The following is a 119,339-nucleotide window of genomic DNA, read 5'->3' as shown; positions in this document are numbered from 1 at the left end:
TCTCGAAATCAACTGCTAGAAACATTTTCTACACAAGGAAAAACCTACGGAAAACTAAAAACGCAAAGAAACACGAACACGCCAAAGGAACCGAGCAGCCAAAACCGAGCGTGGCCGTGGCCGCCGGGCGGCTAGCCCCGTGCTGGCCGTGGCCGCCGGCGGCTAGCGCCCGTGCTGGCCGTGGCCGCCGGGCGGCTAAGCCCGTGCTGGCCGTGGCCGCCGGCGGCTAGCGCCGTGCTGGCCGTGCGCCGCCGGGCGGCTAGCCCCGTGCTGGCCGTGGCCGCCGGCGGCTAGCGCCCGTGCTGGCCGTGGCCGCCGGCGGCTAGCGCCCGTGCTGGCCGTGGCCGCCGGGCGGCTAGCCCCGTGCTGGCCGTGGCCGCCGGCGGCTAGCGCCCGTGCTGGCCGTGGCCGCCGGGCGGCTAGCCCCGTGCTGGCCGTGGCCGCCGGCGGCTAGCGCCCGTGCCGGCCGTGGTCGCCGGGCGGCTAGCCCCGTGCTGGCTCGGGGTCGTCGGACGGCTAGTCCTCGTGCGTAAATTCCAAACCTCCGGGTCGCCAGAAATCCGTGTTTCGCGACTTTCCGAGTCCTTGCAAGTAAAACTCCTTTTTCTGTTCCGGGATTTCTAAAATCCCTAAGACGTCAACGGATAGGAAGACTTCGTATAAAACGGTGATGGTTATCGTACAACACCATTCACCTCAGCAATGGATCGAAGATCTTCCGAAAGACTCGACATCCAAGTAGGAGCATCCTTTTAGAGAAATCGTAGAAAAACAGCGGAAGCCCGGAATGCGCCCGAAAGGGACCAACTCCGATCGGACGACCAGTTTACGATTTTCTAAAAGGATAGATGCGACGGTTTACAATTATCTTCGCATTGACAAGATAAATGTAAACTTCCGAAAAGATAAATGTCAACTTTCCGAAAAGATAAATGTCAACTTTCCCGATAAACACGAAAACCGACGAAAATGGAAAAAGTCCAGCCCACGGCAGACTCAGCCCACCAAGGATAGACCGTCATATGGGAGTATATAAGCAATGCTAGGAGCAGAGGAAGGGGATCCGAAATCAGAAGAAAGAAACCACCCCAGAGCAATTTAGAACTTAGGCGCTTATTTCCTTTTTAGCGAGCTGCGACTCAACTAGGTTAGATCTAGGATTCGAGACTAGCGACGATCGACAGCTCTTGCGGCCGAGATCTCGACCTGTTGTCCAAACGCTCTCCGCAGATTCGGAAATAAGATTCTTTCTTTTTGCTCTATTTATTTTGCGCATTTATTCTCAAATTAGACTTGTCTTAACTCTGTCGTGCGTGGCCCAGCAGATAGCCGGGATCCTCGGGAAAACTAGGTCAACTTAGTTTTCCTACGTTTTAACTTAACTAAAATCGACAGTGCGAATTTCGGTTCCCACAGTTTGGCGCTAGAAGGAGGGGGATTCACGGCTTTATCTTTCTCGCAACTACGCACGCCCGGTTAAGCATGTCTGTTGACGCGGAAAAAGACAAGCAAACACACGACGGACCAGCCGTCGATGTCAACGCTGAGAAGACTCCTGACGGAAACGTATCGACGGTCACTGCCGAGGCAAACACCGCGATGCTGGACCAGATGAAGGAACTGTTCGCCACCGCCCAGAAACGGTCGGAAGAACAGGAGAAACTAATGGCTTCACTCGCTAAACAGGTCAATACCTTAACAGCGAAAAGCAAACTCCCGCGCGGATCCACCAAGGTGAGGCGTGTCAGGAGGCTGGACTTCGGACCTTCCGAAGACCAAGAAAAAGATGCCCCGAGAAAATCCCCGGAACTCGTCCCTGACGATACCACTCCGACGGGGCAGAAGAAAACGACGGGCAACCTTCCACCTCCCGCAGGGACAACGAAGGAGACGACGTCGAAAGAATTAATCTGGATGTCAGCGATCAATCGGATCCGTCCGACGAAGACGCCGACATCCACCACCGAAGGACCCGAAGTCAGTCAGCTCGACTGGCGGCAGCCTTCGAAAACCCATGACGAAGAGGAGGAAGACCTCTACTGGTCAGAGCAAGAAAGGCTGGCTGAGGATCAGACTCGGGCCTATCGCCGCCAGCGTAGACAGAAGAGCGCAAACGGCACCAGCGAGATTCACGATCTACGTGAGTACATCGCCAAAACTGCAGCCGAGGTGAAAGCGGTAAAATCGCAGATTCACCACGCGACCAGCACTGCCCCCGAGATCGACCTGCTCCTCGAGGAGTCGAGAAAAAACCCCGTTCACCTCTCGAATCACGGAGGCGCGAGTCTCGGATCCTGGGAAAATAAAGCTTCCCACCTACGATGGAACCACAGATCCAAAGGCACATTGCAGTCTTTCCAGATTGCAATGGCAAGGTCTAAACTTCCGGAGCGGGAAAAGGATGTCGGCTGCTGTCTCCTGTTCGTCGAGAACCTCAGAGGTGCTGCGCTCGAATGGTTCTCACACTTGAAAAGAAAACTCCATCGGAAGTTTCCGCCAGCTTGCTTCAGCTTTTCTGAAGCAATTCTCCATGTTCATGGACAGGGAAACTTCCGACGTGGACCTTTGGAGCCTAATTCAAAAGGAAGACGAACCGCTCCGCGACTACATAAAGAGGTTCAAACTCGTGATGTCCAGGGTAACAGGCCTCAGCGATAGAGTCGCCATCGACGCCCTAAGGAAGAACCTCTGGTACAAATCGAAGTTCCGAAAGTGGATTTCTCTGGAAAGGCCACGCACCATCCAAGATACCCTCCACAAGGCAACGGATTTCATCATCATGGAAGAAGAGATGAAAATCCTAGCGCAAAAGCATGGACCGCCAAAAGCGTCCGGCAAGAAGAAAACCTCTCGTAACGACAAGTACGTCCATCACGAGGGGGAAGACGTCCAAGGCGAACATAATTACGCCGTTAATTCCGAGCAAGGAAGGACCTCCGGAAACACCTGGACGCGGAACTCGTACAAGGACAACTCCAGCTGCGAGTTCCATCAGACGAGAGGTCACTCCACCGCCAACTGCAAAGTCCTCGGCGCTAGACTCATTATGAAGCTGCTCGACGGCAAACTAGCAACGGTCAAGAGCATGAAAGACCTGATCCTGGATTCTGACCGTCCGCCGAGGACCGACGGAGCCAATCCCGATAACGCTCCTGGAACTCAATCGGCGAAAAACGCGAACGGAGACAAGACGGCGAAGGAAACAACAACAACCGCCAAAGGATCAACATGGTCATCGGAGGATCGCATTTTTACCAGGACTCTGTGTCGTCAATCAAAGCCTACGGACGGAAGGCTGAGACAAGCCCCGGATGGTGCCCGGAGGACGACGTTCCCAGTCACGCAATCACATTCGAGGAACAGGATACGACCGGACTCGATAAACCCCACTACGATCCTCTGGTCATCGACTTGGTGATTCAAGATCTCGAAGTCGGCCGCATCCTCATCGACACAGGAAGCACGGTCAATATCATGTTCCGCGACACTCTGCAAAGGATGAACATACCCCTCGAGAAGTCATCCCAGAGCCAAGACCACTGACTGGATTCTCGGGCGTCACATCCATGACCCTCGGAAAAATCAGACTCCCGGTCATGGCTAAAGAAGTCACGAAGATCGTCGAATTCGCGGTAGTGGATAACCCGGCTATCTATAACGCCATAATGGGAACTCCTTGGATAAATGCCATGAAGGCAGTCCCGTCCACTTACCATCTCGGCGTCAAATTTCCAACACCAACTGGAACAGCGGTAATCTGGGGAAGCCAAAAACAGTCGCGACTCTGCTTCCTAGCCGAACATAAACTTCGCAGCAATCGGAACGCCCCAGTAGCTAACCCGAAGCGAACCAAGAAGAACCTGAGTACCTCCGAGAACTCAGCAAAAAGCAACTCGGATTTGTCCGAACAGGCCACAACTCAGGATACTGGAAAAATCCTCGAGTCCGTCGCCGAAAAAACGGATGATCCAACTCCCGACGCGACCGCCGACTTAGCTGAAACAGTCAAGGCGCCAGAAATCGTGGAGTAATAACAACCGTGATAGAAGCAGAACTACGAGATGGCTTGATCCTCGCAAGAGGTACGTAGGCAGCTCGTCGCAACCCGACGAGTTCAGCTATCCCCCTCGCCAAAAAGGGGGGGGGAGGATGGGAAGGATATCCTTGTACTCCCGCAAAAAAACACTTTTCGCGTATAGTCTACATTATAAATGATAAATCCTTTTGATTCAAATGCTTACTCAACGCATAAACATTAAGGAAAACGAAAATCATATCTTTAAGGAACGCGAGACGTCGTTAGTTCCCAAAAGGTCTCGATTCTCCATTTTCCTCCAAACAGTCCATCCGCGACTCTAAAAACTCCACTAAACAGTCCATCCGCGACTCTAAAAACCATTTCCGTCGATTGGCCCCGACGGAAAAATACAGAAACGTTTCACTCAATCAAATTCGTAGTCCGGCTTCTAACGAAGTCCTTTTGCATCCGACAAGGATATCATAGCGCGCTATACAAAAAATCCAAATTTTGGTTAGCTCTTCGTAAAGGAAGTAGCTCGACTCGTACCCAAACGAATCATATAAGCCGATAAGCACTTCGCAGATTCTAGAACGGACGAGTCAGGTCAAAATCGCAAACAAGCAAAACGAAAGCCGATTTGTCATCGCACAGCTTCAGTCCGAAAGTAGACCTAGGTCTTGCCCTAAACCCGGCCTTGCTGGTATCTAAGACATCTCATAGGCATAAGTATCCAGAATACGAGATCCCAAAACTTGCCTCTTATCGCTTACAAACCTAACGTTCACTACGAAGTGACCTACGGACCTAGCGACAAAAAAAAAGAGATTGAATGCGAAGTGACTACGCGTATTCAAACCCTCACACTTGACGAAAGTATAAATCAAAACGCATAGTTCATAAAAGGCATTTATAACAGGGATCCGAAAGCCACCAACGGCTGATCCCGAAAAACATAAAGTCACGCGACCTCCTAAGGGTCGCAACACATACATACAAACGGCCACACTTGGCCAATCATAAGTTATAATCAAATTCATAGCAGTCGGTTAGAGATATTCCGAACGAAGAGTCGGGCTGATCAACCTCCTCATCCCCGTCGCCCGCGTTTGGGTCCTCGCCTACATCCGCCGTATCCTCCGAGACCTGGATAGGATTCCACAGTTCTCGAATTCTTCCCTCAATCGGAGGAACAAAGGATTCGGCGTTGGCACATATCCTCATCGAGCCATCCATCGTGGCAAGTTCGCCGGAAAGAGAGAAGTTCCCACGTTGCATCTTGCCGAGAGTACCGACCGAACCACGGCACTCGCGAAAATCACCTACAAAGTCCTGAGCATCTTTGTATGCTTCGAACTCAGTAGAAAAAATTTCAGCCCTTCGGTTCATCTCGGCGGCAGCTCTTCTCCGTCCGCTCCTCTCCGCGCGAACAAGGGCCCGAGCCTGGATTTTGGCTTGCCGGCGATTTTGCTCCTCCATCTCCAATCGATACTTAGCAAACTCCCTTGCCGTTTCCTCCGCTTTAAAACGGGCCAACCGGGCGGTGCGGAAACTCCCATCAATCGATGCATTCCAAACTCTCACGGCCTGCAAAGAAGCCTAGGTCAAATAAAAAGAAAAGAGAAGTTACTCGAGTTTCAAGAACAAACCTCGTTGACCAAGCGAGCACCCTCCGCAGTCACTTTATCCCTTTCCTCGTTGTCCAAAGACTCGTCACGGGAAAACGCCGGAGGAAGTTCGTCAAAGAAGTCACCCGGGGAGGAACATCCCGACTCTCTGAGGTAAAGCCAGGGTCGTATCTCGGCGTCGCGCCATCTCCCGACGAGGCCTCAATAGCGATCCCTTTATCTTTACGAGGTCTCCGCCTCTGCCTTAAAGGGCAAAAACGTAGGACCTATCGTTGACGCAAGGACGTGTACCACCTCGCGATCGGAGAAGCGCGACAGTCCCTCGAATCCGGTCGAGAGTGAAGGAGTTCCAGGAACAAGGCCTCGACCTAAAAAGATCCCTCCTGACCGCGAGATCGGAAGGAACATGCGCGAGACACCTGTTCTCTAAAAAAAAAAAAAAAAAAAAAAAAAAAAAAAACAAAACAACAAACACGTTCGATATTCGCCTTTCGAATGTTAAAAGAGGTAATGCAATAATTTTTACCTCGCTGGTACACCAGTCCGTCGGGAATAGGTGGAGAAAGCCTTCCTCAACAGACTCTCCGTCTATCCTCACAAAAAAGAAACGATCGACATAATCCTTGGCATGCGAAGTGACTCCATTGATCACCGAAAAATTGGTCCTCGCCTTCATGGAGTAAACTCCATTGATACTCGTCGCCTTGGAGTTCCATAACCCCTCGAAATCGGCAGGGCTAAGATCTATCCCTAACTCGTAACTCAGAATCACAACGCCGAGCCAGCTCTCCAAAGCTGACACGTTCAGCTGGCTGATTGAGATTCCGAAACGGTCAAGGGCCTGAACGATGACCCCAGGGATTGGGAACCACAATCGACATTGCGTCAAGAACGCCTCGTAACAAGTAAAATAACCTTCCGGAGGATGCTCCGAACTCTCATTCCCCCGGGGAATGCGGAACACGACTCCCTCCGGAACTCCATAGTACTCTCGCAGAGTTTCAAGATACTCGGGGGATACTTCGCTCGGTGAGTCGATTTCTCCACGCGCCTTCAGAGGTCGCCGGGGAATCGGGATCACGGGAAGGGGAGCATCAGTGCCAAAGACAGCATCGCAGTACGCGTTCCTGTTGATCTCCGAAACCTCAGGCTTCGGATTTTCTTCCTCAGCGTGAAAACTATCCGAGGACGAGCGAGACTGCCTCCTCGAGATTTTCGATCTTGAAGTCATTCTTTTCTTAAAAGCAGAGAGAGAATTTGCAAGAGAGAGATTAACTTGAGAATCTTGGGTGAAGTAAGAATGGTAAAGAATTCACAAGTCTTTATAAGCAAAATTTTTACTATTCACCCCGACCTTCGGCACGATTTCGTCTCCATACTTTCCTCATGAACCATACCGCAAGCTAGGACCAACGAACCCTACGGCTCCTAGCTAGCTGGGGGGCTAACTGTTGGGGTCAAAATCGGTCAAGACGAAATCGATGTCCGAAAGTCTCGGAAAAACATGAAAAATGTTAAAAGCCACCTCGAGAGACTAATTGTTAATCGAGAAACCTTAAGTTCGAGATTCACCATCTCGAAATCAACTGCTAGAAACATTTTCTACACAAGGAAAAACCTACGGAAAACTAAAAACGCAAGAAACACGAACACGCCAAAGGAACCGAGCAGCCAAAACCGAGCGTGGCCGTGGCCGCCGGGCGGCTAGCCCCGTGCTGGCCGTGGCCGCCGGCGGCTAGCGCCCGTGCTGGCCGTGGCCGCCGGGCGGCTAAGCCCCGTGCTGGCCGTGGCCGCCGGCGGCTAGCGCCCGTGCTGGCCGTGGCCGCCGGGCGGCTAGCCCCGTGCTGGCCGTGGCCGCCGGCGGCTAGCGCCCGTGCTGGCCGTGGCCGCCGGGCGGCTAGCCCCGTGCTGGCCGTGGCCGCCGGCGGCTAACGCCCGTGCTGGCCGTGGCCGCCGGGCGGCTAGCCCCGTGCTGGCCGTGGCCGCCGGCGGCTAGCGCCCGTGCTGGCCGTGGCCGCCGGGCGGCTAGCCCCGTGCTGGCCGTAGCCGCCGGCGGCTAGCGCCCGTGCCGGCCGTGGTCGCCGGGCGGCTAGCCCCGTGCTGGCTCGGGTCGTCGGACGGCTAGTCCTCGTGCGTAAATTCCAAACCTCCGGGTCGCCAGAAATCCGTGTTTCGCGACTTTCCGAGTCCTTGCAAGTAAAACTCCTTCTTCTGTTCCGCGATTTCTAAAAATCCCTAAGACGTCAACGGACAGGAAGACTTCGTATAGAACGGTGATGGTTATCTTACAACACCATTCACCTTAACAATGGATCGAAGATCTTCCGAAAGACTTGACATCCAAGTAGGAGCATCCTTTTAGAGAAGTCATAGAAAAACAGCGGAAGATCGGAATACGGCCCGAAAGGGACCAACTCCGATCGGACAACCAGTTTACGATTTTCTAAAAAGATAGATACGACGGTTTACAATTATCTTCGCCTGACAAGATAAATGTTAAACTTCAAAAAGATAAATGTCAACTTTTCGAAAAGATAAATGTCAACTTTCCCGATAAGCACGAAAACCGACGAAAATGGAAAAAGTCCAGCCCACGGCAGACTCAGCCCATCAACGATAGACCGTCCTATGGGAGTATATAAGCAATGCTAGGAGCAGAGGAAGGGGGATCCGAAATCAGAAGAAAGAAACCACCCCAGAGCAATTTAGAACTTAGGCGCTTATTTCCTTTTTTAGCGAGCTGCGACTCAACTAGGTTAGATCTAGGATTCGAGACTAGCGACGATCGACAGCTCTCGCGGCCGAGATCTCGACCTGTTGTCCAAACGCTCTCCGCAGATTCGGAAATAAGATTCTTTCTTTTGCTCTATTTATTTTACGCATTTATTCTCAAAATTAGACTTGTCTTAACTCTGTCGTGCGTGGCCCAGCAGATAGCCGGGATCCTCGGGGAAACTAGGTCAACTTAGTTTTCCTACGTTTTAACTTAACTAAAATCGACAGTGCGAATTTCGGTTCCCACAGTCTTGATAGCCCATGAGTGTTCATGTGTCCCAGTTTTTTGTGCCATAGTTCAAGCTGGGATCCTTTGGCTGTCATACATTGATTTGAAGGTTTCCACATAGCAGTTATTGGCTGATCGGTAACCACAGAGGACGATATTGTTCTTGTCGTCGAGGGCTTGACATTCTCTTTTATCAAAGATAACTCGTAGACCTTCATCATAGAGCTGGCTCACACTGATGAGGTTAGCCTTTAGACCGTCTACCAGGTATACGTTAATGAGACGCGGAAGATCTGATCTCTCAGTATCACCAATGGCACTGATCTTCCCTTGACCTCCATCTCCGAATGTAACCTTTTCACCAGTGATCTCTTGAACTCTTTCTAGGTAATCTGCAGTGCCGGTCATGTGTCTCGAGCAGCCACTATCAAAGTACCAGGGAGTTTCCTCCTGGTTTGAGCTATCTGATGTGGTGTATGCAACGTTACCTAGGATCTGTGAGAAGTCGTTCTCAAATAGATTTTCTTCAGAGGATTCATCTGTGTGTGACTCATAGCTGTCGAAGATTAACATATCTTTGTTGGTTTCAACTTTGCAGACTTGAGCAAATGCTAGATTGCACACGATTTCCTTTCCAGATCTCTGCACTGAGATAGGTGATGTTACCGACTTCAGTATTTCTCTTGGCTTAGTTGGTTCTCGATTCTTGAAGTTAGGGTATATATCTGTTTTTTCAATCCACGCACATCCAAATTTTCCTGGTTCAAGAAAGCATCGGTTTCTCCTCCATGCTTCTTGGTATTGTGTTCTTCTGAAGAAACAATTAGAGACCCTATGGCCAGGCTTGCAGCAAACCAGACACCCATTTCTTCTCTTCATTGGGAGTTTCTGAGTCGAAGGTCGAGAGATGCGTTTAGAGGATTCACTCTTCTCAGGTTCAGGGATCTTGGTTACGTCAGTGCTTTTGACAAACATTATCCCTTCGCTGCAGTCAGCCAACTTTGAAGAGTTTCCTTGAAATCCAAGACCCCAGTTGATCTTTGGAGATTGTCCCAAGGACAAGATATGATCAAGAGTATCTGAACCAGTGTTAAGCATTCTGAGTTTTTTGTAGTTCTCAGTCAGCTCTCGTTGCAGTAAGCGACTCTTGTCAAGTTCTTCACTTAGCAGTTGTTTAGTTTGGTCGAAGCTTGCTTCTAGGATTTTTAAGGAGTACGCCTGTTCTGAAATAGTTTTCCTGAGGTCATTATGATCTTCCTTCTCAGCTCCCGTAGTGATGTTTTTCTCTGAGTCGGAGTTGTTCTCAGTCTGTTCTAGCTCTAGTATATTCACTTGAGCTTTCAGCATTTCTTGGTCTTTAATCAGTTGTAGATTCTCAAGGCTCAATTCAGTGAACTTGTCGAAAAGACTTTGGTACTCTGCTTTCAGTTCAGTACCTTCTTTCACTGGATCAGCTTCAGTTTCTGAGTCCGACTCTGAGCTAGGTAGAGATTTTTGAGACTCGTCATCTTTTACAATACGTGCCACAAAGCTTAGAAGGTGTTCTTGAGGCTCATTGTCACACTCCGGTTCTGAATCTGTGTAGCATATCAAAGGCTCGTGTGACTCGTCAGATGGATTGACATGAGCAGAGAAGTTCAGCAAGAGTTCTTCACTCTCACTATCATCATCAGATTCAGTACCGCTGAAACATATCAGTGACTTATTCTTCTTGAGGTTGTTTGGGCACTCACTTCTTGTGTGACCATAGCCTTTGCACTCTATGCATTTTAGTTCCTTTCTCTTAGTGAGAGGACACTCATTTTGGTAGTGACCAAAGCCCTCACATTCATGGCATTGTAGTTCCTTTCGACGATTTCCTTGACCAGAGTCATTCCTATTGTTCTGGGAGGAGCGATCTCGGTCTCTGCCTTGGTATCTCTGAGTAGAGCGATTGTGACTCTTTTCAACTCTTTTCAGCATTTTATTGAAGTTTTTTCGCCATGAGGACCATGTTTTCCTCAATTTTCTTTACGCGATCAGCTTCTTTGGATTCTGCAGTGAAGGCAACTCCTTTCTGTTCTTTGGTTGGTTCATCCACACGTTCCAAGTCATGTACTTTCAGAATACCAGCTAACTGATCAAATTTCATCTCATCCGTGTTGACTGCAATTTTTAATATCGCTTTGTAGGCTTCAAAGCAAGGTGGGAGACATCTGAGAAGTTTCTTGACCAGCTTTTTCTCATTGTACTTCTTTCCAAGGACCGAGGCTTCATTTGCAATTGAGCTGAGCTTGGAGATGAAGCTTCCAATCGTCTCATCTTCTTCCATACGTAAGTTCTCAAATTTTGAAGCCAAGTGATCAATCCTGGTGCGCCTTACGCTGGTGTTTCCTTCGAAGTGGTTGATGAGAGTATCATGAGCTTCTTTTGTTGATTCACAACCTTGTATGATCTTAAATTGGTCAAGATTCACAGCGGAAAAGATTGTGGTGAGTGCTTTTGAGTTAAACTTGGAGGCAGCTTTATCAGCATCATACCATTTGTCTTTTGGTTTTGGCTCTTCAGATTTGTCATCCATGATCATTGTCGGAGCTTTCCATCCTTGTTCTACTGCAGTCCAAGCATCTTCATCAATTCCTCTTATGATATGACGCATCCTAGCTTTCCAGTGACCGAAGTTTCCTTCGTCTAGCATGATTGGTTTTTGAAGAGCCATGAGTTCTTTCATGGTATCCATAGATGTCCTCGGATCTCAACCTGTGAGTAGACTCTGTGAGTCCACAGAGGTGACCCGCTCTGATACCAAATGTAAAAACAAGTGGACACCGATTCCTTAAAGAACTCGTTCAATACTCAAAACACAACTTGTTTTATTAAGAATCTCTTAGACAATCACACTTGACTTGTCTAATTCAAATTACACAACGTCCTCCTGGACTTGTCACGAACCAATTCCTAATCTACCCAAGGACAGGTCGAGCTACTCTCCCCCTGTCACAACGAACCTAATGCGCAATGCTGAACACACTCAAGAAATCGCCTTCTAAAATCTAAAACCCGTGAAGAGGCCATCTGCCTCTCACTCCCTTATATACCTCAGATGCAATCTCATCTTCCTTATATCTTGCGCCAGAAGATCTTCCAAGACTTATCCTCAAGTCACGATCTTACTGTTACCAAATCTTCGCGAAGCTTATCTCCCAAGCTTCTCTCAACTCCACGTCATACTTGTCCAACTTAACTTGAACTGGTATCTCACACATCGAAGCGGCTGTGTAACACATCCTCCTTTGGTATACTACATACCAAGTCAGCTGTGTGACACTCCACTGCTTCACACGAACTCAGCACCAATCGTGGAGCTACTAGGGAAGACAACTCTTCTCACACAACTCAACAATAAGTTTAGTGCATGGCGTGTGGATTTGATTTTGTGATTTGGGTTGTGGTGTCTAAAGAGTTACAAGTAGAGAAGATTCAAAGTGAAATCGCTCGGAAAGCTGGTCTTGATGGGGATGAATGGAAACAAAAGGAGAAAAGTCAAAAGGTTGATGTTATCTACAATTTCTTAAGGAAAAAGAGATTCATGTTGTTTTTAGATGACATATGGGAGAAAGTGGATTTAGTTGAGACTGGAATCCCATTTCCAACAAGAAAAAACCAATGCAAAGTGCCATTCACTACCCGTTCCAAGGCTATATGCACGCACATGGGCGTTGAAGAACCAATGGAGGTCAAATGCTTGTCTGAAAATGACGCATATGATTTCTTCCAAAAGAAGGTTGGACAAATAACACTAAAAAGTGATCCAGGGATCCCCGAACTTGCAAGAAAAGTTGCTAAGAAATGTTGTGGCCTACCGTTGGCACTTAATGTCGTAGGCGAGGCAATGTCATGTAAGAGGACGCTACAAGAATGGTGTCACACGATAGATGTCTTGACTTCATATGCTGTTGAGTTTTCTTGCATGAAAGATAAAATTCTTCTTCTTTTGAAGTATAGCTATGATAATTTTAAGGTGGAGCCAGATGCGGACCCACGTTAAATAATAGTGGGTCAGCTGACACAGGTTAAATTTAAGTTTTAGCTCTTTTGTCACATTACATAGCAGGTTTCGTAGCTCATTTGGTTAATGTTCTTCTCTTCTGGCAAACCCAACCTGGGTTCGATACCACAATGTGCTTCTTTTACCTTCTTTTACTGTTTTTTTATTAAAATTATTTTTATTCTGGGCCAAAGTCCATCTGTTGACACCCTTTAAATTTTGGGCTGGATCCACCACTGGGTGGAACAGGTCAAAATGTGTTTACTATATTGCGCTTTATTTTCCGAAGATGATAAAATTCCTAAAGAGAAATTGATAAGCTTATGGATATGCGAAGGGATAATTATAGATGGAAGTGGAGGTATAGAAAGAGCTGAGAACAAGGGTTATGAGATAATTGGTAGTCTTGTCCATGCATCACTGTTAATGGAGGTCAAATGGTATGGAACAAAGAATGTATGTATGCACGATGTTGTTCGTGAGATGGCCTTATGGATTGCATCTGATTTAGGAGCACAAAAAGAGGCTTTCATTGTCCGTGCAGGTGGTGGGTTAAATGAAATGCCAAAGGTTGAGAATTGGAATGTTGTAAGAAGAATGTCACTGATAAAGAACAAGATTCACTATCTCTCTGGCAGTCATGAATTTCTGGAGCTCACAACATTTCTCCTACAAAAAGCAAATTTGGCAAATATCTCAAGTAAATTCTTCAAGTACATCCCAAGACTAGCTGTTTTGGATCTATCATATAATGGGAGTCTTTTTGAATTGCCGGATGGGATATCGCAACTAGTTTCCTTGCAATATCTCAACTTGTCATATACAAGTATACATCATTTGTCTATGGGTGTGCAAGAGTTGAAAAAGCTAATTCACTTGGATTTGGAGGAGACAGATAACCTTTCAAATATTGATGGGATATTATCAAGGCTGCATAGCTTGAAAATATTGAATTTATCTCGTGCTGGATTTTCATTGGATTGCAACATACTGGAGGAGTTGCAAACCTTGGAACATTTAGAAATTTTAACCATAGAGATCGATCTTCCACCAGGTTTGGAACAATTTTTGAGCTCTCATAAGCTTACGTGTGCAACAAGAAATCTAACGATCAGGGGTATGCAACTTGAATCATCTGGAATCTCACTTCCAATATCCATGGACAGTCTACGTGAACTCAACATTGTGTGATGCAGTATCTCGGAGATAAAGATGGAAACGATTTGCATCAAAAGCAAAACGATTTCTCCTCTACACAACCCGAGGACCACATGCTTCTTGAACCTCTCTAAAGTGATTATACTAGATTGCAGCAGCGTGAAGGAGTTGACTTTACTGATGTTCGCTCCAAATCTTAGAGTTCTCTATGTTCAATTTGCAAAACAATTAGAAGATTTAATAAACAAAGAGAAAGGTGGACAAGACAAAAAATCAGGGATTGTTCCTTTTCGAAGGCTGGAATTTCTTCTGCTGGGTGATCTACCAGAGCTGAAGAATATCTACTGGAATCCTCTACCTTTTCCATGTCTAAAAAGAATTGATATAATCAGATGTCCGAATCTGAAAAAGCTTCCGCTCGATTCCCAAAGTGGCAACCATGGTGAAAATGGAGTAATCATAAGATACACAGAGAAAGAATGGATTGAAACTGTGGAATGGGAAAACGAAGCTACAGAAACTCACTTCTTACCTTCATGCCTACACGTCTGTGAAAGGTCGAATCAAGACCCGCAATCACATTCCTCCGAGCTTACCTAAGCGGATTTGATCGAGAAGTTTTGGATAACTCGGAAGTTTACATGTCTCTCCAATGCCTGCTTGTATTGATTAATTCAATTGGCTCCAAGTTTTATTTTAAGACTGTAAAAAGATGTGCTCTTGGTAGTAGTATATTACAGTAACATATGCCCCAAAAGGCAAAAACCAAAATATAATCATTTAACTATTTTGATCATAGAACAGAACACAGAGAATGTAGCTGGAGTTAAAAAAGATGGAAGAATGTAGTGAAAGGTTGCAAAGGGCCATGTGTAAAGTGAAAAAGTCACCATTAAATAAATTCACAAGAATATGGCTACTAATTCAAATTAAAAGGCAGATTTGATCCGCTAAAAAAAGTTTCAAAACAGTCTCTTTTTCTCTACGTTTGTCCTGTTTCGTTTTGTTTCGTTTTATCGATTCCCCAATGAATGTGGGAACCACAATTGACTTAACAAATGAATAACCGAATGAGCCTTAGGCGAGTCTTAGTTCGTACTCACCAGCCATGGTAATGTATCTCACCCATGGAAGTGCTTGGTACCCGCTCTTCTCGATTATCTTCAGGTACCGAACCTACACCACACACATCATATAGTACATGAAAATTTAATCACTTATATGCAGAGGATGTGGAAACAAACTACAACTCTACAAGGCTTACCTGAATCCCTGAGACAGTGAAATAAGGGATCTCGAATTTGACACGGATAGGAGCTTTTCGCTCAGGTGTTGCTTCTTCTGCAGTTATACTGGGAAGATGGAACTCTGCCCTCAACATGTACTCCTATATTTGTTTTTTTCTAGAGGTTAACACGGCGACTACATGGCTGATAGTTTCAACTGGATCAAGAAAAAGAGCATCTACCTTGTTCCCGGGGAAAGATTTGATTTTCCAGACCAATGCATCTTTTTCAGGAGCATAAGCAGCAGACCCCAGATTTGTCCTAACGGTGGGGTTAGATGCATCGGCTTGTACAGGCAACTCAATCTCAACATTTGTTGCGGTGCTGCAAAACAGAAAGATCTCAAATCAAATGTTCAAAGAATCTGATCGATCATCAAGATATGTGCATTAAAGTGAAAGATAACAGGAAAAAGTAGCATAATGCCATAACATATATTTACCTTCGTTCCTTGAACTGACTTCTAGCTTTTACGAGCATCTCAACACGACTTTTGGAATGCCTTTCTATTTGCGCTTCCACCCATATAAGAGGCTTTACCTGAACCAAGGAGTACGAAAAAGAAACTCACTGTGAGATGATTTTTGTTGAGGACGATGAAAAGAATCCAATCCATGCTAATACCACAGGTCAAACCTGAGTACTGAGTCTATATGTCATCAGATCAAAAGCACCATCAGGTGGTATGAAAGATATTGTCCTGTCATTTTCAAAACGGGCCAATCGAACACACCTGCGTTGAAGAAAATAATACATAAAACTCATAAGTATAGAATCGTTTAAAATTTTAAATAAAGAAAAAAAACTAAAAGGGTTATGATAATTGGAGTTTAAAGAACATACTGATGGAATTTGATGTCTTCTAAATCAATGGCTTTTCCCTTTGTTGCTCGCCCCTGGGCTTCCAGTAATACTCTATCATTCAGTCCTAACTTACACTCTGGCATCCCACTGCAACAGAATGGATCAAAGAGCAAAAGAGTCAGATAAAAAATAGCAAGAAAAAGATCAAAGCAAAAGGGGATAACATTCCAAATGCTTTAGTTGATTAGGAACATACGTCAAGTAAGTTCGCATATTCAGGGCTCCAACAACATCAGACCTGACGATTTGCCCATTACTGTTGACAAGAATATTCACATTCTCAATCACATCCAAGAAAACCTGGAAAAAACAAGAGCAGGCTGTAATTCATTTGCAGGACAAAAACACACTCTTCTCTTGAAAACAAAAAGGCACTGACTTCGTTCTTCTTGTACTGTAATCCCTCACTCCTCCAGGAGACAGCATTAGTGACAGCCATAGGAGGTCTCTGTGTAACTTCCATTCTATAAGCATCAGTCTTGATGAACTCACAGAGGATTCTTGCTTCGGTATACTGAGGGTACCCAAAGTCCATCATCTCATCAAGTAACTCATACTGCCATCATCACCAATAAAATCAATTTCAATATAGCCAAAAAAATAGTAGCTATAAGAGCTTATGGAAGAAGTAAAACACACACCACAACGACAAAGTTATCCCTGAGTGACTCTTCCTCTAACTCCTCAAAGTAATGCTTGAAGACCTATATATAGATAGATAGATCACCACTTCCATCATATACCAAATCTGGTGACCATAAAAAGCTGAAGAATAACTTACATCGACGACGCGGTGGAGGAAGGTGATAAGGCTGGCGGCATTACAGTTCTGTCTGGAGGCTATCATAAGGTAAACGTTACTGTGTTGGACAAACATGTAAGTGACCCCGTTATCGTAAGCAACTGGATCATTTGACTGTGAATCTCCCTGTAACAACCAAAAACAAGAAAATGAATCTTCCAATACAAATCTATTAATTCTAAAAGAACACAGATGCATTCAATTACTTCCGATTCTACAGTAATCAGATAACGAAACCTCTTTCTCGATGAGCTTAGAGAAGAAGCGTTCGGCTTGAGCGGCGGAGACGTCGCCGCGGTAGTCACGCCAGACGAGAACGCGGCCTTTGATATCGAGAAGAAACAGCGCAGAAGCAGCTCCTGCCATGTTCGAATCAGATTCAAATGCAATCGACGAGATCTGATGATGGGGATTATGCTTCGATGGAGCTGAATCTAGAAAGGGAATGAGGCGCAGCTGAGATGTTCCATTTTCGCAATTGAATTTTTTCTCATCGATCTGATGATGATTTTGTTATTGTTCTTTCGAGGTTCATTATAATTAAATTTGTATATGTCATGTCATAATTAGAAGGAAGCCATGTCATTTCTTTAACTAAGCATATCATCATTTTTCTTTTGACACGTAAAAACTTAAAAGTTACATTCTAAATAATGTTTGGAAGATAGTTATTTGGTTGGTAACGAGGGTATGGTCGCTCTAATATAAAACTCTCTCTCTAGACCAAATCTCTCTGTTTCTCTCTCTAACACAACCACCGTAGTCTTTGTCTCCGACCGGTGGTTTTGGCTCCTAAAGCCACCGCCGGTCCGACTCCCTTAGGTTTTCTTATTTTCTTGTTTTGCATGTTGTTATCGGTGGGAAGGGACTTTCAGGTCCAATTTTCTTTCGCTTCCCTCGGTTTCGGGATGAAGAAACGTTCTCTGTTTTCTCATCGCCGGCATTTTAGCTTCCGGCCTCGCATCTCCCTCTCGATGGATGGCTGGCGATTGACTCTGGAGCCGTGCCGTCTCTTCTTCGACGGTGGTTGCCGGCTTCGTTTCCTTGGAAGTGCTTGCACTGTAAGTAGGTCCGATCTGGTGTTTGGTGGCCAAGCGTGGAGGAGATCTCGATTCATTGAATCGATGGATGCTCTCTAAGCGTTGGCGTGTGATGACGAACCTGAATCCCTGTACTTCTAACGCTGTTGTTGGAAGTGGAGTTCGGTGTTCATGGGAATTTCCCGGTGGTGATTCCGGGGGTAATTGTCTCGTGTGGTTTCAGTAACGACTTTCGCTAGGATTTGAAGACGGTGGCTAGTGTTCCGGTGGAGAAATGGACGTAGGCCTTGGCGGTGATTTCCGGTCATCGGAGATGGTGGCTCTGCAACCTCGACACGCGTTCTATCTTGTTGTTATGTGGCAACACGTGGAGCGGCGAGTAGTGGGTTGATTTTTGGGCCTGTTAGTGTAAAACGGTCTGTTTAGGCTTGTTTTCTTTTTGTGTTTGGGCTTGGCTTTTTGGACCATGTTGTACTTGGTTTCTTAGACTTTTGAGCTTTAATAATATTACCAGATGGCAAAAAAAAAAAGTTATTTGTTTGGTTTAGAATTTGGTTCGATTTTGTTTTTATAACCAGACCAAACCCTAATTTTTACGTGTTAGTTTTCTTTAGTTTCTCCTCAGCCTTGTCGGGGACTCTAGGCTTTCTAGGCGAAAAAGATGGATAGGATCAGCGATTTACCTGATGAGACAGTTTGCCAAATTCTATCCTTTCTACCGACAAAGGAAGCTGCATTGACTTCTGTTTTCTCAAAGAGATGGAGGAATCTGTTTGCCAAGAGTCCAAATCTTGATCTTCGTTTCGTCAAATTTGACTTTTGGAAACCCAAAAGTAACATGAGTTTCATAGACTTCGTAGACAGAGTATTGGCTGTGTCTAGTGATTCTACCATTAGGAGATTCTCTATGAAAATTAGACGCATTGTTGAGCCAGCTCATATCAATCGTTGGATGCTTAATGTGCTGAGCCGTGGCATCTTGGATCTTGATCTTGATCTGGACACACTTACTAAAGATGTGATTACAATGCCTTTAGAGATCTTCACTTGCAAGACAATTGTTAAACTGAAACTAGGAAGGGTCGTTAAATTTGCTATGGTTCCTGAGAATGCTTCTCTTCCTTCTCTTAAGACTCTCTTTCTTTTCCGAGTTCGGTTCCCTGGTTGCGAGTTTGAAGCTCTTCTTTCTGCTTGTCCTGTACTTGAGGAATTAACCTTACGTGGTTGCCCTTGGGTAGCGAAACAGTGTCTAACCATTTCGTGTACTACTCTCGAGAGACTCACTCTTTCATGTAAAGGTAGTATCGCATATGGTGTTCCTTGGAGCTTTTCTTTTGATACTCCAAGACTTGCTTACTTAAACTACCGTGGTTATACTGGAGATGAGTATCCAATTGTTAATCTCCACTCCCTTGTTAAAGCTAAGCTATCTCTTGAGTTCAGGGGATCTCCTAATGCAGGCAATCCAATGAATCTGTTTAAAGGGTTAAGAAATGTTGAGGTCCTCGACTTGTCGTCTTCTGAAACCTCAAGGGTAATTTTACTTTTCATCTTGAGGACATGTAAAAGCCATTCTTTTTTAACTTCACTATTTTTTTTTATATAAAATGAAAATATTTCTTAAGGTTTCGATTATCTGATTAAAGATTGTAGTTTGTTTTTCCTTTCCAGGTATTATATTCATTTGCTGAATTAATCCCACTGTTCAAAAATCTATCTCGTGTATCTATTACAACTGAGTTCCAGCACTCGTGTTGGAGTTGGAAATTTCTGCCACTACTGCTTAAAAAGTCTCCAAATCTAAAGACTCTTGTCATCAAGGTATAAGAAAGCTCTTAATATCTTAAACCAAAAGTTGATTGAAGAATCTATAGTTGATCATCCGTGTATCTGTTTTAGGGTCCCTTGCATTTCTATGATGTATATGGAGAAGAATCTGAACCTCTACTTTGCGAATGCTTGTCAGAATATTCATTCCTATCCTCATGTCATGTGAAAATCCTAGAGATAATCGACTACTGTGGAACTAAAGGAGAGTTGGAGCAAATGAAACATTTCCTCGAGAAATTGCCATGTCTTGAGCTGGTCAATGTTCATGCTAGTGCAAAAGCAAAGTTGACATTTGGCACAGACCTGCAAGTGCTTCCCAGAGCTTGCAATATCCAGCTTAAGTGTTTTTCTTGCCAAAATTAGTTATGGATTAGAAAACTAACAAATCCAAGGAATGGAAGTGTTTGAGGACATTTACTAGCTGGATATTTTTGTAATAGAGCTAGTTTAGCTTTTGGTTCTCATAACATGATTATAAAATCCTTGTGGGTATTTCCTTTTTCTGGGTTGAAATATTAGATTTATTTATAAATAAAGGAAAAAAACGTTTACAATTAAAAAAAATTGGAATTGTTCACGAAAATATAGTGGGAATAATTCAATATCTGAAAAATCAAAGCTATCAGAACTTTTATGTGCTTCTTCTCATCAACCAGAAGTGGTTGAAGCAGCAACAGTTGTATAGAAACTAACATTGAGTACTTGGGTGCTTGAATCTCCTGCCACATTAATCAATTATCAAACTAAAACAGGGTTTAATTAATGTTACCAATTTCAGATCGTAAAAAAATGTTGCCAGCTACCATATCCATGAGCCTGCATATCAATCGCTGACACCCCAAAAACATTGACAATGTTGCAGATTTTTTCTAGTCCAAAAATTGATTATGAGCTGAAGATGACCGGCATACGATAGAGGTCAACTTGACCAGGATAGAAACTATGTCCTTTTGTCAATTAGTGGCTCATATTCACCTCTAGACATTGACTTTGTTCTAAGAGGGTGTCCCAGGTAACGAATTAGAAGGGTGTCAACGGTAATGCTCGCGCATTCAATCCTGCTCATATTATCCACACACCTGCTGAGAAGGTATGACTCCATTCGACCATAGTACACATGTTATTTGATGACTTCATTTATGAAATAAGAAAATAAAAGCTAAACTGTTAGGGATAATTAATCCATGAAGTCATTCTGCATAGTTAGAGCATGACGAAGTTAGAGCATGACGCTGACCTTCTTCTCATGCTTAGACGATTTTAGGTTTTCAAACTGAGTTTTCCTCCTACTTCCGAATACAATGGAAACTTTTAATTACTAAAGAGAGATCTTTACATATTTCATGATATGAAAGATCTAACATAATTTATTACTAATGTACCTATAAAAAAGACTTTTAAACTCTAGAAAAAGGAATTGACTGTTCTACACCTCGATTTGAGCAACAATAACTAGAACTAAGGTTTATGGACCTATAATATCATTCCGTTTTACAAGATACAAATACTCTTCCGTCTTTAGCTATGCTTAATTTTACCCTAACAATATTTATTTGTATGACTTTTTATTGATCTTTTTACAGCAAAAAATCATTTCATTTCTCAAACTATAAATGATCTAGATAACTAGATCAAAACAGAACAACCAACAAAATAGAGTTCCCTATAAAATATCGAGTAGTTCTAGCTATTGAATTGACAATTACATTAAGTCCCCGAAAAACATATGATATCTTGAAAGTTTGAAATCGACTTTTAGTGGTTTAAACTCTTTCAACTTTGTTGAAAAAAGTCATGCGTGTGGTTCCTTTATCATCGCCATTAATTTTTTGAATGTGGAATGCTGCATCATGTTTTCATTGTCAAGATAAGCGCTTTTATTTCTAAGTGTATATCGTTGATTTCTTGATCCATCAATTGGTTTTGTCAGAGACATCCTTTCAGACCTTTTTACGTCCACTAAAAATCAATGTGAAAGCTCAAGAACCATCCACAAAATATATATTCTGCAAGTCCAACGGGTTAGTTACTTGGTTAATGTTATGTCTCGTGCACATTATTAGCTGGTTAGTATATGTATTTTCACTAAAACTATAATTTTTATGATATAAGTTATGTTAAAATATTGGGTGAGTTCAAAATGCATGATTATCAGAAAACTATCTACAAACTCTTAAATTAAGTGTTAATATATATGGAGTAAAGATGAAAATAAGAAGATGTGAAATAATTTATAAACTTTTGAAAAATGTGTTTACTTTGGTAAATTTTGGTGCATTAGTTGTTTGATGAGATGAGAGTTTATTTTACTTTATTAATATATAAATAGATAGATAATTTGATTTTCTTTAAGAATGTACAAGCTGTTTCAGATTTTGATACCTTTATTATATATATTGAACAGCAAATTAAATTCTAGATTTTTATGATCAGTTAAATTATATTTAATTTATATTTAAAACTACTGTAGTATTTTTTCAAATAATGATTTTTAGTCTCCACATTTTTTAGCTTAAACAATTATATTACAGAAGATAAAAAATATTATTTTTACAGAAAACTAGTAAATTACACTCAACTCCACAACTATAAAACCATTTTTTAAGAAAAAATAAATAAAAACAAACCCAAGAAAAGAAAAGCGAATGATAATTAGTCTTGTTCATCGAGGACCAGAGAGCTCAATGGCTTCCACGACAAGTGACGATTCCTGGATGTAATCGGAGTAATATCTTACACGCGGCGATGAACTCACCATCCCCGACGGCAACGGAGGAGGCAGCGACTTCGCCCCACCGTTCTGCGAAGCTTCCCATCTCTCAGCCAAACCATCACCTTCAAGCATTTTCATAACTTCCGACATTTTAGGTCGGTTAGATGGATTGAACTGAGTGCAAAGCAGAGCAACTTGAACTATTTCTTCAAGCTCCACTCTATCGAACTTGTCGCTAAGATCTTTGTCTATTAACTGCTTTAGTTTCCCTTCTTGATGCAGCTTCTTCACCTGCCATGTTTTAACAAGCCTCTCATTTCTCAGACCAATAAATCAAATCAAACCAAACCAAACCGAATTAAAATTCATTCTTTCTTTGGTTTGACTTACAAACCAATCCAAACTTGAACCGGTATATTAAACAGAACAGAGTTTAAACCAAGTCAAAAATACACAAACGAAATTAAACCAATACCGAGATTAACCTAAACCGACTCTGAATCTAAATCATGTCGATTTTGTTTTGGTTTCAAGTTTTTTTATCGAGCAAGATAGAACCGAACCAAACCAGAATTACGACCAAAACCTACCTCCAAAGATTCTAGGAAGTGAAGCAAGAAACAGACTTACCCAATCGAGCATGACCCCTTTCTGGTGCGAGGATCGACCAAAGTCGAGAGCTTTCTGACCCGTGATGAGCTCAAGAAGCAGTATACCAAATCCAAAGACATCAGTCTTCTCCGAGGACTGACCAGTGGACAAGTACTCAGGTGCAATGTGGCCTACGGTTCCACGGACCGCGGTCGTGACATGTGACTCTCTATGGTCCAGAAGCTTGGCTAACCCGAAATCACCAACAACCGCCTCAAAGTCCTCATCCAATAGAATGTTAGCTGCTTTCACATCACGGTGTATAATCTTCGGGTCACACTGCTCATGGAGGTACACTAGTCCCCTCGCCGTACCAACCGCTATCTTCTTCCTCCTCGACCAGTCTAACGCTGGTTCTCCTCGGATATGATCTAACCAAAAAGTTGCAGCAAACTTTAAAAATATCGAAAAAGAGCGGGAAAAAACGGTTTTGGAAACTGCTTTTTTTTACCTTTTAACCGTGAAGCGACGCTTCCGTTAGGCATGTAAGGGTAGACCAAGATTCTCTCATTGTTGCTACTACAGAAACCTCGAAGCCTGAGGAGATTGCGATGAAGAGCGAGACTTATAGTCTCTACTTCTGTCTGAAACTGTACTTCCCCGCCTGCGATGTTACAGTCTTTGAGACGCTTTACAGCCACCAAAGATCCGTCGCTCAAGTGTCCTTTGTACACAATCCCGTATCCGCCTTGCCCGAGAATGTTCTTCGAGTGGAAATGATTGGTTGCGGATCTGAGCTCCTTGAATGTGTACCTCTTCAAGTGTCCTAAGCTCACCTCTAGATCATATTGTTCTGCCAGTATAAAAGATTGGGAATGTTGTAAGAAGAAAAAAAAAAGCAAAGCAGAGAAAATTTTCAAGATAACTAACCGTTAACGTCGAAAAATATTTGCTTGTTGCGTCGATATCTCCACCAGAGAAACATTCCACTGGTGAAGATAACAAAAAATGCAGCGCTGAAGCTCGCTGCGAATGCAACGGCTACATGATGGCTATTGGTATGAGTTCCTGATTCATCTAAAAAAAATAGAAAGTTAAGCTAAAAGCTGTATTGACGGATAAGTGAAATGGTTAATAATAATAAAACCTGATGGAAGATCTTGTGGAAGGGTGAGAGGCTCGGGGAGAACAGCAGAACAGTTGTTTGCAACAGCTTTTGGGCCACAGATTAATGCGTTTCCGATTACCCTGTCCAAGAAACAGAACAAAACTTAGTTTCGCCTCAACGGAAAAAAATTAAAGTAGTTGGTAAAGATTACTTGAAAGTTCTGGCAGACACTTTTGGAAGCGAACCGCTAAGATTGTTATACGAAATATCGCTGCACATTAAAGAATCAAATAAGTTGGTAAGATTGTATTTGGTTCGGGCATGAGGCAAACAAAGTGTAAAGGACATATACACTAGAGTAAGTCCCTGGATCTTGGACAGAGACTGGGGGCAAGTTCCTGAAAGACTGTTATTGTTCAACCGCCTGAACAAGAAAGGAGTAAAAGACAGTGAGACTTGAAACTGGAGGAGCTTCATAAACATGCAACAAAAAGAAGGAACACTCACAAGTAATTCAAGTTGTTGAGTTGTCCAAGTGAGGCAGGTATCTCCCCGGTGAATGAATTGTTGGAAAGATCAAGTGTCTGAAGCTTCTCCAACTTCCCTATCGTATCAGGAATTGGACCAGAGATTGCATTGTTTTGCAACAATCTACATCACAATTCTTAAACTCAATAAAAATAAATAAAAAATTTACAGAACAAGAATCAAACATAGTAAAGAATCTTTACACAGATTGTAGATAGGTGAGGTTTCCGATTCTAGGAGACAATGTACCCGACAAGCTTTGGCTAGGAAGTCCCCTGTTTCATTAAGCAAACACGACATAAAGTCTCAGATATTCTATTTGGTTTCTTTTATTCTGGTGTGTGCTATAGAGAAAAGAGAAGACTCACAGTGCAGAGACATAGCCATCAGTGCAAGTGACCATTCTCCAGCTACAAGGATCAACTGAATTCACATCCCAATTCTCAAGTACATTGTACGGATCATTCAATTCACTCTTTATAGCCACCAAAGCCGTCACTGCTCATTTCAGACCAAACAAATAAAAAAACAAGAAAATTCAGATTAAGATAACAAAATCTAGCCTCAAAACTCTTCTGAATTCTCTTTTTGCTAAAAGTTGGATCTTTATATTGAAATAGAAAATTAAAAAAAAAAACCATAAATCTTTCATCCAAGAAATAAGTAAAACTTTGAGCTGGTATTGGTGAAAGCATTTAAAGCTGATATTTATTTTATCCAATAAATACAAAAAAATAACACAATCCACACAAAACATTCGCCAGAATTTTCGCAAAAACGAAAAGAAACATAGACAAACAAAGATGATAAATTGCTCAGAGAAACTCCAATCTGAAGTACTATGTTTGCGACAAATTAAAAATCAACTTAAATTTTTTCTTTTCTTTCAGAAACTGAGATGGCTCCAAAGAAGAAGACTGACCTTCATAGTTAACACCAGTAGGAGAAAGTGTAGCAGTAGTAACATCAAGGAACCATACCAAAACCAGTAACCATAATCTCCAAAACACCAATCTTACACCTTCCATGGCAATATTCCCTCTTTAAGCAAATCAACTTTTCTATCTGAAAAAACAAGTTCTCAGAAAACCCACAAACTCATCTCTCTCTCCCCCCTCAAATGTGAATGAAAGACTTTGCCTTTGTCTCTCCTATCTTTCTATCTTCTACTTCCCCTGTCTTTTTCAGACACAGAAAGTACCTTTGAGCAATCTTTTTCAAGCAATGGACCTCTTTCTTTCTAAATACAAATCGAATGCGAGTGAAAGGAGTTAAAGGAGAAGACCCACAAGAAAAAAATGACGCCTTGTTAAGATACCCAGCTCAGAAAGAGAATTTTTGGATGAAGCATTAAGAGAATGAGTGCTCGTAGATAGAAGAGAGAAAGAAAGAGAGAGAAAGAGTAAGAATATAAAAAAAGAAAGTAAGAAGAGAATTATCCCGAGAAACAAAGCAAACCAAACCACCAAAATGCCCTGAAAGTCTGAGAATTTTTTTCTAGAGATCTGAAAAAAGGAATGCACAAAAAATAAGCACTTGACTGATACTGTTTTGGTTTTTATTATTTTAATCGTTCCCTTTCTTGGGTAATTATTGAGTAGTTAATCTCTACAACATTCTAATTTTCAAGTAGTTTTCCTTCGATTCCACACCACCATTACCTAATCACCTAATATTATTTGCCTTCTCTCACTACTACAGACCACCAAATTAAAAATGACAGAATAAAAAAAAAAGAAAGGGAATTAAAAAGTCATCAAAAAGGGACCAAACGAGCAAACACCCAAATGAAAATGCCAAAAAACACACACAGAAAGATACTGACAGAATAACAAGAAAAGAAGAGACTCTCTGTTTTTCTCCTCTTTTTAAGTCTACACTCTTTTTGAAAATTATATTAGTAAGAAGAGAAAAAAATAGTGTAATTATATGTTTCATGATTTCAGTTTGAATTGTTTGCACTTTTGCTTCCGGGCAGATTTTTCAAGGATACATTTTAATATACAAAATTCTGATTGGACTGAAAGGATGGGTCACAGAGAAAGAAAGATCAAAAGAAAAACATAAACATAAGATTTTTATCTGCTTTTTAGAAAAGTTACCGAGTGAAAAAAAAGAAAGAAAGAAAAAAAGAAGTCCTTTTTGTTGGGCAGATCACGTTCATGGCCTGTCTGTCTCTTATCTTGTTGGCTTTTTCTAGCTTCAATTATTTTATCCCTTTTTCAGTTTTATCACATCAATGATCAAAATAACACACAAAGAAAAAACCAACAAAATAAATTTTATTAAAAAGTTAGAAACACTTTCACAATTATTTTATAAATATATACATGTAAAATAATTATTTATCTAAAGAACAAAAAATAAAATATATTTTGAAATTTTTATTTTTATCAAATTCTTTTTCATAATATTTTTTCAAATTTTATTTTGAAATCTAGACATTATTTTGATTCTGTTTATAAAATTAGTTTTAAAAGTTCCAAAACCTCACTTCTCATATCTGAACTCTGAAACTAAATTAGTTAATTCTAAGAATATATTAGATTTTGATCTGCACTTATAAAGTACGAGATAATTATGTTAAATAGGTATCAAAAATAATTTACATTTGGTGTTTGAAGTTTATGATTGAGAAAATTTTATTTTTAATCTTAAATATTTTTAGTGTGCACCAGTGTTTTCATATCTAACCTAGACTAGCAGTCGAACCGGTAACTCTGGTTATCCGCGCAAGCTCACTTCTCAAATCTAAACTCTAAATCTAAACTAGTTAACTTAAATAGTATAATTGCCTATTTAACTTTTTAATTAAACAATATGATCATTTTGACTCTTATGTCTTATATTTATAATCAAAACTTGGTAGTACTATCTTAGAGAATTTATTTATGTTGTATATAAAAATAACCTATTTTCTATTATTTACAAGCCTAGAATATTTCCAATATAAAATTTTACATTTTTTCTAAAATAGAGTAACTCAATAATGAAATTGAGTTTTATTTTAATTTTATTCCTTTTTAAAGTGAAAAATAGAATAGTAATCAAAAATAAAATTATTATTTCATTGATGAAGTAAACTCATTTTACACTTCATTATGGAGTTAAAAATAGAATAGGATTGGAACACTTATTAGTTCAAATTATATTTTAGAGTGAATTATAGAGTGGGTTGGAGATACTAGTTTTGATGTACAAAACATTGCATACAAAATCTTCAATTTACATTTTCAGTTCAAAAAAAATAATTCAATTTAAATTTTCGTTGTAGGATACTTTTCAACTGCATTGTTAAGAATTGATATTGTTGATTTGAGAGTTTTTACTTTTCAGTTGTAACTTAAGATTTATTTTATGAAATATTGTTAAATAAGAAAGAGATTTCATAGAGAGTTTTCATATTATAACATATAAGATATTTTTATATTTATAATTAATTTTAAAAGGTTTGAAAAAAATTATTATGTGATATTTTGTAATATATTTTGTAATTAGTTGAATAATTTTAAATATATATATTTTACTGAAACTTTTTAAATAAAAGGTAATTTTATTAATAATTTTATTGGCTTAAAATATAATACATTTTTACAAGAGAGAGTAATTTAACCACACATGAATGGTTAATCTTTGTTCAAAAAAAAAAGAATGGTTAATCTATTTGGCGCTGATGATAGATCTCTAAGAGACTGATCGGTTGGACTTCAGCTTACCGGATACCCCTAGGTTATCAAGGAAAAAGAGAGAGTGTGTTTTAGGTTCCATGTTGGAAGCCTCAAACATAATACGTATATGGTTGGATAAGAAAATACCAGTTTCAGTTATTCATTTAGTGAAATTTATTTTAGTTTGAGATATCATTTGTGATTTTTTTTAAAAAATCATGTTGCTTGCAATATCTGAATACGTAGACACTGTACTATACGAAAAAATCTGAACATTCCCGCACAAACTAAATGTCGCCAGTAGGTGCGTAGTCACATACAATTAAAAGTAGAACACCAAATTTTCATACAAAAAAGTAGGAGGTACTTCACCAAATCAGCTAATTGTATGAAAGTAGTGCATGTTCAATGTTTAGATTAGAAAACTGTCCCACAAGTGTTTGGGTAGGTGAGCTCACTAACTAATCTCTCTCTTAATTCCCACCTAAACTATTATCTTTGAACTGTTTAACTGCCTCTCAATCTTTTTTTTTAACTGAACTTTTTTCTCCTCCATTGTTTCCGGTTTGTCTACTGCCTTCCGATCTTCTAATAATTCTTGTAGTGTGGATGCCTCAAGATTCTTTACTGCGAAAACGGGTAACTATATTCATGCTGACATATGGAATTTTTAAATTCCCTGTATAAAGTCTTGCTGTTTGGTAAAATGATAAGTTTTATTTTATTTTCTGTAATATGTTTATGACAAATAAATAAGGATGCTATGAAGTTCTTTTTGAACGAGCAGCAGAAATAGCAGATTGGTTGGACATGAGACTAGAGAGAAAAGAGATTTGTCGACAAAAAAAAGAAAGAAAAGAGATAAAGCAACGGATTCGATTAGGGAAGTCTAATACGCATGGTATAAACTATAAACTAATGTGCCTTAAGCCAATAAACAAGCAAACAAGACGAAGCCGGAAGGCGTTTAGTTTTTGAAAAAAAAGAAGGCGAATGCGTATTAGGTCACCAGTTTTTAATTAATTGAAATATACTTCGAATGGTGAGAATATTTGAGAAATTTCCCAAGTCACGAGAAGGCTTAAGGTATATTTGTCGCATTGGGAAAACTCAAATATTCTTTTTAATAATTTATAATATATACAGAATAAAATGCAAGTTTTTTAAAAAAAAAATTGGGCAAGCTTTACTTGGATAGATAAACCAGAGTTTTCACTCCATACAGGAAAACAAAATGCAATTTTTTTTTCTCATTCAATTTATTCCCATCATGCAAATGACCGTGAATATGGGCATTTGAGTATTTATTCAGGTTAAGCTAGAATCTATTCGATTTCAGGGTAAAATATTTTAGCTTTATTCGGATATTTATAAATTTGGTTTGAATTCGATTTAAATCTTTGCAGGTTCGTATTTGGATAGGCCGTTTAAAATTATTGTTAAAATTTTTAAATTTATATGTATTTTAAATTTTTCAAAATCTAAAAATAAAAACAATATCTAAATATATATATATATATATATATATATGAGTAATATATGCCAAAAATAGATAAACCTAACATAAAAATTAGTTTAAATTGAATAATTAGATGGAGAATCAATATATATTTTAAGTAATTTGGTGTTTTTAATATTGTTTAATCACTTTAGATATTTACTTTTGGCTATTTCAATATATCTTTCAAGTATTTTAGTCAATTTCTAATATTCTATACACTTTAGATATTTTAGATATTAAATATAAAAATTTAATATATTAAATTATATAAATATGATTCGGATATATTTAAATATCTAAAATATTTTGGTTCGGAGTAGATTAGGTACCAATTTTTTAGATACCAAAAATTTGAAACTGTTTGGATATTTAATATATTTTGATTCGGATTGATACTGCTTTTTCCATTCGGTTGGATTTTTTTGCACAGCACTAACTGTGAACTTGTGATTGCGATAAACTGATAAGAGAGGTGGAAACTCCGAGCAATTAGTACAAAATTCAAAAAATCCAGTAAGTAACTAACTAAAACAAAAATTACTGGCTTAGGCCCCATTTAGAATTCATCTATTCAAGTATGGATTTTTAAGTTAAAGCCATATTGAGTATGGGTTCAGCCAGAATAACAATATAAAATTTGAGACAGTCTATTAAAGAGTAATATACTACAATAGCACTAATTGCTACTAACTGCTTTTTAAGTAACAAATCAAGAAAAAATTCACAAAATAGCATTTATTAAAACTATATATTTGTTTAGTGATTATGATTTAAGACTATCTAAGAAATAAGATTAGGATAATTGTTTAAAGTTAAGAGTAATTTAGTTTTTTCACCTTTTAGTTAAAGCTATTTAGATTTTTTGTGTGCTATTTTGTCATAGTTTTTTTTATCTATAAGATTTGCTTTTACTTATATATGGTCAACATATTGTAATTTTTAATAAAACAATATATTAATATATTTTATTATTCTAACAAATTTGTTACAATTTTGAGAAGTCAATTTATAATCAGATAAATTTACTATCTTGTTAAGTATTAGTCTAAGAATTTTTACTTTAATTCATTAGTTTAGAAACTAAGTTTTACGGAATGAAATGAGAAACATATATGTGGTAAAGAAACATTTCGAAACGTGTAAACATAATTTTTGAAGAAGTTCTAAATATTTAGAAACATCTATATATATGTGACACCTTTGAATTCATTTGTCTTTCTTTGTTTGGTTTATCTAACTGAAAATTTTAATTAATGTAAGTGTTATTTCTCTTTGTAGATTACATAAACTACTTTTCGATCAAAAAGTAGAAAACCTAGCATGTTGTCGTTTGATAAAACAGTGAAACCAATTTTCCCATTTTTATGACATATACGGAAATGGCAACAAATAATGAAATTTATACAATTAAAATATAAAATTCCTGTTTTCCTTTAATAAAAATGTCAATTTTTCATAAATACCCCTAAATTTACAAAGAAATAATTCTCTAATGACAATCTTAGCTTTTGTTTTTTGGACATAAAAGTATACATACACACTAATTTAATAAATTACATCTATGACCCATTAAAAAGATCATTCAATCAATCATAAATTTAATTTTATTTAAACCTATTGTATGCTTCTAAACAAAATAAATAAATTATTTACATTAAAATTGTAATAGTATTGATCATTACAAACAGTATAAACTAAAATGCATAATAAAAATACAATGCATTTACTTTATATGCCAAATGAAATAGTTTATTCAGTTTTATGTATTACTTAAATTATATGAGAGATATAATGAATTTTTTAAAAAGTATTATAAGATTTTTCTGGGTCAACCTCGGTTCACGGGTTAATGACATGGTTTCGGGTTTTATCGGATTTTTAATTAATAGTTTAATTAAATCTAAATTTTGTAGAAACATATCAGTTGGTCAGATGTCTGTTAGAATGCTACATAAAGAAAAAAACCAGTACAAATTATATATGGCCTCCAGTTTACTGGTTCGACTACAAATCCTAGTCAGATATAAAAACATTGCTTATATCTCACTTCTTCTGTAAATCACATATGTACCACTAAAAGGAGTTAAATATTTTATAAAAATATAATGCTTTGCACCATTTAAATGTAGATGAACCCAATCAGTCCTCATCATTTGGTTTTGGTTCGAGCAAGATTTGATTGACGAATACAAATACTGTCCCATTTGTATAACACATATTTAGCTAGGTATTGGTTAACTGCGTAAAATACTATTGTTAGTATTGAATATTTGATTGAATAGCTATACAAATACTGTTCATACAAATATTGTATTGAATACTATTCATACAAACAAATATTTGCTAGGTAAATATTTATCCTTTGTTGAAAACCCGAAACTCAAACAGACTTAAACCGTATTTAGGGCTAGCAAATATTTATCCTTTGCTAGGTAAATATTTACGGCTAGCAAATATTTATGAAAAAAAGTATTTGAAAGAACAAATACTGTTCTTTCATAAATACACTGTACACATTGTATTGAATACTAGCTAGTATTTAACAATACTAGCTATAGACGTATATATGAGTAGCTATTTTACAACAATAGTATTCATATTCACTTTTTTTGAAAAGATCTAAGTAATCTGTGGTTTTCAAATGAATATCTCTCTTTTTTTGTAAAACCAGATAGATATAACCGATCTTATTGAAAGTGAGAAGTGACCTACTCTACCATATTAAAAGAAAACATTATTCAGAAGTTACCTTGGTGTAACCATTGCCACAATCTTCTATGATAACACCCGAAGGGAAGCGGTAAGAACCACTGTTAGATAACAAATTCAGATGTTCTTAATGAGGAGTGAAGTCGACAACCATCCATAAGCCCTCTCTATTTGTTTTTCTTTCTTTCAAATGTATTCCTTCTAAAGTGCTGTACCATCCCTGCCCCGAGAAAACCTCTTGTTCCTTCCAAGATCCATCCACAAAGCACCAACGGCCAGGGATTACCGGCAGGTTCACTTGTTGTGGCATAGTTGGTGGTACTTGTACCAATTGGGCTTCCTCCCAAAGTCGTGATTCTGTTACCGCAAGTTGAAGAGTGTCTCTTGGATCTACATCCAAATTGCTAAATACCTTATTATTTCTTGCTTTCCAGATATACCATAATGTCCAAGCGAATTGATGATCTTCTATTTCAGGACGTACTCGCCAAAATAGATAGTTCATATTCGTGAAAAGAGATTCAGTGGGAAAGACTATATCGTTAGAAGGGATCTGGGACAGTGCCCAAATCTGTCTCGCTGGAGGACATTCAAAAAACACATGGTTAATAGATTCCTCCGGAGCCCCACATCTGTCACAATACAAATCTCCTGATAGACCTCTCGCATTTAAATTTTTCCTCACTGAAATATATCCTGAAACCAGTTGCCAGAGAAAATGCTTAATCTTTGGCGAGCATCGAACTTTCCAGCAGTGCGCCTTTAGGATGTCCACATTTGGACCGAATACCTCTGGAGGTTTGGATATATCAGGGTATACTCTTTCCACCTGATATCCTGATTTAACCGTATATTTTCCATTTTGTGTAAAATGCCATCCATCTCTATCCCCCCGGATAAACCTACTCAGAGGTATACTCTCTATAACCTTTGCATTTTGGGGATCCACTAATTCCCGTATAACCTGTGAATTCCAAATTCGTAAATCTTGATCTATTAGTTGGTCAACCGTAAGATCAGGATTACTAGTAAGATTAGTAACTTGATTTTTGTTTGCTGGTCTCGGGCGAGTGGTTGGGAGCCAGAGATCATTCCATACTGATATGGATGACCCTGTTCCCACCATTTTAATTAGTCCTTTGCTAACCAGAGATCTAGCTGAGATAATACTCCGCCAGCCATATGACGGGGAATATGATTTAATTGGTTCCAGGGGTGAAGCATTCCTGAAATATCTTCCTTTGAAAACTCTAGAGAATAAAGTATCTGGTTTCTCTATAACACTTTTTTTAACACAAATGTGAACTTATCCAAACATTTTTTTTTGGTATAGAAGAGGCTTTTACTATATTTTGTGTAATATTTCTATTTCTCTTTACGATAAAAGTTTAATGTAAATTTTTAATTTTGTATATTCACTTATTGTTTATTTTTTTCTTATATTGTATATTTACTTATTCTATTTTTTTGTTTTTATATCAAATGATAATATTATGATATATGTTTAATGTAGTATTTCTATTTCTTATATTGTATGCTTGTTTTTCTTATAATGTTTTTTTTACTTATAAAAATATTTTGAAATAATAGAAATGTACAACTATACATTTTTAGATAGATGTTAATGTAATTTTTCCATTTCTTATATTGTTTATTTAATTATTATTTTCTTATATTGTGTATTTACTTATTATAATTGTTTGACATTTTATATCAAATCGTAATATTCTATTTACGATAGATGTTTAATGTGATATTTCTATTTCTTAATTGTATATTAATTTACTATTTTTTATTTTTTCTTAAATTGTATATTTACTAATTCTAATTTTCTTGCTTTATATTTTATGCTTATTTTCATTATATTGTATATTTACTTATAAAAATATTTGAAAATAATAAAAATGTAAACCGTAAAAATAGGTATGTAATGTAGTTTTTACATTTTTATATTGTATATTTACTTATTTTTACTTTTTCTTATATATTTTATATTTACTTATTCTAGTTGTTTTGCTTTTATATCAAATTTTAATATTATGATAGATGGTTAATGTAATATGTCTATTTCTTATATTTCATATTTAATTATTATTTATTTTACTACATATTTTCAGATATATGTTTGATGTAGTTTTTCTATTTCTTATATTAAAAATTTACTTATTTTTTATCTTGTATATGTACTTATTCTAATTTTATTTCTTTTATATCAAATTTTAATATTACGATAGATGTTTATGTAATATTTATATTTCTTATATTTTATATTTAATTATTATTCATTTTCTTTATATTTCATATTTACTTATTATTATTTTTTAATAGTGTCAGGTGGCATCTTTTGAAAAATATTACATTTATTTTTTTTCGGAAATAATTAAAATGTAAACTAACTGTAAAAAATGTAATACTACCATTTCTTATATTGTATATATTTTTATTCTAATTTTCGAATTTATTTATTCAACTTTTAAATACAAAATGGTAATAATACATCATGGACATTTTAATGTAATATTTCTTATATTATATTTTTTTAAAAAAAATAGTGACATGTGTTATCTTTTGAGAATTTTTTAAAGTTGATGTGGACGTTCTATGGAGCCTCAAAGATCCATTTTATTAGTAGGGATTTATATTTCTTATATTGAAAATTTACTTATTATTTTATTCTTTTATCTTGTATATGTACTTATCCTAATTTTATTTATTTTATATTAAATTTTAATATTATGATAGATGTTTATGTAATATTTAGTATTTCTTATATTTATATTTAATTATTAGTCATTTTCTTTATATTTCATATTTACTTTTTTTTAATAATGTCAGGTGGCATCGTTTGGAAAATATTACATTTAGTTTTTTTGGAAATAATAAAAAATGTAATACTACCATTTCTTATATTGTATATATTTTTATTCTAATTTTAAAATTTATTTATTCAACTTTTAAATATAAAATAATAATAATACATTATGGACATTTTAATGTAATATTTCTTATATTATATTCTTTAAAAATATAAAATAGTGATATGCGGTATCTTTTGGAAAATTTTTTAACGCTGATGTGGACTCTATATGGAATCTCAAAATCTCTTTTATTAGTAGGGATTGCACAAAGAATCAAGGTTTTAAGAAGGGATGACATCTATGCAATCTAAAGAAAACTTATACATTGAGAGGCATCGATCCTTTGGAAGAGTAAAATTAACATTACATATTTATATTGTGCCTGACGTAACATAAATAAGTAAATCAAATTATAGATAGGTATGATATATCAATGGTAAAGCCTACCACTACCATATGAAGTCGTAATACAATAATGTAGAGTGTACACATGAATGCATTCCAGGTTAACAGAAATACATTGTTGTTTTTCACAATATTCAAAGTTTTGTTTTGAATTTACCAGACAACGAAATCAAATTTGCAATACTCTTATTTATTACACTTGGACAGAAAAGGCTTACTTGACTCTTTGAGCAGCAAGATTGAGCAGTGTGCGAAAGAATTGAGGAGGGTACATTGGCGGCTGCTCTGCTAATGCCTTTGGATTTGTTTCCAATCCCATATAAAGAAAAAGAAAAGAATGTGTTTATCAGTTCAATGTTTCGTGAGCGTTTCACACGTTTTTCAAATTTGTAGATATACTTCCTAAAACAAATAGAAACCGAACTAACTGTAGGATGGATACTAATTGACAAAAAAAAAAGGATGGATACAAAAGTGTCACCTGTTGGATTAAGACAGTGGAAGGAGTCATTCCGGGAACTGTATTAACCTCTATTGCCATAACCTGCATAACGTCCTTGTTAGTACCCAGTTAACACTATGTAGAATAATGCAAAGTAGTTCGCATGGTCGGATCATACATCTCCAGTTTCAACGTGCACGAAAGCATCAATACGTGAAAACCCTTCTAACCCAAGAGTTTTCGCAATCAGCTCAATTCCTCGTTTGCATCTCTCTAATGCTTCCTTACTGAAATCACATATATAAAAACCATGTCTCATTTAAAATGATCTCTTCAGTGTTCATTGTTTTCTCAATCTACACTGTCCTAATAAGACCACAAAAGAGTTTCTAGAAAAAAACAGAGTGTAGACAAACCTCATGATTGTTGGTGGAGGCGGAGTAAGGTTTATGCCAGTGCCGCCTATTATAAAGACTAGTTAATTAACACTCTCATGATATTTATGGAGAAGAACAAAAAAAAATGGAGGTACATACCTTGGAACTTCTCCTCTAGTGACAATATATCGCCACTTTCCTTGACAGTAAGACTAGGACTTAGCGAACGCATCGACCCATGCTTACCTATTACGCCCACGGTTATCTCTACCCACCGCCTACTACCTTTCCATGATAGCTTCTCACTGGATTTAGATGAAACTATGACTTCATCTGTCTCAATAAATGGTTCAAAAATCAAGAGCTCTGGTGTAGGGTTTGGCATCTCAATCATTCCATGTGTCTACACACAAGTAAAGATAGGGAACTGCATTAGTCCTCTACTTTGTTCAGTGCAAGTCGTAAAGTTATAGTAATAGAATGACTATTTGTATATTTTTACCTTAGAAAAAGAGTTTGCTGGAATCCTTGGTAGACAATCTCTTAAAGCTTGTACATATACCGCAAGGTCTTCAGAGGAACTACAGAACAAAAAAAAAAAGGTATAAAGACAAAAAAAAGTTAACCATTGGTTAAAGACTTAATACAGGGTTTTTTACCATAATCTTGCAACACCAGTGGAGCAACCATCCCTTGCCGGTTTAACACATAGTGTCAGACACTTAAACTTGGTGATCAATTCATCCCAAATGTCTGGGATGCTCTCATGGATTATATCCTCCGTTCTCTTCACTTCATTACTTATTGTATGAACTCCAAACTCTGAAAGCTATTTATTACATGAAAACACACACATACAAAAAAAAGTAATTTGTTACTATATTAGTCACATCTATTTCAATATAGAAAGAGTATATTGGCTGGTTCGCATACATGACTAAGAGCCTTAGATGCCATAGCCTTGTCCATGCAAATCCTTGAAGCATGTACTCCTGAACCTTTTATATTAGAACAGAAGAGGGAAAAGTAATTTAATAGAGTGAAACATATGACATGTGAAGAATAAAAAACTGCATCAGAAGTTGCAAAGAACCTGTGTAAGGCACTCCTTCATTCTCCAATAAGGCCTGCATCGTACCATCTTCCCCAATTCCTCCATGAGCTACGATTCGAAATAAATAAAATCAAAACCACAAAAACACTTCAATAACGACTAAGTGCGAGTTGCATAGAGATAGGAAACATGGCAGTCTCTCGGTTGTAAGACTGACCTGAAAGGAAGACGGTTGCTTCAGATTTCTTGGCGAACTTGATCCAATCTTTCAACGAGAATCTCATGGGCACTTCGTCTGTTATATCGAACCCTGCAAACCAGCTTTGATTCTTCAAAGCATCCATAAGATCCTCCTTTACTTGCTGCTGCAGCAGAGACGTAAAACGAGCCCGATCAGGGTCAATTGCTTCCATGCACCCTGCAAGAACTTCCTCAATAGTGTGCCTTAGCACAACAGAGTAGCTGACAAGAAAGAAAAAAACCACTTGTGATGTGAAATGATAATAACTTTAAACTGAGAAAAAACTAAAATACTTGTATACATGCATGTGGAATGCCAAAAATTTTTGGGCATCGATACTGCTTTTGACGTTTCTATCTATATATAGACTATTGTAAATCTTATTTGTACATGGATCAGTTGATATCAGAGAATATACTTACGGTAATAACCAAACTTCTCTATTGTCCAAATCTGATTCTGTTTTGTCTGGAAATGCGCCGATTGAGTTGCTAAGTGATGAAGATAGCAAGCAAGGAGTTACCTTGAGCTGCAAACAACAAGATTACTTGAGTCATGGCAATGATTAAAACGACATAATGGTCATTTTATTTTCAGCTTACATCTCCAAATCTTTGCAAATTCATCCAGATATTTGTTCCACTGATGACTGAGACCTGCCGCTCTGAGGTGTCTCCTCCAAATAGGACAAACACTTTCTGGACGTCCCCGGAGGTTTCCATGGTTGTTGAACCTCGGAGTAGTTGGCTGGACTCATCATAATTATACCAAGAAAGCTGGGGATACCTTGAGGTAGCACGGTGAATGATTGTTCGTAAAATGTTTGAATGAGAAAATCCAACCTGAATGTGAGAGTAACAAGACAGGAATGTTCATGTCATTTGCATCAACGCAACTATACTTTAGGAGGAAACAAAGGAATAATACTATAACATAACACATGAAATGTTCCAATATATATTTGATTACCTTAGAAGCCTGCTGGAAGAACAAACTGGTCTGTTCCATGCCACTTATCTGTATAAGCAGTTGAGAAATCCATCCGAGTGTTACTTCTAAAACAACGTAGCAGCTACTGTTATATTCTATATAAGGCAAAAAAAAAAATTGCAATAGGCTAACCAGGTTGATGTCTGTGAATATAATATCCGCTGATCTTTTAAGCGTTTCGCTCGGAGATGATGCTAAATTTGAAGTGGGAGTCAAATACCATCCATCAAAGCGAGCAAAATCGCGTAGACTTAGCTTTTTGAACAGAATAGATGCCTCTTCACGTATGCTTTTGATAACATGGATAGGAAACCTTGGAGGAGTATGATATGTGACCTGTTTTTTTTTTTTTTTTTTAAGTAAAGACATTGTAAGGGGTGCACTAAGCTAGGCCTGGGCATTCGGATTACCGGTTCGGATCCGGGTCGGATGTTTCGGATTTCGGATATTTCGGAACTAGTGAAAATGGTACCGATCGGATAATTTAAAATTTCGGTTCGGATACGGTTCGGTACCTGTCGGATCCGGTTCGGATCCGGTTATATCCGAAGTAACCAAAAAATTAACAGATCCGATTAATATTTATAAATTTATTATATATATATATATATAGATATAAACTTTAAAATACATATATAAACACTATATGATGCATTGGTGTAGTGTCACGTGATGTGGTAAGTGTAGGATGAGGTTCATGGTTCGATTCGCTAGTGATGCATATTAAATTTTACATCTCGGATACCCGTACGGATCTCGGATTTTTCGGATACCCATACGGATCTTGGATTTCTCGGATACCCGTACGGATCTCGGATATACCCGGAACCGATCCGGTACCCGACCAATTTTAAAACCTCATCCGACCGGGTATTTTTCTAGAACCGAACCCGATCCGAGACCCGATTTTTTGGGTAATTACCGGTTCGGATCTTCGGATCCGGATAATTTGCCCAGGCCTACACTAAGCTACTAACATTTTACCAGACAAAAAAAAAGCTACTGACATTTGGAAGTCATGACAAATCGCTTAAATAACGGCTAATAAAATGAAAGGCCCAACATTTAGCTTTTTCTTGTAATTGCTAAATAATTGCAAGAATCATGTTACTTTGAATACCTGTTGTGTCGGCAGATACTTCCTCCGATAATCGAAGATGGCGTTTTCTTTCGTATCACCACTGCCGTGGAACTTAAGTTCCACCTGATTCATTCACAGAGGCATTTCGATCAGTAAGAAGTTAAACATGATAGTATTATAGAGTCATCCTATTCACTGGGCCCCAAGTTTTGTGGGCACAAGAAGTGAGACTGTGTGATAATACCTCAGAAGGTAAGAGCACAACAGGATGGCAATCAGAGCCAGAACCGACATCCAGGACGATGGCAGTAAACTCATATGCGTTTTCAATAAACACCTCAACAACTACTCTGTCGTCAATTCCCTGTCAGACAACACACATGAAAACAAACAAACCATAGCCTGTAAGGAAAGAGAGTTTTTCTATGTTCCTACTCGAATTGTCCAAGCATCAAAACAAGGGATACCTCTAGAATAAGTTCAGTAGCCTTCTTAATTGAGTCTTTTACACCAAAAGCAACCTTGACACCAATGCTAGATCCTGAGTTAGCTGGTTTTACCTGTAACAAAATGAAGTGATCAAAAAGAGAGACAAAAAATGAAGAGGAAATGGGATTATTTTGGCTTAACATTTTCTACAACCACGCCGAAAAATCACCGGATGCTTACCACGACTTTTCCAACCTCGAGGTCCAGCTGATTATCTGTAAACCATTGCGCTATTTCACTTTCGTCTACTTCAGTTCCCTGAGTGAACTTCTTATGTTAATACATAATATGAGAATTGATATCCTTAATTACGCATAGAATTTTTCAAAGTAGAACCTGAATGTAGATTAAGACGTGTTTTGAAGACAATTTATTACCTGAACCAAGTAGTTCGGTACTGACATGAACCCATACTCCTTGAGCGCCAACGAGGCTTCATACTGTAATTAGTTCACACAAATTATTAATCACAATTTTAAAGAACAAGGCAACTTAAGCCAAGTAATTAAAACATAAAATTGAATCTGTCTCTCGTTCATCAAAAATACTCATATTCTTTACCTTGTCAAAGGCTCGGCGGCATTCACGGGATGCCGTACCGACAAATGGAATGTTACGACTCTCCAACAGCTCCTGCTTAGCCATTAATCAAAATGTTATGTAAGGTTCTACTATAGAAAATAAAATTTATGAGGACCCCCGAAACAAAACAAAAAACCTGAATGCCACCATCTTCACCGAACCGACCATGAATTACTGGGAAGACAATGTCAACAGCTGAAACAAGATGCTCGGCCAGTTCTGATAACGAAGTAAATGCTTGTGCAAGACTACAACATGAAAAAGAAAAACAACAAAACAACAAAGTCACGTCACGAACGAGTTTGTAATATTATTACATATGCCCTCCTCACCTCTCGAGCTTGAAATCAAAATCTGCCGGAGTATTTGAGTACACCTGCAAGTTTTCAGCAAACAAAATCATTCCCATGAAGTACTTATCAAAAAAGCTAAAATTACAACGTAACTCAAAGCAAAACCTGAGCAGAGGATATTGCATAAGCGTTGAGATCAGGATCTATGTAATAGCAGCTGACGCTTATACCATTACCCTGATGAAACAAAACCATCCAACACAAAAATGAGAAAAAAAAGAAAGAAATATCAAATAACAGATGAGGACAAAAAGAGAATATTTAAATGATTTCAAGAACCTGAATATGATCAAGAACTGATCTAACAGAGTTTAGAGAAATCCCACGCTCTGCAGACGGACCTCCGCAAATGAGACCAACTCTCAGATTCCTACTACTCATCTTCTGCTTCTTCTCCTCTCCGTCCTCCACCACCTCTGCCTTAGTCATTGCTACGGTACCATGGAATCTTTTCTTCATCCCCAAAAACCTGCCTGCGACTTCTCTCCGAGTCTGATTAAGCTTCAGTGTCGTCGGTGAGGCCGTCACTAGTACTCTTTCAACATCGACTTCTCCTCCTCTTCTTATGCGGCTACTCATTGACAAGCTGACACCGATGGCCGTGGATGACATCTCGAAAGAGATTTTCTCAAAAAGTTTAATTCTTCCTTTACGATTTTTGTTTAGGTGATTTGCTCCTCGTACTTTGAACTGAAAAGACAGAGATAAACAGTTTTTTGAAAGCAAAACTCGTCGTAGCACGCGGGAGGCTTGCACGTGCCACTTAAAAAGTCTACTAGTGGATTATCTTGCAATGATCACTAACCACTAAGCCAGTCCTTTATGCCACTATGAGGCTATGAGCTATGCATTATTGCATTAGCCTTTTATTTATTAATAATAGGAATCCAAAAAATATTAAAGGATGTATCCTAATACTTTAATCTTAAAAAATTGTACTGGTTCTAGGACATTTTCAAAATGTCTACAAATATGTTTCCATTAAGTGTGTATTTGCATTATACAAATTGCATTGTCTTTTAAAAACATGTCAAAACATCTAAAAATTGTTTTTAATAATAATAATAATAATGATAATATTTCTTTTAATCTTAAAAATTACGGTAATTTTTAATAGGTTTATTAAGATGTCTAGAGATGAATCTTTTCATCATAAAAATACATAGGTTTCAAGAAGTTATCTTTTTTGTCTAAGATGTATCTTTTTCATTCTAAAACATCATAAAATTGTGAATCTTTTAAAAAAAAACATAAATTTTCAAGAGGTTATCTAAATGTCTAATGATGTGTTGTTTTTATGAGTTATTTTCTTGTTCATTATAGATATATATCATATACAAAGAATATTCACAACAATTTAAAGTATTTGAATCAATTTAGTTTCTAGGGTAATTTAATTATTTAATTATATTCTATATTTACGAAATTAAATATGTCTTAAATTTTAGTTTATCAAGGGAGATGTATATGTCTGCTTCTCTTCTTTCATTTGTCAAAATTTTTGAAGGTTAGTAAATGTTGTTAACATGGAATGACTGTGATTGAAAGCTAAGCGGTCAGCTCGAAACCACATTTTAGGAGAAAGTTGTTATCGTTTTCATCTCAACCTTGCACGATGGATAAAGTAGATCATCATCAAACCTTTATCTATCTATGTTCTTTTCTATTATATATGTATCTCTGCAACTACAGAACCTAATGTGTTTGTTTATTTGAAGAATAATTGTAGATTTATATTGTTAAGAAGTATATAAACCTGATAAATGTGTCAATCTCTTTAACTTTATACAAAGCCAAACAATATATTTTCTCATGAGAAAATCAGAAAAAAAGAAATTGGTATAAGAAAAACACCTCACGACACCAATTGGTTTGATTTTGGTGAGGAAAGCAATACATAACCATTTGTTTACATATTGCTTATACTAGTACATTTGAAAATATATATTTTTGGTGATTTTTGACACACTCTGCTGTGTCGGTAGCCCACGAGCCTTCTGTTACACACTTGAGCCGCAATGAGATTAATATCCTATGCTAAAACAAGGATTTTAGGTAACCAGCATAGACACCACTGCAGCTGCAGAGTAATGTCCATCGTTATTAACACTCGGTATGATAACTTCAGGCGACACTTGTTGCAAAAATTTGTTCAGCTTCTCTAAGGAAGCTTGTTTGCAACTGTGTGTAACTAGATATATTTTCAATTTGAAACTTGAAGGCATCCAAAAGGGCCCAAGGGTACAATGTGAATGTGGCTCTCCTCTTTCTTTTGTGTGAACGAGTACATGTCGTCCTTAGAGAAACTCAAACATTCAAGGAATAAATTTGAAGGATTAGTGTATATCTTCTGACATAGCTTACGTGCAACCTCCAACAATAACCGGTCTTTTTTTTCAATAGAGAATAGAGAAAAAAATTTAGATCTGTCAATAAGTTTTTGTCATGGATCCAGAAAGATAAGAGAGAACCTATTACCTATGTTGTATCTTCTCTTCAATGGTTATATGAACCGATTTAGGGTTTATGTTGCTTGATTTGGAGAAGAGCCACAAAATTAGAGTTAACGTTTTCCCATCAAAAGTTCAACGTGGACTTTTATGGGTTTAATTTTGTAAAGTCAATATAAATTTGGGGAAGTATGTTGCAGGCTGATAATTGAGGAATCCCCTATATATTAAAAAGAGAAACATTTGAAAAATTATAACCTCAATTTTATAATAATAAAAAAGATCACTTGCTTATGTGACAATCAATTAGATAGTCAATTAGTCATACGTGTCATCCTTAAATTCAAATTGAAAAACATGGTGGTCCAATTCGATTTGTATATCTCGCTAGATACATCGAATGCCAACTATATGATATCATATCTCCTATTAACTAAAGCAAGGTCTCGCACTTTCCTTAAATAAATATTACGGAATTACCTAATATGATTAGCGTATATATATAAAATTAATGATTATGAATAATAAATATTTGATAACAATTTTTGTATCCTAGCTTTTTTTTTGTTTAATTTTATATTATTAAAGATATTAAACAATCACATTAATCATATAATAAAAAATTAGATATTTTCTTATATTAGATATTTTGAATTTTTTAAAACGACTATAAATTATTAGAAATTTTAAAATTCCACTTTGAAAATTTTATGATCAATGGATTAATTGTTTTTGTTATAAGAAGATACAAATGATCGTAAAATTGTATTAATGTGGATTTTTATTTAATATATATATAATATATATATATATATATATATTCAGCTAACAACATAAGGCAAGAAAATCCATCGTGCAAGGTTGAGATGAAAACGATAACAACTTTCTCTTCAAATGTGGTCTCGAGCTCACCGCTTAGCTTCCAATCACAGTCATTCAATGTTAACAACATTTACTAACCTTCGAAAAATTGGCAAATGAAAGAAGAGAAGTAGACATATACATCTCCTTTGATGAACATTTTAAGCCTTTATTTAATCAGATATGTAACTCCTATCTATACTATTAAAGTACAAGCATGTTTTGGATTTTTACTCTTTTTACCCTTATCAAAGAATCTTTCTTTTGTATTCATTAAGGGTATTCTGGACATTCTGCGCCAGTTTCTTCTTAATTATTTTTTGGTTTGTCATTAATCACCGGTTTCCTAATTTAATTTCGGCCTGCAATTATTTCTTTGTTTGATACTGCATCGATTATTTCCATGTTTGATACTATTATTAACCACCGGTTTTCTAATTCTAAAATTATTAATTTTGACAACAATCATTATCATTTAGAACGATTTTGAAAAATATAAATATATTTTAAACAAATTTCCAACTTATGATCACCGAATTTGTCTTATCATTAGAAAAATCACAATATTAAAAATACCGGGTTACAAACCGGTAATTCGTTCAACCGCAGGTCCGAGTCGGGTTTCAAAACACCGATCAAAACTATAAAACTGTTATATTGATTTATATTTAAAATATCTAATTCAAAATTAAAACCTAAAAATACATGTACAATATAGTTTTAACCGAACATAAACCCGGATATAAAACACATATATGAGACGGGTTATATAAATGCATATACAAGACAGATTATATAAATATGATTATATAAAATTTTCACCAAACATAAACCCGCGCTTTGAAAGCGCGGGTCAAAATCTAGTCTGTTCTTAAACCACAAAACATAAAACATGGGAAAAGAAGAGTTAAGAGTCTGATATGTTAAAGTCTTTGAGTTTTCTTGTCGCAGTATTCTAAGTATAAGGCAAAAAGTATAGGCTATTTATGGAGAGTACTCCTAAATCTAAGTGTTCAATTTATTCTAGGGCAACATTATCGGTAAAGGGTTCTTAAAATTTCTTTTTTTTTTTTTTTTTTGATTTTAAAAATAAATAAATAAATATGAACCAATCACGGACCGCCACGTGTCGTGAACCCCGCAAACCGTACAAAAAACCTCTCCAAAATGTTTCTTAATTAGCGATTTTTTGTTTTGGTTTTTGCAAAAAAGTGGTGTGGTCCACGCATAAGAACCTTCCCCCACCACCGATAATGTTGCTCTAAATATATAATAGATAATGTTGTGTACTGTAAGCAAGCAATCCGCTTCATATTTCTTTATATGTTTCTATCATTCTCTCTTACTGATATATATATATTATATATATATATATATATATATATATATATATATCAAAACAGAACTAAAAAACATGAAGAAAATCTGCATTTTCTGCGGTTTGCAAGAAAACAAATGCTTTATGGTTAACCAGTTTATAAAAAAGTTGTGAACTTTTAGATAAATCATAATAATTCGACCAAAATACATAAAATGAAGTTTTACATCATTTTGTCCTAGGGAAATTCATTTATGAGCAATGTTTTCCGTTCTTCATGCTCAAATAGTCCAAACTCTTTTTCGTGATTCACGAGAATTCACCTCTGCAATCATTATGAGAATCAGTTTAAGGTTTACTGGTTTTCAAATTAGAAGAAAGGGAAGAAGAAGATGAACAAAAAAGAGACACATAATTAGACTAACGTTTTCCTTTAACTGTTCGATGTGGACTTTTTAAGAGTTCAATTTTGCAAGGTCAAAGCAGATTTGGAGAATTATTTTGCATATGAGATATAGTTGGATAATTTATCTGTCGGTTAGGAATTAAATGAGCATTTTTCCACTGTATTGCATAACGATTATACAGTATATGAGTTGGTCCATAATACAAGGGAAGTTCGGTTGATGTAACTGATAGGCCCATTAGTCAAAAGTAGCCCATATCTTCGGTTGGTGTAGGCCCTCTTATTCGGAAGAATGCAATTTACGGTACTACCCTTAACCTTCTTCCTCTTCATAATTCCTTCTCCTAGGGTTTTCTTTCACAATCGGAGAAGAGAGATTAGAAAGGGGGAGATGAATTACGAAGGTAACGGGGATAGTGTCACTGTCGCCACAGATGACAATAACAACAACAACGAGAACCACACAGCTCGGGAGAACTCGCCTATGAAGTCTCTTGGTAGCGAGGACTCCAAGTCTCGAGTATGTACACTTGATCTTTACACTGTTCCTTGTTCGATTCAATTGCTTTTTCCTTTGTGTTGCGTCACAGTGTGTTATGAAAGTTATCTGGGCTGATTATTTAGGATTCATGGGCTCCAGTTTTGTCTTTACTCTGCTTTTTCCTGTGTAATTTAGTACCAGTTCTGTTTTTTTTTATAGTTTAAGGTTTCGGTATATCATGCTTCCCTAGACCTTGCATTGGTAGGAGTTCAGTTGCTAACTTGACTTTGACATTTGATTGGCTTGCAGGATTCTCATGATCTTGATAAGGATTCTTCAAGAAGCAGAGAGAAAGACAAGGATAAGGGACGTGATAGGGAGAAGAGCAGGGACAGGGATAGGGATAGGGAGAAGAGCAGGGACAGAGATAGGGAACGCGACCGCCATCGTAGAGATCGTCATAGGGACCGTAGCAGAGAACGTAGTGAGAAAAGGGAGCGTGAAAGAGATGATCTCGATGATGATGATAACGACGATGATCATTACAGAAGTCGACACCGTCACAGGTACTACTTATAGTGTGTTAATTATGATTGTTTAAGATTGTTTCTTTCTTAAAGTTGACTGGTGTCATCATTTATCTTCAGGAGCTCTCGCGATCGAGATAGAGAGGAGAGACACAGGCGACGGTCACGCTCTCGCTCGAGGAGCCGCTCTGAACGTAGGTCAAGATCCGAGCATAGGCATAGGTCTGAACGTAGATCACGTTCACGCTCACGCTCACGGTCCAAGAGGTACCTGGTTTCTCTGTTATCTCCCCACCTTTTTATGAGTGCATGAACACAAAATGTAGTATGATTTGGATGTTTGTTTGTGTGTTGCTTAGGTTTAGTTCAGCCACTAGTATTTTGTAGTTTCTTTTTACGGATGTCTGACCTATTGACATTTGCCCTTTCAGCAAGAGGGTAAGTGGATTCGATATGGCGCCCCCTGCTTCCGCAATGTTAGCTGCTGCTGCTGTTACTGCCCCAGGTATATGCTTTTAATCTACCCAACGTTATTATGTTCCTTAACTGCTTGTTGTTTTTGATTTTACGTAGTTTGGAAAGATCATTATCAATTACACGGTGTTACTTTGGTAAGCTGCATTTTAATTGCAGAGGGCTTTTAGTTTTTGCTTTGTTCATAGAAGTTTTACTATTTTTGTTCCCTGGTGAATTGGTTCTGGAACTGAGAGACTTTTGTTTTTTGTCTTTTTTTGGTGGTCTTTGTTTTGTTTTTGTGTCTTATCTTTGTAGTAAGAACTAAGAAGGCTATGTACAAGGAGGAATCCGTGCAACGGTTGTCATTGGTATTCTTTATCTTCGACTGGCCATTACATGCCTGTTTTCTATAGCCTTGACAAGTTTTGACAACTTGAACAGATTTTACATTTTCATATTTTAATCTTCATAAGATGCTGAATTACTCTGTACTGGCGGGTTTAGTTGGTAGGAAGGTGTTGTAGCTTTGTACTTGTTGGTTGGTCTCTACTTATGCGGAAAAATAATAATTTCTGACTAACATTCTATGATGTGTACTACTTGTTCTAGCAGGCCAGGTTCCTAGTATTCCAGCTACTGCTAATATTCCAGGGATGTTCCCGAACATGCTTGCAATGGTCCCTGGTCAGGTATAATATATGTATTCCGTTTTTTTCCTGTTTTATTTTTATTTTTGGCAAACATGCTGATAACATCTCATTCTTTCTTCTCACTTAGCAAATGGGTGCACTTCCTTTATTGCCAATGCAAGCAATGACTCAGCAGGTAAGATTAACCAGTCTACTTTATTTTCTTGTTGTCCATCTTATGTTAAGATTCCCATACAATACTGTGTTATGATCGCAGGCAACTAGGCATGCTCGACGAGTCTATGTTGGTGGCCTTCCACCTACTGCAAATGAACAGGTTTGGTTACGTTTTGTCTATTATAGTCTTTTTAAACCACAAATTTTGGCGATGTCATTTTATGACTACTGAGAATGGATTTTTCATGTTTTAGTCGGTTGCAACTTTCTTTAGCCAAGTGATGTCGGCGATTGGGGAAACACTGCTGGGCCAGGTGATGCAAGTTCCTTTGCTTTTTTGTTTTTAGATTTTTGACAGGTGTAGACAATAACTCACTTTCTCTTTGATTTTCATTCATAGGTGATGCGGTGGTCAACGTTTACATAAACCATGAAAAGAAGTTCGCTTTTGTAGAGATGAGATCTGTTGAGGAGGCTAGTAATGCAATGGCTTTAGACGGAATTATATTAGAGGTAATCTATTGTCTTCTTGCCCAGTTTAGAAATTCATTTTTTTTCTATTAATTACAATATACTGTGAGTATTAACATCTTAGCTTTGCACATCTCCAGGGGGTTCCTGTAAAGGTGAGGAGGCCAACTGACTATAACCCGGCGCTGGCTGCACCTCTAGGTCCGAGCCAGCCTAATCCCAGTCTCAATTTGGCGGCTGTTGGATTGTCTTCAGGGTCTACTGGTGGGCTTGAGGGTCCGGACCGCATTTTTGTTGGTGGCCTTCCGTATTACTTCACAGAAGAACAGATCAGGGAGCTCTTGGAGTCTTTTGGGCCCCTAAGAGGATTTAACTTGGTTAAAGACAGGGAAACTGGAAACTCGAAGGGATATGCGTTTTGTGTTTTCCAAGATCCTTCAGTGACAGATATTGCTTGTGCCGCCCTAAACGGGATTAAGATGGGTGATAAGACACTTACAGTGAGGCGTGCAGTCCAGGGTGTGATTCAACCTAAACCTGAGCAAGAAGATGTATTACTTCATGCTCAACAGCAGATTGCTTTGCAGGTGAGGGTTTTACTTCATGCTTTCTCTCTATAAATCATCTGGCTTTTACTCATTAATTGTCTATTGAAATTGTGTAACAGAGGCTTATGCTACAACCGGGAGGCACGCCCACCAAGATTGTATGTTTGACTCAAGTGGTTACAGCTGATGATCTTGGAGACGATGAAGAGTATGAAGACATAATGGAGGACATGAGACAAGAAGGTGGAAAATTCGGTAAGCAATGTTACTGACGTTCTGCCATTTGTTAACACTTACACTGTCCGAACTCTTTGGTAATCCATTGTTATGTGCCAGGTAATTTGGTGAATGTCGTGATTCCGAGGCCCAATCCGGAGCATGATCCAACACCGGGAGTTGGAAAGGTTCGTATGTCAACTCTGAGAAACAGTTTTCTTTTTTTACCAAGTTCATGATCACACATCCCTCTAATGATATTATATTAATACAGGTTTTCTTAGAGTATGCGGATGTGGATGGCGCAGCAAAGGCCAGATCGGGGATGAACGGAAGAAAATTTGGAGGAAACCAAGTGGTTGCTGTGTATTACCCCGAGAACAAGTATGCACAAGGCGACTACGAAGGCTGATCTTTCTTTACTTTGGCTCTCTTACCACAAATGAACTTTGCTTTGTGTTAATCGTATGTCTCTCTGCTTTATGGATATACTGGTTTGTCTAGAATATTACTACATTATTATCCATTTAGTACTTGTCTAGAAGACATAAATAACCAAAAGGTAATTATAGCCTCTGTCCTAAAGCGGAAGGTTGTCATGGTGAAAAGGAGTTGATAGGTATGGCTAAGGTGTGAGCCGTATTATGCCCGTATAACTGGAGAAATGAAGAAATTGACGCTTACTTTTGTATAACTGTATTTCCCCTGTCCATAAAAAAGCTTGCAATATTTCGAAGATTCTAGTTCCAAATCGGATTTTGGGTCACAGATCTTCGATAAACTACAACAACAAATAGCTTTTGAAAATGGTGAAATTGTGGAAAAAAATTAAAACGACTCTAAACTAATCTAGGAAATCGCGTAAGAAGTTGATGAACATACTCATTCTGTTTTTACTAATGTTGAAAACTTGCTTTCAGTCACTTTCTCATTTTTGGTCTAATTTGGTTGCATCCAATTTACTATAAATATTTGATAAATGAAAATGAAATATGATGCAAATCAAGTTAATATTGATAAGAAAAATCAAGTTTAATATCAAAGATTCTAGTTCCGAATCAGATTTCGGGCTATAGATCTTTTATATAAAAGTTAAATACATCAATAATAACTTTTTAAAATGGTAAAATTGTGAAGAAAAACCAAAGACGACTTTAAACTAGTTTTATAAAATCATATAAGAAGTTGATGAGGGCATTGTGATCGTTTTGTTTTTAAGAGTTATTCTTGGGTTCACTCCCTAGGGTGAACCTTTAGGTTCACCAACCAATAAAAACTTGTCATTTTAGATTCAATATCTTTTAATTAAGGAAACAAATAATTTGTCAAATTATATTATTTTTTCAAAATAAAATTTAAAAATAAATAAAAATAGTATATAAAAACGAATTAAAAAATTAATGTTGTCATCAAAACACTAAACCCTAAACTCTAATACTAAACCCTAAACTCTAATCCTAAACCCTAAACCCTTGGGTAAACCATAAATCCTTGGAAAACACTAAATATGTTGTCAACAAAACACTAAACCCTAAACTCTAATCCTAAACCCTAAACCCTTGGGTAAACCCTAAACTATTGGGTAAACCCTAACCCTTGGAAAAACACTAAACATTTGGATAAATTCTAAACTATAAATCTTAAACACTAAACTTCAAATCTTATAAATAAATATTTTTTAAAATAATCTTTATTGAGAACTATTGTTATTTTTATTTATTTAATCTTTTTTATTTATTTTAAAAGCACAATATAATTTGGCAACTTATTTTTGTTTCCTTAATTAAAAGATACTAGATTTAAAATAACATCTTTCTATTGGTTGGTGAACCTAAAGGTTCACCATAGGGGGTGAACCCAAGAAAAAGTCTTGTTTTTATTAAAGTCAGAATATACATCTAGTCACTTTCTTATTTTAGATCCGATTTGATTCGATCCAATTTAAAATATTTAATATGTGATATAGTTAAAATGAAGCATGATTCAAAAAAAGCATGATTCAAAATTAAATTAAATATGATTATAATTATATTATTTATTGTTTTACTTTATATTACGTTTATATATATATATATTTAAAATTATATATATATATATATATTTTAAAATTATTTACTTGTAACATAGTTACATATATAAAATAAGAAATAAGAAGAAGCATATCAAAAGAGAGAAATGATGTTATTATTATAGTTGGAAAGGGGCAACACAAAATAATCGCATCACAACTTCTTATATAGGTAAAAAATTCGACAAATATTATTGTAAGTATTAATGGTATTAAAATTAAAATTCTTTTTTCTGAAAAATTGCATAAAATTTTAAAGAATCTTTGGTAATAAAAATTAATATAATTAAATAATATTTTGAAACTTGTAAAATATTAATATATTTTAATGTTATATTTAAATATATTTACAATTTTCTTAAATAAACTTTATTCAAGTTTTCGTGATAAAAGAACCCTGAATGAAAAAAATGACCAAAATATTTTATTTAATAGATGAAATATCCTTATACTATAGATATATAAATACAAATAAATAAATAAATAAACAAAAATATAAAATATAAAAATATGTTTTTAAAAGCTTCGAATTATACGTTTTCAAATTCAAACTTTTTCTAAATTTATTTTTCGAATTGTTCTTTTTTTTATTTTTCAAAATTTTTCTTTTTAATATTAGAAAATGCTTTTAAAAATTATTTTTAAAATCTTTTATCTTCAAAATTTTTAATTTCTATTTTTTGTTTTCAAAATTTTCAATATATATATTTTATTTTATAACCCTATCGACGATTAAGCCACCCAAATCTCCAGTTTAATGTATCCCCGGCTATTGGCTACAGTAAAGAGGGACAAAGAGACTTTTATTTACGGTCCCAATGCTCAAACATAATCTCATCATCAACCTGTCTTTTCTACTGCAGATTTTACAGAACTTATACAAATGCCAAACCACAAGAGAAATCTTCAAATTTACGAACCAAACAAAAAACCACTAAAGATAAATTCAACAGACCAACGAGAACTTTTTCTTTTACAAAAACAAAACAACCAATACTTTTTCTTTTAACTGATAGGGATTTCTCCACTTGCATGGACTTGCTTCACCGTCTTATCATACTCATCTTCTTCGTCTTCTTCTACTACTTCCTCAACTTCTTCCTCTGCATCTCCATCTCCTCCCCACCCAAATGCTCCTACAGATCGAGAAACAGGAGGAGGTGTTTTTGCCTCTTCCACAATCTTCATGATCTCTTCAACGCTCTGTAGAGAAAACGTCGGATTCTCTTTCCTGTAGTATGCAGCTTGAGCTATCTCAGTAAGCTCCCGTGGCAGGTTCTTTAAGAACCATGGATGTTTCTTGATTTCAGCTATTGTAATCCTCTGCAAAAGAACAACAAGTTATAATCTCACAAAAGATGGATTAAAGCTTTTTTGAAAAAAAGATATGATACCTTGAGTGGATTAGCGACAAATATACGGGAGAGGATATGTTTGCAATCTTGTGAGATATGGACATAGTCAGGGATCTTGTACTGAACAGCCATTATTCTCTGTAACAATGTGGCGCAACAACTAGTGGGTCACATCGGTTTCTTAAAGTGAAGTCTGCAAGAAACAGATAAACTTACTTGCATTGTTTTTCTAAAGTTTTTGGGATCCTCTGGGTCTTCAAATGGGTATGCCCCAACAAGCATGACATAAAGAGTCACACCACATGACCATACATCAGCCATCTGAGTGAGAAGAAAGATACAAGAACAAACTGTTAATGATTTCTCTGAAAATGATCCAAAAAGATAACATCAGAGCAAAATTTCATATAGCCTTTGCATAGGTCAAGATAAAAATTTGGGATCCACTGCAAATCTAAAATGCCATCCATTTCTTTATGCATGGTTCAAAGTAAGAAAGCTACAACTGTATCAATAACAAACAAGAGTCAGAAAGTGCAAGCAAGGGGTGATGGCAGATGGATTAGATGATAATCATGGGAAAACCTATGGTAAAATATCTACAAATGCCAGAGCAGATTATGGCAAGATGGGGTTTATCTCTGCCATAACATAACATGAATGGGTTCTCATCGTATCAAAATATTTTGTATGAGGAAAACTGAAAGACCCTACATAGCTACAAAAGGAAAAATGTTTAAAACTGCATTATCTATAGTAAGGTGCTAAGCACACTTGAAATGGCCAATTACCTTGCCATCATATTCTCTACGAGAAAGAACCTCGGGTGCAATGTATGCTGGAGTTCCAACAGTTGATTTGGGCTTAGAGTGCAGAACTGAAGACTACAAAAGAAAAATAAAAAACCACATCACATGAAAGTGACAAGACCCTAGCAAATGAAAGATAAATAACCAAAAAAAATGAGCTTGTTATGATAAGAGCAAAGCACGCTATCATATATGTGAGACCTTGGAATAACCAAAATCACAGATTTTCAGGCGTGGAGCAGGACTTCCATCCAAGAGAATATTTTCGAGCTTCAGATCTCTGTGGCATATATTCTGTGACAATTAAGGAAAAATAATGTGACTACAGGACTAATAAAGAAAAGCTTCTGAAAGTCAGATTCATTACCATAGCATGGCAGTAGCTGACTCCTGATATAAGCTGCTGGAAAAAGTATCTTGCCTGACAAAAAAAAAATAATGAATGTCACATATAATCAAAGAAACTGCTACAAAATAGATCACATATCTCCTTTGTCTATATATTCTGAAATTGATCTTTAGAAAAATTGGACTTTTAATCTTCACCTCATCCTCACTGAATCTACCAGCGCTGCATATACGGTCAAATAGCTCACCACCAGCAGCATATTCCATGACAATAGCTATATGCGTTGGTGTCAAAACCACCTGTAAAATCCAAAAGGCTTTTAACCCACCACATAGTGCACTTGCGAGATGTGAAGATACACACCAACTTCAACTGTGACTTTTCAGTTTTCAATGCAGTTACCTCCTTAAACCGGATAATATTGGGATGACAAAGTGATCTGTGGTTAATAATCTCCCTTGCCACGTTCTCATCGATCTACATACCCCCAAACAAAAAAAAACAGAAAAAGATTCATTTGTGACCTTAGAAAGACAACAAATATATAACAATTCTGAACAACCAGCACTAAGCAGATACCAAAAAGAAAAAACACTCCAACTTGCATAGAGGAAAAAAGAAAAAAAAAAGGAGAAACAACCTTGGGGCCACGCTCGATGTACTTCATGGCAACATGTTCCTTGGAGTCTTTGACCCTCATCAGCCTCGCCACTCCAAAGTTCCCAGAACCGATCTCTTTAACCAGCTCGTACTTCTCCATCTTCTCCCACCCAAGAATCAACAGACCCTTATTCCCACACAAAAAAAAAGCTCGAGAGTTCTCAAAGTATATTCAACTTCAGTTCATTAAAAGCCCCTGCCCGAGACAATAAACGAAACCCGATTCAGAGATTTTCTCAGGAAAGTGGATTTGAAAAGCGAAGCGGCGAATGGTCAAGTTGGTTAATCCCTTTCTCTATTCCGCGAAGAATTTTCAAAACAAGATATGATTACTCTGATAGATAGTCATGGTCGCTCCTCGCGGTGGCCTTTTCTTATTTTATTTAATACTTTTTAGTTAAAATAAAATCTATAATAATTCAAAATCTAGGACCCACATATTTCTTTTCAATCAGTTCAATGTTTCCTTTGCTGACTGAGACGTCCCTATATGGGAAAATGATTTCTAGCTAGCGTGATTTTTACGAATGGTGACAATTTTCTATAGGAAATGACATCAAGAGCCATTTACAAAACTGCTAGGATTAAGAACTTAGAATTAAGAACTACTCTTTGCTCAGGGTGATTGCTCAGGGTGATGCATAACAAAAATGGATGATGCATAACAAAAAAATAAAATGTTATTTACACTATATTTGATAGATTAATATACGTATATAATCGTACCATAATCACTCCGTAAATCCAAAAGTTTTACTAAAAATGTTTAATTTAATAAAGCCGAATTAAGTAAAACAAAACCAAAATAGAAAAAGTGGTTGGAATTTGATAATACCGAATAAACCGAATGAATGTTATTTTTATGGAACTGCTATATATAAATATGATTAGGTATTTTAACCGTTTCAACCGAATAAATCGAAGAAACTGATTTTTATGTCATAACAAAGATAACACAAAAAATAATATTTTTGTGGATGACATCTCCAATTAAAAAATAAAGTTAAACAGTGCACCTAGATTTATATATAGACTTGTTCACTCGAAATCCTGAAATATAGCTTAGGCAAATTTTACAATTTCAAAACAAACTATAAAAGTCACATTAGCATTACAATAACATTGTTTGTATTCTTTTTTTTTTTTGAGAAAGGCATTCAAACATTGTTTGTATTCTCTGAATATATATTTTTTAGAGAGTCATTTTAATGCTTACATCTGTGTGGTTAAATGCATTTTTCAATATGGTTTAGATAACCAGTTAGCTTGGTTTGTTTGACGTGTAGAACATATGTGACACATCCCTGACACATCCCATTAATAATTATCGTAAATACATATAACATTGTGAATTGAACGAAGTAAATTTAATAGTTGTGACATATAGTATAATTTTTTTAAGGCATCTCTTATGATAAACAAAAATTCACTTTATATTTCACTTTAAATTAGAATAATTTTATTATAAAGTGAATCATTGAAGCAAATCTAATTTTATAATAGAATTACTCTATTTTAAAATGAAATATAGAATAAGTTATTGTGTATCATTGGAAATGGTCTTAGGTGATGAGTAAATGTGGTTTATATGCTAAACTAAGAATCAATTTGGGTGTGTCACATAAACATAGAAGTCTTCTAATGGAACCAACTCAGCAAGATTAAATTATAATTAATACAAAATAGAAGGTTACATATTTTTAGAAGATTTTCAAATAATATATAGGAGATACTCTACTATATTAATATTCTGGTACTGGGCTTCATTGATGTGAAGGCCCAAATAAATATGGTAAAAACGAGTGGCGTATCTCTACGACAACGATATGCTTCGAATCTCTAGTCGCGCTTTCGATCGTCCCCAGCCGAGAAAAATAATAGATAACTGAGAATTGTAACATACAAGCTGAATCGTACCTACGCGAAGTCATTGGTCTAAAAACATTAATCTCCGTCACCGTCTTCTCTCTCCCTCCCCTCAGATCTGATCATCCGCCGGGTTCCGATATGCCGTTATCCCGCGCCGTTAAATCTTTCTTATCCGTTTACTCAGCCGTCGGATGCGTCTTCCTTCTTCTCTCTCTGGCTTTGGCCTCCGAGTCAGATCACAAGGTTAGATTCGAATCTCTAGTGTCCTTAACTGTAAGCTCGATTCGAGTTATTTGCTCGTAGATCTCGCTCGTTGCTGGTTGCATGTTATGGATTAGGTTTCTAGACAAACTCCAGTTGGTACAAAACGCCTTTCATCACTACTCTTAACTAATGTAACGATCAGTGTTAGTGGATGTTCAATTGGATTAGATTTTTATGTTTAATTATGTATAATGTAGATAGAGTATAGATCTGGGAGAAATTAGGTTCAAATGTTTCTAAGTTTTTATTTGAATTTGATGAAACTGGAGGATTGTGGACAGTTTCTAGCTATAGTTGAGGTTTAAAGATGTGGGTACGCAAAGGCTTTGAGTATAGTTTACTCTTAAAATAAAGTAATTAGTTAAGCCCTAACTGCAGTTTCCACTTTTTTGTTTGATCATAGCAATCTTGTACTCTAAACAGAGAACAATAGTCTTTGTTAAGTAACAGTCCTAAAGGATGATGTCTTTCTTGTTTTGCTTTTAACGTTTGTTCTCCAATATAAGTAGTCTAAGCTTGATATTTAACTCTGTGATCCTTCCTTTCTGGCTTTTGGTTTATTTCCTGAAATTTGGTCTTCTTTTTTTTTTTTTCTAGTATCAAGCTGATGAGCAGGTTACTCTGTGGGTGAACAAAGTTGGCCCATATAATAATCCACAAGAAACATATAACTACTATAGCCTCCCCTTTTGCCGCAAAACTAATAACAGCATTCACAAATGGGGTGGTCTTGGCGAGGTTCTTGGTGGCAATGAGCTCATCGACAGCCAGTTAGACATCAAGTTCTTGAGTATGTTAGTTTTTATGCTTGTTTTTTTCTTTCAGAATCGTTATCTTGATTGTACAACGGTTCTTGACTTGTTCTGTTTTACTCCCAGAAAATGTTGACAGAAGCGTGATCTGTCAGTTGGAACTTGATGAAGCTAAGGTCAAGCATTTCAAAGATGCCATCGAAAATAGTTACTGGTTTGAATTATTCATGGGTATGTATCATATTTACTTATACATATTACTGATGACGAAATATCAAAGAAAAGTAGTTGATTCTTTTTACTGTAAAAGATTTACTGTCAGTTATATTTGAAACTGAAAGTCTCTATGCACATCAAGGGAGTTATATTTGAAATTGAAAGTCAGCTACGAACATTTTTAAAAATGAGCTAATACTATAATATCTTCGTAAATTCTCTATCATAGCATCCTTCATTTGCTAATCTGTTTTCTTTCTTCTTATTGCCATTTTATGTTTATGGCGTACGTGGATGCAAGTTCAGATGATCTGCCGTTGTGGGGTATGATATTTCTTATATTCAGTTTGAATATTTCCTAACCTAGATTTTTAACTATCTCATTGATGTTATAGGCTTTGTGGGCGAGATGCCTCCTGGAAAAAATAGTGAAAACGGCAAGCATGCTCTTTACACTCATAAGAGTATTAATGTCAAATACAACAAAGACCAGGTCGGTTGTTTCTTTGCTATTAGGCAGTATTAAGGATCTATTTACTTATATGTGATCTGATTTTTTTTTCTTCTTATTTGCCTAGATTATTCATGTGAATCTGACACAAGACAACCTAAGGCCGTTAGAAGCAGGGAGGACAGTGGACTTGACATATTCTGTGAATTGGATCCCAACCGATATCACATTTGCTCGTCGTTTTGATGTTTATCTAGACTATCCATTCTTTGAACACCAGGTAAATCATATTTTGTACCGTTTTCATCCTTCTGCTGGCGTAATTACACTGAATACTATTTTACGTGTTTGTTGATCGAAGTGCTAAAACCTTTTACTCAAGAAATTTTTTTGGAAGCTTTTTGTAAAGGTTTTTAATTGATTCGTTCATCATGCAGATCCATTGGTTCTCCATCTTTAACTCGTTCATGATGGTTATCTTCCTTACTGGTTTGGTCTCAATGATATTAATGAGGACTCTCAGAAATGATTATGCTAAGTATGCTCGGGAAGACGACGACCTGGAGAGCTTGGTAATGTCTCATCAACCCCTTATCTAGAATAGCTACAGAAGTTGTTTTAATATTACAATTATGTTGTCAACTTGTCAATTTTATCTTCCTTGCAAGTGCAAGAGTGTGGAGCAACTTCTGACGGTTTGTATTATTGAGCACAGGAACGGGATGTAAATGAAGAGTCTGGATGGAAACTCGTGCACGGAGATGTGTTCCGACCGCCAAGTAGTCTGGTTCTTCTCTCGGCTGTTGTTGGTACAGGTGCACAGTTGGCTTTGCTTGTTCTTCTTGTCATATTAATGGCAATCATTGGGACACTTTATGTTGGGTATGTATTTCACTCTTAATCTCAATCAACTTCTCCTGTTGTTTCTCATGGAATAAAAGTCCCGCTTTTGTCTGGATATCATTCTTGCAATGAAATCTTCTTATTCTGGTTTAACCTTTATTCAGGAGAGGAGCTATTGTCACAACTTTTATAGTTTGCTATGCTCTGACGTCATTTATCTCTGGTTATGTGAGCGGTGGAATGTACTCAAGAAGTGGGGGTATGTTGTATCCTTCTCTGTTGAAAGCAAGCAAGCTCTCCAATAATTTACCTCCAGTTGACTCATTCTTAAATTTCTCTTATGCTGGTTTGTTCAGGTAAACACTGGATCAAGTGCATGATCCTCACGGCTTCTCTCTTCCCATTCTTGTGCTTTGGGATCGGATTCCTCCTAAACACAATCGCCATATTCTATGGATCTCTTGCTGCTATTCCCTTCGGAACAATGGTGGTCGTTTTCGTAATTTGGGGTTTCATTTCGTTCCCTCTTGCCCTCCTCGGGACGGTCGTCGGTAGAAACTGGAGTGGTGCGCCAAACAATCCATGCCGAGTGAAGACAATCCCACGTCCAATCCCTGAGAAAAAGTGGTACCTGACTCCATCAGTAGTCTCTCTTATGGGAGGTCTCTTACCCTTTGGCAGCATCTTCATCGAAATGTACTTCGTTTTCACATCCTTCTGGAATTACAAGGTAAAAATCTCTTACAACTTTTAGAAAGAGAAACAGTTACTGTACATTTCTTGATGGGCTTTTTGTTGTTGTTGTTGTTGTCTCATGACAGGTATACTATGTGTACGGGTTCATGCTGCTTGTCTTTTTGATTCTTGTTGTGGTGACCGTCTGTGTGACGATCGTGGGAACATACTTCTTGCTTAATGCCGAAAACTATCACTGGCAATGGACATCGTTCTTCTCAGCTGCTTCTACCGCAGTTTACGTCTACTTGTATTCCATCTATTACTACTACGTAAAGACAAAGATGTTTGGGTTTTTCCAGACCAGCTTCTACTTCGGATACACCTTGATGTTCTGTCTCGGCCTCGGAATCCTTTGCGGTTAGTTTTTTCTTAGTTCTCTACTCTAATTTCTAAGCTGATCGATGTGCACTGGTTTTGGTTTGAAAATTGTTTTGTAATTGGGAAACAATTTGCAGGAGCTGTTGGATTCTTAGGATCAAATCTGTTTGTTAGAAGGATCTATAGAAACATCAAGTGCGACTAGAGACATAAGGAACCAAGAAAGAAAAAATGGAGTAAAGATGGATCGTGGAATGTTGTTGGTGGCAGTTGAGTCTGAATTTTCTTACAAATTTAGATTATTAGACACATGGGAAAGTGGGATCAATGGAGGAGGTTGTATGGTAATTGAAAATATTATATTTTTATTTGGCTTCTTTTTTTTTTTTGCTCATGTCCCTTTTTGGTAAAGTTGGATCTGCTATATTTTATTTAGGATTCAGAGAGATACTTTTTGGTTCCATCGTTTCTGTAAAGATGTAGCCAGAAAACTAAATTTTAAAATTGGTTCCCAAAATTTTCTCAAAGCCAGAATAAATTATCAGCATTCGACCGATAAAATATCAGTCACACAAAAAAAAATATTAATAATTGATAAAGCATATGAAGAGTTATTCGTTTTAGACACAAACAAGTCAGACATAGTTTGTGAGCTGTCCCAAAGTGAGACCACGTATAACTCACCTCAACAAGATGGATGGGAGGCGCAAGTGTGTCAAACACAATCACTCACACAAAAAGGAAACAAATCATTATTCTACAAATAAAAGACGATAATCCAATGATCCACACGATAAACGCCACGTGGAAGATAGAGTTCCACAGCAACACCTTTTAATCTTCTCATCTCTCCTTCACACTCTCCACGCCATTTCCACAAGCCACAAAGAAACCAACTCAAAAATGGCCTCAACAGCTCTCTCAAGCGCCATCGTCGGAACATCCTTCCTCCGCCGTCAAACATCTCCCATCAGCCTCCGTTCCCTCCCCTTAGCCAACACTCAATCCCTCTTCGGTCTCAAATCAGGCACCGCACGCGGCGGACGCGTCACCGCCATGGCTACATACAAGGTCAAGTTCGTCACTCCAGAAGGTGAGCAAGAGGTCGAGTGCGACGACGACGTTTACGTCCTCGACGCTGCGGAGGAAGCCGGGATCGACTTGCCTTACTCTTGCCGTGCTGGTTCTTGCTCGAGCTGTGCAGGTAAAGTTGTGTCTGGTTCCGTTGACCAGTCTGACCAGAGTTTCCTCGATGATGACCAGATCGCTGAAGGGTTTGTTCTCACTTGTGCGGCTTATCCTACTTCTGATGTTACCATTGAGACCCACAGAGAAGAAGACGTTGTTTAAAACAAAAGCTCCATAAACATGCTTTTGATGCTCTCATAATCATTCATGTCTTTACATTTTGGGTTGAGTTTGTTGCTACTTGGTAAAATACATTGTTGTCTGTTGTAATTATTCTTGGTTTGGCCCACCCTTTTGGTAAGATCAATGGATAACAGTTTAAACCTTATGATCGAGCAGGTTCTTGAAAACGTTTGATGAGAATCCAAACAGTATCTTTAAACATTTGAAAATACAGTTTCTTTGAAGACTGTCTTTGTTGTGGTGCATCTTTGATGAAATTTTAACATTATCTTTCTTTTTTGTGTAAATTATTATGAGACAACTATATTTAGAGGAGCTGTTTTGTCCATTTATCTTCGCATAGAACGCATTTCTGTTATTGAAGTAGTTTTTCAGTGTAGTGACTAGTGACTAATATATCAGACGTGTGTTTGAAGTTTAATTCTTTTTAAATTTAATTTCTTTTATTTCATTAGTTATGGAGCCACAAAAACCGAAAACCACTTTACTTTTTCTTGTTTTTAAATCTTGTTTTTAAGGTACGATATTGTATAAATCGAAACCAAAAAACTACGATAGAGCAAAACAATGTTGAACCGTTGATGGTGAAAAAGAAATTGCGGCCTAGATAAGGTTGATTCCATATTTCAGCCACTCACGGAATCAAATAGAGAATTGGCTGAGATTATTGGTAAAACCGTGGTGTATTGTTTATACCGAAACAATGGATGCGATGCACATGGCATGGTTCTTTGTTTGACAGCTCATCACATTCCGAGCAATGTGATGGCAGCTATCTGATAGAGATCCATGCATGTACATCTATTGCTTTGGCATAAATATTACACAATAGTTTTGCCTATAGTCTCACTCATTTCTCACACCTAGATTACAACTCTATACTAACTATCACCGATTCAACAATTCTTTGCTTCATTGAACTTTTTCGTTTTGATTTGCACATTCTGTCACAGTTCGAAGATATGATAAACTAGATAAGAAAAAGATTGTCATTTTTGGTTTTGTGGCTAAGATTAAACGCTTTAAAACAAAATAAAAAGCCTTAACTTTTAATTTCGAAAAGCACTAAACCTCAACACACTGTGTTTGTCAAAAGAAAAAAATAAACTCAATATACTGAGTTTGAGACAGTGCATTCCCTAACCTCAACATCCACTGCTGTTGCCAACCATTCCGAGTTGGAAGAATCAAGAAAATACATTCGAGATATGATTATTCTAGAACTATACATATTATTTGTAGCTAGCAGCTATAACAGAAGAAAGAATCTCACAATCTAAGCCCAAATAGCAAGAGAAGACATGAGTCCAGCTCCTAGGAACAACATCATGTAAGAAACAATTTGAAGCCTAAAGTTACAACTCATCCTCTTACTCAAGAAATCAGCAGCTATGAGATCCACTAAAGCCATGTACACAAGTATCCCTGCTGACAGAGAATCCAAGATACCTTCCGTCACCAACGCTCCAACGCTGTGAGAGTTAAAAGACGACGCCACTGCGGTTCCGATACCGATCCCTATCGGTGTTGTGAGGGCGAAAAAGCAAGCCATTACGGTCGCTGACTTGTTCCTGAACTGCGCTTGGGAGATACATCCTCCGAGCGCAAACCCTTCAAAGAATTGGTGGAATGATAGTGCAGCGATGAGAGGCCGGATTGTGCATGGAGATTGAGATACTCCAAGTGATATACCGATGATAATGGAGTGTGACACGATCCCAAGCTCCAAAACCTAACAATGTTTAATTAAAATGAAACTAATCTTGAGCTTACATCTGAGACTATACAAGAATCAAGAATCAAGAATCAAGAATCAAGAAACAAAGATTTGTACCTGAGAGACAACAACATGCCTTGCTCCACTTCCGAGCTCCAAACCTCCGTGGGAGTGTCCATGTCCATGTCCATGACCAATCTTCTGGTGTCCATCACAAGAACCATGACTATGTGTATGGTGAGCAGCATGAGCATGAATGCCAACAATGTGAATCCCGCCACTGTCTTCTTCTCCAAACACTTTATCATCATCGCTCCCTCCTTCCGCAACCACCACGGGAACAACAATACTCCCTGGAGACGACTGTTCAGGACCAAGCTGTCCATCAGACGGGTCAGCAGCTTCCCTCTCTTGCTTCCTCTCATAGTACTGAGTCCCCATGAAATCAACAAGCAGAGTGATCAAAGCAGCGACCATGGCAAAGAACCCCGGGAAAGGAAACTTAGACCAAGGGTACTCCGGTAAGCAGGGGTTGTTCAAGGCTTCAGTGCCACCGGCTAACATGTGAACAAACCCCGTGGCGAGGATCACACCGGCTGCAAAGGCTTTAGCAGTTACAAAGAGATTACTGTCTGTTTGAAGGAACCGGCGGTTTCTCCCAATGAATGGTATAGCTACACCAGCAGCACCAGCTAAGAGAATGGAAGCAATGGCTACTAACTTGAGGAGAAACGCAGCGGAATCGTCACGACAAAGGTCGGACTCGGCGGCATTGCAAAGGATGGTGGATGAAGAAGTAGCCATCGTCTCAGGAACTACCTGCAAGATGGACTCTGTTTCTGTAAACAGAGGACCACCCATTACAACCAATCAGAACAGAGGATACACTTCAAAACACATGCAAATATTTTGAACTGAGACGAAAAAATAGTCAGTCTTTTGCATCTTTTTTTTAGCATATTATGAATCTTTATTTCAAAGGAGCTCGTTGACGTTACCTAAGAGAGAATCTCGTTCTGATCTGAAAAAGTAAAGAGGAAACAAACTCCAAAGAACCTAAAACCATAAAACCCATAATAATCAGTTTAAGGCAGTTCAACATAAATAGTTGAAAATAGTAATGGGAGATTGACGAACATCGATGAAGAACATTGAGTGACGACTAAGAAGATCTCGTCGGGATCATGAAAAAGTTAGCTTAAGAAAAGAAAAAAAGAAGTATTCTCGTGAACTCCAAAGACATGAATGAATGAGAATAATTAAATAGGAGAATCTTGATAAGAAAACAAGTTGCAGGAAAGAAACAAGTTAATGTCGACATCGTGATGGAGTTTGCAGTTGAGCAACAGGTTTAGACTTTAGAGAAGAGAAGACATTTGCTTATATTTTCTCGAGAATATTGTATGCACACGCCAAATATGTCGACATTTTGAAGTAATTCTATTATATATTTTTGTTCATTTTAAATTTATTTCTTAAAATAATGTAGACAACTATGTACGTCCTTATAACCCAATTTATTGCACCAGGGAAAAAAACGAAACCGGTTTATTGGATGAAAAGAAACTTAGAAAAGAATCATAAAGTTATTATTATTTTTTTTTCTCAACAGCTAATAGTAGCCCTACCCAACCAATTTCATTAATTATCATCGTCATCTTAACTCATTATTATCATCTGTAATAGGTAGTTGTTCTAAATTAAAGAAGAACATGACTTAGGGGATGTATTCAATTTAGCATTTGATGTGATTTGATTTTTAATTGAGTTTTAGATGATTTTAATAAGTTATAGAGATTTAGGTGATTTTTGTTAAACTACTCTAGAATATCACCTAAAACAATGAGATTTGAGTTTTATTTTTTTTAACTAAGAAACTCCACCCAAACACCCTAAAATCACCTCAAAACTTTAAAATCCCACAACTTAAAATATTTTCAATAACAGTGGATTTCAGAGTACTTTACGAAATGTCAAGTTCAATAACAGTGGATTTTAAATGAGTTTTTAAAATTCATGTTTGAATAATAGTGGATTTGTCATTTTAATACAAATCACCTAAAACTCTCAGTTGAATACACCCCCCTTAGGTTTGGTAAGTTGGTATATGTATCAAATATATTTTTTAAGTAGGTTAAGATCCGTATTATACGCATTTTACATATTATGAAATAATAAATATATATTGAACAATAATCCAAAAAGTAGAGGTGTCAAAATGGGTAAAAACCAGTGGGTTGACCCAAACCAAACCAATCAATAATTCTAATGGGTCAATAATTTGAGTGTTAATGGATAAATGGTTTTTATGGGTTAGTGGGTTTAGTGAGTTGGATCAATATTGGTTTGGATCAAAATGGGTTTATGGGTTACCCAATCCAACCCAATTTTTTGTCGTATACTTATCTTTTCTTCTTCCTCTCTCTCTTTTTTTTTTCTTCTTTCGTGAAAGGTATTGATCTCTCTTTCTCGATGATCTCAACAAACCTTCTCATCGATCATCCCTTTCTCCCTTACGTGAGCGGCTCACGGTGAGCCTAGATACTCCTCTCCAAAGGTGTGAGTCAAAACTCATCGATCAGCAACTCATCTTCCTTGTAAGTCAAAACTCTATTTTCTTCAATTTGATCTTATGGGTCACTGATTTGGAATCGATTATAGGTTATGGGTTTGGAAAAATCTGTGATTAATGTTCAAATTTTCGATATATAGGTTCTGGGTCGCAACTTGAGTCCAAACCCGTTTGAAGCTCTTCCGCAATCAAACTTGTAAGTTCATCGCTTAGTTTATTTGAAAATCAAGTTGGTGAGTTATGGGTTTGTCAAAATCTGTGCATAGATTTAGGAATCTGAGTTATGGGTTTGAGTTTCTGAATCTGTTGATGATTTTGGAATCCTTACAGTGTGAAACAAAGCTCGTTCCTGGCTCAAAGCTCTCGGACTGGAAGGAGAAGCTGGACCGTGATACAGAGCTTTTGAAGGTTCAGGCTAATATACAAGCATCCTAGCTGTGAGTATCTTCTCATCAAGTCCTTGAGCTATCTAACCCTTTCTAGTTTCTTTTTTTTTGTTAATGTTTTTTTTGTTAATAAATCCCCACAGGTCCTCACTAAAAATCGTCTGGACTGTCCTGACCTTGGAATCTTAAGCATCAAAGATCAAACCCTTCCTTCTGAAAGTAGGTGTCTTTGACTTGCTTTGTTTTCTGCTTTGATCAGCGCCTTTGTTTTAATTAATTATTGTATGTGTGTTCTAGGTGTTGAGAAAGTGGTTGGCTGGGCTTTGAGCCACCATCTTATGAACTGCGCAGAACCTACAGTCAAAGACAACAAGCTTGTTATCTCAGCAGATAGGTAAGCATCCTTTGTATATACTGAAATACAGAAGATTGCAGTTTGCTTGAACTCTATTTCTTGAATATTTTACAGGAGGATTTCCACAAGAAAGTAAAGACAAAAACAGGAGAGGACATGATTAAGTATCAGCCTGAAGATATCAGAGTCTGTCATTTTTCTTTTGTTGAAAACTACGAGAGTATGACAAATGATATGGTTACGTACTGCTGCTTTAATTTTTCTTTGCGTTCATGTTTATAGAACCATTCTCGATCTGAGACTACCATGAAAACTTTTTGCTTTTCTTATATATAAACATATCATTTTATATTTTGTTGGAGTTTGAATTATTATATTAAATATATTGTGCTCAAATATTTTGATGAGTTATACTATATAATTTGTTAATTTCTGATTAGTATTTTTTGTTATTAAATGTTAGTAAGTTATATGGTAATTTAATTGTGATATAATAAATATATCTAAATTATGTTTATTAATAGCATTTTTAATGGGTCAACCCATTAAAACCACTAACTCATTAATTTATATGGGTTGTGGTTTAATCCAAACCATTTAGCTAATGGGCTGGATTAACCCATGATCCAGAAACTGCTTAAACCATTTGGGTTTGGAATGGTTTGGTTTGGTTTATCCATTTTGACATGTATACCAAAAAGCACTTTTATTTTTGATCATTTTAATTTTTATAACAAATTTAAAAAATCACTCATAACAAAAAAATTGTTGGATGTTGAATAGTCTTAATAATTTATAATTTTTAAAACATTCAATGCAAAGTTTAAAATATATATTAAATTGTCAATATTTGTTCAAAATTTTCTCAAAAAATCAAAGAAAATTTTGAAATTAAAATAGTTATGTATTTTTATATGATATATAATTTACTTTAAACAGTATTAAATATATTTTTTAATCAAAAAAATATCATATATATATTAGTATTTATTAAATAAGGTTTCCTAATTATATAATTTTGTAATAATTTGTATCTTGTTATAACAGAAAATTTAAACCATAGATTACACCAATTTCAATGTGAGATTTTTTAACAAATTTAGTTATTTATAGCTGTTTTTAAAAAATTTAAAATATATCATATACAGAAAAAATCTAAGTTTTTATTATATAATTTATGTGGTTGTTTAATTTATTTTAATAAGTTATAATTTTAAGAAATGATAAAGAATATACTAATTTTTATCAAATCATTATTATTCAAACTCATTAATTGTCATATATACTTAAATCACATTTGGCAATTTCGTGGATTTTATATCAAACAATGAAGAATATTAATACTTAATTTAAGATTAGTTTAATAAAAAGCTTATTGTATATTTAGATGAACTAACTTTTCTAAGGATTCTAAGAAAGGTTGTAGTGACGATACGTGGTTATAAAAAATATTGTAATGCTTCTCTTTTAATATATAAGAGATTTTTTTAAAAAATAGAGAAAGTATTTTTTTGGACAAAAGTATTTATTTTTGTTTATTCGGATCAGTTGGATATGTTGCAATTTAAGTTATTTCGATCATATAGCATAAAATCAACATAGAACCTTTTTTTTTTGGATTCAGTTTGGATTGAATATTTTACTAAAACTATCTGAAATATTTTAGAAATAAAATTTGGTTCAATTTTAAATAACAATTGAGTAGAGAATAGTCTAAAAAAATCAAATGATGAATTGAGCAGTACAAAATCTGTACTGTTATTTTATGAAATGATTATTTTGCAAGGAACTCTCACGTTAAAATTAGAGTGGTTAACATTGTTTATATCTTTAGTGAATAAAATATATAATTAATCATAAAATAAAAAAATCAACTTTTACTAGATAAGTGACTAAAATTAATAATAATAAAATTTATCCAAAATTTAAAAATATATTTTTAGATTAAAAGATAATTCCTATATATTGTATTGTGTTGTTAGATGAAAAATAATCTTTTTTTTATCAAAAGATGAAAATAATCTTTTTTATCAAAAGATGAAAATAATCTTTTTAAAAAAGTTAAAATTAAGAAATAGAAAAGACACAACTAAATATTAATCAAGTAAAATTCTTAATTTTATATAATTGAAAAAAGATGATTTTTTGAAACAGAACTCTCACGTTAAAGTTATAAATTAGCCACAAAAGAAAAAAAAATTATTTTTTTGGTTATAAATTTATTAAAATTTAAAATAATAAGAATTATCCAAAACCTATAAATATATTTTTGGAAGAAATATTATTCCTATATATTGTGTTGTTATCTGAAAAATCTTTTAATAAAAAGTTAAAATTATAAAACAGAAAATACATACCTAAATATTAATAAAATAAAAATCCTAACTTTATATAACTGAAAAATAATATGAAATGATTTTTAAGATATATTTCTTATAATGAGAATAGTGTACAAATATATTTTTTAATTATAATACATAAAAATTTTAAATAAAAAATATATAATAATTATCATTATTGTCTTTAATCTGTAATGCATGTACTAAGAAGTAATTTTAAAATATTTATGCATACATGCACGGGAATAAAAATTAGATTAATACAATAATTTTAAAATTATATTCATTATTGTAATTATATATATATATATATATATATAAAATTTATATATTTTTATTGATTTATTACTTAACAATAATAAGAATTATCCAAAATCTAAAATATATTTTAAATTTTAAATAATTCCTATGTATAGATCATGTTAAAAGTTAGAATGCCTAAAATTATTGTTATCCATAATAAATGATTAGATTTATTTATTATATTAGATTATTGATCATAAATTATTAAAATAATATTAGCCAAAAATAGAAAACCAAATCAAAAGAAAACTATCTATACTATTATTTTTGAAGTACTTTTTTGCATTCAAACTTTGACGTTAAAAGTTAGAGTGACTAATATTGTTGTTATCCTTGATGAATATTATTAAATATTAAATATATTAGAGTAATGTTATATTGGATCATTGATAAAATAATATTTTTAGAAAATAAGATGATTTATTTACATTGTGTTGTTATGTGAATATAATCCCCTTATTATTAATAGAGGAGCAAATAATAAGAACAACCTTAAAAGAGTAAAATTATTACCATGTTGCCATTTTGCATAGGTGTCATCCTCACATTTTTCCTCAGCCTTAATATTGATTAATCCTTAATTTACTAAACTAATTACATCATTTGTCATTGGTATGTCACATATTTACAGCATGATCTTTCATTACATTTTAATTATAGTTAATATCATATCATTGATATAAATAACGGCCAATTGCCTCACGGATTTCATGTCGGTCAGAAGATTTAACTACAACTTTGGAATGTACGTAACTGTAGATTTCTTTTTAAAAACAATACGGATTTCTGAAAAAACCAAACAATTCAGCCGGATAAACAATTATATTTCTATTGTATTATTTATGTTTTTTAAAAAAATATCAAACGAAAAAAATCAAAACAAAAACACACACATTATGGATGTTTTAGTAAGGAGACCAACATATAATTGAAATAATATTAAGAAAGCTATGTTAATAATGCATATTTTATAATGCATATATTTTACAAACATCTTAAACGTCCATCACGAAGCAAAGTAAAAACATAACATTTTTTTGGAAACAAAAACATTTTTTTCAAGTTTTTTTAACAAAACTATATAAATGAAAACGTAGCTGAAACATTCTTGATGCATCGATTTTAAAACGTAACATATGTTCAAAATGTTTCCATAATTACGACCTTAAAATCTTCACAATGAAATTGGCAATATGGAAGTCACAGAGAAATCTATGCTTTCAGGAAGAGGTATTATATTTAATTCACTTAGTTTCTTAATTAAATATGTAAATATTTATGCTACTCAACTTTGTTTTTCCTCTTTATAGGATTGCAGACAATAGATTTTAATTTTACTAAGCGGCGATTCTGATGTTTTTAATGTTTTTAATTGTTTTTCGCTCTTTTGCTGTTTTATTATTATCGAGTTTTATTGTCTTATTTTTTTAATATTATTCAGCACTTATATTATGAAAATAATTACGTCTTATAAGATTTAAGTGAAAGACCCATTCCAAAATTTAGATAGATTCTTTATTTTGAAACAAATACAAACTCATACTATAATCTTATTTTATTCTAATATGTCGATCCTCAACTTTTCAACATAAGACATGATGTTTGTTATTTGTATCCTCTAATGCATATATTCGTGTTATCCTTTTCTCACTTTTATCATATTTTACACATGCATACTATATATGTTTTTTATAAAAGATCAAACGAAAAAGTCAAAATAAAAACACACACATTATGAATGTTTTAGGAATGAGACCAACATATAATTGAAATAATATTGAGAAAGCTATGTTAGTAATGCATATTTTATAATGCATATATTTTAACAAACATCTTAAACGCCCATCACGAAGCAAAGTAAAAACGTAACATTTTTTTGGAAACAAAAACAATTTTTCAAAATTTTTTAACAAAAATTATATAAATGAAAACGTAACCGAAACATTTTTGATGAGTCGATTTTAAAACGTAACCTATGTTCAAAATGTTTCCATAACTACGACTTAGTCTTCACAATGAAAATGGCAATATAGAAGTCACGGGAAAATCTATGCTTTGAGGAAGAGGTATTATATTTAATTCACTTAGTTTCTTAATTAAATAAGTAAATATTTATGCTACTCAATTCAAAAAAAAATTATTTATGCTACTAAACTTTGTTTTTCCTCTTTATAGGATTGCAGACAATGGATTTTAATTTTACTAAGCGGCGATTCTGATGTTTTTAATGTTTTTTTAATTGTTTTGCGCTCTTTTGCTGTTTTATTATTATTGAGTTTTATTGTCTTAAATTTTTTTTTAATATTATTAAACACTTATATTATGAAAATAATTATGTCTTATAACTTTTAAGTGAAAGACACATTCCAAAATTTACATAGATTCTTTTATTTTGAAACAGATACAAACCCATACTATAATCTTATTTTATTCCAATATGTCGATCCTCAACTTTTCAACATAAGACATGATGTTTGTTATTTGTATCCTCTAATGCATATATTCGTGTTATCATTTTCTCACTTTTATCATATTTTACACATGCATACTATATATGTTTTTTTTAAAAGATCAAACGAAAAAAGTCAAAACAAAAACACACACATTATGGATGTTTTAGGAAGGAGACCAACATATAATTGAAATAATATTAAGAAATATATGTTAATAATGCATATTTTATAATGCATATATTTTAACAAACATCTTAAATGCCCATCACGAAGCAAAGTAAAAACGTAACATTTTTTTGGAAACAAAAACAATTTTTCAAAATTTTTTAACAAAAACTATATAAATGAAAACGTAACTGAAACATTCTTAATGCATCGATTTTAAAACGTAACATATGTTCAAAATGTTTCCATAATTACGACCTTAAAATCTTCACAATGAAAATGGCAATATGGAAGTCACGGAGAAATCTATGCTTTCAGGAAGAGGTATTATATTTAATTCACTTAGTTTCTTAATTAAATATGTAAATATTTATGCTACTAAACTTTGTTTTTCCTCTTTATATGATTGCAGACAATGGATTTTAATTTTACTAAGCGGCGATTCTGATGTTTTAATGTTTTTTTAATTGTTTTTCGCTCTTTTCCTGTTTTATTATTATCGAGTTTTATTGTCTTATTTATGTTTTTTAATATTATTCTGCACTTATATTATGAAAATAATTATGTCTTATAAGTTTTAAGTGAAAGACCCATTCCAAAATTTAGATAGATTCTTTTATTTTGAAACAAATACAAATCCATACTATAATCTTATTTTTTTCCAATATGTCGATCCTCAACTTTTCAACATAAGACATGATATTTGTTATTTGTATCCTCTAATGCATATATTCGTGTTATCATTTTCTCACTTTTATCATATTTTACACATGCATACTATATATGTAGATTAATAATTAACAAATTAATATTATCTACGTAAAACTATTCATTATTTCTTTCACCCCGCGCAAAGCGCGGGTCATATCCTAGTATTTTATTATAAAAGTTAAAAATTAAGATATAAAGAAATTATAATTAATTATTAGTCAGACAAACTTTTTTAAAAAAAAGTATTAACTAAAATATTTCTATTGTGCAAGTGTTTTCAAATTTCAACATAGAATAAACATTTTTTTGAAAAAGAATAATAAGTATATACAGGGGCGGACCCAGCAGTTTATATAGTATGTGGCACATATTATAAATTATATATATATTAAGGGTATTTGCATAAATCTGAGATAATTAGTAAGGGAATAAATTAAAATAGTGTGTGGCACATGCCCCACCTCATCTCTACCTAGGACGGCCTTGAGTATATATTGATGAAAAGTTTTGTCATACATAAAAAATTTAATATTTGATTTAAACTTTTTGAAGAAACAAATAGTAACTTATCACGGTAATTTTTAAATTAATAAAATATAAAATATAAATATTTATAAAAAGATTATGTTCTCATATGCGTGCAGAATACTTGCCTTTACATAACGTATACCGTGGCTTGGGACATCTGACTTCGGACATGGAGATACTATGGACTCGGGTTAGAACTTTTTGGTAATAAAAAGGTACAGCATAAGCAATTAAGATTTCCACGAATGTCAAAAGCTCCACTATACTGTACACTCATTTTTTTCTTTTGATAATTACTTAATTGCTACTTGCTTTTTATTTTGCGGTCAATTAATCACATGATTATTAACAAATAACTTCTTACTACTGATTCTCCAAATTTTGTCCATTTTGAGTTATGATGAATCAAAGAATCCAGCAAGTATTTCCAGATGCACCCTGACCCGGTTTTCTCTTCAGTGTTAACCGGATTCTGAATCATTTACAGAGGTAACTGATAAAAACCGAAAAAATAATTTAAAAACGGAGTAAAATCGGAGGAGAAAGAGAAGTATGGCAGAAAAGCAAAGCTTCATTTCTATGTTTTCAATTGAATATGTGTAACATGTCCCCAAAGAAATGGTTCTTCCATTCTTTACAGTTTCTCTTATAGATCAAAGAAAAAAAATACAAAATATGTAACAAAAGAAATGAAAAGAGAAGCAAATAGAAGTTTTATGAACCATCATACAAGCCATGTATGTGGTTTAAAAAACTACCATCGCCTCCACTGCCTCTGCCAAATGATCAGAAAACAACTGCAAAAGGATAAAGAAAAAGAACATTTTTCTATGTCTTTTGGTTTAACTCACCACCTTCAGCTTCTTCCATATTGATCCGACCTGAAAATAATATAGAAACTATTACTAAACGCAAAACATACTGACTGTAGCGGTTTACTATATTTTCTTACGTACCTAACAATGATATCAATGACGGGGCGTCCCCTGATCCATTTGGTTTCATGTCCGTACCTACATTCAGTGTCAGGGCTTTAACTTAGATGTATATCAACTATTCGACCTTCTCTCAATAGAAAACTCTTAGGTTAAGACCAAGTTATAAGGAATCGCATGATCAATAGAGAAAGAAAGAAGAGTCACCTGTATTTTCCATTGATCTTGTGATGTCTGACTTCTTAAATGTAAATCCTATGAAGTTATTGTCCTTGGACGTCAACATCTGCTCAACCAATCAACAAGTTAGCACCAAAAGCTACTATGTAAACTCATTCAGCTTTTTTTTTTCTTCTTCTATGTTGTGGTGGCACTATTTAACCATTTACAAAACAAAACCTGCTCCAAAACATCAATTTGCAACACAGATTATACTACAGGAATTAAGTGGAGTGCGTCACCTTTCTCCAAGGACCAACTTGTGGTGCTTCAGATGCCGATCCTTCAACCTACAAGATTTATATAAAAAAAAACTTGATGAGGATACCAGAACGTCTCTTTAAGTTTGTTTAGGAGCTTTAAAACAAGTTTATGGTTCACCAACTAATCGAAGCCAGAAAATGTCATAACAAGCATTTTAAGATTCTATCTAACTTACTTCAGGGAACTTCTCAAAATTTTGTGTGTCTAGTTCTCCATCAACAGTTGGTCTGTAAGCTGCCTCCATTTCATACAGTTTGTCCCATTGGGTGCCATTGAACCACGGATGAGTCTGAAAACAAGAACAAAATCGAATTTCAATGATGTGATGGCTGAAAAGCAAGGAAAACATAATGCATATTTACATATCCTTTTTCACAAGTCTCACCTTTATCTCCTCAGCACCTCTGGTTCCCAACCTGGACTCAACATCACATAGCAAGCGACAAATCAAGTCCCTGGCTTCCTCTGATATTTTCGGTTCTTCAGGGAATTTTAAGCATACCCTCCAATTAATTATCTGAGGAAGTAAGTACAGATCTTTATAAGTAAGCATGAATATTTTACTATAGATAATAAAAATGCATCCATGACTAACCAGGTACACATATATATATACACCTACCTTGCGGCATGTTATACGGGGGTCATCAGAGCAGAATGGGGGATACCCAACTAACATCTCATACAGAATTGCTCCGAGCGACCACCAGTCACATTCCATTCCATATCCTTTCTTTAGTAGTACTTCTGGAGCCATGTAATCAAGAGTTCCAACGGTTGAATAAGCCTGTAAATATGAAAGAAATTAATATTCATCTTTACAGTGAAGTAAAATAAAAAAAGAGTAAACCTATGTAATCCAATTAGAGAACAAGCATATGTATGTACCAGTGCACGGCGATTGCGCTTCCATTGCAGCAACTGCTCTTTAGGCATTTGCCAGGGTGCTTTGTCAGAGTCTGTTTTTCCTGACTGGCTCTCTGCTTCCTGAGAAAGCATTTCTTCGTCTTCTAGTAGGAGTGAAGAATACTTATCATCCAGTGGCTTACATAGCCCAAAATCTGAAAGCTTCAAATGCCCACTTTTGTCTAGTATCAAATTATCAGGTTTAATGTCCCTACAGGCAAGGCAAGACGAAACAAACTCAAATCAAGAACCAGCACAGAGATCCTCCTCCCCCAACACACTAAATCACCCAGCGTCAAGACTTGTTATTATTTATAATACCTGTGGACATAGCTGTGTTGATGGATAGAATGGATAGCAAGAATGCTCTCAGCAATATAGAAGCGGGCAACATCTTCGGAAAGAATGTCTTCTCTCATGAGTAAAGTCATGATGTCACCCCCAGGCAAATACTCCATGATAAGATACAAACATTCAGAATCTTGAAAAGAGTAGAAAAGCTTGACAATGTAACGGCTGTCAACCTCCGCAAGTAAGTTCCTCTCAGACCTTACATGCTCAACCTATCGAGAAAAGAAAAGTGGACAGTAAAATAGAAGAAAAAGAAGAAAAAGAAGTTGCAAAACAGAAACTGAAGCAATCCAATGATGATGCTGTGACTAGGTTTTGGATCCGCATACCCTAAATCATCAAATTAAAATGACTTGAATCGGTGGATCCCTTAGATCTTTACTAGGTGATCCAAGAGTTTAAGTCAGTAGGCTATGTTTTTTTTTTGAATTATACAGAGGTATCCTAGCCACACATAAGTGTCCAGACTAGTTAATTCTCCAGTGGCCGGGTCGAACCCAGGTGGCGGAACTCACAGCTGAGAGCCCTTTACCACTAGAGCTAGGAGCCCCGGTTGGTCAGCTATGTTTGCAGCAATTGTCCACTAACTAACCACATATTTCAGTGAGAATGATGCAAGGGTGAATACAAAAAGTAAGGTAGGTAGAGGCACCTGTCCACGGCTAAGCATATCAGTTTTTTTCAATTTCTTCATGGCATAAACCTCGCCTGTAGATCTCAAACGGCATAATCTAACCTATGAGAGAGAGAGAGAGAGATTTAAATAAAAAAATCATGTAGAGTTACAATTCCTTAATAAAGTAAACACGTCATCATCACATTGGTTGATCTCTTCTTATGTTACCTCACCAAAGGCACCTTTGCCAATAACAGTCAAGAGCTCAAAGTCATCAATCCCAATTTTACGTCTCTGAAGCCTCATGTACTCCGTCTCTCGACGAGCAAGACTCCTCATCATCTCGTCTTGCTCCTCAACAGGTAACTGAGCTTCTTGCACTTTCCTCTGAAACTCTCTGCGTCTGTGGAAAGCAAACATTTAACAGAATCAAACAACCTCAAGTCAAACAAACTAAAATTGATGATGAACGAACCTCTCCATACGCTCGTGCAAGCCTTGCAAGTAATTCTTGTAATGGTTCTCGATGAATTGCTTCGCGGCTGCTGCTTTCTGACGCGTCACCGGTGACGAAACCGCCGAATCGGACGACTCCAATTCGAGTCCCCGAGCTGGCTTGGTGGAGTTTAGACCACCGACGCGGACGGTTCCATCGGCACCTCCTTCCATTTTTGATGCAGATCGGTGGATTGATTGATTGTGGAGAAAGAAAGTGTGAGATGAGATGAGATGAGATGAGAGATAATGATAATGAATAAGAAGAAGAAGGAGTAAAATCGAGGGGAGATCTAAGATGAGCTGTTGAAAGATGGAAAAGAGGAAGAACGTGGACTTATTTTGGATGACCACAGGACCTGTCTCCTGCTTCTCTGTTTTTTCATTATTAATAGTTGTCATATTATCATTAATTAATAGTTTTTTTTTTTGTTCAAAAAATATTTAGAGAGTTTATATATATTATATGGAATTATTTGAATCATAACTTTAATCATCCTTCTTCTGACTTTGTGTCAGCGGAAGGTTTGGATCTCCCTGAGGGAACATTATTTCAGTTTTTGTTTCTTTTAATTTTTGGTATATATATGTATGAAATATGTATATGCAATTTTTGAATTTGGTGTTCAATTCAAAAATAATCATCCAAGTAGATGTTTATTGTCAAGCGTACTCTAATGTCTGTCCTCTCTCTCTATTGGGAAAAAAATATCAGTGTACTTTTCAAAATTACTTTAATAGTTTGCTGATGTTAGATAAAAAAAAACGGTTTAATAGTTTGACAATAGTTGTGTTGATGTGCATCCATAAATTCTACTTGAATATGACTTTTTTGAGGCGTCTTTACCAGAGTTGCGTAGCATTATTCTAACGTTTATGATCGTGTACCAGATCTAAATTATAAACCATCCAAATAGGAATCCAAGAAAAGCTACCTCGTAGGTACACTTTTGATACTTTGGTTTTGTTCAGTAAGCAAATTATATATTTCTTTAATTTTGGGTCTTGATGTTTTGAAATGTCATTGGATCATGTGTTATGTTTTGATATTCTTTATTATTTTATTTCTAATAATTTAAAAATCAGAAAACTTTAGGACATAAACCACTGTAAAATACTTGAAATTGTAAAAAATGTTTTGATAAAGATATGTAAAGATCTAAGTATACCACCTTCCTTATACTTAATTTTATTCTGTCAAACAAATACATAAAACGAAATATTTGAAAAATAGAAACTCTTAGATATTTTAGAGTTTGTTCCTCGATCATCTCCAACCATATATTAAGGTTAGCATAGTTTCCACACGAAAAAGTTTCAACCTCACCAAAAATTACATTAGCTTAGTATAAAACTATAGTTTTACACCAAGTTTGGTGTGATATTGTTCACCACAACAAACACTATTTAATAAAAAATATTAAACTAAATAAAAGATAACGATTAAATTAAATATTTACAATAAAATATACGTATTGAAATGTTTAATTTAAAATTTTTTTTTAATATTATTATATATTGAAATAGTAAATATTTTAATTAAAATTGTTGTAATTTCTTTTAGTAATATAATTACATGATAATAATGAGTTATATTGTAAATATCAGATTATTATTATTTATACTATAAATATTAAATAATAGAAATTATATTATTAGAATATTATAATATTATAATGCAAAAAGAGGTTTTAGTGTGAGAATTTTCATTGTGGTTACAAAAATTTGTTTATAGTTCTGATATTACAGTAAAATATTATGATTTTAGAGTCTTATAAGGCCCATGCATGTTTTGGAGTAATGTGCAGATTATTAAACACCATAATAAGTAGTAAACATATTAAGGATCAAGATCTCCCATTTTCTCAGCTGGTATTATAGTATATATATTATTATTTGCAAAATGATTTTTTCACATTCGAGTTTTCATGAACAAGTAGATTTGTTAATATATTATTAACCATAAGTTAGAAACAAATTTTATATTTATAACTATCATTACCTAAAATAAGTTTATATTATATTATCCAAAATGCTTTATATCATAAATTTTAAATAAAGAAAGATAAATACACACATATATATATATAATTTTATGTATACATGATTGTTTTCAAGTTTATTTACATGATAAATATAATTTTACTATAGTAAAAAAACTGTGTCATATATAAATAATTTGATATTTATTTTTTTACTAAATTTTTCAAAAGAGATAAATCCACACACACACACACACACACACACACACACACACACACACACACACACACACACACACACACACACACACACACACACACACATATATTTATATATGAGTGTTTTAGATTTATTTTATGCAATGAAAGATGATGACAATACAAATTTATGCAATCAAAGATAATTTTACTATAATAAAAAATGTGTCATTTAAAAATAAATTTATATTAAATAATTATTATTATAATTAAAACTTTGTATATATAAATAGTTTGATTTTTTGTCAGAAAAATAAATAGTTTGATATTTAATTTGATATTAGATATTTTAAACATATGAGTACTTTAAGTTTATTTTACGTAATAAAAATTTTTATGTTATGATGAAGAACTGTTATATATAAAATAATTGTTGAGTTAATCAATTTTTTTCTAAAAAATTGTTATTTAATTTATTATTAGATATTTTAAACACATGAACAATAACTTATTTTAATGGTCTTTGAATTGATAATACATCTATTTATAAATATTTGTAACAGTATTTTATCCTTAGGTGGGAAAAGCACCTAGTTTTACTGATATAAATAAGTTCTCTTTTGTTTCTATTAAACGTGTATTCTTTTTGAGCAACTTTTAAGTGTATACATATAACTTAACTAAATCGGTCTTTGTTTTTTTTTTTTTTTTTGTAACTTGCTTACTTAAATTTAAAAGAAAGACCCAAAATGTTTTACAAGCCCATTGGCTATAGTTAAACCCAAGCATATTACTAGAATCTCATTAAAAAAAAAAAATTCTAGTTTGTTTCCGGAGGACCTTGTTTAAATTTTTATGATAATTTAAAGTTCTAGTTTTTAATTTTGCCCTCAGTCTCTAAGACGTTTAAGCCTGCCATGCCTGACTTTATATTACATACTAGGTGTTTTCTTGTACCATGTGCAGAAAAAAAAGATTAAAATTAAAAATTTATTTTAAAATAATTTTTTTTTGTTAATTTTTGATTTTATTTTTTGCTTACAATGCATAATTTTAATTTAATCATATGTAAAAATCTAAGATTAAATAAATATTTTTTATTAAATGTATATTTAATAATATATGTATATATTTAAATTACAATTTTTAAAATATTCCTTTATGTATATCTTTTAGTTAAAATATATTAAATCAAATTCTGTAAATTTAAGAGAAACTTTTTTAGGTATTTAACTATCAAAACATAAAACTAAATAATAATTCTAAAATTTATGGATATTAAAAATAAATTAATAGTATTGAGATTAGAAAATTACATTTAAAACTGTATAATTTTGAAGAATTGTCTTACTATCAATAATTATATATTATAAAATAGTATTAAATTTTGAAAATTTTAAAATAATATTATATTTCTATTTGTACAATTATATTATGTACTGCTATATTAATGATGATCTATGAATTATTACTATATTCTAAAAACTTGCCAAAAATAAAAGATCAACATTAAATGTAAATGTCTATGTTACAATTTGAAAAAAAAAATCTTTTTGTTAAATGCAGTCTTTCGAAGAATTGTTTTAATAATAAAATTTATATACTTATAAAAATATAGCTAAATAATATTTCGAAAAGAGAAAAAGACCAAGATAACATCAAACCAAGTTTTTATCACAAAATAGTACTACAAAAAGGAAAATGACCAAAATAAGTTTTATTGAAGGGTAAATATGCATTTATAACCCTTGGATTAATTAATTAAGACTTATGGTTTAGAATTAAGGGGTGGAATTTTAGGAATGTGTTCAAATATTTAAAAACAAAAAATAAATATTAAAATTTTTCAAAACAAAAATGTGCTATTTTGGTCATTTTATTTTTTGAGTGCTATTTTGTGACAAAAACTTAAAAAAACTATTTGAGAGAATTGTCATTTCGAAAATTTAGTTATTATTATATTTTTATTTTATTATTATATTATTTATTGTTATTATATAATGATCTATAAGTTATTACCATATTTTAAAAAACTTAACTAAAATATAAATCAACAATAAATGTAAATGTCTATAATTTGTTTCAACCCATGTCATTAATTTAATGTGCTATGTCATCATTTTTCTTTCAAAATTATTATAGTGAAGAGATATGGCAAATCACTTCTCAAATATAGGCTAAAGGATTTCCCGTCATTAGTTTTAGCTCAAATGAGTGGATTTTAACCCAAAACCAATTTTTTGTGTGTTTATCCTTTGCTGCCATATTTTTTTAACGATAATGTGAATCTTATCCACATGAAGTGCTGCAGGAAGGAATTTAAGCTACCTATCAGAAATTCTTTCCAAAGAGGGATTGCATTATTGAAAACTTCATCAGGTATTTTTTAGGCAAAATCCAAATTTTCAGAACTTAGTCACTTCGAACCACATGGCGTTGTTGTGTTATTAATATGAGGATGGACTGAACCTTCCTTATTCTGCATCAGGAATGCCGTGGAACCTAGACGGCGTCAACATACAAGGTTGGGTGAAATAAAAGTGGAAATCCTAGTAGTAAAATATTTTCTCCCACCTTAGCAAAAACGCTTTGTTCTAGTGCATGTGCTCATTTGAGAAAGTCAATGGTAAATGACATTTGTCTTTATATATAACCAGGAAACAACCCCGTACGAAGAGTAATTTTTTTTTATTTTTTATTTATTTATATTTTAATGTTCAATCTTTCTTAAATATATTTTGAATAAATAAAATTTTATGGAGTAAATAATTGAATTAATATATGTACACAACAAATATGTGTAAAAATACAATGTGTAAGTAAATAGCAAATATTAAGAATATATTTAAAAGTTTAATTATTTTTTGATAGCATAACAATAGTAAGTTACATAATCGTCTTCTATTATTTTTTCCTTTTTATTTGTGGCCGTTTTATTTCTCATGTTCCCCTTTTCATTGAATTTATTATGAGAATATGCATTTAAAACCAAATGAATAGACAAAACTCTTAAATTTTTAAAATACAATTTTAAGATATTTTATCTACTTTTAGAACTCTTAAACAAAACTACTTGACTAAAAGACACAACCCTTAACATATGCACCCCTTCACTAAACTCAATTACAACTAACAGCAACTAACAATTTTTCAAGTTAAAAATATTTAAGAGATGCAAATTTTCAACTAAGTATTAAGGGTTACAATGGTTGATAGTTAATTATTACAATGGTTGGCTAAGTGATGCAATAGTTAACACCAAAATTTGTAATGGTTTATCACTAGAATTAAATAATAGATTTAAGTAATTTTATGAAAAACACAAATTTTTATAAAGAAAAAGTATAATTCTTAAAACAAATATATTTTGGTTTTTATTAAAAGACAATCTTTCAAAATTAAATAGGATTGCTATTATTAGTAAAGGAAATTTCTAGGTCCATTAGATGAAAAAAACAATTCTAACTGTTAGATTCTAATTCTTCAAATTGTTTTTTTCACAAAATACACAAATTATGAAAATGTACGTGTCTTACTATTCAAGAGATGTGTCGTTTCAAATAAATAACTGCTCAAAACATAAAGTTTTTAATGATGAAAATGTATGATTGTGTCTATTTAAAAGATGTGTTGTTTAAAATAAATTTTAATAATAAAAATGTATGATTATATCTATTTAAAAGATGTGTTGTTTAAAAAAGATGACTGTAGAAATAGGAGTTGTTTATATTCATTAGATCATAAAATAAAGAGAATTATGACCAATAGATCAATTTTTTTTCCTATAAAAAAGATGATGCTATAGGAGGATCAAAACTGGTTTGTATATATATTCGATTCAACCATGTCTTGTACAATGAGATAAAGAGTTACACAGCTATAGTCAAAGGTTTTGATTGGCTCATAAGCATAGACAAAATAGGTTTATGAGAAAAACAAAAACGGACATCTCGTGTTCAGCGTACGTGCCATTTGTCATTAGAGATTGAGATTCTACCATGTCTTTATATAATGAATGAGGTTTATGAGAAAAACAAAAACGGACATCTCGTGTTCAGAGCGTACGTGCCAATTGTCATTATAGATTGAGATTCTACCATGTCTTTATATAATGAATGATCTCTTCGAGCTCCTATAAATGTTACTCTCCTCACCATTTATACAACACTGAAGAAAAAAGATAGCGTATTACTTCGAACGTTATTTCTCCTTTTGAAAGCAGGCCTTTAAAATTCTTGTTTCTTTCAAATATTAAACATCTTTTTTTTTTATTTCGACTTGAGATGGAATACATCACAGAGTTCTCTTTCAATGAAAAGAAAACCTAAGATACCCCTTTGACGTTCTTTGGTTCAACGGTCCTAAATAATCAACAAAACACCGTACCTCAAGATTTCGTATGGCCCGACCATCAGAAACCCTCTGCTAACGTTCCGATCCTCCAGGTCCCTCTCATCGACCTGGCCGGTGTCCTCTCCGGCGACCAGTTCTTGGTCTCGAAGATTACAAAACTCGTGGCCGAAGGGTCAACGCAACATGGTTTCTTCCTGGTCACCAACCATGGAGTCGATGAGGGATTCATGTCTCGTGCCTGTACATTAATGGACACATTCTTTAAGTCACCGGCTTGTGAGAAACAGAAGGCTCAAAGGAACCATGACGAAAGCTGGGGTTACACTAGTAGCTTTGTAGGAAAATTCAAGAAGAAACTCCCTTGGAAGGAAATGCTCTGTCTTTTAGGTTCTCCCCAGAGGAGAAGAGTGAGAACCATTCCCGAATCGTTAAAGAGTTCATTATTAAGAAAATGGGAGACGGATACAAAGATTTAGGGTATATAAAAGATGCTTTCTTTGTATTCATTTTTACAGTTTGCGTTTCTATGTTAGTAGTGACTACTGTACTAATTAGTTAGTTTTTGTTCCATGCATAAATGCAGGAATGTTTATCAAGAATACGCTGAGGCCATGAGCAAACTCTCATTGAGGATCATGGAGCTTCTTGGAATGAGTCTCGGAATCAATAGTAGCCATTTCGTAGACTTTTTCGAAGACAACGATTCCTTACTGAGATTAAATTACTACCCGAGGTGCAAGCAACCGAATGATGTATTAGGGTCAGGACCACACTGCGACCCTACCTCTCTAACCATACTTCAACAAGACTACAGTGGTCTTCAAGTTTTCGTGGACAACCAATGGCAATCCATCCCTTATAACCCTCAAGCTTTGGTGGTTAACATTGGCGACACTTTCAGGGTAACTTTTCCTTTGCATTCGTTGAATACTAATAATACGACAAGCTTACACAATTATTTTTTTGGGAGACTTAATCAATGCAATAAATTTAAACATTTTTCTGTCTTTTCTGCCGGTCCTTGGGGGGATTTGATTATAGGCTCTAACCAATGGAAGATACAAGAGTTGCTTGCATCGAGCGGTAGTGAATAGCGAAACTGAAAGAAAGACACTTGTATTCTTCCTATCGTTTGGCTCGAGACATTTGTTACGATTTCTCCGATAAAATTAATTTTCTGCGGTTTCATCGTAAACCGAACTGATGATCCCATTTGATAGAGAAATCAAGAAATGGTTAGCCGCGACTCGCGGAGGATTGTTATAAGGATTGTCAAGAATGCATACTTTTACGTTGTATCGTTGTTTGGGAAGACTTTGAACATTTCGGAAAATGGTTGATGCATGTATGCTCGGTCGAGCTCGGTCGCTATAGCGACCGAGCCTAGCGACCGAGCGTGATTCCGTGATTCGATCGCTATAGCAATCGAGCTCTTGTTTGTGACTCGGTCGCCATCGCGACCGAGTTTGTGCCGTGGATTGAAATCCATTGTCCAAGCGTCCGAAACCATCGCGATGCTACGATGCCTTGGGGATGTTTAGACCTTCGATAATATCTTATCGTTGATTTAATAAATCGTTGATTAAAAAATCGCTGTTTTAAGAAATCGTTGTTTTAAAACAAAAAATTTCCGCAAGTTTTTTCGTATAAGTTTTTCGTGTAAGTTTTTCTCTCTTGGGAACGTAGAAATTCTTAAGTTAATAATTTTTTTACGGATATTTGGATGTCAACTTTGCCTTCTCCGATTTTGACCCCAACAATACTTCAACAAGACCACGTTCAAGTTTTAGTGGACAACCAATGGCATTCAGTCCCTCCTAACCCTGAAGCGTTGGTGGTTAACATTGGCGACACATTCAGAGTAAGTTTTTATTCTTCCTTTAAGATCAATAAATGAAGGAAATATTTTTGTTTCGATATGTACGTGTAAAAATCGGAGTCCCAACCCTCACTAACTCTTTGTTAGCAATCAAAAACATTTTGAAATAAAATTTGCAGAGATTGAGGTCTAGACTACTTGCACAATATATTTTTTGGAAGATATGATCAATGCATGAAAGAAATATTTTTTTTGGATTTGTATGAATAAATTTGCTGAATGCTTCTGAATAGTTTGAGAATTGAGACTAATAATAATACAAGAAATTTAAACAATTTTATCTTTCCCTATTTTTCCCGGGGCTTTGATTATAGGCTCTTAGGGCATCTTCAACCCTACTCCATTTTCTATTCCAAACATCATTTTGGAGTAAAATCCTCTCCAACCCCACTCTATTTTCAACTGCAAAATGAAGTAATGGCTAGGGTTACTCCATTTATGGAGTAATCTTACACATTACTCCATTTTGGAGCTGAACTTTTTTTATTTATGAAATGGTCCTTTAAACTTTTAATCTTTTTATTTCTTACTTAAACAATATTTTAAAATAATAAAATAACATAAAACAAGATATTTTAATATTTTAATAATTTAATACAAAATGCATAACATAATTAAAAAACATAAATAATATAAAAATAAAAATAACATAAAACAAGTGATTTAATAATCTGGCAAATCGAAGTTGTAAGAGAAACTCCACTTCCAGAGGTCGAAACTGCAGAAGATGAAAATGTCTGATTTCAAAAAAAATTTGCTCGATTTAGGAATACAAAGAAAGAAGCTCATTTTTTATTACGAAATACATTAGTTGATCATTTGTGGGAAAAATATTCTAATGCTCATTATTGAACCAATTTATATATTATGTTTTATTCTATTTTTATGATTTCTTGTACCTTTTAATAATAAATATTTAATTTAATAAATATATTTTAAGGTATTTTTGCAAACATAAAATAGTTGGGGTTAATTGGTAAACTTTTATAAGTATAAGATATTATTAACAATTATTAACTATTTTTGGAGTAAAAAAATGGAGTAATACATTGGAGTAAAACCTTACTCCATTTTGGAGTTACACCATTTTGGAGTAAAATTTGGAGTAATACATTGGAGATGCTCTTACCAACGGAATATACAAGAGTTCTTTGCATCAGGCGGTAGTGAATAGTGAGACAGAAAGAAAGACAATTGCATTCTTTCTATCTCCAAAAGTGGACAAAGTGGTAAAGCCACCAGAGGAATTAGAAGGTGAAAGAGAGTATCCAGATTTTACATGGTCTATGCTTCATGAGTTTGTAAAGAAACACTATAAAACAGACGAGAACACGCTTGAAGAGTTCACAAAATGGCTCAAGAAAAGCGGAAATGTTTGATAAAGGGTAAGAGCAAAGTTATCTTAAGCTTAAGTTTCCTCGTTTATCTTTAAAGAATATCAAGGAGTTTGTTCCCCATTCTCTTTCTTTAAGTTGTGTGATGTATAAAATAAAGTGACATTATGATCCAATGTTTGGACTGGTACATTGAGTCTTCCTCTCTTTTACTTGTGCCTATGCGCGGACATCCTCCATGGTTCTACACTGATACTGATTAATTTATTGTAAAATTCACTATGGGCAGCAGATCTCTTTTGAAAGCAGAGGTGGTTGAGGAGGTGTTACATCGATCCGGAGATGGATACCTTTTCATGGTTAAAGTGTGTTATGTTGCTATGTAAGATTTCGGTTCAGTGCTGAAGGATTTCACATACATCATCGGCCGTCTTTTCGAGGTTCTACTGCTTGCAAATTGTTATACGAACTTATAAGTTAGAGCTGCGAAAGAGTGTATAGATCTGTCGGGTAAGTTGATATACCATTGCAGAACGTATCCGGTCAATGTTGATCTAAAACTTTTGCACATGATAGATTCCTGGATTTCTTTCTGTATAGTTGTAATAAACATCATCTACTTGTACTGGGGTACATGATTATAGGAATCACTGGTTCTGTCGTACATTCTCATGCTTGAGAAGGAGAATTTCATCGGCATCTTGATCAGGGTGATCTCATCCCTGGACGATGAAGGAGGGCCGGGGGGGGGGGGGGACCAGGGAGCCTCTCTATGAATTAGCAAACCGTCTCAAAAGTTTTAGAGAAGACTTCTTAAGAAACACCTGTCCATTTATGTTCATAGTAATAGTCTATCCCCTACTTTTAGGTTTATGAATTTATTTATAGGTCTTTGTAGTCGAAATATTGGTTAGTTACTTACATATGCTAAAATATGAAAATCATCATTTAATAGAAACTTTCTATTTTACTTAGAGACAGGGAGAAAACATGACCCATAGACCAAAAGTTATTTCAGCAAGAGAAAAAATCGACATCCTTAGCACGAATATCTAGAATTATAAAATTCAAAATTATGAAATTTTAATAAATATTTCTGAATTAGATAATACTATTGGAAAATAAAATTTTTGAAAAGCTAAAGCTAATTATTTCTTTTCGTCAAGTACTTTCTTTTAATATATATATATATATATATTATTTATTTATCTATGTATTGTAAAAATATTATATATTAATTTTTTCTGTTAAATATTTTCTAAATATTTAACAGGGAGCCTCTCTATAAATTAGCAAACCGTCTCAAAAGTTTTAGAGAAAACTTCTTAAGAAACACCTGTCCATTTATGTTCATAGTAATAGTCTATCCCCTACTTTTAGGTTTATGAATCTATTTTATAGGTCTTTGTAGTCGAAATATTGGTTAGTTACTTACATATGCTAAAATATGAAAATCATCATTTAATAGAAACTTTCTATTTTACCTAGAGACAGGGAGAAAACATGACCCATAGACCAAAAGTTATTTCAGCAGGAGAAAAAATCGACATCCTTAGCACGAATATCTAGAATTATAAAATTCAAAATTATGAAATTTTAATAAATATTTCTGAATTAGATAATACTATTGGAAAATAAAATTTTTGAAAAGCTAAAACTAATTATTTCTTTTCGTCAAGTACTTTCTTTTAATATGTATATATATATATATATATTTATCTATGTATTGTAAAAATATTATATATTAAATTTTTCTGTTAAATATTTTCTAAATATTTAACAGATCTTTTTTATTTGACTAATTATTTAATAGATCTTGATATATAAGACCTAAAGTTATATTATTATTGTTTTAGTTTTGATATATTAAAACAAAATCTACACATATTTAAAATGTAATAATTAAAATATATGATTTTTATGTAAACCAATTTAGAAACAAATATTGATATCCTTAATCAAAAGAGCCCATAAAATATGTATTATTATTTATTCAATTTTCTTTAAATAGTTTTAACGTAGATTCTTTTTGTTTCTTATAGCTATAATTAATAAAATATCAATTTGAATGGTTGAATATATAAAAAGATGGCTTACCATAAAATATGGATTCCATTTTTACTCTGACTAGAATCAAATCTATTACTGTGTGCATATATCAATATATATAATTGTAGTGCTTGTGAACAACTAGTTACATAACAAAATATATTACAAAACACAAAGAAACATAGAAAAGGAGAGAATAAACAAAAGAAAATATGAGGTTGGCTGGAATTTTCTTGGCTTGTTGCATCTTATCATGTCTACTCCCAAGCCACTTTTCTCAAGGTCTTATCATCATATTGAGATAACCATTAATTTTGCTCAATTCCAAGATAACCCAAATCAACTTTGTATAATTCAGTTTTTATATTGATGAATTATAGGTGAAGAACTAAGTGTGACGGCTGGGCAGATAAGGCCGTGGTGCCCATCAAAACAACAAGTGTTCAGTGGTTCATGCCCAAATGATGGAGGACAACAATGTGTAAATGACTTGTTAAGTACTTGGTATCCATATGTAAGGCTTAGCCCAATCTCCTGCAAGTGCTCTCCTCAGTCTAACAACATGCGTCTCTGTAGTTGTCCTAATATGATTTGCAAATAAAATGTTCTAATTATAATACCCTAAATTGTTGTTCTAAACAATTTTCATACTTTTCTATGCTACTATTTAATTTCCATGAGATTAAAATATAATAGCCTCTCGAAATAAACTGACACATTTTTGTATATATATATATGTGTGTGTACATATATATATCGGATAAAGATAGTGTCTAGAGACAAAATGAATAAGGATTATAAAGTATTATAATATTTTTTAACTATCTTTAGTATAAATATATAGGAGTGTGTGGTGTCATATCCCCTATATATTAAAGAAGAAACATTTGAAAAAATAGTAACCTCAATTTTGTAGTAATTATAGTTTTCAAAAAAAAAAAAAATTGTAGTAATTAAAAAAAATCACATGCTAATGTTTCACTTAGTTAAGTTATTAATTTTGCTTACATGTCAGTCTAAGAAATCAATTGGAAATTATGTTTGTCCAAATCCAATTGCTAAACAATGTATGTATACGGGATAGGAAATATGATTAACGATATAAAACATATAAACTTTAGTTTAGCATAAAACATCATCGTAACTATCGAGATTATTCTACAAAAACCTGGCGAACGAAAAATATTAGTCAATCATAAGAATATGATCGTAATAAGTTAACAACTTAACAAACAATATCAAAATTGGGAACCTAAAAGTTGACAAACAATTATCCAGTATAACAAAAGTTTATACAATATTCGACCATACAAAGTTTAATAAGAAATCATGATGATGGTTGTTTCATCCGAAAATACTTAACTCTGATATTTTATACATCCGAAATAGTTGACTAACAAATAAAACCCCACATCTTCTTACGTTAGTCTATATTAACAGTTATAATACTTATATTGTCATGAAATATTTCTATATAAAATCTTACTACCCATTACAGTTATGGCATTACAGTGCTGTATATCCGCGAATTGAAAAATAGAAGAAGCTGACCGGTTTAGTATTTATAATTGAACCGAACAAAATTTAAAGAAAAATTGGTTCGTACAGAAATTAACCGAGATGTAACCAGTATAAAGACATCGAAGATATTAACCTTTTTAAGTTTTAAACTAGATTTTGATCCGCGTTTGGAAAGCGCGGGTTTGTGAGATTAAAAAAATTGATATGAATTAGTATTTTGGGATTGTACAATATTATGTTACAAAGTGTGTATTATACCGAAACAGAAAATTCATTTAAAATTATATACATTAATTTATTTGAAATTTTGTATGTACATTCTTATGTATCACATTCTTAGATATGAAAATTTTATCAAAATCCAAATAACTGAGCCGAAACTAATCTGAAAATATATGTTTGGTTTGAGTTTGAGTCTAGGGAAAAGTACCTATTGGATATTTGTTGAATATGTGGGTCTCGGTTCGGGTACGGATCATACCTGAGACCCAATCGTATATAGTGTACTTGTGGGATTTAGACCATGATCCGAAAGCCCGAATTTTTTTGGATTATAGACAAAGTTTGATATGAATTAGTAGTTTGTGATTCATGTACATTACTATGTTACAGAATCATATTATATCAAAGAAGAGAATCTCTCTAATATTATATAATTTATGAAAATTTATTTGTTTTTTTTTTTTTTGTGTCTCTCTCTCTCTCTCTCTCTCTCTCTCTCTCTCTCTCTCTCTCTCTCTCTCTCTCTCTCTCTCTCTCTCTCTCTTCTCTCTCTCTCTCTCTCTCTTCTCTCTCTCTCTCTCTCTCTCTCTCTCTCTCTCTCTCTCTCTCTCTCTCTCAAGCCAAGGCATTTATTCGAATAAAAAAAACTGATCGGATCCGGATACCCATTTTTGTAACACCCCCAAACCATTTTAGACATCGGTCAGCCAGTCAGACAATAATTAAAAATAAAACATGCCCAAAATACTTTCCTCTGCCCGGTCCGGAAATGTTACAACTGGCTAAGAATAGACTTTCCAAGTCACAAAATAAGATTAAGTAACCCAGATTATCCATTCAAAACTCGTTTCCTCTAATTTTCGGTCTTAGGCTTTGCAACCCGTTCTGAGTCATAGAGTTGTGTTAGGTCGGACTAACCTAATATCAGATTCAACACGTCTCGAATATAAAACATACTTTATATCATATATATATTATACGGAGTTCACAAGCCCAAAATATTATACATATGGTCTATGGACGCAGCCGAAAGTAAAACATACATTCATATATCTTGAAACGAGTCTTTAGCAAAAGATGTCCAATCTACACCAGCTCCTATAGTTTCGCGAGCGCTATGGTCTTTACTACTGGTTGCCTGCAAGAATGGTGAGGAGTGAGCGAACTAATTTCAGTCAGTGAGCCAGGGTTCCCAATCTAGCATATACAACTACCCGTTACCCCAAACCCAACCCCAAACACAAGCAAAATGGGTAGTTCAACAATTAATAAACAAAGGATTAAAGCAGTAAACAATAGATCGAAATGTATATATATATAATCCTAGGGCCCAACAGAATCATTCTTCCTCCATACAAGGGACACCGGCAATTCCTTCACTATTACACCACAAAGGCGTAGGCGCTCGGGAATCCGTCCGGTCACGGTCCTCAATCGGAATCGCCGTGCCCCGGTCCTCTATCGGACTCGCCGGAGCTGTCACATCTACGTGTGACACTCGGCCTTGGTGATCAAGCCAAGTTAAACCGAGCCCACCACTTTCCAAAATCCAAAACTATACTTAAAACCAACCGAAACTATTAAAAGTATTTGTAATGCAGAAAACATATTCGAAATACCCTATACCTATTATACACAAAGTATTTTACGTATTTTAAGTACCAGTCGGGTCTTAAGGAGGGTCCAGACTCGAACCGAGATCCGACCCAGACTCGAACTGAGATCTGCGGGTCAAAAAATATCAGTAGGTATTTTATCATGGACCTGGATCCGAACCAAACCTGTATTTTCAGATTGATTTTGGTTTGGTTTCTCGGACCCAGATAATATAACAAATCTAAAATAGTATACATACAAAAAAATTAAATAACTAATTCATAAATTATATAATTTTAAATATATTCACTTTTTAATAAAATACGATTTTGTAACATAAATATATAACAATTTCAAAATATTTATTCAGGTTAAACTTTGTTTATATTCAAAAACACAAGCGCTTTCAAAGGACGAATCAAAATATGTCCTATTCTGGTTCATCAAGAACCAATGTAACGTCAAGCACCAATGAAATTTGTTGATCAGTAAACTTCACCACTAAATTTCACTGTTGGTCTTGTTATATTTTTTTGTTTTCTACAATGTAATATTGTTGGTAAACTTAATTGATCAACTCATTAACACATCTATACACTCATTGTAGGTAGAAGAAGATTAGACGTGATATGTGATTATCACTGCTTACCTGCAATAAGAAATATTTGATTCTTTTAAGTACTCTGAATAATTAGGAATTTTTGCCGTTCGTAACCTATGAATGCGCCATTTTTTTTTTTTTTTTTTTTTTTTTTTTGCATAACTGCGCCATTCTTAACCTAGATCAGAAAAGGAATAAAACTATGACCATTACGAAAGCAAATGAGGCAAGAGTTGATGTAACGGTTCCCTTTAGTGAAAGCATCTAAAGCTGCAAAATTCGTAAGAAAAACAAAGAACATCAAACTAAATCTACTTCTCCAAGTCCCTAATAATTTCAATTAAAAAAATTAATCAAAGATTTTAATTGTAATTTACTAGAGGTCTCCAAACATTATAGTACTTTTTGAAAGATGTATGTTACTCTATTAATTTTATTTGAAAAAAAAAAGAAAAAGAAAAAGGAAGAAGAAGACTTCATTTTCTTTTATTAACGATAAACTGTGTTGACACAGAAGAAGACGAAGTACACACAGAGGTAGAAGAAAAGGAAGAGAGTATCGGGTTTTGGATTTATTAGACTTAGGCTGCTAACTATGGCATCGGTGTGGCTACTGTTTATAGTGTTCGTGTTTGATCTCATAGCTTTTGGGCTTGCCGTTGCTGCAGAACAGCGAAGAACCACCGTTAGTCTCTCTCTCTCTGTTCTTGAAAATTTATGGGTTTTGTATTAGAAAGCTGAAAGCTTTGGGCCAAAATTAACAAATATTATATGCTTTTTGATAATATGTCCTGTTTGTGTTTTGCTTTTGGTGATTAGTGGCAAGTTGTTAATGAATCAAGAGATTCAAGCTACTGTGTGTATGAGAAGGATATAGCAACGGGTCTCGGAATAGGTTCTTTCTTGCTCTTATTAGCTAGTCAGCTCTTCATAATGGTAGCGAGCCGATGTTTATGCTGTGGAAGAGCCTTGACACCAAGTGGGTCTAGATCATGTGCTATTCTTCTCTTTATAACCACCTGGTAACAAGATTGTCATCTTCTCTTCTTACAGATTCTTGATATGATTTTAAGAATTTCATCTAAGCTTCTACTGGACATAGATGTATTATGCAATGTAGACCTAGACTAAACATTGATTCCCATCTCTCTGATTGCAGAGCTTTGTTGTTTATACTTGTATTATACTTTAATGTATTAGGCCATTGTTGCTTGTTGTGATCAATCATATTATATGGGTTAGATGTGTGCTTGCTTGTATATGAGAAATAGATTCAAGTACTAAGTTGTTGTGTTTTTTGTCGTTTTATTACTTCTTGTTGTTCTTCAAGATTTTGTTTGTGTCCCTTCTCTTGTAAAGAACTTACTTTACACGCCTTTTTAATAACTAAAACGTGAAAGAAGAAGAGTTACAAAAGATGCAAGAAACAGAGATGAGTTGGTGAATGATGCTTCCTTCTTCAATCCTAAGCTTCTTACTCTCTCTGTTCCAAAGATGAACAGCAAAGCTATGTTTACGCAATTGCGTAAGCCTCTTCCTTGAACAATTCACCTCGCTCTCATTCCCAGACGCTCTGTAAAATCTCCTGATTCTAGTCCAATCCGCAGGATAAAACGCAGATGGTGGAAGAACAGAGAATCCCAAATCCTCCGATGATGATGAAGAAGTATTGATTCTTGCAACGACTCTTGATACTAAGTATGGACCGTTGTGACCCCATTTGTTACCGTTGAAGGCTACTGAGAACTCGTTGATAAACCTTTCAAGAAGAGGATGGTTCTTGTCAAAGATGAGCACCGCGTTGTTAAGCCTGCTCCATTGTTTAGTAACGGGATCAACTGCTTGTGCTCCGATTACGTTGTGGAGATTGGTGAGAGATTTGAGGACTATGAAGTCGGTGTCTAAGTAGATTCCTCCGTATTTGTAGAGCAAGACTAATCTTAGAAGGTTAGAGAGGTTCTGCTCTATTGGAATCACTCCTGGACTGAACATTCCTTTCTTTAATCTTTCAAACCATTTCTCTGCTGATGTGTCTTTGAAGATGTAAGCGAAGTCTGGTTTAATGGCAAGCACCTTAAGCCCTTTGTCCGTAAAGGGTTTCAAGATTAGTGTTCCTCTCTCACAGTCAAGTGAGTTTGATACCAAGATCAAGCAGCTGTTTGGGTGAGATTTGAAGAGACTCTCTACGGTGAACCGTTCTCTAACACCAAAAGATTCGAGGCTTGAGATCCAAGTCATGAAGAACAGAGACTCGCATGAGGATTTGGACAAGAATGAGTTGATCCTCGTCTTGAATCTCTGTCTTGTTTTTCCTTGTGGCTTCTGTCTCGTCGCGGGGGTTAACTCGTCTCTTTTCTCTGTCTTGATAGAGGAAACTTTCTGCTTCTGTGCGAACCCTAAAGTGGTTTCTTTTACCGCAAGCAACAACGAAGAATCAGGCTTAGATGATGATGCTAGTGGTGCTGCTGATGATGTATGATGTTGAAGAACTTGGGGTTGATTAAGTGAAGGAGTGGGTTTAATTGGTGGGATTGGATCAAGATGAAGAGAGAAGACAGAGAAACTGTTGTAGATTAAGAGAAGCATCGTAAGAAGACCGACAAGAGACACTGGAAGACAACAAACAAAAGAGACGATCAATCTTTTCAAGCTATGCAATAACACAACTTGTTCTGTTCTTCTACTCCCTTCCATTTTTCTTTTTGTTTTCGTCAAAAAAAGTTTGCAAAAGACAGAGACTTGTTCTGTAAGAAAATTATGTGTTTCTTTGGACAAGAGGGTGTTGTCTTACGTGAGCGATGATAATTGTTTGTTGAATAAAAAAGTAAACAATAATTTTTAATTTCTTGGAATACTTACATATATACATGCATCATATATGAAAATACTAATTAAAAATGGCGAAAGAGAGAGACTACCAATACAAAATATATGATAAGTGCAAAAGACTATAGTAAATTGCTATCATTTAAAGAGTGTGGTTATATCTTGTTCGATTGTTTCTAAAAAAAAAGTGTTCAAGGCGTTATAAAGTTTATATCTTGTTTGATTGTTTCTTGTGCAATTTGGTTGTGTTAACAGCTTTCTTGTGAAATTGAAACACTAATCATTGACTAACCATATGCAATAATATGGTTGTTGGAATGTATTTTAAATTTCAAGAGATATATATATATATATATATATATATATATCTTTATATATTCTACTGTTCTAGTGTGATTGATTGATATTAAAATAAGGATTTCATCTTGTATAAATATAATAAGAGTGAAAGAGAATTTCTTGGATTTAAAGAAAAGTCAACACTTTTATTTTGTGTTATGATTCTATGAACAGTTTAGTAGTATGCAATTCACCGTTGAGTCTCGTTGATACTTTCCATGGCCAAACCATCAAAAGTGTTTTGTTAATTGATCATTAGGATCAGAAACGGCAAGGCCATCTAATTGAAGACTGGCATAAGACTTGATTTTTAATCTCATGCAGTCATACACTAATCAGGAGAGTTCACATACGAAGCAAATACAAAAATATTTTAGGGAAACATTTTGAGTACAAACAGAAAAGAAAGAAAACCAAGCAGCAGTTTTAATAAAAAGACAAGCAGCAGTTTTAATAAAAAAGATGCAGTCATACACTAATCAGGAGAGTTCACATAACAAGCAAATACAAAAATATTTTAGGGAAAAAAAAAAACAAATTTCTCTGAACATTTTTGAGTACAAACAAAAAAGAAAGAAGACCAAGCAGCAGTTTTAAATAAAAAGATGATGATGAAACACTGAAAATACTTCGACATACATAATTTAAATAATCAGAGAAGACCTCTCCTTCTCTTGTAATCACTAACAGTTAACGTAAGTCCATGTCTCTTACCATCATTCTCAACAACTCTGCATCCCACTGTTGCTTCTGTCACCTGTTTCCTCGCCATGAATGCTTTCTGTACTCCTTGGGGTCCTCCATACTTCTGCAATGCCGCTAGAGATAACGGCAACTCAAAGTTATGCATAAGATTGTGTTCCGCTCCTTGACCTATTGGAGCTCTTGTGTCTATCAGCTTCCCTGCCTCTGCAGCCGCTTCCAAAGCCGCTTCTGTCGCTTCAACACCGTTCTCTCCTCCTGCATCTGCTCCATTGGTCTCAACCGCTGCTGCAGCTGCTGCCTCGTTCTCTCCTCCATCTTTCCCACTGTTTTTACCATTGTAGTAGTTGGATGATCGCGTCCACCTCCTTGAAAACGGATCATACCCAGCTTCACCAGCCTTGAGACTAGCAGTGATTGATTTCACCTCTGATGCGTTCTTGAAATTCTCGGCTCTGTTCTTCTTGTTCATCTCGAAGAGTTTGAGTGCTTTTTTATCAACACCTTTCTTGTTCCGTGACGCATCGAGCTGCTTGATCTTAGCCTTGATCCTCTCTACACCTGCTCCATCGTTTTTGCTCTCTGCAATCTCCAACTCTTTTCTGAGCCGATCTTTCTCGGCCGCAATATTCATTGGCCTCGCCGAGGCTGATTTTTCTCCTGCAACATCTGCTTAACAGTCTCCGCCGAGTAGACAAAGCTGTTGATTCTTTTGATCGCTTCTTTCTTGTCTGATACATCTTCCTTTGAAGGCAGGCGACCATTTGTTCTCTCAACCTCTCTGATCCATTGCCTGTACTCTTCCTCCACAGGATGCCCATCTGAAATCATCGCCATTTGCCAACGAGCAGCAGAGGTTTCGTTACCCCAGAACACGTTAAGGTACTTGTGTGTAGTCTTGTTCTCTAGCTTGTACGCCTTGTCTGGATCAGCTGCATCAACATTCTTCACCATGCAGAGTCTGTAAATCGGACCACTCTTCGACCTCCCAATCCCAACCCTCACAAAGCAACCAACGATAAGCTCCTCAAAGAAAGGCTCCATAAACCATTTAGCAAGCTTAGATCTCCTAATAGTAATCTCCTTAATATCCTCATAAGTAGGCACATCTGACCTGTCGTCATCACTGTCACCCATTCCTCCGTTGGACCCTTCATCGTCACTCTGAGACCTATCACTATCACTTAAGGAAGCTAAAGAAGGCTTCCTCTTCATAGATGAGAAATCTCTGCCACCTTTGGACGACGCATCTCTGAGCTTCCTAAGAGCAGAAGGGTCCTGCTGCTTCATACGCTTAGCCCTCAACTCGTTCAAAGCATCATCCTTTGCAGCGGCTCTGTCAGCAGATCTAGCAGAAGACCTGACACCACGAGAGGCCGAAGCAGCCGGAGGTGTCTGATGAGTGTCCTTCTTGGAAACAGGGGTGGTGGTGGTGGTGGTCATCATCTCGTTCTCCCTCTTGGACCTAAGCTTCTCAGTGAAGCTCTTGTCACCTTTCTTGTCAGCACGCTCGGCGAGAATCATCTCTCTCTGGAACTCAGTCATCCCAGCAAGCTTCTGCCTGTCTTCCTCGTTCTTGTAAAGGTCATCGCCAAAATCAGACTCCTCGCTGCTGCTGCTGCTGCTGCTGTCACCTTCACGATCAGAACCTGCTTCTCTCTCTGCTTCGAGTCTCTTCTTTAAAGGAACTTGAGAAGCAGAGGGTTTCCTAGTAGCAGGATAGCCACGATCTTCTTCATCAGATTCCTCGCTGCCACCATCAGAGTAGGAACCTTCACGTCTCCTAGATGATGAAGAATGAGAATGACGGGACCTAGAAGAAGCAGGTGCGTTTGTTCTCCCAGCAGCTTCCAAAAGCAAGTCATCTAAATCAACCATACCTTCTGAACTTTATCACCTGAAATTACAACAAGAAGATCACAGTTGAATGAATATAGAAGAAACCTAGCAAGAAAGACAATTGAAATAGGGTTACAGAAGACAATTGGGAACGAAATCAAATGTTGAGACCTATACGAGAGAGATCTTGAATCACGGAATCGATTCTCTCGTATGGGTATCGAATTCGATTCGAATAGGGTAGTCCGGTCGAATCAGGAGATCGAAGGGGAAAAACAAGCAGAATTGGAAGGAAACTAACGTGAGAGGGGAAGAGAGAAGTCGCCGGGAACTTGATGCAGGGATCGACGGGCGGCGGAAGTGGAAGCTAAGGGTCGTCAAAGAGGGAGATAATAAAAGAAATACCAGATATTTTAGCATTTTGACAAAAATACCCTTTCATATTGCAAAAACAATGGGATCGGTTTTGTAAATTACTCAACAGAGGGGTATTTGTCGGTATAGAAATCACTTTGTTTTGTTATTTACGACTAAATAGTAGACTGGAGTCACTTGAGGATAATATATTGTCGACCGCATAGCGCAGTTGATTAGCGCGTCTGACTTCGGATCAGAAGGTCGTGGGTTCGACACTCACTGTGGTCGTCTCTTTTTAATTTTTATTTTTTTTTTATTCGCCTAAACTAGATAGATTATTAGGGTTTTAAAGATTGAGCTCAATTTCATATCGGAGTGTGTTCCTTCCTAGTGAGATTTCGAAGGAGAGAAAAATGGCATCTTCATCGGCATCTCTGAAAAGGAGAGAGCAGCCAATGTCGCGAGAAGGAGATCAGCTTATCGTTACTCCTCTAGGCGCCGGAAACGAAGTCGGTCGTTCCTGCGTTTACATGTCCTTCCGTGGCAAAACCATTCTCGTCTGTTTCCATCGAATTCTCACCCTACCCTTTGTAGAAAAGTTGTTTGCTTTTTCTTTAATTTGATTCGGTTTGGTTCGTTGTTGTGTGGCAGTTTGATTGTGGGATTAATCCTGCCTACTCTGGAATGGCTGCCTTGCCTTACTTCGATGAGATTGACCCTTCCACCATCGATGTACTCTTGATTACTCAGTATGTGTGAACATGTTGGATTATGATATGATGATTGATGTTGATAGGGATTAGCTCAAGCTTATAGACAGGCTGGAGTTTGTTTTGTTTTTTTGTTCTTTTACCTTTTTGTGCTTGTCGGTTGATGATGCTTTTTCTGTTGCAGCTTCCATTTGGATCATGCAGCATCCCTCCCTTATTTTCTAGAGAAGGTTTTGTTTCTCTTACTGGATAAATCTTCTTGTCTTTTTTAAACTTCAGCTGGAACTAATTCAGATTAGTATTTGTTTTATTAGACTACATTCAAAGGGCGAGTTTTCATGACACATGCTACAAAGGCTATCTACAAGTTGCTGCTTACAGATTATGTCAAAGTCAGCAAGGTGTCTGTGGAAGACATGTTGTTCGATGAACATGATATCAACAAATCCATGGATAAAATCGAGGTCTGTTCGCATCTTCTTACAACTTTTCTTAGCTTATAATGTTGCATTAGATATTATGTTTCTGTCACATATGTTTAAGAGAAGCTTAACTGAAGTAGTGTGCGCATCTTTTTGTCTTCTTACAAGTTTAAACCATTAATAAGATATATATGATTCTTGTTAGTCAACTAACCTTAATCAGTCCATTGAGTTATGGTTAAGTTTTAAACGTTTTCCATCGGTTTCAGAGAAGTGATCAGCTAAGATTTATGTCTACTTCCTGTCCAGGTTATTGATTTCCATCAGACGGTTGAAGTGAACGGCATAAAGTTCTGGTGCTACACGGCAGGCCATGTCTTGGGTGCAGCCATGTTCATGGTGGACATAGCTGGTGTCCGGATCCTCTACACTGGCGACTATTCCCGTGAGGAAGACCGACATCTAAGAGCAGCTGAGCTTCCTCAGTTCTCCCCTGACATATGCATCATTGAATCCACTTCCGGTGTCCAGCTTCATCAATCTCGTCACATCCGGGAGAAACGCTTCACTGATGTAATCCATTCAACGGTTGCTCAGGGTGGTCGTGTCCTGATCCCAGCTTTTGCACTTGGCCGTGCACAGGAACTCCTCTTGATTCTAGATGAGTACTGGGCCAACCACCCTGATCTACACAATATCCCTATCTACTATGCCTCACCCCTCGCCAAAAAGTGTATGGCAGTTTACCAAACCTACATTTTATCTATGAACGACAGAATCCGCAACCAGTTTGCAAATTCTAATCCGTTTGTGTTCAAGCACATATCTGCGTTGAACAGCATCGATGATTTCAGAGATGTTGGTCCATGTGTGGTTATGGCTAGTCCTGGAGGTCTTCAGAGCGGTTTCTCGAGGCAGCTCTTTGACATCTGGTGTTCAGATAAGAGAAACGCTTGTATCATACCTGGTTATATGGTGGAAGGTACACTGGCAAAAACGATTATCAATGAGCCGAAGGAGGTGACTCTTATGAACGGTCTTACTGCTCCTCTCAACATGCAAGTGCACTACATCTCCTTCTCTGCTCACGCTGACTATGCGCAGACGAGCACTTTCTTGAAAGAGCTCATGCCTCCAAACATCATCCTTGTTCACGGTGAAGCTAACGAGATGATGAGGCTCAAACAGAAACTCTTTACGGAGTTTCCTGATGGAAACACGAGGATCATGAATCCGAAGAACTGTGAGTCGGTTGAACTGTACTTCAACTCTGAGAAAATGGCTAAAACCATTGGGAGGTTGGCTGAGAAGACGCCTGATGTTGGCGATTCAGTGAGTGGGATTCTGGTTAAGAAAGGTTTCACTTATCAGATAATGGCACCTGATGATCTCCATGTTTTCTCACAGTTATCAACAGCAACTGTTACTCAGCGGATCACTATCCCTTTCTCAGGAGCTTTTGGTGTGATAACACATCGCCTCGGGAAGATATTTGAGAGCGTTGATTCTTCAACGGACGAGGAAACGGGTCTTCCAGCACTGAAAGTTCACGAGAGAGTAACTGTGAAGCAAGAGTCAGAGAAGCACATCTCGCTTCAGTGGTCATCTGATCCAATAAGTGACATGGTTTCAGACTCCATTGTAGCTCTGGTTCTCAACATCAGCCGGGAAGTTCCCAAGATCATTGTGGAGGAGGAAGTTGCTGTCAAATCCGAAGAGGAGAATGGGAAGAAAGTGGAAAAAGTGATATATGCTCTTCTTGTGTCGCTCTTTGGGGATGTGAAACTTGGAGAGAATGGGAAACTGGTGATTAGTGTCGATGGCAATGTAGCTCATCTTGATAAAGAGACTGGAAAAGTAGAGGGTGAGCATGAAGGTCTAAAAGAAAGAGTGAGAGTAGCTTTTCATCGGATTCAAAGCGCTGTGAAACCAATCCCTCTCTCAGCTGAATGAAGTAGCTGTTGAGGTATTTAAGAATCATAGAATTTTATCATCAGTTGTCTGTTTCTCTATCCAAGTTTACTAGTTCTGGTAATCAAGTCTATGTATGTTATTATGTTTTATGAAACTTTGCTGCTTTTGTGAGTCTACTGTGATGCTGATTAGTCCAATGGATGTTATTGCGACGCTGTTCTTACTCAACAACATTTAGTTTCACTTTTATATGGTTTTGATTTTCATTTTTTTTCTCTTGGGCACGTTTTTTTTTTGGACACGTTTTTTTATTTTGATTTTTACTTAGTTGATTGTTTTTCTTGGTTATAAAAGTATAAAAGTTTATGTGGATTCTCATATTTAGCTATATAGAAAAAAAATCATTTCCATGCTATAAGTGCAAAGATTTTAGATGTACCTATAAAGAATCTTACCTAGAAAATTTTAATTAATTTTTGAGGCTCCAAACTATCAGTTTAAGGCTCCGAATCGAATAAACCATTTATTTATTTTCTAATTTTAAAATTCATAATATACTTTAAATTTCTTAAAATCTATAAACAAAATATTATATTATATATAAATTGAGTAACAAATGTTAAAATATCTAAACTTAACATATAAATGTTTGGTTTGAATATTTTGATGGAGAAACAAAAATTATTTTAAGTATTTTGATTTTTTTGAATATATTTTTACTATTTTAAATATTTACATTTAACTATTTGTATATATTTTAAAATATTTTGGATAATTTTAAAACATTATATATATTTATATGTTTTAATATATATTAAAGCTAAAAGTAATTAATATATATAGATATACAAATTTATTTCAGATATATTCAGATACTTAAAATACTTGAATCGGATCGAGTTTATTTTTTAAATACCAAAATTTTATGAGTTTGTTTTATGATCTAAGATTATAAGTTATAAATTTTAGGTTTGATCATTTTTTTTTTGAACAACCATGTGAAAAATACAAAAACCACTGTTACAAAAAAAAAATACAAAAACCCAAACCTAAATTACAATCACCTAAACGAATTTTATAATTCTCCAAATAGACTTTTCCAAGTTTTTGCCACAAAAAGAATTGATGAAAATGTTTCATTAAGGTAAAAGATGTTTATACCCCAAATATATAAATACAAAATAATAGATAAAAGAGTGAAAGAAAATAAAATAATAACTTTTTATATTTTCAATTATATGTTTTCAATTTTCAACTTTTTATATTTTTTTTTTATTTTTTGATATCTTTTTTTAGTTTTATTTTTGAAATCCGAGAATGCATTTTATAAACTATTTAAAAAAAAATTGGATATCCATTCGGGTTTGGTCTAATCTATTCGAGTTTTTTGGGTAAAAAATTTCAGCCCTATTCCGGTATTTTTAAATTTTGGTTTGGATTCGGTTCGGATCAATGCGGGTTCTGTTCCGACTCGGATAATCCATTTATTTATTTTCTAATTTTAAAATTCATTATATACTTTAAATTTCTCAAAATCTATAAAAAATATTATATTACATATAAATTGAATAACATATGTTAAAATATCTAAACTTAACATATAAATGTCTGGTTTGAATATTTTGATGGAGAATCAATAATTATTTTAAGTATTTTGATTGTTTTGAGTATATTTTTATTATTTTAAATATTTACGTTTGACTATTTGTATATATTTTTAAGTATTTTGGATAATTTTAAAATATTATATATATTTTATATATTTTTAATATACATCAAAGCTAAAAATAATTAATATATATAGATATATAAATTTATTTCGGATATATTCAGATAGTTAAAATACTTGAATCTAGATCGAGTTTATTTTTTTAAATATCAAAATTTTGAATGTATTTAGATATTTAATTAATTTTGATTTGAATTTGGTTTTATTATTTCGGTTCTTCGGATTGGGATTGCCAAGACCTAACTAATATAATTCACTCGCGGTGCTTTCAATCATTAAGCTTTACTCAAAAAAAAAAAAATCTTTAATTAAACGAATTCCATCGACGTCGCTGCGGAGCAAAATCGAAATCGATGTGGACGCACTCCTTTCGTTGAAGAAGAAGAAGAAGATCGAAGATGGATCCGGAGCAGACGTTTATAAGGGTTCAGGAGAGGTTCTCACAGATCTTAAATCCTAGGATTAGGGCTTTCTTAGAGTATACTTTCCTCTTCCTCGCCATCACGTTGTTCTGCATCCTCGTTGTTATGCACGCCAACTATGTTCAACAGGTACTCAAAATTCACTCTTTTTTTATTCTTATTTTGTTGTCTGTTTTGTAGTGAAACTACATTTAGGGTTAGCCGATTGTCACAAATTTTAAATTTGGGTTATTGGATAGGGTTTAGGGCTTATAATTAGAACGATTATCTAAAATATTTGAACTTTACTATTTTTCTTGCAAAGCCTGGTTGTTCAAGTGAGCTGACTGGAGTTGAGTTATCTGAAGCAGAGCTTCTACAAATCAAGGTACGTAACCTCTTATCTCCTCTGACTCCTTGCAAGACATGAATTTGTCTACAACATATATGTCACTAACTTATTTCTGTTGTATAGATAACAAGCGCGGGGTTGTGGTCACGTAGTGATGAAAGCACTGCTGCTGATGTTCCTCAAGTTGAAGCTTCAGCTGACAACTTGGAAGTCTCAAAGAATGATCAAGGTGTGATTCTTTATCTTATCTTCAGGAGTATAGGCTGTAGATAGAATGCCTAAATATCTTTAAAGTTTGCAGGGGCTGATGCTGCTTCTTTTTTTTTTTTGAAATCTTGTAGAAAGCTGTGCCAGTGAAGAGATTGCTGATAATACATTTGTCAAAGTCGACAGGGAAGAGCCCCGGAGTAGTTTCTCCGTGTCTGCAAAAGAGACTGTCAGAGCAGCTATTCTTCGCTTTCCCAAAAAGTTTTATAGGCGCATATCTTTCGTTTTGCACCATACAGCGCGGATCCTCAGAGGTGTTAGAAAAATATGGGTGAGTTGTCTCTTAACTGACTTAGAATAATTAGTTCATCTTACCTCTTTGTTTCATTTACTTTTTTTTTCTCAAAATATGACTTAGATACTGCTTGCGGCTGTTATATATAGACGTTTCATCTCCTCTGCGAGGTTTCTGTTTAGTGTTTATGGCAGCAATTAGCATGGTTCTTTTGGTCGGAAATATATGTTACTGGAAGATTTAAGTGGCTCTATTGTTTGCATTATTACCTCCCTTTGTTTTGTGAGGGAAAATGAACTTAGGCCTAGCTTCGGATTTGGCTCTTTAAAAGATATCTATATATTTTGTGGCACAGTACTTTAAGATCTGGTGAGTTTCAGTTTGTTTGTTTTTTTGTCTTTGACTAAAACAATTATTTTGCTCTTCAAATTTTAAATGCAGAACATTGTTGCTATACCGCTGAATCTTGATATGCCCAAATTGTTTCATGTGCTGTATATGGATAAGGTCAACTACTATGCAGGTAAAAGCCTTCTCAATAGAATCTCTATTTTATATCTTTAGTGGTTTTGTTCTTCATTATCTAGTGAACCTATCAGACAATGCTGAGCCTTTTTTTACAAATGAAAAATACAATCTGGATACATACATTACATTGTTAACATTTCTTGTTTCCAGATAGGCAAATGACTAAAAGTTTCAATTTTAATTAAGAGGTTTAGTGATTAAGAGGTTGGGCATTTACTCTACTTTGGGTGGGAAGATGTATGCACTTACTGGTATGCTTAAAATTAATTTGTTAGTCGATTGTTTGTGACAGTTCAATGGCTTGAGAGAAGAACTCAAGAGTTTGAACCAACATATCTATATACTATGGAAAAGGTAAACATTCTTCTCTGTTAAGAATTCAAAGCTGACTAGTGTAAGATCCATGAGCATCTCATACACTATAATAATCTATTTTGTAAGGAAGATTTAAAAATGAGGAACTCTTCTGTTTAAATTCTGGTTCGATCTGACAGTTGCTTTGTCCTATTTCCGTATAGGGTTACTTTCTGCTGCCTGATGAAGCAAAGTCACGGCATAACATTCGCACTGCAAATGTAAGCATATCGGCTCGACATCCCTGCTTTGGCAACAGGTAATACTCATGTTATGGGTCCTCATTATGGAAACAATTAAATTTAATTGGATAGGCTGGATCCTGATGATAAGCTTCGTAAAATTAAAGTTAAATTACTTTTGCAGGTTGCAGCAACTTACTATCAACAGAGTTGTAGGATATGATACAATTATAATGAATAGCTTACAGAACTCTGCTGGTCAAGGTAGGTTTTAGCTGTTTGTCAATTGATAAACCCCGTGCAAGTTTCACTATTTGTGGATCTCTTCATTTTGCAATTAGGCAGAGCGAAGTAATATATCTGCATCCTTCTAGGCCTGAATTCCTTGTGTTGAGGACGCATTTATTTATCCCTGCTTTTGTAGCTTGTGTGCAACCTATTTCCATCTGAAAGTTTAGCTTACGCTAGAAAGAGACTGTCATTGTCGCCTGCTCATTTCCCTTTTGATTTTTTTTTTATCTATATGCTATTGTGAAAGCTGGAGAATTCACCTCATATAACTGCGAACTTCATCCATTGCAGGTTACATGTACAACTTCCAGACAAGAGAGTTTTACAATCTTAGTTACTCCCAAGAACTTTCTGAAGGTTCTTCGCAATTTGGAGGTATGTCATGTTCTGTATCGTTAACAGCATACGTTAAAAAGTTTACCTTACTTCTTTCAAATCTCTTTAATGTGGCGTTAGTAGCCCTTGCAACTTTCTCTTTAGTTCAGCATAACCATTTGCCTAAGTAATAGATCTGATTATGCCGGGCTTATGCAGATTACTTGGTGACAAAATGTGGTGTTCTTATGATGTCTCTGTTTGTGTTTTTCACAACCACAATGTCTGTGTCATTCACTTTGCGAGAGACGCAAACTCGCATGTTGAAGTTCACAGGTTTGTCTTTCTTCTGTTTCACTACCCGATGGTTTCCCATCTTTGCTTCTCAAGTTTTTTATATGTTTGGATATCAATTTTATTTTTTGCAGTGCAGCTTCAACACCATGCTCAGCATCGGCTACCAACGTTTCAGTTGATCTTTGTGCACGTGATTGAATCCCTCGTCTTTGTACCGGTATGCATTATTTTTTTCTTATTCCAACATTTCAGAGGATTGTCTCGTGACTGACATAATATAATCATTTGTAAATTGCAGATAATGATTGGGATTCTCTTCTTCCTGTTTGAGTTTTATGACGATCAGCTGTTAGCTTTCATGGTCCTAGTTCTTGTCTGGCTATGCGAATTATTCACCCTGATAAGGTTATTAGGTCCTTTTGCTTCAGTTTACCTGTATATATCGAGGTCTCTTGCAAGCAATTACAAATTTGTTCCTTAACTGATAATTAACAAAAAGTCCTATGTTCCAAATGTTGTAGTGTTAGAACACCAATATCGATGAAGTTCTTCCCGCGTTTCTTTTTGCTCTACTTCTTGGTGTTCCACATTTATTTCTTCTCGTACGCTTATGGTAAGGACTAAGTTTATACATTATTTTGGCTGACTAACTACTGTCTATATTTTTCAGAGACGTCAAAATATATGTCACTTACTGCTCAACTCTCTCAACAGGCTTTTCTTATCTAGCGCTAATGACAACCGGTGCATTCATGCAACACTTGATTTTGTACTTCTGGAACCGGTTTGAGGTAAACTTTTACTCTCAATGGAAAGTTCTTTCTTTTATCTGAAAACTAAAACACAAAAGCCGCAGGTACCGGCACTTCAGAGATTCCTTCAAAGCCGACAGTCACATCTTCACCAGCATCCAGACTTCCACATCACTTCCTCAACAATCCTAGCGTCAACTCTTCACATCACAAGGCTGAACAGAACAACAACAAGAAACCGATCTCCGTCTGGTCCTAACAACACAACCCCAAACCAAAACACAGAAACAAGATCTCCAGCAGCAACAGCAGCAGCAGCGGATGCAGGAGTCGAGAATCCAATGCAGCATCAACAGCAAGAAGTGAACACAGCAAACGCCAACATTCCTGTAGAGCCTAATCCGCACGCAGGTGCTATGAGCTCGTTCAGCTCGATGTTACTACGGATTTTAGGCGGTGCTTCCTCAGAAGGATTTAACTCGTTTCTCTCGAGGTTTAGGGATACGAGAGATGAAGATGAAGCTCAAGCGTTCGCAGATACTTCCCTTCCGAACGCTCATCATGATAATCTTGTAGTGGACTAAATATATTCCTTTGTTTGCTGTATATCGTTTTTTGGTTCTGGTTTTCTGTTCCTTGTTACTTGTATAGTCAGTGGTCAGAGAAACAAGCATTTGGGATACAAGGCTTGGTAATGGTAAAAACAGTTGGTAAAGAAATTTATGACATTGTTTTGGGGAAAATGAGTTTTAAATTAAACTTTTATTGCAAGTATTTGCAATCCGCAACTAGTTATTGACAGCATAAAACTAGGATTAAAATAGACATGTCAATCCGTCCACTCCATCCAGCCGTTAAAAAGAAAAATACTGAGTTTGGGATTAGTTTTACAAACCCCAAAGATTAGACTTTTCGTAGTACTAAGTAGGGGTGGGGTGGATGTGAGTTTTTCTATTTTGACTTGCTCCTTCGCTGTGATCGAATAAGAATGGATAAGAGGTTCGTGGCATTGACGTGAGAGGGTAGGGGTAGCTATATTTCTGGGAGTGAACTAGACTTTTCGTAGTACTAAGTAGGGGTGGGCACTTTACCCGATATCCGAAGCCGCACCCGAACTTGATCCGAAAAACCCAAACCGAAATCCGTACCGAAATAACAAAATACATGAACGGATATTGATTTAAGAGAGATTGGATATTCGAACCCGAACGGGTAATACCCGAACCCGAATGGATATCCAAAGATAACCGAACATAGATATACTTACCCTTATATTTCTAGTTTTCATCTTTCATTTTATTTAAAATATTTATATTGATGTCACACATACTTTAAGATTATATATTATACAATATATTAATGTCACACATACTTTAAAATTATATAATATACATATAATTATAGAGAAAAAATGATTTGATATTCACTTAAAATGAATATCAAGCTTTTTATTTCATGTATTAACAAAGGTTACATCCAAATTCTAAAAATAATAGCCAAATAAATGTCTACTTATTTTTGAAATTTACCTCCAAATCTATTAATAATTCAATCTATTAAAAACATAAGAAGTCAGTTAATCGAAAACTAAATTTTTAAATACAAGAACCTTAAAAAATAAAAAAAATTAATTTTTTTCTTCAAAATCTAAATATCCGAACCCGACCCGAAATAACCGAATCCGAACTAAAAATATCTGAACCCGACCCGAAATTCAAAAATACCCGAACGGGTATTATACTCCTATACCGAAATACCCGATCCGAACCCGAACGGGTATCCGAACGTCCACCCCTAGTACTAAGAGAAGGGAGGGGGTGGGGGCGGGACGCGCACTAAACTAAAGGTTCCAGGAGATTTTACAGTGTTTTAATTTTGGTTGGATTTAGGTGAAATTCGTAAGTTATTTTAGTGATTTTAGTAAAACTTAAAAAAATAAAAATGAGATCTATATGTGATTTGATATGATAACCCCTGGACTGTATTTGCGAAGTAATTTTGTCACATGTTCTCTCTACAATCAGTTTCACAAAACAAATATGATATGGCTACTAAAACTTAGATAATTATACAATTTGTATTACTAAATTTTCAAAATTTTCTACAATGTTTTTAAAATTTAAATATCTAGTCGTAAGATTATTAGTTTCTTATATATCAACAAATTTTATAAACATTATTTAAGCTTTTTTATAATTATACAATTTTATATCATTTTTATTAGTTTTATACAAATTGGGGGGGGAGGGGAGGGGGAGGGGGCGCACTGAATTAAAGGTTCCAGGAGATTTTGCAGTGTTTTAATTTTGGTTGGATTTAGGTGAAATTTGAAGTTATTTTAGTGATTTTAGTAAAACTTAAAAAATAAAAATGAGATCTATATGTGATTTGATATGATAACCCCTGGACTGTATTTGCGAAGTAATTTTGTCACATGTTCTCTCTACAATCAGTTTCACAAAACAAATATGATATGGCTACTAGAACTTATATAATTATACAATTTGTATTACTAAATTTTCAAAAATTTCTACAATGTTTTTAAAATTTAAATATCTAATCGTAAGATTATTAGTTTCTTATATATCAACAAATTTTATAAACATTATTTAGGCTAATTTTTTTTATAATTATACAATTTTATATCATTTTTATTAGTTTTATACAAATTGATTTAATATATATCAAATATATATTAAATATTAGTAAGAAGATAGTAAAATCTATAATATCTAATAAAATTTATTTTTAAATATAAGTTAGCTTTAAAAAATTCCTTACTGCACATGGTATACGAAAATACCTAGTTTTCTACAAAATTCAAAGTTGTTTCAGTGATTTGAAATATCTTTCGACTAATGTCAGAGGTTTGAACCAATCTTCTTACGGTCCACCATGTAAATCACATGGATCAACGTCTAAACTCAGGCTGCCAAATAATAATAATTTAGTTTCTATAGAGAATGGAACTCATGACTAATGTGGATACACACCAAATCTCAATAGATTATTTCACTTGTTTTAATACCAATCAAGTAGAAATTTTTTATTATTATTTTAATGTTTTATTTTCTTAGTATTCAAAGAAGAGTAAATTTTGTGCGTGTTTATCCCAGCCAATTTGTGAAGAAAAAAAAATGTTCCGTTGCATTTTACTTTTAATTTACTCTTGAGATTTTTCACTCATTTTCTCTATTCTAGATTATTTATGTTTCGTGGAAGTACCGTGGCCAGTGGTCAAGGTTTAAAGACTTCTACACCGAAGTCTGGGGTTCGAATCCCAGGCGACGCAATTTCTATATTAGAAGGTCTGGGTTTCAATTCCCGGAGAAGGCGAATTATACAGATTATTGGAGACAAGTCTTATAAGGGATCTTCAGTATGGCGTAAGGAATACCGTCAGGAATGGATCTCATAAGGCGGCTCAGGATGATGCAGTCAGACATGAATTCTTATAAGGCAGGTAGAATGGTCAGCTGTAATATTGTCAATGTAATATTTCTCGTTGTTTCTAATAGCATAATAAACCCGACAAAAAAGAAAAAGATTATTTCTGTTTACTCTATATTATTTAATCATACTTTATAACTTTATAATGCATATAAAGATATAATCTATGTGGAAAAATGATTTACTTTTATTTCAGATATTTTAATACTAATTAAGTAAAAAAAGTATTTTTAATGTTTTATTCTCTTTAGTATTCAAAATAGTAAATTTGGTGTGTGTTTATCTTCTCCAATTTGTTAAAAAAAAATGTTACACTGCATTGCATTTTTTAGTATTTTATTTACTTGTGAAATTTTTGGTTCATTTTCTCTATTTATATTTGTCTCCTTTTGCTCTAATACCAGGTGTTTCATAATGTGCAGTACTAAAATTTTAAATTTAAATTACATTTAATAGTTCCATGATGTGTCTCACTAACCTTTTCAATACGATCCGGATTGCTAGCTCCCGTTCATATAAAATTTTGTTAATATTTTAGATTTCATTATTTTCTTACTGAATTTTTAATATAAATTTGTATTCAATTGTACATAAAATTAAGATAAAATAATATTTTTGTTTAGTTTAAACTTATATTTACTAATAGATATATGTATATTTAAAACTACAATGTTAGATATATTTTCAATTTTTTTATTTCATATTTCCACTTCAAATATAAAAATAAAATATATTGAATATTTTATAGAATTGCGATTAGAATATGAATATTATTTAGATTAAAAGATAATAAGTCAACTTATATAACCGATAAAAATCGTATGATTATCAAACGTAAAACTAAATAAACTTTTTAAAATTTGTATATATCAACATGAAATTAAAGGTATTAAGAAAAAAAATATATTTTTGTTTAAGAAATTGCATAATTTTTGAAGATCTTCTTAGTAATAATATTATTTAATTATAGAAAGAATTAACAATATTTTGAAATTTGTAAAATGTTGTTATACTTTTATTATTATATTAGTTATTGGTATATTAAATATATTTACTTGAGCGGTGATATATAAATCATAACCATATTAAAAAAAAAAAATCAACATTATGATTTTCCATCTCACAGTTGGTCCATAAGCCATGTCATAGTTGATAATATGCTATGTCATTTTCTTTTGGTGAAAATGATTATCAAAACGACATAAACAAAATTTGCAAAAATAACTTTTGATGTTTGAGCAAAAAAAAAAAAAAAAAAAAAAAACAAATCACATTCATAACAGTCATAACCCAGTTAGAGAGATACGACTTTTAAACAAAGAAAAAAAAAATCTTCTAAAGACTTTGTACGGACACACGATGATGAGGACGGGTGGCGTTAGCCACATCACCGCCACTGCTACAGCTCTGCTTCCATGTCTCTACCACGGGACAAATCTTAGCCGCAGCTCCCTTCGTCTCCGAAATAGCGGTTCTCGAGGAGAACCGAAGCTTCGGCTCAGATGCGTCTCGCCTTCCGAATTTGATTTCTCGCCGCCTCCAATCGATCATGATCTCCTCGTAAGCTTCCTATCCGTGTCACTTCTTCTAACTGCTGCCCGCCGCAGATAGCAACTTCTTGAATATTATAGTCTTGAATTTCACTATTGCAGATAGCAGTTACAAAAAAAAAAAAAATCAGTTTATTAATTTTCTAGAGTTTGCTTGTAAAATTTGGCTGATTGCAATTATGGATTGTGCGAAGGATACAATAAGTGTTGGTGGAGGGATAGTGTCAGAAGATGGTGTTGTTGAGAGTTTTGATAACGACGATGAGGCTTTGGATGCTTTTGATAACGGAGTTGTGGTATCTTCTCTTTTCTTTCTTTTAAAATTTTGACTTCTTTGCATTATGATTCTTGTTCTGATCAACATTTGATTTACAGGTCGTGGACCTCTCGCATTTTGGCAGAATACGAGGTATGTCCTTATTTATCAGCCTAGTTCATTTTGCTTTAATTTTGGGTAATGCTACCACCCTAAATCTCTTTTTTTTTGCTATCAAGTTAGTGGAGATGACCGCCTTCATTTCCTTCACAACCAAACTACTGCAAATTTCGAATGCCTTAACGAAGGACAGGTGATTGTTTTTTTCATCGAGTGTAGATTTTTTGGCTTCTGTCACTAGTAACCACTTTTGTTTGCTCGTTTCTTAAGGGGTGTGACACTGTATTCGTTACCCCAACTGCAAGAACCATCGATATTGCACATGCCTGGATAATGGTAATTACACTTTCTTCTTTTCTTCTTCCTGGGAGTGTGATATTATTAGGTTGGATTCTCCTTCAGGTGCTCTTAATCTTCCATGATTAAAAAAAAAAATGTTGACTCTTTTCCCTTTCAGAAAAACGCAATAATGCTAATGGTTTCTCCAACTACGTGCCAAACCATAATTGAGATGCTAAACAAGTATGTTAAGGCTTTGAGTATAACGTTTCTTTGAAGATTTAAGGCTCTGACTTTGAGTACCTTGATGTCACTTACTTCTCATCTTCATCTTCTCAGGTATATCTTTTTTGCTGACAAAGTAGAGATCAAAGATATCACCAAGCAAACTTGCTTATTTGCTTTAGCAGGACCGAAATGTAACCAAGTAAGATTCTTTCTTTTAGCAGAGTGACCATGACAGTTCAAATAAGTTGTTTTTTTTTATGCTAATGTAAAAGGAACTTGAAACAGATTATGTCTAACCTGAATCTGGGAGATCTTATTGGGCAGCCATATGGCAAACATAAGCATTACAGCGTAAGCCTCTTTTTTTTATTAAACTCTGAAACAAATCCTGTGAAGCGGCATTGTAGTCATATGTTCTTTTTCCTTTTTCAGTTCGATGGAATGCCAATTACAGTTGGGGTCGGGAGTCTTATTTCAGATGAAGGCTTTACCATGCTAATGTCACCTAGTGGTGCTGTTTCAGTCTGGAAGACTCTTCTATCTGAAGGTGCCGTTCCAATGGGTTCTGAGGCCTGGGAGAAACTTAGAGTCATTCAAGGTTGTACAACACTATCCTTTTATGTCTTTTGCCTTTCCATTAGCTATATGTTTCTCAGGCCAAAAGCGTTAATGTTTTGCAGGAAGACCAGCACCTGAGAGAGAACTCAGCAAGGAATTCAATGTTCTGGAAGCGGGTCTATGGAACTCAATCTCTTTGAACAAAGGTACTAAAGAAGCTTAGTCACTGAACTAAAATGAAAACGCCCAGGTTTAAAAAAAAAAACAAACTTCCCAGGATGTTATAAGGGGCAGGAGACTATCGCAAGACTTATAACATATGATGGAATCAAACAAAGGTTGTGTGGACTTGAACTCTCTGCACAAGCAGAACCAGGCAGCACCATCACGTTCGACGGGAAAAAGGTATTGAACCATTGTGTTCATATCTTAGTTACTCCAAAACAAAGAATAGCATCTACGTTTTGTTTTATTATTTCTTGACATTATGTTCAGGTCGGGAAGCTAACTAGCTACACTAAGGGAAGAAACGGATCTAGCCATTTCGGGTTAGGGTACATCAAGAAGCAAGCAGCCTCAATTGGAAACACAGTGACTATAGGAGAAGACATTTATGGGATAGTAGCTGAAGTCCCTTATCTATCCCGGCAACATCCTCCATCAACCAACCCAAGTTCTTGAGTAGAAGAAAAAAGTTGCACAAGGAAACTGCACATTAGTACCCAAAACAAACCTTTTTACAAATATGTTTTGAGATGTGAGCATATTGTATTTGGGTTCTCATTGGAAATTGTAACATCATTACAGTAATATTGTTTGATAGGGAAGAAATTAGAGCAACAGTTTTCGTTCATAAATAGATATTTTAAGGGCAAATAATATCAGGACAACTGCAGATACGCATGTTGGTAGGTTTAGGAGTGCAATTGGATCTGACTGGGGCTCAGTTTATAAATATTTATATCCGTGCATGAGCACGGGTAATCACCTAGATGTATTTTGTTATTTTTATGTTTGTTTTCATACAATTGCAATTAGATAATAATCACTTTGAGGTTAACAAAGAACAACAAAGCATTGGTTTGAGAATACTATTATTTTACTTCGAATGAAAAACAGACTTTGCTTTCCGTAGACTTTCCGTAGAGCAAAAGAGAATTAAGGCAGAAAAGTTAATAATCATTTCAAAATTTTGAGTTTTATATATTCTTGAGAGTTGAATTATTCAAGCATCAAACAAAATCAGGATGATCGTGGAGGCATGCAATGTTCTTCGGAGATTCTATAAAGAAACAGATATGATTAAAATTTGCAAATGGGTATTATCTAATTCATGTGTTGACATTTAGCAACGGAACTTTTCAAAACGCCCTCCTATAAAAAGAGCCTGAGGCTTTCTCGTTTCTCTTCATCCCTAAACTTAGCTTTAATACTCAAACAAAGAAGAGAGACAACAATGGCGCTGAAGAACTTACTTGTCCTTGTGGTTCTTCTTGGCATTGTTGGAGTTTCCCTTGCAAATCCATATGGGAACCCACTTAGGAAACAAAATGGACAAAGGAACCCAAAAATGCAGGGTGATCTTGACCTTGACTACTACCGCTCCACGTGTCCACAAGTGGAAACCATTGTCCGCCGTGTCACATTTCAATACGTCTCTCGCAGGCCAACTCTTGCTGCTGCCCTTCTGAGGATGCATTTTCACGACTGTTTTGTCAGAGTAAGTTAATATTTTTCTTTATGTTTTACGTGAGTCCTTTATATAGTATAGTTTGCACCTTCATAAATTAACTTGTGGATATTATTCATGTACACATTAGGGATGTGACGGTTCCATTCTTCTGAAATCACCTTTCAAAGATGCGGAAAGAGACGCTGTGCCCAACTTGTCAGTGAGAGGCTACGAAGTGGTTGATGCCGCCAAGTCAGCTCTCGACAGGATTAAGGGTTGTCGTGGTGCTGTCTCTTGCGCTGATGTTCTTGCCTTGGTCGCTAGAGACGCTGTTGCAGTGGTACGTAACATGTTGCATTCTAATGATTTATCATTCCAAAACCAGTTAACATTAGTGTTCGTATTAAACTTATTTTTCTCATTGATTGGTTTCTTTATCTTTTTAGATCGGAGGACCATGGTGGCCTGTTCCATTGGGGCGGAGGGACGGACGCATCTCGAAGCTTTCCGAAGTTAATTTACCATCTCCATTTTCCGATGTAAAGACACTGAAGAAAAACTTCCTCGACAAGGGTCTTAACACTAAAGACCTAGTCGTCCTCTCAGGTATTTATATACAAATCATCTAAAGAAAATACCCTAAAATAGTATTATAACACCTTTTATTCAAAAAAATTACACAGAGAAAACTATATATAAAATAGCACCAATTAAAAATTTTAAAAATATATTTTATTATCGGGTTTGTGTTTAGCGATGAGAGTTTAGTATTTAGAAAGTAGAAATGAGATTAAGATTTAAGAGTTAGTATAAAATGATATTTTGAGAATTTTTATTATTCAGTGCTATTTTAAAATAAAATTTAAAATGTGTAATTTCGGAGATTTTCCCTCTTAGAATTTAATTTAAAACATGTTTTGACCCAAAAAAAAATCTTAATTTAAGTATCACGCCAGCTGACTATCAAATGATTGATTGAACAGGGGCTCACACCATAGGTGTGTCTTCTTGCGCTATCATCAACAACCGTATCCATAACTTCACGGGCAGAGGCGACTTTGACCCAGCGATGAACCCTAGCTACGTTAGGGCGTTGAAGAAAAGATGCAAGCCAACTGATTTCAAGACCCCTGTGGATATGGACCCAGGCAGTGCCAAGAAATTTGACTCTCACTACTTCAACATTGTGGCTCAGAAGAAGGGTTTGTTCACATCTGATGCAACACTTCTCGATGACCTTGACACCAACCTCTACATTCAGGCGCAGGTCTTGACCCGTGGGGCTTCCTTCAACAGAGATTTCTCAGAATCAATGGTCAAACTTGGTTTCGTCGAGATTCTTACCGGGAAGCAAGGTGAGGTCAGGAGGAAATGCGCCTTTGTTAACTAACTTTGGACTGGATGATTGAAGTTCTAAAACGTTTTCTGCTTATTATGTTCTTTTATTCAACTCCTTTTTCCACCGAAGTTCTTTGTGTTTGAATTTTAAAGTGATGTAATGTATTTCTTCCTTTCTCGAATAATATTATCTGAGAAGTCAATTTACTATTTGCCGCAATCAAGTTAATTTTTCATGATGGTTGATTACATTGATACTTTTAATGAATTAAAATATTATATTTAAAATATTATTATTGGTTTTTTATTTAGTTTCCTTTTAAATTTCCAGATAAGATATATAATTAAAAAAAAGAAAAAATTTATAAAGCTTAAAAGAAATTTTTAAAAAGGACATATATGTCTATAGAATATAATTTCATTAAAAAAGAAAGTTCATAAAATATTAATATTCCATTAAAAAGTTTTAAATAACATAAAATATACTTTTGAAGTAATAAAATACTTTCTTCATATCTATATTTTCTTAGATAAAAATATATATTTTATAAAATGTGATTTCATAAAAATAATATTTCACACAGATAGTCTTGATATTAGAAAAAGAAATATTTTTATTTTAAAACATAATTTTGAAATATTTTGCGGGTTCGGTTCGGGTTCGGATAACACATTTAAATTATTTTTAAAATTTTAAAATTCATTATATGCTTTAAACTTCACAAATGTAAAAAAAATGATATATTACATATAAATTTGAATAACTTGTATCAAAATACCAAAATTTAAAATATAAATTGCTTTGATTTGAATATTTGGATAAAGAATTAATAAATATTTTAATTTTTTTTTGGTGTTTTGAGTATATTTTAACTATTTAAACATGTACTTTTGACTATCTGTATATATTTTCAAGTCTTCTAGACAATTTAAAAGTGTCATGTATATTTTTGATGATTTTTAATATACAGTAAATCTAAAAATATAAGTATATTAAATATTTCGGATACATGGGTATCCGAAATATTTTGGTTCGGATCGGGTTCGGTTTCGGTTCCTTAAATACCAAAAATTTGAATCCATTCGGATATTTAAACAATTTTGGATTTGAATAGGTACTACTTTCGGATCGGATTCGGTTTGGTTCTTCGGATTCGTTTTTTTTTCCCAGCCCTAAGAGTATGGACGCTTAAAATATAACTCATAACCTAATAAATAAACGTTGAATCATGTAGTATACTGTATATAAACTTACCAAAGCTGATAATGGTTTTATACTATCTATGTGAATGAACAAATATTCAACAAAAAAATAACACTTTTATTTTGCTAATTTTTAATACAAATTTTACCTTGCGCAAGGCGTAGGTCTTCACCTAGTGCATATATATAAATTTTACAAAAATTATGTTACAATTAAAATTAATTGGATGTATATTAATCTGCACAAGGTGCGGATCATCTTCTAGTATATATATATTTGATAAGATATTCAAAACTTAAATAAGTACATCAGATGTTCACTATATGTTTATTTTCATATGACGTGTAAAATTTTCTGAACAACTCATACTGAAATAATATCGGGAAAAGTGTCTATTCTGACCCGAACAATTTCGATCGTGCCAAATACGATCCAAACAAATAGTCAGTGCTAAATACGACCTGAACTTAATTAAATTCAAAAAACCTATCCGAACTTCTTAAAAACGTGCTTAAATCTACATTGACTTTAAGAAAATTTAATCAACCGTTAACAAGATAAAACGACAATGTTTTGACATACGGTAAAAAGTGCTAATTTCGACTCAAACAATTTCGGTGGTGCCAGATACGATCCGAACACATGGTCGGTGCCAAATACGACCTGAACTCAATTATAATTAAAAAAAATTACCTGAACTTTTTAAAATGTGCATAAATCTACATTGACTCTAAAATAAATTAGTTAACTGTTAACAAGATAAAACGACGTTGTTTGATATATATATTCTTAATATATGTTCATTCGAGGACTTAAACAATGATGTGGTATTTTTTTAAGAGGTACATTAACAACTAGACAAAAGTAACTTT

General features: G+C 35.1%; 18 protein-coding genes, 1 long non-coding RNA gene, 1 other non-coding gene and 1 pseudogene across 22 annotated transcripts; 13 read left to right on the top strand and 8 right to left on the bottom strand.

The window, feature by feature from the left end:
• Positions 1 to 11,371: 11,371 nt before the first annotated feature.
• LOC108836074 (putative disease resistance protein At1g63350) lies at positions 11,372 to 14,543 on the top strand (annotated as a pseudogene).
• A 163-nt stretch (positions 14,544 to 14,706) lies between these two features.
• LOC108810475 (AP-1 complex subunit mu-2-like) lies at positions 14,707 to 17,332 on the bottom strand. The gene is made up of 11 exons (XM_018582582.2): positions 17,025 to 17,332; positions 16,767 to 16,913; positions 16,627 to 16,689; positions 16,365 to 16,541; positions 16,182 to 16,285; positions 15,965 to 16,072; positions 15,758 to 15,854; positions 15,564 to 15,661; positions 15,304 to 15,445; positions 15,100 to 15,222; positions 14,707 to 15,011 (listed from the first exon to the last, which is right to left on the bottom strand). The coding sequence occupies exons 1-11, from the start codon at positions 17,151 to 17,153 to the stop codon at positions 14,913 to 14,915; spliced, it is 1,287 nt and encodes a 428-aa protein (XP_018438084.1). The 5' UTR covers positions 17,154 to 17,332; the 3' UTR covers positions 14,707 to 14,912.
• Positions 17,333 to 18,436: 1,104 nt separating this feature from the next.
• Positions 18,437 to 20,057, top strand: LOC108810820 (F-box protein At4g22280-like). Its single transcript, XM_056987938.1, has 3 exons — positions 18,437 to 19,361; positions 19,499 to 19,648; positions 19,727 to 20,057. Exons 1-3 carry the CDS (start codon positions 18,489 to 18,491, stop codon positions 20,018 to 20,020), a joined length of 1,317 nt encoding a protein of 438 aa, XP_056843918.1. The 5' UTR covers positions 18,437 to 18,488; the 3' UTR covers positions 20,021 to 20,057.
• A 2,206-nt stretch (positions 20,058 to 22,263) lies between these two features.
• LOC108810473 (protein NSP-INTERACTING KINASE 3) lies at positions 22,264 to 26,353 on the bottom strand. Of its 2 annotated transcripts, none has more exons than XM_056989152.1 (11): positions 25,520 to 26,353; positions 24,966 to 25,095; positions 24,801 to 24,872; positions 24,577 to 24,720; positions 24,422 to 24,493; positions 24,281 to 24,340; positions 24,109 to 24,209; positions 23,892 to 24,029; positions 23,473 to 23,814; positions 23,001 to 23,392; positions 22,264 to 22,661 (listed from the first exon to the last, which is right to left on the bottom strand). In XM_056989152.1, exons 1-11 carry the CDS (start codon positions 25,623 to 25,625, stop codon positions 22,320 to 22,322), a joined length of 1,899 nt encoding a protein of 632 aa, XP_056845132.1. In that variant the 5' UTR covers positions 25,626 to 26,353; the 3' UTR covers positions 22,264 to 22,319. The 2 variants fall into 2 exon arrangements, with proteins under 2 accessions (XP_056845132.1, XP_018438082.2); XM_018582580.2 differs by having other exon boundaries at positions 23,892 to 24,038; positions 25,520 to 26,319.
• A 9,463-nt stretch (positions 26,354 to 35,816) lies between these two features.
• On the bottom strand, positions 35,817 to 42,124 carry LOC108806137 (uncharacterized). Of its 2 annotated transcripts, XM_018578170.2 has the most exons (24): positions 41,627 to 42,117; positions 41,453 to 41,524; positions 41,327 to 41,370; positions 41,131 to 41,242; positions 40,974 to 41,045; positions 40,790 to 40,852; positions 40,593 to 40,670; positions 40,391 to 40,483; positions 40,168 to 40,287; positions 39,963 to 40,046; positions 38,975 to 39,178; positions 38,822 to 38,869; positions 38,455 to 38,694; positions 38,275 to 38,381; positions 37,829 to 38,073; positions 37,651 to 37,719; positions 37,491 to 37,555; positions 37,217 to 37,386; positions 37,060 to 37,138; positions 36,717 to 36,960; positions 36,597 to 36,642; positions 36,359 to 36,467; positions 36,220 to 36,282; positions 35,817 to 36,033 (listed from the first exon to the last, which is right to left on the bottom strand). In XM_018578170.2, the coding sequence occupies exons 1-24, from the start codon at positions 41,957 to 41,959 to the stop codon at positions 35,953 to 35,955; spliced, it is 2,841 nt and encodes a 946-aa protein (XP_018433672.1). In that variant the 5' UTR covers positions 41,960 to 42,117; the 3' UTR covers positions 35,817 to 35,952. The 2 variants fall into 2 exon arrangements, 1 of the variants encoding a protein (XP_018433672.1); XR_001942520.2 differs by lacking the exons at positions 35,817 to 36,033; positions 36,220 to 36,282; positions 36,359 to 36,467; ... (4 more) ...; positions 37,491 to 37,555; positions 37,651 to 37,719 and having other exon boundaries at positions 37,933 to 38,073; positions 38,455 to 38,599; positions 41,627 to 42,124.
• A 4,610-nt stretch (positions 42,125 to 46,734) lies between these two features.
• On the top strand, positions 46,735 to 50,472 carry LOC108813428 (splicing factor U2af large subunit B). The gene is given in 14 exon segments (XM_018585981.2): positions 46,735 to 46,902; positions 47,173 to 47,429; positions 47,511 to 47,657; positions 47,822 to 47,895; positions 48,459 to 48,535; positions 48,624 to 48,671; positions 48,753 to 48,812; positions 48,907 to 48,943; positions 48,946 to 48,966; positions 49,053 to 49,165; positions 49,264 to 49,710; positions 49,791 to 49,926; positions 50,008 to 50,075; positions 50,162 to 50,472. Coding segments are annotated over 14 exon segments (1,752 nt in total). The 5' UTR covers positions 46,735 to 46,773; the 3' UTR covers positions 50,300 to 50,472.
• Positions 50,473 to 52,789: 2,317 nt separating this feature from the next.
• On the bottom strand, positions 52,790 to 56,095 carry LOC108813826 (serine/threonine-protein kinase SRK2A). Its single transcript, XM_018586498.2, has 9 exons — positions 55,109 to 56,095; positions 54,871 to 54,945; positions 54,666 to 54,767; positions 54,487 to 54,540; positions 54,321 to 54,413; positions 54,102 to 54,194; positions 53,527 to 53,631; positions 53,350 to 53,448; positions 52,790 to 53,278 (listed from the first exon to the last, which is right to left on the bottom strand). The coding sequence occupies exons 1-9, from the start codon at positions 55,226 to 55,228 to the stop codon at positions 52,961 to 52,963; spliced, it is 1,059 nt and encodes a 352-aa protein (XP_018442000.1). The 5' UTR covers positions 55,229 to 56,095; the 3' UTR covers positions 52,790 to 52,960.
• An 862-nt stretch (positions 56,096 to 56,957) lies between these two features.
• LOC108813289 (transmembrane 9 superfamily member 1) lies at positions 56,958 to 61,040 on the top strand. Its single transcript, XM_018585808.2, has 12 exons — positions 56,958 to 57,240; positions 57,859 to 58,051; positions 58,140 to 58,244; positions 58,536 to 58,553; positions 58,625 to 58,722; positions 58,808 to 58,960; positions 59,118 to 59,252; positions 59,396 to 59,562; positions 59,688 to 59,782; positions 59,880 to 60,253; positions 60,345 to 60,618; positions 60,717 to 61,040. The coding sequence occupies exons 1-12, from the start codon at positions 57,136 to 57,138 to the stop codon at positions 60,782 to 60,784; spliced, it is 1,785 nt and encodes a 594-aa protein (XP_018441310.1). The 5' UTR covers positions 56,958 to 57,135; the 3' UTR covers positions 60,785 to 61,040.
• A 389-nt stretch (positions 61,041 to 61,429) lies between these two features.
• LOC108806558 (ferredoxin, leaf L-A-like) lies at positions 61,430 to 62,093 on the top strand. Its single transcript, XM_018578702.2, has one exon. The coding sequence runs from the start codon at positions 61,483 to 61,485 to the stop codon at positions 61,927 to 61,929; it is 447 nt and encodes a 148-aa protein (XP_018434204.1). The 5' UTR covers positions 61,430 to 61,482; the 3' UTR covers positions 61,930 to 62,093.
• A 992-nt stretch (positions 62,094 to 63,085) lies between these two features.
• Positions 63,086 to 64,994, bottom strand: LOC108813868 (fe(2+) transport protein 3, chloroplastic). The gene is made up of 4 exons (XM_018586546.2): positions 64,805 to 64,994; positions 64,666 to 64,723; positions 63,785 to 64,506; positions 63,086 to 63,682 (listed from the first exon to the last, which is right to left on the bottom strand). The coding sequence occupies exons 1-4, from the start codon at positions 64,817 to 64,819 to the stop codon at positions 63,227 to 63,229; spliced, it is 1,251 nt and encodes a 416-aa protein (XP_018442048.2). The 5' UTR covers positions 64,820 to 64,994; the 3' UTR covers positions 63,086 to 63,226.
• A 1,110-nt stretch (positions 64,995 to 66,104) lies between these two features.
• On the top strand, positions 66,105 to 67,378 carry LOC108810624 (uncharacterized). Its single transcript, XR_001943144.2, has 6 exons — positions 66,105 to 66,264; positions 66,380 to 66,435; positions 66,570 to 66,676; positions 66,769 to 66,844; positions 66,923 to 67,019; positions 67,095 to 67,378. It is a non-coding gene; the product is annotated as an uncharacterized LOC108810624 (long non-coding RNA).
• Positions 67,379 to 74,030: 6,652 nt separating this feature from the next.
• Positions 74,031 to 77,623, bottom strand: LOC108805749 (uncharacterized). The gene is made up of 12 exons (XM_018577689.2): positions 77,246 to 77,623; positions 76,999 to 77,173; positions 76,807 to 76,890; positions 76,125 to 76,366; positions 75,786 to 76,014; positions 75,520 to 75,684; positions 75,283 to 75,414; positions 75,073 to 75,186; positions 74,876 to 74,923; positions 74,622 to 74,700; positions 74,436 to 74,492; positions 74,031 to 74,360 (listed from the first exon to the last, which is right to left on the bottom strand). The coding sequence occupies exons 1-12, from the start codon at positions 77,437 to 77,439 to the stop codon at positions 74,308 to 74,310; spliced, it is 1,572 nt and encodes a 523-aa protein (XP_018433191.1). The 5' UTR covers positions 77,440 to 77,623; the 3' UTR covers positions 74,031 to 74,307.
• A 6,105-nt stretch (positions 77,624 to 83,728) lies between these two features.
• LOC108807780 (gibberellin 20 oxidase 4) lies at positions 83,729 to 87,170 on the top strand. The gene is given in 5 exon segments (XM_018580025.2): positions 83,729 to 84,172; positions 84,175 to 84,275; positions 84,382 to 84,700; positions 84,840 to 84,878; positions 86,838 to 87,170. Coding segments are annotated over 5 exon segments (1,122 nt in total). The 3' UTR covers positions 87,057 to 87,170.
• A 2,102-nt stretch (positions 87,171 to 89,272) lies between these two features.
• On the top strand, positions 89,273 to 89,661 carry LOC108811084 (defensin-like protein 245). Its single transcript, XM_018583139.1, has 2 exons — positions 89,273 to 89,342; positions 89,441 to 89,661. The coding sequence occupies exons 1-2, from the start codon at positions 89,273 to 89,275 to the stop codon at positions 89,659 to 89,661; spliced, it is 291 nt and encodes a 96-aa protein (XP_018438641.1).
• A 4,160-nt stretch (positions 89,662 to 93,821) lies between these two features.
• LOC130496596 (uncharacterized) lies at positions 93,822 to 95,792 on the bottom strand. Its single transcript, XM_056988794.1, has one exon. The coding sequence runs from the start codon at positions 95,692 to 95,694 to the stop codon at positions 94,387 to 94,389; it is 1,308 nt and encodes a 435-aa protein (XP_056844774.1). The 5' UTR covers positions 95,695 to 95,792; the 3' UTR covers positions 93,822 to 94,386.
• Positions 95,793 to 96,641: 849 nt separating this feature from the next.
• LOC108812995 (protein RTF1 homolog) lies at positions 96,642 to 99,151 on the bottom strand. The gene is given in 3 exon segments (XM_018585410.2): positions 96,642 to 97,524; positions 97,527 to 98,764; positions 99,008 to 99,151. Coding segments are annotated over 2 exon segments (1,926 nt in total). The 5' UTR covers positions 98,746 to 98,764; positions 99,008 to 99,151; the 3' UTR covers positions 96,642 to 96,817.
• A 126-nt stretch (positions 99,152 to 99,277) lies between these two features.
• On the top strand, positions 99,278 to 99,351 carry TRNAR-UCG (transfer RNA arginine (anticodon UCG)). The gene has a single exon. It is a non-coding gene; the product is annotated as a tRNA-Arg (tRNA).
• A 51-nt stretch (positions 99,352 to 99,402) lies between these two features.
• On the top strand, positions 99,403 to 102,375 carry LOC130496922 (cleavage and polyadenylation specificity factor subunit 3-I). Its single transcript, XM_056989612.1, has 5 exons — positions 99,403 to 99,620; positions 99,715 to 99,812; positions 99,958 to 100,003; positions 100,088 to 100,237; positions 100,505 to 102,375. The coding sequence occupies exons 1-5, from the start codon at positions 99,477 to 99,479 to the stop codon at positions 102,146 to 102,148; spliced, it is 2,082 nt and encodes a 693-aa protein (XP_056845592.1). The 5' UTR covers positions 99,403 to 99,476; the 3' UTR covers positions 102,149 to 102,375.
• A 1,712-nt stretch (positions 102,376 to 104,087) lies between these two features.
• Positions 104,088 to 108,586, top strand: LOC130496955 (membralin-like protein At1g60995). The gene is made up of 15 exons (XM_056989708.1): positions 104,088 to 104,389; positions 104,565 to 104,627; positions 104,715 to 104,820; positions 104,933 to 105,129; positions 105,535 to 105,616; positions 105,914 to 105,975; positions 106,140 to 106,234; positions 106,342 to 106,421; positions 106,740 to 106,823; positions 106,983 to 107,099; positions 107,192 to 107,277; positions 107,359 to 107,465; positions 107,582 to 107,673; positions 107,775 to 107,851; positions 107,917 to 108,586. Exons 1-15 carry the CDS (start codon positions 104,237 to 104,239, stop codon positions 108,394 to 108,396), a joined length of 1,881 nt encoding a protein of 626 aa, XP_056845688.1. The 5' UTR covers positions 104,088 to 104,236; the 3' UTR covers positions 108,397 to 108,586.
• Positions 108,587 to 112,553: 3,967 nt separating this feature from the next.
• On the top strand, positions 112,554 to 115,258 carry LOC108806505 (putative transferase At1g60990, chloroplastic). Its single transcript, XM_018578648.2, has 12 exons — positions 112,554 to 112,822; positions 113,007 to 113,108; positions 113,188 to 113,221; positions 113,308 to 113,381; positions 113,459 to 113,524; positions 113,646 to 113,710; positions 113,807 to 113,894; positions 113,981 to 114,046; positions 114,128 to 114,293; positions 114,376 to 114,459; positions 114,531 to 114,658; positions 114,749 to 115,258. The coding sequence occupies exons 1-12, from the start codon at positions 112,622 to 112,624 to the stop codon at positions 114,932 to 114,934; spliced, it is 1,260 nt and encodes a 419-aa protein (XP_018434150.2). The 5' UTR covers positions 112,554 to 112,621; the 3' UTR covers positions 114,935 to 115,258.
• Positions 115,259 to 115,673: 415 nt separating this feature from the next.
• LOC108810931 (peroxidase 1-like) lies at positions 115,674 to 117,380 on the top strand. Its single transcript, XM_018582998.2, has 4 exons — positions 115,674 to 115,973; positions 116,074 to 116,265; positions 116,372 to 116,531; positions 116,909 to 117,380. The coding sequence occupies exons 1-4, from the start codon at positions 115,710 to 115,712 to the stop codon at positions 117,313 to 117,315; spliced, it is 1,023 nt and encodes a 340-aa protein (XP_018438500.1). The 5' UTR covers positions 115,674 to 115,709; the 3' UTR covers positions 117,316 to 117,380.
• Positions 117,381 to 119,339: the final 1,959 nt, after the last annotated feature.

The sequence above is a fragment of the Raphanus sativus genome, chromosome 6, assembly GCF_000801105.2.
Source record: "Raphanus sativus cultivar WK10039 chromosome 6, ASM80110v3, whole genome shotgun sequence".
In the NCBI taxonomy this organism is placed as follows: domain Eukaryota; kingdom Viridiplantae; phylum Streptophyta; class Magnoliopsida; order Brassicales; family Brassicaceae; genus Raphanus; species Raphanus sativus.
Note: the sequence above shows the minus strand (reverse complement) of the source record. Positions and strands in the feature narration are given on the sequence as shown.

Coding starts and splice junctions, on each gene's coding strand:
- LOC108810475 (XM_018582582.2), bottom strand. CDS start 17,153: ATGGCAGGAGCTGCTTCTGCGCTGTTTCTTCTCGATATCAAAGGCCGC. Junction 16,542..16,626: donor GGGATAACTTTGTCGTTGTG/GTGTGTGTTTTA, acceptor TGATGATGGCAG/TATGAGTTACTTGATGAGAT. Junction 15,855..15,964: donor GAAGACATCAAATTCCATCA/GTATGTTCTTTA, acceptor TCTTCAACGCAG/GTGTGTTCGATTGGCCCGTT.
- LOC108810820 (XM_056987938.1), top strand. CDS start 18,489: ATGGATAGGATCAGCGATTTACCTGATGAGACAGTTTGCCAAATTCTA. Junction 19,362..19,498: donor CGTCTTCTGAAACCTCAAGG/GTAATTTTACTT, acceptor TTTCCTTTCCAG/GTATTATATTCATTTGCTGA. Junction 19,649..19,726: donor TAAAGACTCTTGTCATCAAG/GTATAAGAAAGC, acceptor TATCTGTTTTAG/GGTCCCTTGCATTTCTATGA.
- LOC108810473 (XM_018582580.2), bottom strand. CDS start 25,625: ATGGAAGGTGTAAGATTGGTGTTTTGGAGATTATGGTTACTGGTTTTG. Junction 24,341..24,421: donor ATCCAGGGACTTACTCTAGT/GTATATGTCCTT, acceptor TTTAATGTGCAG/CGATATTTCGTATAACAATC. Junction 24,210..24,280: donor GTGTCTGCCAGAACTTTCAA/GTAATCTTTACC, acceptor TTTCTTGGACAG/GGTAATCGGAAACGCATTAA.
- LOC108806137 (XM_018578170.2), bottom strand. CDS start 41,959: ATGTCATCCACGGCCATCGGTGTCAGCTTGTCAATGAGTAGCCGCATA. Junction 38,074..38,274: donor AGAGAAGTTTGGTTATTACC/GTAAGTATATTC, acceptor CTTTCTTGTCAG/CTACTCTGTTGTGCTAAGGC. Junction 37,387..37,490: donor CATCTAAGGCTCTTAGTCAT/GTATGCGAACCA, acceptor TGTAATAAATAG/CTTTCAGAGTTTGGAGTTCA.
- LOC108813826 (XM_018586498.2), bottom strand. CDS start 55,228: ATGGAGAAGTACGAGCTGGTTAAAGAGATCGGTTCTGGGAACTTTGGA. Junction 53,632..54,101: donor GTAGAGAATATGATGGCAAG/GTAATTGGCCAT, acceptor CTTCTCACTCAG/ATGGCTGATGTATGGTCATG. Junction 53,279..53,349: donor TTGTCGCTAATCCACTCAAG/GTATCATATCTT, acceptor GTTCTTTTGCAG/AGGATTACAATAGCTGAAAT.
- LOC108813289 (XM_018585808.2), top strand. CDS start 57,136: ATGCCGTTATCCCGCGCCGTTAAATCTTTCTTATCCGTTTACTCAGCC. Junction 58,723..58,807: donor TCAAATACAACAAAGACCAG/GTCGGTTGTTTC, acceptor TTATTTGCCTAG/ATTATTCATGTGAATCTGAC. Junction 60,254..60,344: donor CATCCTTCTGGAATTACAAG/GTAAAAATCTCT, acceptor GTCTCATGACAG/GTATACTATGTGTACGGGTT.
- LOC108806558 (XM_018578702.2), top strand. CDS start 61,483: ATGGCCTCAACAGCTCTCTCAAGCGCCATCGTCGGAACATCCTTCCTC.
- LOC108813868 (XM_018586546.2), bottom strand. Junction 64,507..64,665: donor AGAACGAGATTCTCTCTTAG/GTAACGTCAACG, acceptor CTCTGTTTACAG/AAACAGAGTCCATCTTGCAG. Junction 63,683..63,784: donor GGCATGTTGTTGTCTCTCAG/GTACAAATCTTT, acceptor AAACATTGTTAG/GTTTTGGAGCTTGGGATCGT.
- LOC108805749 (XM_018577689.2), bottom strand. CDS start 77,439: ATGGAAGGAGGTGCCGATGGAACCGTCCGCGTCGGTGGTCTAAACTCC. Junction 77,174..77,245: donor TTGCACGAGCGTATGGAGAG/GTTCGTTCATCA, acceptor TGCTTTCCACAG/ACGCAGAGAGTTTCAGAGGA. Junction 76,891..76,998: donor GCAAAGGTGCCTTTGGTGAG/GTAACATAAGAA, acceptor TCTCTCTCATAG/GTTAGATTATGCCGTTTGAG.
- LOC108811084 (XM_018583139.1), top strand. CDS start 89,273: ATGAGGTTGGCTGGAATTTTCTTGGCTTGTTGCATCTTATCATGTCTA. Junction 89,343..89,440: donor CCCAAGCCACTTTTCTCAAG/GTCTTATCATCA, acceptor GATGAATTATAG/GTGAAGAACTAAGTGTGACG.
- LOC130496596 (XM_056988794.1), bottom strand. CDS start 95,694: ATGGAAGGGAGTAGAAGAACAGAACAAGTTGTGTTATTGCATAGCTTG.
- LOC130496922 (XM_056989612.1), top strand. CDS start 99,477: ATGGCATCTTCATCGGCATCTCTGAAAAGGAGAGAGCAGCCAATGTCG. Junction 99,621..99,714: donor TCCGTGGCAAAACCATTCTC/GTCTGTTTCCAT, acceptor GTTGTGTGGCAG/TTTGATTGTGGGATTAATCC. Junction 100,238..100,504: donor AATCCATGGATAAAATCGAG/GTCTGTTCGCAT, acceptor CTTCCTGTCCAG/GTTATTGATTTCCATCAGAC.
- LOC130496955 (XM_056989708.1), top strand. CDS start 104,237: ATGGATCCGGAGCAGACGTTTATAAGGGTTCAGGAGAGGTTCTCACAG. Junction 105,130..105,534: donor GAGGTGTTAGAAAAATATGG/GTGAGTTGTCTC, acceptor TTTTAAATGCAG/AACATTGTTGCTATACCGCT. Junction 106,235..106,341: donor CATCCCTGCTTTGGCAACAG/GTAATACTCATG, acceptor TTACTTTTGCAG/GTTGCAGCAACTTACTATCA.
- LOC108806505 (XM_018578648.2), top strand. CDS start 112,622: ATGATGAGGACGGGTGGCGTTAGCCACATCACCGCCACTGCTACAGCT. Junction 113,222..113,307: donor GCATTTTGGCAGAATACGAG/GTATGTCCTTAT, acceptor TTTGCTATCAAG/TTAGTGGAGATGACCGCCTT. Junction 113,711..113,806: donor ATAATTGAGATGCTAAACAA/GTATGTTAAGGC, acceptor TCATCTTCTCAG/GTATATCTTTTTTGCTGACA.
- LOC108810931 (XM_018582998.2), top strand. CDS start 115,710: ATGGCGCTGAAGAACTTACTTGTCCTTGTGGTTCTTCTTGGCATTGTT. Junction 115,974..116,073: donor TTCACGACTGTTTTGTCAGA/GTAAGTTAATAT, acceptor TGTACACATTAG/GGATGTGACGGTTCCATTCT. Junction 116,266..116,371: donor CTAGAGACGCTGTTGCAGTG/GTACGTAACATG, acceptor TTATCTTTTTAG/ATCGGAGGACCATGGTGGCC.